Raw genomic sequence first — 143,503 nt, forward strand, 5'->3', positions numbered from 1 at the left:
TGTTACAAACACACTTCGGAGCTACGTTATCGCTAAAAGTGGGATATGGGACCAAGGATAAGAAAGAAAAGGTAAACAAATATCTTTAACAACAGCTGCCTCCGCATTAATTGCCTCTCAACCAACTCTCTGGCCGCATTATTGTGGAGGTGATACCTGAACAGTGATGACACAGCCTTACAGCTGCTGGTTGGAGGTTCCAGAAAGTGTTAGATGGGACAGGAAGGGATCCCCCGAACCCAACCTACACGTGTGTGATGAAGATGACACCAAGAGGGCAGTATATAACATGGAAAAATGCATTGAGAGAAGAGATCGGAACTTCTAAAAACTAAGAGTACTTAGAAGAAAACCTTATGAAACAAAGAACTGAACTGGTTTCAAGGAGAAATTGATCGTGATATTAGTGCTAGTCCATCTATAAACGTTAAGTTTCATCGTATTTCTTTTGAAGTTAACCTAATTCTTTGACATCCACGCTCTTCAAATTTATTATTTGAGCCTTTAACGTTCGAACCCAATACGAATTTGGGATCGTTACAAATTGAGTCCCTACAGTGAGATTAAGTGTGATGTAGCCTTGTTTTCTCAAAAAAAAAAAAAAAAGTGTGATGTAGCCTTTATAATTATTTTTAAAATCCAAAAAAAAAAAAAAAAAAAAATCTTAGAATGCCTAAAAGTCAATCGACGTTCTCTTTCTCAGTTTTATACAATTCTTTTAATATTCGCTTTCTTAAAAAAAAATAAAAATAAATAAATAAATAGAGCTATGGCCTTATGGGTGTTTTTAGGATTAGAATTTAGACGTGAAAATTTAAATGGGAGAAGGGATTTTCATAGTCTCCCACATTGAATTTAAAAGTTGTGTGTTTTTGATTCTCTATTTGTGAGACAATGATAATCGAGCACAAACTGAAATTTCTAATCTCCAGTCTAAAACAAAACAAACTCAATTACTTGGTTGGTCAGGATGAAGATAACTTTAATTGTGACCCAGAAGAAGAGAAAAACTAACTAACTAACTAAGAACAACAAAAATAGCAATGGATATATCAGATAACCCTCTAAATCTTTTGGGTGATGTCGCAACTGACATAATTCCTATGAGCTTCCGCATGTTTTTGCTTTTATTTTTTATTTTTAATAAAGGCCATGCTTGCTCCCCATGAATCTCATCTAACGACCTCCATTGGATTTTTTTTTTTCCCTGGTATAATAACCATGTGAATTGGTCAGGAGCGCTATGGACGTGTAGGTCTCATCGGCCAAATAATTAATTTAAAACAAAGAATAGGTTCTTTTGCTCGTTGAATCTCTATTGGAAATCATGATTATGCAATCTGTTATCTTAAAAATATATATATATACACGCGCGCGTTCCTGTTAAAGCCACATCAATGTAGTATTTTGGTCTACTCAACCCATTTGGTCTGCTTTGATTTATTTTGGTCCAATTTAGTCCATTTTAAGCCTTATCATAACTAATAAATCGGATACAAAAATATTATTGATGTTAGGAGAAACAAACTTCATCTATACTAATTAGAGCCTTAAATTGATTCTTTTTGTAAGTTGTTTTTTTTCAGTTTTTTGCTCAAATTTATTTATTTTTCTTAATTTTTAAGTTGAAAAGTATGAAATTATATTCTATTTAGGCCAAACTCTTTAATTTAATTAGGTTAAAAATAAAAATAAAACAGGCATTACAAATTAGAGATAAGGGCCTTAAAAAGGCAATAAAATGATAAATATTCACAAGATTATCTTAAAATTCAAGTTTCAATAATATAGGTATTATATTTATATTTAGAAAGAAAAAAAAATGCTACAACTTTAAACTTATATAATAATTTAAACAATGTTATGTTACATGTGTTTCATGAAATGAGGGTGTACATTTTCTTTTAAATATTCTTGGATATGTTCAAATTACTCAATTGATTATGGTATATTTAAAAAAAAAAATTCTTTCATAACATTTTCTCCATTTGTATAAAACAATATTATAATTATGTAATATATATTACTATGTAGTGTTGAATACAAAATACATTGTGTTCTGTAGGGTCACGTTCCAGAACGAACCGAAATTGTAATTGGGTCAGGACGTGAATGGGCCTATACAATATCATTTGTAGAGAGTGGGATCGAAATGCTAAGTCATGTTTACCCGGCGGTGGTTTTGTTAAGCTGTTCATACATGGTTCAGGTGTACTCACCTTTGAAACCCCTCTCTCTCCCCGTGGGACTGGAGCCCTAGAGAAAGAACTCCCGCCCTATTTTAGGTTACATATTTTTTCATTTATACTAGCATGCGTTCAATTTCCTTCGTCCACGTGTAGGGTCTACCTTTTCAGGACTGATACTTGTCCCATCAGTCCCAGACCTAAGTCGTTGAGAGTAGTTGATAAAGTTGATGGATAAGACTCTATTAGGCGCAGAGATATGCATGGGGAAGATGGCAAAGGAAGCCTTTCTTAGATATTTTAGATTTCCCTTCAAGCATGTTCCTTTACCTTTTTGCCCTTGTTCTTGGGTCAGCCGAGGACTGCACTGTCCTCGGCTGCTTCTCCGGGCCAATTGGGCCATACTATTCTTGAGCTCGGGCCATGTCCTTTTTCGGCTTAGGCCTTTGGACCCTCCATCAGCAAGTGGGCCTGGCCCGTCAATTATTGGACCCCACAATAGCCCCTCAAAACCCTGCTGTCCGACCTCTTGGTTGGAGAGGGGGGTTTTGGTAACTCCGAGCCTTTATTACGGCTCATTTAATTCGACCCTTCCCTGGCGTTGGCAATTATCCGAATGCCCAGGAAACGCTCCTATCTACGAGATATCCTTTTTGATTTAGCCTTTATACGTTCTGTCCGTTTGGCTACCCGAAGTAGGTCTTTAATGTTTTCCCTTCACGAGACCTCTCAAATTCAATGGCTACTGATAACGTGGGGGAGCGGAACAGGCGCATTCTTGCTGGCAGATTTCCTTAAAGATCAGAACACATTTAATGCCATCCTCTTCGTCCCTTATATAAAGAGGGTGGACATGAGTTGTTTCTTTCATATGTGAATCACTTAATCCCCCAGAAAACTGAAATCCTTAGATTCCTCCCAGCATTCACATTTACCCTCTGATTATACATCGACTCGTAATACGTTCGACGCAGTCCTAGGTGATGAAGAAACTTTCTCCCTCCCAAAAACACCTTGTTCTGACCAAGCTCGAGATGGCTCGGTCGGGGCAAGGATGGCAGAGACTCAAGATTTATCCCGCCTACCTTTCAGCCAAAATCCGAAGCAGGAACTCGTCACGTCGCACCTTCGACGTGATTGAGCCGAGGACACACAGCATCATCACCACCCGCTCTCTCATGAGCATATCTAATGTGGCACCGGTGTGCTAGGAGTCAGGACTGGGGCAGGGACTAAATGCCCCTGCCTCTTCCTCTCTTCGTTCACTGGCGTCACCCTTTACTTTTCTTTCTTCTTCTTTCCCCCACCAGATCCATCCTGGTGCTTTTCCTTCTCCCTCTTTTGCTCCTTTTACTTTCTTTTCATTGCTTCCCTCTTCTTCTCCTCCTTCTCTTGCTCATGTCCTCCATCTTCCTCATTCATCTCCTCCATCTTCTACTCATGTTCTCCATCTTCTTCTTCCTTTGCACTCTTCGGTGACAAGAGCTTGCTGAAGTGCTTCCATGTGTTCCAATTCTTCTTCCTTCTCCTTTATCTTTTTCTAAAAAGGTTCTTCTCCTGATACGAGCAGTACTGAGGCAGAGATTGGAAAAGCTTTGAAGGCGAGTTTAAAAGGCAGCTGACTATTTACTTATCTGTATTGCAGATGCTAGTGTTGCTTTGGCAGTTCATTTTTTGTATAGGCTTGTTTAAGCCCTTCTTTGTACGTTGTAACAATTTTCCATATTAATAAAAGTTGATATTCATTTATTTCGTATGTTATGTTTTTATGCTTTTACAAGTTTACCAACGCTGCTCGGCACCGTAATATAGTATTTGAATCAATAATAACTAAGGCTAAAATGTTTGCTAATACAAAAGGTGTCACCATGACTTTAATAAAATTATTTAACATAGCAAAGCCGACCAGTGAGGGACGAAACTCACCTTAAAATTAGCCAAGATGAGGACTAAGTGCTTGATACAGTGTAGGAAATAACTATCCGAGGACATTTCACTCGCCAAATGGACAGTTTCCTTAGGTTAATGAAAGTTGGGCCGTTTCGCCATCTTTTAATCACACTGGCTTTAACCTTTTACAGTATTTGAGCCGAGAACCTTCCCCATTCGAATAATCGGTTTCCCAAAAGGCCTGGGTCCAAGGACTTCGTAATACCTGGGTTCTGTCTTAAACTTAGACTTTTTTCTCATTACTTGGTTTCCCCATGGGCTTGAGTCCGAGGACCATGCAAACCTTAGGTTCTGCCCGAAACTTAGGTTTTCTCAGTACTTGGTTTCCCCATAGGCTTGGGTCCGAGGACCATACGAGGCCTAGGTTCTGTCCAAGACCCTTTGAGTTCAGTTTCTCCCTTTCCTCAGGTATTTCACGAGGTGCCGAGCAGGAAGTTGTTCTCGGCAACAGTTATTCCTCGGTGTGGGCCATTGCCCCTGGGCCCCCGTACAGAACTGGCCTGGGCCACGAACTCACTTGGCCCACAACTTAAAGGGTATTTATGTAGTTTTGGTTACGTAGTACTTTTTGATGTCCCAATGTTCGAGGTGCACCTTCCAGAGACTCCTTTAATTCCCTGGTTGCAGGTGACGTTGGAGACTGAGCCTACGCCATCTTGTCTGTAGCGTTCCTTGGGACGCTGCGTGAACTAAATGCCACCTCTTTATCTCTTTAAATGAATAGGAGAGAAAGTTACCTCATCCTCGCACCAATTCTTTAGTTTTCTCCTAAATCACAGCTCCTATATTCAGTGCTGTCTTCCCTTAGCACAATATGTCTGAGGCGAGGGTTGGGAAGAAGGAAATCTCTCCGCCACGGAAGCGCCGTGCACTTATGAGACTAAAAATGGTGAGGTATGGGCACAGGAAGCATAAGTTCAAGAGAGTACTCCATTTCAATAGAGGGGAAAGGATGTCTCTCCCTCTTTTAGTCAAAATCCGAAGCAGGTTCTGTTCATACCAGAACTTTGGTGTGTCAGAAGAAAGATTCTCCGCCATCATCGCCTCTGCCTTGTGGCGGGCGAATATTTAGAGAAAGCCCCTCAACTTCCAACTCCCTGCACGTTTCCTTCAGCGGTGTCAGGCTCAAGTTGGGTCTCTTTTGCTGTTTGAGTTGTGGGCAAGTGAAAGCATTGAGGAAGAACAAAATCTTGGAGCTGTAGCCAACCTCTCCTCTGATCTACTTCCTCGGCTTTACTTTATTCTCTTGTATCTTCCTTTCTTTTTGGTTATGTAGTGAGCTTTGACACAAACTGATTCTAGCTTTTCATTGTACGCTGTACTATTTCTTTGCTTTAGTAAAAAATGGAGATTTCTTTACTTGTTTTGAATGCTGTTCCTTTGATAACACTATTTTGTGAGTGGGTGTGCTCTATGTGTGTGTTCCTCCTCGGCGATATTTAAAGCAAGAACTCTTGAAACACAATCCAACTAATTCTAATCTACCGACACTATCAGGCATAATAATAACTCATAGTAAGTTAAACTTAGGAAACTAACCGAGATGACGGTCGAACGTTCTGTAACAAGCGCGGGAATATTGTCCGAGGACGACAAATTCTAAATAATTCATCCGAGGGAGCGACCGAGCATTGCATGACTTCGGTTATGCTTTTGGAAACACGTTACTCCATTCCATACTGGTCCCTTTGGCATTGAGGATCCGAGGGCAAACTAGAAAATCCATGTAACACAGTTTTTCCTTATAAGTAGTTGGTTTCCCCAGAGGCTTGGGTCTGAGGACCATACAAGGCCTTGGTTCTGTCCAAAACTTGTATTCTCTTTTTAAGTAGTTGGTTTCCCCAGAGGCTTGGGTCCGAGGACCATACAAGGCCTTGGTTCTGTCCAAAACTTGTATTCTCTTTTTAAGTAGTTGGTTTCCCCAGAGGCTTGGGTCCGAGGACCATACAAGGCCTTGGTTCTGTCCAAAACTTGTATTCTCTTTTTGAGTAGTTGGTTTCCCCAGAGGCTTGGGTCCGAGGACCATACAAGGCCTTGGTTCTGTCCAAAACTTGTATTCTCTTTTTGAGTAGTTGGTTTCCCCAAAGGCTTGGGTCCGAGGACCATACAAGGCCTTGGTTCTGTCCAAAATTTGTATTCTCTTTTTGAGTAGTTGGTTTCCCCAGAGACTTGGGTCCGAGGACCATACAAGGCCTTGGTTCTGTCCAAAACTTGTATTCTCTTTTTGAGTAGTTGGTTTCCCCAGAGACTTGGGTCCGAGGACCATACAAGGCTTTGGTTCTGTCCAAAACTTGTATTCTCTTTTTGAGTAGTTGGTTTCCCCAGAGGCTTGGGTCCGAGGACCATACAAGGCCTTGGTTCTGTCCAAAACTTGTATCCTCTTTTTAAGTAGTTGGTTTCCCCAGAGGCTTGGGTCCGAGGACCATACAAGGCCTTGGTTCTGTCCAAAACTTGTATTCTCTTTTTAAGTAGTTGGTTTCCCCAGAGGCTTGGGTCCGAGGACCATACAAGGCCTTGGTTCTGTCCAAAACTTGTATTCTCTTTTTAAGTAGTTGGTTTCCCCAGAGGCTTGGGTCCGAGAACCATACAAGGCCTTGGTTCTGTCCAAAACTTGTATCCTCTTTTTAAGTAGTTGGTTTCCCCAGAGGCTTGGGTCCGAAGACCATACAAGGCCTTGATTCTATCCAAAACTTGTATTCTCTTTTATTTGCTTATCTTCCGAAGGTTTAGCTCCTCGAATGAGGTGGGGGAAGCTGGCCTGATGTTTGAAGCCCCTAGGCTTGCCCATGTCGTTGACACCGTGGAACGTAACCCCTAGTGGGAGCTTATGTTGGAATAGCAACAATGTGTCGCCGGTGATACAGGCACCCTCGTAGTCCCTTGTTCGACAGAAGCTCAACTTCGCCACCGCTCGAGCTAACGCGCAAGCCTTCCCACAGACGGCGCCAATTGTAGGGTCACGTTCCAGAACGAACCGAAATTGTAATTGGGTCAGGACGTGAATGGGCCCATACAATTTCATTTGTAGAGAGTGGGATCGAAAGGCTAAGTCATGTTTACCCGGCGGTGGTTTTGTTAAGCTGTTCATACATGGTTCAGGTGTACTCACCTTTGGAACCCCTCTCTCTCCCCGTGGGACTGGAGCCCTAGAGAAAGAACTCCCGCCCTATTTTAGGTTACATATTTTTTCTTTTATACTAGCATGCGTTCAATTTCCTTCGTCCACGTGTAGAGTCGACCTTTTCAGGACTGATACTTGTCCCATCAGTCCCAGACCTAAGTCGTTGAGAGTAGTTGATAAAGTTGATGGATAAGGCTCTGTTAGGCGCAGAGATATGCATGGGGAAGATGGCAAAGGAAGCCTTTCTTAGATATTTTAGATTTCCCTTCAAGCATGTTCCTTTACCTTTTTGCCCTTGTTCTTGGGTCAGCCGAGGACTGTACTGTCCTCGGCTGCTTCTCCGGGCCAATTGGGCCATACTATTCTTGAGCTCGGACCATGTCCTTTTTCGGCTTAGGCCTTTGGACCCTCCATCAGCAAGTGGGCCTGGCCCGTCAATTATTGGACCCCACATGTTCCATTACATTAAACTTATAAAAATAGAAAAATACTTTTAGATAACACATGCACTATTTAACCTATAAATTTTACATTATATTATTATAAAATAATTATATTACATTTTCCCATGTATCGAATGAGTTTGCGACTACTTTTTGATAAAATTAGAGTAAGTGCTTGTGGTATTCCCATCTTAATTTATTACTTGTTTCTTCTTCTTTTTTTTTACTTTTTTGTTGGTTAGTTAAAATTACACTTTTTCACATTTATCTTTAACCTCTCAAACTATCGAAACACAGAAATATTGATCTTCCAAGGTTATATATATATATATATATATATATATATATATATATCTTTTTTTTTTTTTTTTTTTTTGCAGTACCCAAGGTTATATTTTTGTTTCAGTATTCCCTCTACAGTTTGATTTAGTCTAAACTGTAAAGTCTAACGAAAAATGTAGGCACTTGAAAATCACGTGGTATCTAAACAATAAAGTGGTATTTTGGTAATCTTCACCATTTGAAATTACTAAAATACCCCTTAGGTCTCTTTTCTTATCACCAATCTAAAAGTAGCAATTGATGACAACAAACTGGTTTCTCATTTTAAAAAAAAAAAAAGATAAAGATGACAACGAACTGCATATTACACCAACGTTGACCCAAAAGGCGAAAGAAGTAAAAAACAGATAGACCCAGTCAAGGAAGCAAACCCAGCAACACTCTCACACGTTTCACAAAGTAGATTATATATACTAAGTTACTAACCCACTTAATCCAAACTAAAAATTACATCATCCCAGATTGCAAAACCGCTCAATAAACTTATTTGATATCTAAAGACAACGGAAATAAATTGATAATTGAATCCAACATCAAAGAAAGAGACTTTTTTTTTTTTTTTTTTTCTCATTAACCAAACAAGCGTCAAGAAATGCCATCCCAAACCTACAACAAATTTTGCCAACAACTTCAATCTCTTCCCTCAATTCCAATTTCCAAGATTGTTAAAATAAATAAATAAAATCCAATTTTCAACAATAAATGAAATAATTTGACATAAATTAAATTCACAAACATTCTAGGGAAAATATGTTCAGATTAGCATATGTTTCTTGGGAAAAATTCTACATTTTCCATAAAATAAATTCTAAGCATCTAAAAGAAAATTACCTCCTCTTCATTCTTCAACATCATGTTAGAGGTGACGACGAACTTCATGCCAGCAATATTTTTGACAACGATGAGATTGTTGAAGAGCCGATGAGGCAACAATGAGAGTGACAAAGATGGCATTGGGAAAAATTAAAACGGGAGCAAAGGGTACTTTGGGGTCTCTATAAAGTTCGATGGTTAGAATGGAGGGTTTTGCTTTTGCAGCAAGCAACACTAATGGTACTAGTGAGAATGAGTTTTGGTCAATGCCAGTGAGGAAGGTGGTGTTTATGGTTGTGTAGGAGAGGGTTCATTGATGGCAGTTTTGTAAGCTACTAGTTGTTGTTGATTTGCATACGTGTTTTCCTTCAGACTTAACCCCAAATTAGATGGTAGGGGGCACATTGTAACGAAACTCTCAAATTAGGGGATTAATAGTACGTTTTGATAATTTGGACGGATAAGTGTAATTTGGATGAAAGATAAGGGTGAAAAAAGAATAATTTTTCCCTTTTGTTATTTCTTGTCTTGCTTGAACCTTATTTAACGAATTTGGTAAGCTGTCATTCGATGTCTCTTAGCCTGAGGTTAATGGGTTTTATTGGTCTACCTAAACTAGATATTGGAGCAAAAAATTCAAACGAATTAATTAAAGTTACACCTAGCTCAGCAAAGTAATCATACTGTCTTGGTAGTTAGTACTGTGATAAAAATAAAAATAAAAAACTCATAGTCACCAAACAGTGGGAGCTACCAGTTCTAATTAAGGGCTGAATTCCATGTTCAACCTATTTTTCATCTCAAACTATGAATGTAGTAGTCATAATTTTATTCAATGTCCAATCCAATTTTGGATCTCTCAAGTAGCAATGCTTTAGCTATACCCAGAAAGGTGTCACACTACAGTAAACAAACAAGATATTAAATTTGCTAATTAATTAAGACATGAACAACAATTTTTAGATTTTAAAAATTGTTGAAAACAAAAATGACAAGGATGTCGAAACACAGTGTTTGACATCACTAACCCTATTTGTCTACCTTGGATTCCCTCATCTTTTTCTCCTTCAAACAACAATACTATAACTACAACTTGTCGGTGATGAAGGTATTGAAAAGCAAACAGAATTCATAAAACAAAACATTGATCTCTTCCCGACCCCTAAGAAATTAACGAAGAAAAAGCAAAAAGAAACAAAAATAAGAAGAAGATAAAGAATCTAGCCAGAGATATATGGTAAATAGTAGTGTGAAACTCAAACCAAATCAGATGCATCCGACGAACCTTGCTTAACAGAGACAGAAGCACGACAAACGGGACAGTTAGAATGAGAATTGAGCCACAAGTCAATACAAGGAACATGGAAAGAGTGCTTGCACACACTCAGTTGCTTCACTTCTTCACCCTCTACGAACACCATCAAACACACAGGACACTCACTACCAACAACATCTTTACTAGCGTGGCTGCTTTCTTTCTCGACCTTAACAACATCTGCAACCCCATCTAAGTTACTAATTCCATCGGTCTCGCTCGAGGAGCTCCGGTATCTTCGTCCTCGAAAAGGGTTTGGAGGGCACTTCACGGCGAAGAAGAAGACGTAGACTAAGGCTGGGATGGTGACCACGGCAATAAGAGCGAGAACGAACTCAAGAGGAGATAAGTCCACGCTGCTTGGCGATGCGGGGAAGGGGGCTGGTTCGAAGCTTAGAAGAACTGAGGGTGCGTTCTCCATGGTGGAGAGGAGAGAGAGTAGTCAGACTCTGTTTCTGTTTTTTTTGTGTTTTTGCTTTTTCCTGTTTTTTTGTTTTGTATTTAAAGCAGCTTTATGCAGAAGATTACTAGATTAGTGCCTCGTGAACGGTGGGTGTGGGGTTTGCTTTGGAATTTTAAGCAGCAATAATTGACACTTGACTGGAAATGAGGTTAGAGGACAAACCTACATCATGATTGCTACACTACAAAAGCATTTTATTTTCTTTCTATAGTTATGAGTGTGTATGGACTATGGAGTATGGACCAGAAGAGCGGACCAGAATCAGGATGGGCCAGGGCTGTGAAGAATTTATATAACATCCGAGGCTAGCTGGGTTGGGGCTTAAAATTATATGCATGTACAAGGCCCTTCTGCAGAATTTTGTTTGTGGATCATATATCAGCATCTTTGTGAGGTTTTTAGAGATTGGCAAATTTCATGTGACAAAGACAAACCATGTGTTAAGATTTAAGAGGGTTGTAATCTATTATAATTGAGTTTTTATGATGTGCAAATGTTTGTCAAGATTAGAGAACTTGAAGACCAGTAATTCTAGTCGAGCAAAATCAAGACTCGCTCGAATGGAACAATTAAGCATGAAAAAAATTCGTGCAAAACTCACTTGAATGAAATTGTGAAAACCTTATTCAGAAGTTTCAAAAGTCTTTAATTAACTTATACCAAAACCTAAACCTGCTTATATAAGCCCCATTAAAAGCCTTTCTCCCTGAGCCAAAATAGATAAGTCCTTATTTGTGATTATACAACTTTCTTCGTAAACATAAAACTTTTTTTATTTTTTTTGATGAACAAAAAAATGCCTCATACAGTGCGGTATCATTACCTTGATCCACTTAAACCCAAATTTTATGATGTGGGACCACTAAAGCTGTTTGGGTCCATCCATATGGCAGTAACGTAGCTATTAAAGGATTGAGGGGGGCTTCCCCCACCCCCCTCCCCCCTAAATTTTTGAAAAAAAAAATTAGAAATATCTTAAATAATTTGAAAATTAAAAAAAAAAAAATCTTATCATTTTGGCCCCCATACTTGATAATAAACATTGTCTACACTTAAAAAAATATTTGTAACCACCCTAAGTTTTTTTATGCCCAATAAAATTACACTTTGGTCCATAATTTGGTCCACTTAACAATATATTATGGCCTTTCAAGCAAAAAGAAAAAGCCAAAAAAAAAATTGCACATTATTATTTTACATTTCATACCAAAAAAAAATTTATATATGGCCTCCCTAAAAATAAATTTATGGCTCCACTACTACCATGTGGGCACAATATTTTAAACTGAAGCGTCATGACTCAAACTACAACCCTTAAACTCGTAAGGTTGATGGTTCAAAAGACTCCTACCATCATGCTACCACCCTTTAGCTGTTCCTAAACATAAAACTTGTTACATTGCCATTCACCCTTAAGCTTAGACTACATATTTTTAAACCCAGAGAGTTAATTTTTTCGATAGTGGGTCGCTATAGTTACTGTCTAGAGTTTTTTTTTTTTTTTTGAGAATCTACTGTCTAGAGTTTTGACGTTGCGAACGAGATTTATTCATAAAGAAGTCTCATGCAAAACAATTCTCTAGTTTCCGGGCCACCTCGATGGAAAGAATGAGGTTGTGTTTAATTTACATAAGTTTTGTATGTTTTGATTGATTATCTTTGTCTCTTCTAGTGAATTTTCTAAGGGGCTGGATCCCCCTAAGTGATTTTTTCCTTTAAAAAGGCTCTTCATTAGATTTCCAATTTATCACCAAAATTTGTGTATTGATTTTATTTCTTTTATTATTATTATTTTTAGATTTGGTGATTAATAAATGTGATTGAACGATTGTTTACGTGGAATCAATAAATTAACAGCTTTGATGAGTCCAGGAAAATTAATTGGTCGTCTACATTAATAGACGACATTAAGTCACTAGTAAGCCATCAAAGAAAGATAAGTAACCACTCAAACACATTCAATATATTCAATGGTGATCATTACCTAAATGTCTTAAACTCCTATCAAGACAATGACCGTTACATTTAGGGTAATAATCACCTACAATTATGTATAATAACTATCTAAATCACTTATAAAAATATAAATTTGCCTTATTTGCTCAGGTATGAGAAAAATCTTAAAAAATACTATTTATATACAAAATATATGGGGCTAATATTAACTTAAGCATCAGAGGCTTCCCCACAGGGCACAACTCAATGATCTCTTCGATCAACTCTATATTTTCTTGAAGATCTTAAACGATCGTCAAAAGCTTTAGATTAGACGAGTGACCCAATTGACAATTTTTGGTATTATCAAACTTGTTCTATTAATTAATAGGTAAATTACATTGACACCCTCAAGTTGTAGAGATTAGACTTGCTATACCCAAAAGATCAAAATAATTGATACTTCACCCCAATTCCAACCTCTCAAATGATCAAAACAATTAATACTTCACCCCAAAAATAACGGGGTGCAGTGTGTCAATCATTTTGAGCATTTGTGGGGCAAAGTATCATTTCTGTAAAATTAGATATAATAACTCTCTTCTCAAAAAAATAATAGCATATAATAACTGAATACGTCTAATTTTGCGGTACATGTAATTTATCCTTGATTTTAATTAATATGCTACTTATTCTTTTGGAATCTAAATAATAACCTTCCAATATTTAATTAGTCAAGCAATACTACCATATGTCAAAAGCCAACGCAAATTATATACTATCATATGCTATATATTCTATATAATAGAAGTTTCACTAGTTGCTTTAAATGAATGTTCTCTCTTTTTTATTATCATAAATATCTATTTTTTTAATTTTTTTTTTCTCTGTATGTCGTAGACAAACTAGATTCAAATTGTTGTTGTAATCATCTTAAATTCGATATATTGGGTTTAGCTTTTAGTATTTCACTGCCAAGATTGTAAATTAAACCAGGATTGCTAAACCTTTACATGCATTAGGTTTTTAATGATAATCTTTGAATGAAAATGAACATAACAAAACTATTAGGATTGAAGCATCTATCTTAATTATTATCAAAAAGAAGTATCTATCTTAATTGATAAGAACAAATATTCTACACAGCATATGATGATTTAACATCTATGCTAAATTGCTAATGCAATTGACCGAACATTTCTTTCAGCTATATTTCACATGCACAATCTAGCTACGACATTGGTCCAAGCTTTTAAACACATTAATTTCATCTTGCAAACAAGAGTAGCAGAGTTGGAATGCAAAGCCATCTATAAATCATTTGAAGTTTATGCTTATTGATGAGGATAAAAAGGAGAGAGCCTCATACTGACGGTGTTATGCTGTCTTCAATAAATAGACGGAGCAATAGCTGACGGTTGGATTTGATGGCCTCCAAGACTGACGGTTTGATCAAGTGACGCCCAAAAAGCTGAAGGAGATGTGTTGAGGCCGACGGTCCAATCATGAAGTCGACTTGCTTCCCATGTGATAAGTCAAGAGTTGACTTGTTTCCCACGCAAGAGAATATTCAAAGGGACTCCTATAAGGAAAGGATCCCGGAAAATACGCCCAAAAGGACTCCTATAAGGAAAAGACTTCTACTCCAAGGAAAAGAGGGATGACCCTCGCTACTATAAAAACCTTAGCACTCTCGTTACCCAAGGTACGCATAATTTTACCCTCTCTAGCACTCTAGAGCAGTGAGAATAGTTCTAACTTGACCTTCGGAGGGTATTTGGCCGGTACCACACCGGTGCTCTCTGTTAGGTTACTCCTTCTCGTTGTGCAGGTGCCATTTGCGATCGAGTGAGGAGCGTGCGACTCATTGGTGGTATTGTTTTCGGTATCATCAGTTGGCGCCGTCTGTGGGAACGAGCTTTAGCACGTTCTCGCCTTCAAGACAAGAGAGTTACATGGTACTCACTCGCTCAATGGCGACCAACAACGACATTCAAGAAGAAGAAACTCCTACAACCGCGCTTGAAAGACAGGTGAGGACTCTCGCCGCCGCCGTGGAGCGCCTCACGAAGCAAAATCACGACCTAGAAGAGCAACTGAGACAGAAGGATGCAGCTCCCAACAACCAAGGAGCAGAGCAGGAAGGAACCAGCGCTGACAGGAGAAACCAGGAAGGACCCCAGGCCAGCAACGCCCCGAGCAAACCTGAACGACAGAACACGAGCATCCCCTCCCTCGCGGAAACCACTCCGCCCCTCGTTCTCGCGGAGATGCAAGCCATGAAGGAACAAATGGAGGTTATGATGAATGCTCTCAAGGGACGAGTATCGAGCGACCTTGACGACCTTGTCAACCGAACGGACTCGCCGTTCACCACTACCGTCAACGCCTACCCATTGCCAAGTAAGTTCCGCATGCCGCAGATAGACAGTTATGACGGGGTCAAGGATCCACTGGACCACCTGGAGACCTTCAAAACCCTAATGCACCTTCAAGGAGTAGCGGACGCCATCATGTGCAGGGCCTTCCCTACAACGCTAAAGGGCGCAGCAAGAATTTGGTTCAGTCGACTGGCCCCAAACTCCATCAGCACCTTCAAAGAACTCAGCGCTCAGTTTACCGCACACTTTATTGGAGGCCATCGGTACAAGAAGTCTACGGCTTGCTTGATGAGTATGAAGCAGCGAGAAGACGAAACTCTAAGAGCCTACATCTCCCGTTTTAATAAAGAGGCGCTCTCGATCGACGAAGCTGACGACAAGATACTTGTCGCGGCATTTACAAATGGTTTGAAGAAGGGCAAGTTTTTGTTTTCCATATACAAAAACGACCCAAAAACTATGTCAGAAGTGCTTTATCGTGCCACAAAGTATATGAACGCTGAAGATGCACTCTTAGCTCGGGAAGAGAGGCCTAGAAAAAGAGAACGGCAGGAAGACGGTCGGCAGGACCAAAACCGAAAGAAGGCAAGAACCGCGGACCGAAGGGACGAAAGACGCCCTAAACCCCCGGGGGGAAGGTTCACAAGCTTCACTCCGCTGACAGCCCCGATAGATCAAGTCCTTATGCAGATCAAGGACGAGGAATCGCTGACGTTCCCAGGAAAGCTGAAGAGTGACCCCAACAAACGTTCCCGAGATAAGTACTGCCGATTCCACCGCGACCACGGCCACGACACAGCAGATTGCTATGACCTCAAGCAGCAGATTGAAGCCCTTATTAGACAAGGAAAGCTGCAGAGATTCGTTAGCAAGGAGAGGGCGGATCCCCCCGCACAAGACCAGCACCCCCGACGGGACAATGAGCGACCAAGGCCCCCAATTGGGGATATAAGGATGATCGTAGGAGGGATGACCGCTGCCGGGTCATCCAAAAAGGCCCGTAAGACCTATCTCCGGATGATACAGAATGTTCAACTGACGGGAGCTGTGCCGAAGATAGCAAGAAGAGAAGGTCCCATAATCGGATTCTCAGAAGAAGACGCGCGACGCCTTCACCATCCACATGACGACGCACTCGTCGTCAGCTTGCGTGTAGGAGATTACAATATGCACCGGGTGCTCGTCGACAATGGCAGTTCAGCAGATATCTTATACTACACCGCGTTCCAGCAGATGAGGATCGACAGGGGGCGACTGATCCCAACAAATGCCCCGCTAGTCGGCTTCGGCGGGAGCCGAGTATTCCCATTAGGCGCGGTCACCTTATCCGTAATTGTGGGTAATTACCCCCAACAGATAGCCAGGGACGTGACATTCTTGGTTGTTGATTGCTCATCAGCTTACAACGCTATCCTCGGGCGACCCACGCTCAACTCATGGAAGGCAGTAACCTCCACCTACCACCTAATGATTAAGTTCCCAACTGACTACGGAGTAGGGGAGTTGCGCGGGAGTCAGATGGCCGCGCGCGAATGTTACATAGCCATGGTGGAAATGGAGGATCAGGTTCAAACTTTAAGTATAGAAGAGCACCGGACGGTAACGGAGCCGGTTGAGAAGCTAGAAGAAATACCCCTTGACAGTTCCGATCCTGGCCGAACGACCAAAATTGGAACACTCGCTAACCCCACGACCCGTCAAGAGCTCATAACATTCCTTAGGCAAAATCAAGACGTATTCGCATGGGGTCATGAAGATATGCCAGGAATAGATCCTTCAATCATGGTGCATAAGCTGAATGTGTCGCCCGCCTTTTCACCCGTCAGACAAAAGAAGAGGGTGTTTGCCCCGGAGCGAGACCTAGCCATAGCAGAGGAAGTCAGAAAGCTACGGGAAGCAAGCTTCATCAGGGAAGTGTACTATCCCGACTGGTTAGCAAATGTAGTAATGGTGAAGAAAGCGAGCGGGAAATGGCGGATGTGTGTGGACTTCACCGACCTTAACAGAGCTTGCCCCAAGGATAGCTACCCCCTACCCAGGGTCGATGTCCTAGTAGACTCCACGGCCCGACACCAGTTGCTGAGCTTCATGGACGCTTTCTCAGGATACAACCAAATCCGAATGCACGAAGCCGACCAGGAGAAAACGTCGTTCGTAACTAGCCAAGGCCTATTCTGTTACAAGGTCATGCCCTTCGGCCTCAAGAACGCAGGCGCAACGTACCAAAGGCTCATGAACAAAATGTTCGCACAACAGATTGGGAGGAATGTCCAGGTCTACGTGGACGACATGCTAGTTAAGAGCCGGAGGGAGGAAGATCATCTAGGAGATCTCAAAGAAACATTTGATACACTCCGCTCCTACAATATGAAGCTCAACCCAGGGAAGTGCGCCTTTGGAGTAACGGCAGGAAAATTCTTGGGATTCATGGTGTCTCAAAGGGGAATCGAGGCGAACCCGGATAAGATCCGAGCCATTATGGAAATGACACCGCCAAGAAGTATAAAGGAGGTGCAGAGCCTAAATGGAAAAATAGCGGCACTTAACAGGTTCGTGTCAAGAGCAACGGACAAGTGTTTGCCATTCTTCCGGACATTGAAAAAATCCTTTGAATGGACCAACGAATGCCAGCAAGCGTTCGAAGAATTGAAGATTTACCTCTCCTCTCCACCGTTGTTGAGCCCGTCGCAGCCGGGAGAAGAGCTTTTTCTCTATCTGGCCGTCTCCCCCGCAGCTGTTAGCGCAGCCCTGATGAGAGAAGAAGAAAGAGTGCAAAAACCCGTATACTACGCAAGCCGAGCGCTTCGCGGTGCCGAGGAAAGATACCCGCCGATGGAAAAACTTGCCTTCGCATTGGTTACGGCAGCCCGAAAGCTCAAACCGTACTTCCAAGCTCACACGGTAAATGTCCTGACTGACAAGCCTTTACGGCGAGCAATGAGCAGCCCCGAGGCCGCGGGCCGACTGGCATTATGGGCGATCGAGCTGAGCGAATTTGACATTCAGTATCGTCCGCGGACCGCCATCAAGGGACAGGCTGTCGCCGACTTTATAGCTGAGTTCACCCATGACGAGGACCAGGGGGCAGCAGAGTCCCCTCAATGGAGCATACACACGGACGGATCATCCAACAGGCAAGCCGCAGGGGCCGGCATTGTGTTACTATCACCTGAAGGAGACACCATTGAATGTATGGTCCGTCTAAACTTTCCCGCCACCAACAATGAATCAGAATATGAGGCACTGATAGCAGGACTCGACCTCGCCAAAACAGCAGGAGCCGCAAGGGTAGTCGTCTACTGCGATTCACAGGTCATCACCAACCAGATAAATGGAGACTACGAGTGCAAGAGCGAAAAGATGAAGAAGTACCTTGACGAAGTAAGGACAAGAGTGGGCGACCTGGAAGCCAAAATCATCCAGATTCCCAGAAAGGAAAACGAGCGAGCAAACCGTCTCGCGAAGGCCGCCTCAGCAGAACGAATGGTCGTCCCTGGTAATGTACTCTCCTTTGTACAGCTTTCCCCGCTAATAGATCTCAGCAATATGCAGGAAATATGCTCCGACAGCGGCTGGGCGGCGCCGTTGGTTTCGTACCTAAAAAACGGGGTCTTACCGGACGAGAAGGAAGTTGCGAGGAAACTTAAAATCCAGGCGGCAAGGTTCGTCCTGATAAAAGACGTCCTATACAAGAGAGGTTTCTCCCGACCGTATCTGAGATGCTTGGGTGCGGAAGAGGCGGACTACGTCATGAGAGAAGTACATGAAGGAATCTGCGGAAACCACTCAGGGTCCAGATCATTGGTACACAAGCTTGTACGAGCAGGGTATTATTGGCCCACTATGCAGAAGGACGCCGAAGCCTATGTCAGGGCCTGCGACAAATGCCAACGGTTCAGCAATATTATTAGACAACCAACCGAAGAGCTGACCCCAATGACAGCCCCATGGCCGTTCGCACAATGGGGATTAGACATTATGGGACCATTCCCTACAGCTATGCGGCAGCTGAAATTCCTGGTAGTAGGCATCGACTATTTCACGAAATGGGTGGAAGCTGAAGCTTTAGCCACGATTACGGAGAAAAACGTTCGGAGCTTCGTCTGGAGATGCATCGTATGCAGGTTTGGCATTCCTAGAGTCTTTGTCTCGGATAACGGGAGACAGTTCGACAACGACCATTTCCGGGATTTTTGCTCACAGTTGGGAATAAAGAACCACTACTCCTCCCCCGCCCACCCTCAAGCTAATGGACAAGTCGAAGTCACAAACCGATCCTTGCTCAAGATCATCAAGACTCGGCTCGAGGGGGCAAAGGGTATATGGCCCGAAGAATTGCCAAGTGTACTATGGGCATACAGAACGACGGCAAGAACACCAACAGGAGAAACACCGTTCCGCTTGACGTACGGAAGCGAAGCAGTCATCCCGGCAGAAGTCGGACTCGCAAGCTATAGGGTACACAACCATGATGAGGACAAAAACGATGAAGCTATGCGACTACAGCTCGACCTAGTGGATGAGATCAGGGCAGCAGCAGAACAAAGGCTCGCTAGGTACCAGGATCGCATGGCCAAATACTACAACTCTCGGGTCCGACACAGAGACTTCCAAGTCGGAGACCTTGTTCTTAGGAAGGTCATGGGCGCCGCTAGGGACCCTACCCAAGGGAAACTCGGCCCTAATTGGGAAGGTCCTTACCGAATCTCGTCGTGGCAGAGAAAAGGTACTTACCACCTTGAAACATTGGAGGGACAGAAGCTACCACATCCATGGAACACCGAGCACCTACGGAAGTACTACCAATAGAAGCAGCAGCATGAAGACCAACTTCTTTTATTTTTCAGCAAATTATAGTTTAACTCCTCAGATTTATCGTTTACTTTAGTTTTTTCGCAACAATACTTTTTTTTTAGCCCAAGGGGCAGGGTTTGGTTTTAATTACTTTTATTTAAATGCATGGCAATAAGAGGAGTTTTATTCAGAAATCACTGAAGTATATCTTTCCTCCGACGGTCCACTAAGTTTACGACCCAAGAACGACTAAGTCCATAACTCACGGACCAAGGAAAAACCCGACGGACTAATGAAAGATGTTAAGGCATCAAGGCTAAAAAAGCCAGAAAAAACAATGGTCCGAGAAGGCTAAAGCTAAAAGCTGACGGTCCAATAGATATATGGATCAAGCCTTCAAAACCGACGGACCAACGGAGATGTCAAAAGGCATCGAGGCTAATCGCCATCAAAATAACGGACCGAAAAAGCTAAAGCTAAAAGCTAACGGTCCAATGAATAGAGTTCTCATATGGATCGGGCCCTCAAAACTGACGGTCCAATGGATGAAAATTTATATGGTTGACGGTCAACTTGCTGACGGTCTTACCAAAAAATGAGACTACTTACAAATAAATTTCTCCAACCAACAAGCCTGTAAAGATGACGAGCTAACCAAAAAGGCTAAAATACAAAATAATAGACGATCACATTAAAATTAGTCAAACAATAAAAAGACAAGTGTATATGTGCAAAGTAACGGACAACAAGGGATAGATTGAATTACAAACGAAAAGCCCCAACAAACATACGGGCACTTAAAGACATTGTTCAAAAATTACAACTAATGAAGGATTAAGCGGCAGGAGCGTCCTTGGAGACCCCGTCAGCTTTATCCTTCACAATCTGATCTGAAGGCCCAGCAGGGGTAGCAACAGCAGGCTGGGCCAGAACAACCCCAGCGTCGTTAAGCAAGGAATCCAAGCTAAGGGGTTCGTCATCTCTGTCAGCGGCAGGAGTCATTGGAACGGAAGTGTCCATGGTGATTCCAGACAGATCCAGCTCCGGATAAGCTAACGACACTTGCTTCAGACAATCATCAAAACCTGCGCCATAGTAATCAGCACAAGAGTCGATGAAGGACTGAGTTGTCTTGAACTTTTCAACTGCGTCAGCCCCAGCCGTCACCACCTGCGCACGCAGAGACGAAACCTCCTCCTCAAGTCTCTTCTGCTCACCCTCTGCTTCTCCTAGCTTCTCCTTCACATCCTTCAGGTCTGTGTTTAAGAGACGGACGGCCTCCTTGTATTGCGCCTGCTGATCCATCAAGGTGGAGTTGTGCCTCCTCACCCGAGAGACGACGCCTTCTTTGGCCATGCAACGATCTTGGAGTGCTTTAACACGAACCAAGGCCTGAAGGAAATACAACCGTCAGCTATTAAGCAAGGAAAAATATCAGATTAATCAAAGTAGGAAACATACCCGTGCAATATCAAAGAAGGCTGACGCCCCCAGGTCATCCGTCCCAAGCTGAGCACAAGGATCCAGATCCGTCTGTTTGATAAGAGACTCCAGACTCTCGACAGCATGATCTTTGTGAGTCAGCAAGCAACGGGGCCCCTCAATGACAGGACCAGAAGAAGTCATCACTCCTTTCCCAGCACCGTGACTAAGCTTGGGAGGTGACTTCTGGGAGGACGCGTCCGTAGGAGTGACGGCCACCTTCTTGGAAGGAGGATCATCCTTTCCGTCAGATTTCCTCTTGATTGAGCCCTTCAAGGAGGAATGAGGAGTTGACGCTCCATCCTTCCCCTTAGCTTTATCTTCTTCCTTCTTACGGGCGGCAGCGGCCCTCACCCTTTGCTTCGCAGCCTCCATCTCTGCAAAAAGAAAGCTAACGGATAAGTAATCTGACGGATGAATAGTAGCAGACGGATTAAATAACGCATTTACTTACGTTTTCTTGAAAATTCTTCCAACTTCCGTGCTTCGACCGTCGGCTCAGGACCACCACAATACAAATGTAGAGTGTCTAGGGTTATCAAGTCCCTACACCTACGTTGCTCAAGTGAGATGGTGAGTATCCGACGGATGAAATCCCTCTGTTCGTCAGACACCTCCGGACGAGTGATGGCTGAGACAAGGAAACAGTGTTAAAAAGAGACGGTGAAAATGAAAAGCGACGGTAAAAAGAAAGAGACGGGGGCAACCTGACTCCCTAATATAAGCCCAAGTGTTATCAAAATAACCCCCGGGCAACTTATCCCATTCATCCGGGCGACACACCCAGTCCGTCCCTTTAACAAAGAAAAATCTATTTTTCCAATTCCTATTTGAATCCGGCATATCAAACACCAATCTTAAGTTCTTTTCACGAGGTGCGAAGTGATATGTCCCCTTGGCGGATACTTTGTGCTGGGGTCTGTAGCAGTAAAAGAACTCGTCTAGCGAAAGTTGACGGTTCCCCCCACTCAAGCGACCCCAAAGAACCTCAGCTCCAATAAAGATCCTCCAGGCATTCGGAGAGATCTGGCTGACGGACAATCCTAAGAAATCCGCCAGCTGACGGTGTAAAGCCGTCAGTGGGAGCCTAAGGCCAGCTGCGAACATGGCGTCATACATCCCCACATCAGCCGTCCTCCCTGTATAACACTTCTCATTCTTTTTAGGGAGACGGAGGGGAATGTGATCTGGGATCTGGAAACGGATACGCAACTCAGAAAAAACTCTGTTGCTCATCTTTGGGAGAAATTTATTGACGGCCCACTCCTCTGGAAGGATGAAGGGACGGTTACCTCCAGAACTCCCTGAAGTTCCCTCACTGGACTCTTCGTCATCCTCATCCTCATTACCGTCACTACTAACCTCGCTACCGTCACCCCTATCTTCGTCACTATCGATCTCTACGTCACCTTCCTCCCAGGTCCCGTCGTCAACAACTTCCTTGTCGACCCTCTCGACCTCAACCTCACTTAACACCTCTTCCCTGACTCCCTCAACACGGTCCTCTACGTCAATACTAAGGGATTGGGCGGACGTTTCTCTTCCTGACGACTCCAAAAAGCCGTCGGACTCTTGACCTGAGCCAAAGACTTCGTCGTAGCCCGCTCCATCGCGGACTGACGACTGATCACTCGACGCGTCACTTGACATCTGACTACCTACAAGTGACGGATACACCCTAAGTTCCTAGACTGACGTTCTCAATAAAAGAAAAAATTCTTGGGCAAAAATAAAAATAAAAAGGAAGCAGAAAGGAAAAGGAACTTACAGGTGAAATAGATCTTGAATAAATAAAACAAAGTGTGACGGTATTGGTAAGAGCTGACGGAGCGAATCGTGAGTAAAAGCGACGGGTTCTCTCTTGAAAGATCTTCGAGGTTGAAATAGCGAAATAAGGCTGTGAGGCGTGATATTTATATAAGGGGAAAACGCACGAAACGCGAGGCGACGCCTGTGCCAGAAACGAGACCAACTATCGCGCGCCACGTGACCTTGCATTAAATAGCTCGCGGCCCGAGGAATCATTCGTAATTCTTCTTTAGAAATAACTCCACATGCTGACGGTTCTAAACGTCAAGCATATAGAGTAGGGGGCAACTGATGAGGATAAAAAGGAGAGAGCCTCATACTGACGGTGTTATGCTGTCTTCAATAAATAGACGGAGCAATAGCTGACGGTTGGATTTGATGGCCTCCAAGACTGACGGTTTGATCAAGTGACGCCCAAAAAGCTGAAGGAGATGCGTTGAGGCCGACGGTCCAATCATGAAGTCGACTTGCTTCCCATGTGATAAGTCAAGAGTTGACTTGTTTCCCACGCAAGAGAATATTCAAAGGGACTCCTATAAGGAAAGGATCCCGGAAAATACGCCCAAAAGGACTCCTATAAGGAAAAGAGGGATGACCCTCGCTACTATAAAAACCTTAGCACTCTCGTTACCCAAGGTACGCATAATTTTACCCTCTCTAGCACTCTAGAGCAGTGAGAATAGTTCTAACTTGACCTTCGGAGGGTATTTGGCCGGTACCACACCGGTGCTCTCTGTTAGGTTACTCCTTCTCGTTGTGCAGGTGCCATTTGCGATCGAGTGAGGAGCGTGCGACTCATTGGTGGTATTGTTTTCGGTATCATCACTTATAAATTCGGCAATCTATATATGGAGCTCTGGCAGCAAAGTTTCACCTGGACTTGGAGTAGACAAGACCGCATGCAGTGGAGGAATAGTATCAGCTCGACAAAGCGGGCAATTTGAGTGGGATTTAACTTTTAAGTCACCCATCGATGCAAGTAACATGATACAAATGCAGACATTCGGGCAACACCCGAACCTCCTCGCCTTCCTTGAACTCGGACAAGCACACAGCACACGTTTCTTCTCCACTCTCTTGGGAGTACTTGAAGATTGGAATCAATTGCGCCAATGAATTGCTTGTGCTACTAGGCCTATCTTCTTGATTGGTTTGAGGCCTATTTGATGGACTTGGCTCACGCCTTTGGTTGCAGCAGCTAACAGCAAAAAAATGGTAGATTACAACCACAATTGCTCCAGCTATGAACCCAAGAAGACCAATAAAAAATGGACTAAATTGGGGGTGCTTATTGCCATCCATTAGGGAAGAAAGTATGGCATGGCTGCTCAGAATTGCTAGGGTATTAGGACATTATCTAGGCGATGAAATCTAGGTGACTATGGCTCGTGCTATACATCTTTTATAATTTTCTTTTGTACATTTCTATATGTTAACAAAGTAAAGGCTTCATTTTCATTAATAGACGTGGGTGACACGGACATGGCCGAATTATTAGACGTGGTAAATGACCTTTAGGTTATATTTTTTTGGTATAAAGTTAAGGTTTATCTAATCCTAGTTATATACTTGTTGACTAGCGTGATATTGGCAGGAAAATTATATTCCACTTGTTTGAGTTTTCCAAGTGCCCCAAAATTGATTTTATCAAAGAGGTTCAAGGTCTTAGGGCTATATTCAATCCAGAAGTCAAGTCTAAATATATGAAAGGCCAACAAAGAGTAACGTTTTCGTCTTCTTTTTGGGACTAAGATACCCAGATCATATCCCATTTTGTGTCTCGCTGAAACAAGGACCAATTCAAACTGCAACCCCTCATATCAACCAAGCTAAGGTACGTAGCAAACAAATATTGCTATTATTTTTCAGGAGAGAAATACTTGAAATGCACGTTCATTGAAAAAAATGAATAAATTGAAATGCATAACTTCGAACAGATTTGAGGGAAACCTTCAATACTTTATTATAACAAATCAGTTCCCGTTTAATAATGATAATAAAAAAATAAAAAAATAAATTATGCATGAAAACGACTCTTCCAATTGCAATCGCATATAACCATAGTAATTTTTTTTTTTTTTCAAAGTTAGAGAAAAAAGCCATTTACCCAGTTGTGAAAGTGAGGGCATGCGAAGGGATTTTGTATTTCAACGTTGAGATTCCTTAGACCTAGAAGTGAATTACATATTTTTCCTGCAAGGGTGAGAATCTCATGTTCATGTATATCAGGTGTAGTGCTGGCAAATTCCATGACGCGTATCGATACATGTCATGGAATTGTAATCGTCAAATTCACTTGTACAAGATCAAGTGTCCAAGAATCAACTCAAGAAAAGGAAGTCTCTGGAATCTCAACTCACTTTCGATTGAGTCTTGATCGATCGAGACACGAAAAACCTAATTTAATCAAGCCCACTAAATTAATTGGCTGATGGATTTGAAATTGTATCCTACTTACCAAAATTTATTAGTGCACATTATAATCTATTGAAGAGTCGTCGACATATGAAGAGTCGTCGATCGACATACACATCAAACCAAAACTCTAAATGCTCTATTGACCATGTATTCAAAAAGTGAATATGAAGACGATGTTTTCAAGTTGGTGATCAAGCCTGAAGCCATAGAGTTAACCCTTCTTCCACTACAAGAAAACTGAGCAATTGCGGCGGGCCTATTGCGGCGGGTGCAAAAACCGCCGCTATATGTCGCCTATTGCGGCGCTTTTTTGGCCCGCCGCTATATATGAGATCTATTGCGGCGTTCCATATGCCCGCCGCAATAGCTCTAGTATTTTGCGGCGTACTATAGCGGCGGGTTGATGACCCGCCGCAATAGACCTGTTTTAGCAGCACTCAACTTAGATATAGCGGCGGGTCAATGAACCGCCGCAATAGTTCAAGTATTTTGCGACAGGCTATAGCGGCGGGCGAATGACCCGCCGCAATAGACCTGTTTTAGCGGCATTAATCTTAGATATAGCGGCGGGTCATTGACCCGCCGCAATATGTACTCCTTTTTGCGGCGGGTTGGACCGCCGCAATAGACATTTAAATTTCCCTCTATTTTTTTGTCTTCCCATTTAAAGATCAAATAGTAAATTACACCCGATTGGCATGAAAATTGGCATGCATGTTAAGAACATATAGAAAATGTGATCCAACGGTTGGATTTTCAAAATTTAAATTCAACAATAAGTTATTGGTTGGTGTAACATTTTTTAGAGTTACATCAAGTGTAACTAGAACTCCACGATATATTTCTTAATTCGATGTGAATTTCGACAAATGTACCGTTAGATTACATTATCTTCATATATTTTTTATGCATACAAAATTTTAAGGTGATCAAAGATTAATAGTCATGTCATCAATCAATTGTTTAAATTCAAGTTTTTGTAATTTAAAATAACACATAAAAGATGAGTTTAACGATCAAATGGTAAATTACACTCGATTGGCATGAAAATTGGCATGCATGTTAAAAACAAATAGAAAATATGATCCAACGGTTGGATTTTCAAAATATGAATTCAACAATAAGTTATTGGTTGGTGTAACATTTTTTAGAATTACATCAAGTGTAACTTGAACCCAACGCTATATTTCTTAATTCGATGTGAATTTCGACAAATCTACTGTTCGATTACATTATTTTCATATATTTTTCAAGCATATAAAATTTCAAGGTGATAAAAAATTAATAGTCATGTCAACAATTAATTGTTTAAATTCAAGTTTTTGTAATTTAAAATAACGCATAAAATATGATTTTAAAGATCAAATGGTAAATTATACCCGATTGGCATGAAAATTGGCATGCATGTTAAGAACATATAGAAAATGAGATCCAAAGGTTGGATTTTCAAAATGTGAATTGAACAATAAGTTATTGGTTGGTGTAACATTTTTTAGAGTTACATCAAGGATAACTTGAACCTAACGCTATATTTCTTAATTCGATGTGAATTTTGACAAATCTACCGTTAGATTACATTATCTTAATATATTTTTTACGCATGAAAAATTTCAAGGTGATCAAAGATTAATAGTTATGTCATCAATCAATTGTTTAAATTCAAGTTTTTGTAATTTAAAATAACGCATAAAAGATGAGTTTAAAGATCAATGGTAAATTACACCCGATTGGCATGAAAATTGGCATGCATGTTAAAAACAAATAGTAAATGTGATCTAACGGTTAGATTTTCAAAATGTGAATTCAACAATAAGTTATTGGTTGGTGTAACATTTTTTAGAGTTACATCAAGTGTAACTAGAACCCAACGATATATTTCTTAATTCAATGTGAATTTTGACAAATATACCGTTTGATTACATTATCTTCATCTATTTTTCATGCATACAAAATTTCAAGGTGATCAAAGATTAATAGTCATGTCATCAATCAATTGTTTAAATTCAAATTTTTGTAATTTAAAATAACGCATAAAAAATGAGTTTAAAGATCAAATGGTAAATTACACCCGATTGGCATGAAAATTGGCATGCATGTTAAAAACAAATAGAAAATATGATCCAACGGTTGGATTTTCAAAATATGAATTCAACAATAAGTTATTGGTTGGTGTAATATTTTTTAGAGTTACGTCAAGTGTAACTTGAACCCAACCTTATATTTCTTAATTTGATGTGAATTTTGACAAATCTACCGTTGGATTACATTATCTTCATATATTTTTCATGCTTAAAAAATTTCACGGTGATCAAAGATTAATAGCCATGTCATCAATCAATTGTTTAAATTCAAGTTTTCGTAGTTTAAAATAAGGCATAAAAGATGAGTTTAAAGATCAAAGGGTAAATTACATCCAATTGGCAAGAAAATTGACATGCATGTTAAAAACATATAGGAAATGTGATCTAACGGTTGGATTTTCAAAATATGAATTCAACAATAAGTTATTGGTTGGTTTAACATTTTTTAGAGTTACATCAAGTGTAACTTGAACCTAACCCTATATTTCTTAATTCGTTGTGAATTTTGACAAATCTACCGTTAGATTACATTATCTTCATATATTTTTTACGCATGCAAAATTTCAAGGTGATCAAAGATTAATAGTTATGTCATCAATTAATTGTTTAAATTCAAGTTTTTGTAATTTAAAATAACGCATAAAAGATGAGTTTAAAGATCAAATGGTAAATTACACCTGATTGGCATGAAAATTGGCATGCATGTTAAGAACAAATAGAAAATGTGATCTAACGGTTAGATTTTCAAAATGTGAATTCAACAATAAGTTATTGGTTGGTGTAACATTTTTTAGAGTTACATCAAGTGTAACTAGAACCCAACGATATATTTCTTAATTCGATGTGAATTTTGACAAATATACCGTTAGATTACATTATCTTCATCTATTTTTCATGCATACAAAATTTCAAGGTGATCAAAGATTAATAGTCATGTCATCAATCAATTGTTTAAATTCAATTTTTTGTAATTTAAAATAACGCATAAAAAATGAGTTTAAAGATCAAATGGTAAATTACACCCGATTGGCATGAAAATTTGCATGCATGTTAAAAACAAATAGAAAATATGATCCAACGGTTGGATTTTCAAAATATGAATTCAACAATAAGTTATTGGTTGGTGTAACATTTTTTAGAGTTACGTCAAGTGTAACTTGAACCCAACCTTATATTTCTTAATTTGATGTGAATTTTGACAAATCTACCGTTGGATTACATTATCTTCATATATTTTTCATGCTTAAAAAATTTCACGGTGATCAAAGATTAATAGCCATGTCATCAATCAATTGTTTAAATTCAAGTTTTCGTAGTTTAAAATAAGGCATAAAAGATGAGTTTAAAGATCAAAGGGTAAATTACATCCAATTGGCAAGAAAATTGACATGCATGTTAAAAACATATAGGAAATGTGATCTAACGGTTGGATTTTCAAAATATGAATTCAACAATAAGTTATTGGTTGGTTTAACATTTTTTAGAGTTACATCAAGTGTAACTTGAACCTAACCCTATATTTCTTAATTCGTTGTGAATTTTGACAAATCTACCGTTAGATTACATTATCTTCATATATTTTTTACGCATGCAAAATTTCAAGGTGATCAAAGATTAATAGTTATGTCATCAATTAATTGTTTAAATTCAAGTTTTTGTAATTTAAAATAACGCATAAAAGATGAGTTTAAAGATCAAATGGTAAATTACACCTGATTGGCATGAAAATTGGCATGCATGTTAAGAACAAATAGAAAATGTGATCTAACGGTTAGATTTTCAAAATGTGAATTCAACAATAAGTTATTGGTTGGTGTAACATTTTTTAGAGTTACATCAAGTGTAACTAGAACCCAACGATATATTTCTTAATTCGATGTGAATTTTGACAAATATACCGTTAGATTACATTATCTTCATCTATTTTTCATGCATACAAAATTTCAAGGTGATCAAAGATTAATAGTCATGTCATCAATCAATTGTTTAAATTCAATTTTTTGTAATTTAAAATAACGCATAAAAAATGAGTTTAAAGATCAAATGGTAAATTACACCCGATTGGCATGAAAATTTGCATGCATGTTAAAAACAAATAGAAAATATGATCCAACGGTTGGATTTTCAAAATATGAATTCAACAATAAGTTATTGGTTGGTGTAACATTTTTTAGAGTTACGTCAAGTGTAACTTGAACCCAACCTTATATTTCTTAATTTGATGTGAATTTTGACAAATCTACCGTTGGATTACATTATCTTCATATATTTTTCATGCTTAAAAAATTTCACGGTGATCAAAGATTAATAGTCATGTCATCAATCAATTGTTTAAATTCAAGTTTTCGTAGTTTAAAATAAGGCATAAAAGATGAGTTTAAAGATCAAAGGGTAAATTACATCCAATTGGCAAGAAAATTGACATGCATGTTAAAAACATATAGGAAATGTGATCTAACGGTTGGATTTTCAAAATATGAATTCAACAATAAGTTATTGGTTGGTTTAACATTTTTTAGAGTTACATCAAGTGTAACTTGAACCTAACCCTATATTTCTTAATTCGTTGTGAATTTTGACAAATCTACCATTAGATTACATTATCTTTATATATTTTTTACGCATGCAAAATTTCAAGGTGATCGAAGATTAAAAGTCATGTCATCAATCAATTCAAGTTCTTGTAGTTTAAAATAACGCATAAAAGATGAGTTTAAAGATCAAATGGTAAATTACATCCGATTGGCATGAAAATTGGTATGCATGTTAAGAACATATAGAAAATGTGATCCAATCGTTGGATTTTCAAAATATGAATTCAAAAATATGTTATTGGTTGGTGTAACATTTTTTTGAATTACATCAAGTGTAACTTGAACCTAACCCTATATTTCTTAATTCGATGTGAATTTTGACAAATCTACCGTTAGATTACATTATCTTCATATATTTTTCATGCTTACAAAATTTCAAGGTGATCAAAGATTAATAGTCATGTCATCAATCAATTATTTAAATTCAAGTTCTTGTAGTTTAAAATAACGCATAAAAGATGACTTTAAATATCATATAGTAAATTACATCCGATTGACATGAAAATTGGCATGCTTGTTAAGAACATATAGAAAATATGATCCAACGGTTGGATTTGCATAATATGAATTTAACAATAAGTTATTGGCTAGTGTAACATTTTTTAGAATTACATCAAGTGTAATTTGAACCAAACCCCGCATTTTTTAATTCAATATGAATTTTGACAAATCTACCGTTAGAGTACATTATTTTCATATATTTTTCATGCTTAAAAAATTTCAAGGTGATGAAAGATTAATAGCCATGTCATCAATCAATTATTTAAATTCAATTTTTTGTAGTTTAAAATAATGCATAAAAGATGAGTTTAAAAATCAAGTGGTAAATTACATTCAATTGGCATGCATGTTAAGAACATATTGAATTATTAAAATATATTTTTATTAAATAATATATTTCATTTTATTAATTTTTATTTGTAGTGTTAAATTATATTTTATTAATTTGAAGTATTATATTAACTCTTATTAATTATTAAATTATACTCATTAATTTGTAGTATTAAAATATATTTACATAATTGGAAGTATTAATTATATTGTCATTAATTAGTAATTTATAACAATCGAAACACTCTAAAACCATAAAATGACCAAAATACCCTCGATGACTAAAAAAAAAAAGACCAAAAACGCTTATTATTATTATTATTATTATTATTATTATTATTATTATTATTATTATATGCACTATATATATTATTATAGGTAAGGTACAATTGTAAAATGTAAGTTGTCTGAGTGGTAATTATGTATGTGTTTGAACTTCGTGTCACAGGTTCGAGCCTTCTGAACAGCTCTATTTTTCATTTTTTAAGTTTCTATCAAACGCACTAATATTTATTAAATATAAATATGTACAAAATTTTTTAGGATGTGTACCACTAGACTAGTGGTAAGGCACGCATGTTATTATACTTGACTCGGGTTCAAACCATGCTAGAAACGTTTTAATGTTTTATTTTTTTCTCTCCTACAAAACTACGTCGTTTTATACATCAACTTAAAACATAAAAAGAAAAAACCCTACTCTCCACATTTCACTTCAGCCGCCTCACGCCCTCACTCTCATTCTTTTCTTTTCTTCTTTACACAGCCTCATCCTTGCCGCCGATCCAAAAAAAAAAAAAAAAAAAAAAATCCTGATCTGATCTGATCTGTTCTGCTCTGTTTCTCTGTTACTTGATTCTCTTTTACTATAAACTGATTCTTTTATTACTCATACAAATCGGTACGTTCATCTTCAGCTTTGTTTTTTAAAAAAGCGAAGATCGGTCGGTTTTGTTAGTTTTTTTTTTTTTTTTTTTTTGCTTAGCTTGATGATTTTTGGATGTGGATCTGACTAGATCTGGTGTGTTTTCTCTTTGTTGTTGTGGTTTTTGTTGTTTTCAGATCATCAACGACCGTGAAACTGGTAGATCGAAGGAATGAATTGCCAGAACCTTGACGGCCGCAACATCACAGTCAACGAGGCTTAGTCTCGTGATAACGGAGGCGGCGGTGGTGGCGGAGGCTACAGCCGTGGTGGAGGTGGTTACGGAGGCGGCGGACATCGCGAAGGTGGAGGATTCGCTTCGGGATCTGAGGAAAACGTCGTCGTCGTCATCGGCGGTGGCCCTGGTGGTTACGTGGTCGCCATCAAAGCCGCTCAGTTGGGTCTGAAGACCACTCCAGCTTTTACTTTCATACTTGCCATCATCTCCAGGTGGGTCTCCTCTCTGTTCAAAGTACTCAAATAAAGTGTTCGTGCTTCCTAAGTGATGCCTTATTTGACTGTAACCTTACTTACCGGTGGGCTTTTATATTTTTATCATTTTGTTTTGAGGTAATTTTTTTTTTTAAACCTCGGTGGTTAACATGAGTTAGGGTTAGATTGATTCGTTTTGAGGGTAAAAGGAATTGATAGTTTTGTTTATACTTGTATATGATGTGAATAACAGACAAGAAAAGAATTTATTTTTTTTTGTTTTTGACTTTTTGTTGGCATTCGTTTATGTCGAGTGTGAATTTTTTAATGGACATTTTTGTGCGTGTTTAATTCTTGCTAGTTTGTTGTTGTTGTTATTGTTTTGTTCTCTTATGCTTTGATTAATTCTTTTCAAACACAATGTTGAAGAAATTGATAGGAATTCCTGGATATTGTATTTTAATATTTTAGTCTGGATATCATATACGTTGTTTGGTTGTGAATATCATATATTATCATATAATTCAATGGGAGATTTTTGAAATTAGACTCCAACACATATGTCGACTTTCTATTTTTGGCTAATTAAAAAATAAGGCTAAAGTTTAGTTTAATCCCTAGATATTTTTACTTCAATTGTCAAATTAGTAATTAAGATTTAATTTTTTTGTCAAATTAGGAGTAGTTATTAATTATTTTTTCCATTTACCAGTGGCATTTACCATTTAGAATATGCCACCTGAATTTGGGCTGGTTCATTTCTGTTATTAACCCAAAAAATGGGTATACTTTTGATTTTAGCATTAATGGACTTAGATACTTCCCCACAATTTCATATCTTATGTGGGATAGTGAATATTACCAGATTTTGCCTGGAATTTTTCACCTCCAAAAAATTTTGGAGGACCAACAAAAAATCTTATGTCCCAATAAAATTGTTCCACTTTATATTGTATCAACTATAGTATGTCATATGTCTAATTTAAAAAAAAAAGAAAAAAAAGAAAAAGAAGAAGAGACATGTCACATACCGTGATTGGTGGATTATAGAACAATACACACATTGGAACAAAGATTTTTATTTGACAATGTTGATACCAAAGTCAAAACTATCCTTTGGATTTCCAATATGAATATTTAGGATTCTAAAATATACTCTTCTAATTAAAGTTAATTATTGGTGTTTACAATTAGTGTTGAGTTAGATGGTAAGTTTAAAAGTTTTTTTTTTTTTTTTTTCCTTTACTGATAAAAATAAAAATAAGGTAGTGTAGTAATTTTCATATAACAGCGGTAACCCCACACATTAGTAAAGAAGAGAAGAAGTCATATAGGAAATTAGGAATGGTAATCTCAATAGTTTTTGATACTGCGTGAGAGTTGAAAGATAAAATTTTGTGATGTTGTAACTTGTAAGTTAATGTAAAAATATTACTGGATGTCCAAGGTTCGCTTTTTTTTTTTTTCCCCTTTGTCAAAGACAAAAAATCCAAACGCCAACTCAAACCTGAACGCCGTCAGGTCCTCTCTCTCTCTCTCAAAACCCTAACTTTTTGCTTTTTTTCATATTCATACATACATACAGTATATTGTATATGCTAAACAAAGCGTTTCGATAACATTGTAGGATCAAAAATCATCAAAAAATATATGTCCTTTGATTGCGAAAACCGGAGATATCACTTTGTGTCCTTACAATGATAAGTGCGGATTTAGCCACGACGTGGAAGGGTTTAAAGCTCAGGTTTTTGAATTGAATTTGAGTTTGAATTAGTTTGTAGTTTCTTGTTTGAGTGATAAAAATTTGATTTTTGGTTTTGGTTTTGGTTTTGAAATGCAGAAACCGGAGGATATAGAAGGGGAGTGCCCGTTTTTGGATTCAGAGGAGCCGTGTCCTTATGGCTTAGCTTGTAGGTTTTTGGGCACGCATAAAAGTAAAGATAAAGATGGTGTTTTGGGTGGTAAGAAGAAGATGAGTGATGAGTGTAATGGGTTGAATAAGGATGTTCAGAAGCTTTTGTGGAAAAATAAAATGAAATTTCCTAAGGCTGATGCCAAGCTCAAAGCTCTTGGTCTCCTGGTAACTATGCTAAGATTTTACTTTTCTACTTAAAATGCATTTATGTATTTGTATTTTTATCTTGCATACTACCTTCATTGTTATTTAGAAAGAGAAGCTTGTAAAGATTTTTGTACGGGTTTTATTGATTTAGAGAGTGTGTATGATAGAGACTATAGACTACGTAGAGAGATTATGGGGTGGGTTTAGATAAGATTAAGGATATGTACAACGCTAGTTGTAACTGGCGTGAGAACAAATGGATCGATAATTCATATTCATCTTTTTCTCTTGCATACTACTTTCATTCTTATTTAGAAAGAGAAGGTTGTAATGAGTTTTGTAGGGGTTTTGTTGATTAAGAGAGTGTATGATAGAGGACTATAGACTGTGTAGACAGATTATGGGGTGGGTTTAGATAAGATTAAGGATATATATAACATAGTTGTAACTAGTGTGAGAACAAATGGATTGATAATTCTTAAGGACGTATATATTGAAGAGGGTGTGATTTATAGGATAAGAGTGGATGAAGTGGAGAAGTTCTTTGGGTGTATTGTGTGATTATAGAATACTAGTTAAGTTGAAAGGGAAAATTTTACAATTTATGCTATATGGTTGCTGAATGTTCAGCTATCAAGAAGTAACATATTCATAAAATGAGTGTGGATGAAATGAGAAAATTAACTTGGGTAAGTGGAAACATAAGGGTGGCTACTAATAATGAAAAGATGAGGAAGAGTCACTTGAGATGATTTAATTTTACATTTTTATGATTTAATTTTACATTTTTTTTGGTTTAGTGCCTCTAAGATCTAATTGGTTAATTTGTTGTAGTATTGTAATTTATTTTTTATTGGTATTGGATTTTGAGGTCAGTGGAAATATTGTTGGAATGGTATTCAATTACAATTGAATTTGATCGCGTTCTAGAATTTTGGTTTTTTTATTATTTATTTTCAATGGCATATGAGAAAACAAGTTTGTTGTTGATTAGGCCTATTTGGTATAGCTTAGTTTCCAGCTTTTTGAAAATGTGGTTTTAAAACCCACAACAAAAGAAGAAAAAAAAAAAAAAGGACCTATAGCGGCGGGCAAAAACCGCCACTAAAGGTGCACATTTTATGCTTTAAAATGATTCCCTATAGCGGCGCCGTATGCCCGCCGCTAAAGGTAGACACCAATAGCGGCGGGCATGAGCCCGCCGCTAAAAGTCAATGCCATGAATTCTGAACACGTATAGTGGCGGTTTTATGCCCGCCGCAATAAACCTTCACCCGCCGCTAAAGGGTGCATCTATAGCGGCGCTTGAACGGACCGCCGCAATCTACCTATAGCGGCACTGCAGCACCGACGGGACGGCCCGCCGCAATAGCACCCGCCGCTGTAGGTCGAATGTACCTTTAGCGGCGGTTTTTGGGGCTTTAGCGGCGGTTCTGGACCGCCGCAGTAGCCCCTTTTTCTTGTAGTGTTCGTTTAAATCAGAGAAGAAATATTTAAAGTGGTCCTTAAAGTCACGAACACGGTTCATAGTAGAATTTTAGTTTAAACGAGTTCAAGTAGCTTACAAGGGATAGTGGGATCACTTTTGCAAATATCTAGTGCAAAGACTAGAAATATGGATATATCCTAGTTGTAAACTTTGATTTTAAATAGTGAAATTCTTCTTACAATTAGGGTTAACTATCGTAATGGTTCCATAGGTTTTTCACTTCACTTCACAATTGATTGTATTATTTACTTCACTTATAATTGGTGACCTGTTTGCTTTGCATAATTAACCAGAAATCAATTTGAATTCACGATCGGCTAATGTTTTAAGTTAATCAATAATACATAAAATTAACCAAGGGACTAAATTTTCTTTCTAATGTATTAGTATGCGTTTGGTTCTACTTTCAAAACCCAAAACGCGCATTTCCAAGCCCAAAACCCAAAATGCGTGTTTGGTAAATTATTGCCATTGCGCGTTATCCAAAAGTGGTTTTTTCAAATACGAAGGATTCTTGCGTTTTTATATTTAACCTTGGAGCTGCGATGTGAAAACACAAATATGATTTGTAATGTTACCGTTGGTCATTTTAAGGATTATCCCTAATCTACCATTGTTTTTATTTTGAAATCCCAATTTTACCCAAATCTCTAACCAAAAAAAAAAAAAAACCATCATGGAGTTGGAGAAGAATTTCTCTACACTTTATGCTCTCTCCTCATCAATTGCAAGAAACCCAAGAGAAGAATCCCACCATACCGGATTGTAGTGGTTCTTCTTTCTTTTCCTTTCCTCCAAATTTTAACCAACCAACCACAAAATAGACAAAGAAGGACATGTAAAGAAAATTATTGGCAGATGAACAGACAAAAAATGCGACAAGTTATACACAGAAGAAAAAAAACTTCCACTGTCGATCTCACTCTCAAATCTCAACATCTAATTTCACTCCCAATTTGGTTTTGGGGTTAGAGAGAAAGAGAGAGAGCAGTTGATTTTGGGTGAAATTGAGAAAAATTAACTCACCCTTAATGATTTTTAATTGTCATGCGTGAGGTTGGATGACAAATTTGAGAGGAATTCGGTTTGGTTCTTGGAAGCTGTTTGATGAAATTAGAGAAAAGGAGAAGCAAAAAGAAGATAACTGTGGATGGGAGAAGATAAAGATGAAAGAAGATAGGGGTGAAAGAAACTATGGTTGAGGGAAAAAAAAAAAGAGAAGCAAAATAAATAAATAAATAAAAGTAAAACGTGGTTTAAGTGAGATATGTGTCCATCATGCAAGAAAATTTACAAAATAAAAATTCAATTGTGTTAGGATGCAAAAAATTATTACAAAATTATCACAACAATTGAGATTTCAAAATTTTCATATGTCAAAATAAAATTAAATAAATTAATAAAATATTAGACTAGGATGGACCACAACTAAAAATAAAGAATATTGTGAAAATATTATCACATTTTATTGTATCTTTAAACTTTTTAAATTTGTGCCATTTTTCTTTAGAAAAAAAAAAATAGTGCTATTAACACAATATTTTCATAACAATTTCATAATAAAGTTCACGCAGTAAATTGTTATTGGTTTTCATCTAAACCTACTAGTGACATTATTATTATTTTTATCTACCATCATTAACTTGTCATATAGATTTTATTGTGAAATTTTTGTAAAAATGTTGTGTCTATAAGTACTAGCCAAAAACTCAATTTTTTCAAAAAATACTTTTTCACAGTTTTTACCAAACGCTCTACCTTTTTTATTTAAAAAAAAAAAAAAAAAAAAAGCCAAAATACAAAATTGACCTTCTAAGTTTCATCATTTTTCATTTTAGTCCTCTAAATTTAGGTTTTGTAATTTTAGTCCTCTAAATTTCATTCATTCTCAACTAAGTCCTCCATTAGTATTCTATTAGTCATTGCCGTTATCTTACCAAAAAGACGCTGTTTTGGACTTTCTTTTTTATTATTATTATTTTTTTCTTAATTTTAGAAAAATTGTTAAATGAAAAAAAAAATCCCCACCCCACCCACCCACCCACCCAGTATCTAAGAAACCTAGAATGAGAGAGGGGGAAAGAGAGAGAGTGAGAGATTAGGAGGGGGCAAGAGAGAGAAAGAGGGATTGGGAGTGGGAAGATCGAGAGGGAGAGACCGAGAGGGAAGATCACCCACCCTTTTTGTCTTTTGTTTCATCAAACCAGTTAAAGATGCAATTGCAAAGCAGATCCGTAGTTTGTAGTTATTTTACTGCTAAGTTGAGTAATTGTTGACCTTTGTTGTGGATACGACACTTTACCTTTCTATGTAGTGCTTTATCTGCATCAAATTGTACTGGCAGCATAGATATCTTGTTGTAACTTGTTTCTTTGGATTGGTCTATAGTCTGTCTCTAGCATCATTGTCCTCTCTAATTTTTGTTTGTTTTGTAATGAAATTGTTCCATGTGTAAAATGGAGATATATAATATTGTCAATCTCCTACCCATTGCAATTGCAACAAAGTATATAAGTAGAACTTATTGGACTGTAATGTATTAGGACCTCTTTGGAACTGAAAGGCATATATATTATTGGTAAATCTTATTGATCTTCCCTCTCGGTCTCTCCCTCTCAATCTTCCCCCTCCCCATCTCTCTTTCCCCCTCTTGATCACTTATTCTCTCTCTTTCCCTCTCTCTCATTCTGGGTTTCTCAAACCGGGTGGGTGGGGGTGGGGATTAATTTTTCTTTTAACAATTTTTCTAAAATTAAGAAATAAAAGATAAAGTCCAAAACGTGTCATTTTTGTGAATTAACGATAGCAACTAATAGAATACTAACAGAAGACTTAATTGGAAATAAATGAAATATAGAGAATTGAAATGACAAAACTCAAACTTAAATGACTGAAATGAAAAATGATTAAATTTAAAAAGTTAATTTTACATTTTAACCTAAAAATACTCAACTTCATACTGCACATTTAAAAAAAAAATATTATTTGAAAAAGCTGAATCAAACAAACCCTTAGACCGGATGTAGTGGTAGTCGGTGACTGCTGACTTTATGTGCATGAGCATGATGACAGAGCTAAATTATGTGCATGAGCATGATGACAAAGCTAAATTAATTGTGTGAATTATTGCTGGGCTCAGGATTTTGTTGGGTTGGTCATGTACAAGTACAGTATAACCCATTCTTGGGCATTTCTGCACAGTTGATGAACCATACAGTACAACCCATATTAAAATTACTTTTTGGCAAAATTAATCTAATTAGAGTGTACGTTGATTATAAATTTCTAAAATTTAAGGTCCAAATTGCAATTACTCTCAAAATTTAAGGTGGCTATAGATATTTATCCCTTATCTAAATTTTACATTCATGGGTTAATTTTATATTTAATCTATTGACCAATTCAACAAGGCCGACCATTAAAACCTCATGCGTATATATGAACTTTCAGACTTTGCTAGTTGGTGCATCGAATGATCAGTAGAAAAATATTTAAATATATATATATATATATATTATTGTCAGACTAAGCTCTTTCTACAACCCAAAAGCCAATGAAATGCAATATGAGTGATATGGAAGATTTGATTCCCACCAACTTAAGATGTTGCTTTTCCATGTTAAAAAAATAAAAGGCTTTGGACACAGTTTTGATCTGTGATACGAGTAGGATCCCAAATGCCACCAATATCTGTCAATATCTATACACAGGGTTTTGGGTTCAATTATTGAGATATTCTTATCTATAAAGATTAAAAGAGATCTAAATTATTCACAAGCACAACTCTCATGGCCCAATGGCAACCCCTATCTATTTTACTTTTTCTAAGTCTTCACATAAGACTAGAGTCATCAACAAGTACAATAACGCAGCTATTATTGATGATGCTCGAACCAATTCCACCAACCCCATTACTCCATTTCCACCATGGTCACACCTCTCTGGTTTTTACCTTTTTTTTTTTTTTTTTTTTTTTTTTAAATAAAATTAATCCTAAAGTTTTCCTATAGTGACAGTGCCACCTTCATTGTTGTTACTGGCCATAACTTCTTTTTGCTTTTTTTTGGTGAAGAATTTACAGCCATAACTTTAATATATAGGATCTGTTTTTCGCTTTTTTGGTGTGAAAACACAAATTATAATAAACAAATTATGAGGGGGGGTGCACATTGGATTGGGTTATATATATTCTTAACAGTTGCATTATTTCTTCTTTATTTCTTTATGGGATCCTTTTAATTATTGAGTTCAATCCGACCTAACCCAAGCATCAATCAGACTTAGAATTTCAGCCCAATTCATATGATTGCAGTCCTATTATTGAAGGTTTGGTTCTTTGTTGTTTAGCTATGGGGATTGGGGAGGAAGGACCTCCCTTCTCCTGTTAAGGTTTACCCAAAGTTATTCATTTTGGATGCAAATAGTCTGGGAAATATCAATTTTCAAAGCTGTTGATAAGATCTATTATGATTAATGCATATAATAAAAGTAATGTCGATTGTATACTCAAGTAAAAATGATATTACTCTAATCATAATAAGTGATGTTTACAGTTGAGATTAATGTTATGTTCTTAGCAATACTCTTTCATATAGTTGTTTTTAGTAAAATTGATTTTACTCCAATCATAATAAGTCATCGTTCTCCCTTTTCCGCCAAAGCCATCATGGTCTCCAATATACTTGTCCATGGTTGGTCGGTTAAGAAAATCAGACCTTGGATAGATGAGGCGTGTTTGGCCTTGGGGAGGTAGTTATGGAGAAGAAAAATGATAACATTTAAGGTTTTAGTTGATATATAAATGACCATGATTGGTTGTTAAATATGGTATGATGACAATGAGGTGGGTGCGTTTTAATTGCTATGCTGGTTGATTAATACGTGTACGTTTAGAAATTGTTGAATAAAAATTGTCTTTTTTTGCCTTTTGTCTCAACTTTCTAGCAAATAATTTAGCTTTTTTGAAATAAACTAACCTTCTTTTTTTTTTGTTAATAATGCAAATGGAAAGATGTAATTAGGTATACTTTTAGTGGAATGTTTCCTTTTTAATGAAGAAATCTATCAATGAGGTATACTTTTAGTGGAATGTTTCCTTCTAAAAATGAATAAATCTATCAATTAGTAGTACTAGGATTAATTCATTCTTAATTTATCTAATATATTTGTCTTCCTCTTTTATTGCGTTTTCAATTTATTTTCTTAGTATTCTACTTGTATTAGGAAAATGATTGCTCTATTTTTAGAATTGTAACTTATAAGAGTTAATGTGAAAATAGCTAAATGCCTTTTCTTTTAAAGATTAAGTTTCATAATGACTAAAACAATACTTAGTAATTATTTTATATCACTAAAAAAAATGTTGCGAAAAAACTCTTTGTAAAAATTCTTCTACATCAATAAATAAGCCTTGTATGCAAGAGTTTTTCTTTCAACCACCTATTGTTATTGTATTACTTGTTTATAATTTGTAAATTTGTGAAATTTATAAAATTTCTAAAATTTCTCAATATGAAACTTATTGTAACTAATTGTTGATTGGTTTAATTATTATTTATTGCAATTGTCATTGTATATGATCAATCTGCAATTTATTGTAATGAACTACTATTAAATGTTTAATTAGGTGCTATTGTGTCAAATAAAACAGTCATCAAAGAATGATGCATTTAGTTTTTTATTAAAAGATATTGATTTACTTAGAAGAAATTATGAGACCTTATACAAATCATGAATAAGGCGCAGCTCAATTAAAGGTTAAGTAGTTCTTAATTTTTTTTAATAATTTTTTTGATAAGTAGATAATAAAAGAGGGGAGGGGAGGTTATATGGGACACCATAAAAAAATATTATTATCATTGGACTATTACTTAAACCCATTTTTGATACATCTAGGAAGGTTCGGGAGAGAAATTCGAGTCCAGGTTAAAAATATCAAAAAATGCCAGTTGACATAAAGATTAAGGCTAGTGGATCTTTTACTAACGACAAATTAATGAGCAAACTATTGACATGAATAGAGCCTATATAGAGGGAATAAAATAATTTTATTATTTTTCAATGGAGAGTTAATTATTTACTGAGGGAGGTTGCTTCCCATTCTTCTCTCATTCATTACTTCCGTGATGCACTTGTCAATTTATCAAACAAAGTGATAGGCAGGCCTGCATTTTAATAATTTTGGGACCATGTGACCCCATTTCCATTTTTCTTCGTACGTATATGAAAACATGAAACTAGTAGGTAGGTTTCAAAGACAGAAACACCCGAACTAAAGGCATAGGTGTTATCTGAGGCATAATGTGACTGAAAAGAAAATTAATAAAAAATTATCATAATTTGTTACATAAGTGGATGGACTAAAATATTGGTTACTAGTTCCAGTTTCAATGTTTCAATCCCCATTAATTATTAAATTAATAAGACTCATACACATCTGAGGCATAATGTGACTGAAAAGAAAATTAATAAAAAATTATCATAATTTGTTACATAAGTGGATGGACTAAAATATTGGTTATTAGTTCCAGTTTCAATGTTACAACCCCCATTAATTATTAAATTAATAAAACTCATACACATGTCCCTTATTTTTTAAATGGATGAGTGACAAAGCCTTGTATTGTTACTTTTTTTCACTTTTCTCTTAATAAACTATGAGCAAGTGCCACGAAAGTGTGGAGCGTAAGTAGAGTGCACTCCACTTTGTCAATTATTGTCTTATGAGACAGTGGCCACACGTTGATAAAACAGTGTATTTACAGTAATTTTATGTTTTTTTAGGTGACTTAACTTTTAAGCTCATCACAGTTTTCAAAGGGGAATTTTATACACCTGTTCTCTATGAGTCTTTGAAAATTTAGTAGTAGTACTCATTTCATTTCAGGATAAATGTTTTGGGGTTTGACTTATTAGGTCATTATACTTAATTGTATGACTAATAACAATAATAGAGTTTCCTTGTATATGGACACCTCCTATGTTTACTTTACCAGAACTTTGTCAAAAATAAATCTCATATTTGGTTACATATTCTCCAAAAGGATGAAGAATAAGAACTTTAAATTTGACATTTATAAATAAATAAATAAAAACGTGCAACAAAGTTTTACACTTTGAAAAATTGGACATGAGCTAAGCATATGAAGTAACTATATCGTATAAATATTTTCTTTTACACCTCCTTTTTCATCAGAAAAATATTTAATGGTCCATAAAGTGCGCATATGAGACAAAACTAATTATATGTACTTGCTTATAATAATTAATAAGTAATATGTATTTGATGATAATAAAAATGAACCAAACCTTCCTTAGGTGGCTCAGTTCTAGTTGTTCTTTTGTTTTAAATAAAGAAAACCTCAGATCTTTTTTTACATGAACACAACAAAAGAGTTCAAGACTCAATATGTATCACAAAACTACAAAAGCAATCCCACTTTTCATTGGAGGGTGAGAGAGAGAGAGAGAGACGTGGGTTTAGGAATAACTAGTGATATGTGTTCCTAAGCTGAGTCTCAGTGTGATAGGACTGATAGCCACACCCACCATTAAAAAGGGAGAGAGGACTGGTGGAGAATACTTTCTTCTTTAAGCAAAAAGGGAACTCCAATCACAATAATTTTAAACTAGTAATGCTTTTTTTGTTAGGCAGAGAGAATGGAATGCGAATCTCCAAAGGTTATTAAATTAAACAAATAGTTTGTGTATTGAAATTAGTCATATGAGATGATAATGTTGCCATCTTTTCATGTGTTTTTTTAATGTCAAAATATACTTTTGGGTTTTTTTTTTTTAAATAAAAAAGTTCTTAAAATTTGTTCTTAAGTTCTATTTCAGCCTCTAAGTTAGTCATTCTATTCCTTTTTCATTATATTGCTTGCTTACGTGGCTAAGGCAGATGTGGCTTTTTAAAATAAAAAATAAAAATTACATTTGGTCCTTGAAATTTGATTCATATTCTATTTAAGTTCCTGAAATTAAAATTTTTTTTTTAGTCCTTGAACATATAAAACGTACCAAATGAGTTCTCCTGTTCACTCCCTGTTTTATATATATATTAAAAATAATGAGGGAGAAGATTTGAATCATGGTTATCTTCATACTAGAGAACAAACAATATTATTTAAATTACAAGTATCTTGGATGTTAAAATACTTATTTAAGTGACTAATAATAGTACGATGATCACTATACAAATATAAGTACTTGTGGGATGTAGGAAGTAAGGGCCAGAGTTCAAGTTTCCAGAAAGGAGTTTATACACTTAGTTTGCATTTGGATTGCATTTCTGGCCGTGCTGCGTTTGCATTTTACTTTTCTTTTTTTTCTTTTTCTTTTTTTAATTGAGAAGCGCATTTCACGTTGGAATGTGTCTGTCACGTGTCTGTCAGTGGGTCCCATGCACTGTGCACGGGACCCACTACCTATTTGAACGTCAGTGCATGGGACCCACTACCTCTTTGAACGTCCAAATTTTTCACTAGAATGGCACTGTCAATGGGTCTGTGCACTGTTTATAGATCTACAAACCTTTTTTTTAACAAAACTTTCTTTAAAAATGAGTCACACGGTACTATTCACACATTTAAAAATTATTTTGTTATAGTGTTTTCAATTTTCAATTTTTAACAAAATAAGCGATATACAAATAGATCCTTAGAATAGGTTAGAATATAATTTCTATCTTGTAAAAAAAAAAAAAAAAAAAAAAAAAAAAAAAAAGAAAAGAAGAAGAAGAAGGTGTGACTAATAATAGTGTTTTTTTTTTTTTTTTTTTTTTTTTGAGAAAGACTAATAATAGTGTTGATGTGCCTTTTTTGTTTTTAAAATAAAAATTATTTTTACCTTTTTCTAGGCAACATACGTGGCCATATATTTGTCACTCATGGTGTATGTGGGTTCTATGACCTTTTTAAACTTCCACGACAGAACTTTCCATATTTCAGTGGAAAAAAACACACACACACACAAAATGAGCATAAATCCCAAACATATTTGTCAAACGCTCCCCTAAAGCTTGGCACAAATACAATTCTTCAAAGATTACCAATAAAAATAATAAGATAAAACAAAGAAAAAAAATCTAAAACAATGAACATGAGTCATCGTAACTCGTAAGCCATAATAATCTTCCATTTCCAACTAAAGAAAAACAAATTGCAAACGTTAAATTGACTTTTTATTTATATACATAATATTAAAGATTGAAACAAATCATTAAAAAAAATTATCTTTTGAAACAATATCTTTTTCTCCCTTAAAGATTCACTGAGATCACAAAATCCATTCTCTATCCTTATGAAAATTTAAAGGCCAAGTTGATACTCTGTGTTAGCCTTGCATGACAATGGGAATGGGATAGAAGAACAAATTTGTTAAATTTTAATTTTTTAAGATTAGCCAAAAGTTTTGTAACTCAATTGATACCTCTTGGTATTTCTAAAGAAGACATTCAGGATTTATACCTCTCCAACTAGTGAATTATCAAAAAAAGAAGAAAGAGAGAGAGAGAATTAAGAATGATTTTTAAAAATGTTTGGGACTGAATAACTTAGACCAAATTTCATATACCAAAAATATATTTGTTTTAGAAAGAGAAATGTGTCACATCAACTCTCTGTTAGCCATATATACACCTAATCAATATAATGGAAACATAACAGAAAAAATAATTAACTTGGTACCATTTGATTTAATTTTATGAATAATAATGAAAATATGAAATTTTACATACTAAAATAAAGCTTGGACTGAATTTCAGGGATCAAACATATAATTTTATCCTCTCTTTTTGTTTAATTAATATGCTAGATGAGAATAAACTAATGAGTTGTTGAATCAATTGGCAATCGCCAGGAATGGAAACTCTTGAAACTTATTTCATAACAGATTTTTATTTATTTATTTATTTTAAATTATTTTCTTATAAAAAGGGCAGTATACGTTTTACTCTCCTGTACAGCTGTACTTGGGGTCATATTACATTGGCTCTACTTTTTCAATAGTACTCTTTCCATCTTGTGCATTGGAATAAAGTGAAAACGTTAGCCTTTCCATTACTAGCTACGAAATTATCTATGTATGACACCATTTAAAAATCTTAAGGGTATGTTTGGTACATTGAATGAAGATTACGATATGAATTATAATATTTATTACTAGTAATAAACTGTTGTAATGTAATAATTAAACATATTTATTAGTTTGGTTGTGAGTTATAACATTTGAATGAAACTTAACATTTATTTTAGGAAATATCTTACTCATACAATTATATCTCCTTTAAAATTGATATTTTTAAATTTCAGAGAGATATGTGTTATTTTTTATGATTTTTTTATTTTTATAATTGTTAGATGAATATGGAAAGTTTGTTTATTTGGAAATATATTAAGTTTTGAAATTATTGCATTTACTAAGGAATAACTAATACAACATTTTAAAGAGAATAATTATTCTTCATTTTGAAGAATAGCTATTCATAAGGAATGACTATTCCTTGTAATAAAAATATAATTAAACTAAAGAATAACTAAAGTATAGAAATAATTATTACAGTTTATCAAATATGCCCTAAATCTTTAAATGCTGGATTAGTTGCTATTCTATTTCAATATAAAAGGCACGCATAGGTAGTCAAAATTCAAAAAATTTCAACCAACTCTCTTCTTATCCATCATTTGGGATGGCAATAAGGTGAGATGAGGTGAGGTTAGATCATGAATGTGAGTGTCTCACTCCATCTTCAACGCGAGAAAAGCCCACATGAGAGGAAAAGGGTAGGTTGGAGGTATTTTATCATCTCGTTAACGAGGTTGTTTTGACACTTATTTGATAAAGAAGAGAGACAAATGGGAAGTACAAATAAGGGGTTATCAAAATTACGATTCAGATCATATGATTTTACTTTATTAAAACGTCAAATTAACTAATATCTTAAGAATACATATTAAAAATTAATAAATGATCCAAATAGTATAAAGATTGATTTTTTTTTTTTTTTTTTTATATAGAAAGTATATAAAGATTGGTAGAGGGGTAGAATTGGTCAACATGTATATTATATGGTAGAATCTTAACAATTCTTTGGATTAGTTAATAATTCTTTCTTTGACAATAATGGCATGCCTAATGAAATTTATTAAAAGTAGGTGATAGGAAGAAACATTGCATGTATTAAAAAGCCACCGCCTCACTCAAAGGTTGCCCAATTGTGATAAGGGCTGTAGCATATAACGCTCGCTGCAACGATTAACGGCCGTGATCTCTCTCTCTCTCTTCGCTTTATATCTTCTTCAGCTTTTTGATCTGCAAGAATCAGCTTTCTTTGTGTAACTTTTATACGGAAGTAATTTTGGCATATCTTGTTCTTTTTTTCTTTTTCTTTTTTTCCCCCATAATTTTTAATATTCTTTTAGTTTTATTTGGTCTGAATTGAGGCATGAGTGGGTATTCAATTTTTTTTTTAAGAAACAAACACATATATACACGAGGGAGATTGGGTTTTCAATTATAGTATTAGTTATGAAATGAATTAATGGATGTTACCCTGTTTAAGTATAAGAACTATATTCAGTCCCTTCAAAAAGGTTTTTTGTGTTAGACTTTTACAAACTTGTTTTTCAATTGCGGTTTTGCATCTGAAAAATCAGCATTTGTTGTTTAAGGGTAAGCAATTAATCAACAAATTATAACCTTTCGTTTCGAATTATTAAAAAAAAATCAGTATAGTTTAATAAGTAATAAACATGCTTAATGTCCTAATTTATTCTTCTATGTCATAATAAGGGGAAAAGAGAGAGAGAATAGATGGATCCTCCCAGCTATATAACCATACTAGATTTACTACTATAAATTCTTTTTGCATTATCTAGTTAGCTTAATTGATAAAAGTTTTTTTTTGTTATTGAACAAAAAAATTGGGATCAAATCCCACTTATATAAAAATAAAATTCATTAATATTTTGACTTGTGATAAAGAACAATTATTATAAAACCTACTATATTATGAATTATTAAAATCCGAAACCGTTACTTCTAAATTAGATACAATAAGACTCTATGAGTTATTAAAATCTCAATCTTTCATCATCAAATTAGTTGTTTGGTTTTTTTTTTTTTTTTTTTTAATTTAAAAGGTGTGGTTTAAATTTGTTTCCTAATTAACACAAACATTTAAATAATTATATACCAGTAATGTTTTCACATTTATTTGAGTAATTGATGATATAGCAAAATTTAACCAATCATGTAACAATGTAACAATTGAGATTTTAAGAACTCTATGACAGAATTACTTTATGACTTTTAGAACATCTATACGTATAAATTTTTGTAAGATAACTAAAAAATGTTTGAAAAGTTAAAAAATTACCAATTGCATCGTTAAAAGAAAGTATGTTAATCTTGTCTTCTACTTATTTATATTATATATTTATATAAAGTGAGTTCCAATTAACTCAACTAATAAAGTCTCTTGTTGTCAGATAAGAGATTTGAAATTCAATCACTATCTACACCAAAAATCAATTGGTGTCTTGGTCAACTCTCTCAAAAAAAAAAAAATCTATATATAATATAATTATAAGTTGAAACCATTGATTTTTTTAATTTTTTTTACACCTCTAATATTGCCACATAAGCCTTTAAATACCCAAATTTGGTCACATTATCAATCTAATAAGTATTTTTAAAATTTTTTTTTTAGAACTACAAATAGAGATTTCATGTTAATAGTAAGCCTAGATGAAATCCAATCAAAAGTTGGTCACATCAACAGGTTGTAAAGTAGTTTGTGACGGTAGTATTACTCAATTATGCTTGATCTTTAAACAAATTTTAATTAAATTATTTTTTTAATATAAATTTTTATTTGAATTTTTATTATTAAAAAATTTTAGTTACATATTTACCGTATGCTACATGAGTTTGTGATTAGTTAAACAATAAAAATAGAGATTTTTTTTTTTAGAAGGAACAAAATAGAGCTTTCATCCATATGTCAATATTAGAATTTAATTTGTCCAATTTTGAGTTGCAATTATAATTAATAAAAAAGAAATGATACGAAGTTAAAAACAAACATAATTTTTATTTTTATAAATATAATCTAATAGTTACCATTATGGGGGGAGAGGATTCGAACCCCTTTTTTTCTAATAAAAATTCGAATACGTTATACCATTAAATTACAAGATCTTTGACAAACATAATGTTCGAGTCAAAGAAACTATCATCACCAATTGTAATGGAGCGTGGATATTGAGTTACCGTTGTTGTAAGGTTGCCTATTAAATTATTAATTAATGTTAGTAAATAAGGTCAATTGAAATCTATTTTTTAGGAATTTTAAATCAAACGTCAAACTAGGAGGCATTTTATATTACTTTATTTTTGTACTGCTATATATATATATATATATATATATATATATATATATATATTTTTTTTTTTTATTGTCTCATGTTTAGTTTTAAATTAACACTTGTTCGCATTTCATTATAGAATTGTATTCAGTAAAAAATATAATATTTATATATTAAAAAAAACTTTACTTTAAATTTTTCTTCATTGTATGTCAAGTTCCTAGAACTGCATGTTTAAATTTTACACCTTAAAATTTTAGAATTTAGATTTTACTACTTGAAATTATATTTTGTTTGCATCAGCCGTTCATTCATTCATATTTTCAGTTAAGTGTCACATAAACTTGCCACACGTGTTTAATTTGTCCAATAAAAAATTTGTCATATCATTTTTGTAGTCTAAACAAATTAAATAATTAAAAATAACATGGCATAATAAAAATAATGTGGCATCATTTTATTAGATGTACTAAACATGTGTGGCAAGTTTATATGGCAATTAACGGAAAATATGGATGTAGGACTACTGATGCAAATGGAATAAAACTTCATGGGGTAAAATCTAAATTCTAAAATTTTAAAGTGTAAAATTCAAACACACCTAAATTTTAGGGGTGTATTTTACAATTTAGCTTATATTTTCTGGTTACTACGTGCTAAACATCATACTGATCAAAGATTTTTGTACAACTATGAGTTATTTTTTCCTTTAATTTCAATTTCAATTTTTTCCTCTATATATATATTCTTTTTCTTTTTTTACATTTGAAAATACATGTCCACTTTTTAAAATTTGTAGTTCTTACTTATTAAAAATTTTATATGATCATCACATTTTTTAAAAACAAATTGAATTTCTCAATAAGAAAAATTCAATGATAACCTTTTATATTTATTAAACATCGTGTGACTTTTTGTGCTCTAGTAATAGTTAGCTCAAGTGATAAGGTTTCTTGCCCTCACATAAGAAACTTAAGTTCAAATCAAGATTATATTAAAAATCAATTAATGTCTTAACTTGATAATAAAGAGTGATCATCATGGAATGAATATCATAAATTGAAATCCTACCATATATAGGAGTGTCCAACAAGTGGACTCGATTCATTCATTTGACCCGAGCCAAATAGAAGCATCAATTAGTATTAATTGATACTGATTAGTGGCAGGTTATGCATTATCAAACCTAACTTGGTTTTGTTGGATATTGATGGTAAGGGCTTAAAACCATCAAAATTTCCCAATTATCTTTTCCCCATTTCATCTTCAACAACCACAAAAGCTTTCAGTAGTTTATGTTAAGATCTAATTCTTTTCAATGTAGGTGAGGCCAAGATTTGGTTGCAGATGTCCAAATTTGACTGCAAAGGTTGAGATCTAGTAGTGGCGACTCCAAAGACCATGGAGATCAAGATCTCCCCCACATTCATCAGTGTTTCCCCCATCATCAACTCATTAATTGAGAATTCAATGGATCTGACAGTTGATAACTTTATAATGACCAATCGAAATCGGTTTGCTTTCTCTTATAACCCGGTATGACTGGACAAAGTGAAATGTTGGAAATATACCTAAAGATTTTGTGTATTGTGCTAATCATATCTATAAAAATTGTATGACAAAATATATTGTTTTTCTTTTATTTAATAACCGTTTTAGTTTTTTTTTTTTTTTTTTTGGGTAGAAAAAAGGGCACAAAATTAAATAACTACAAAGTCACAAGTCTATTATAACAAACTCCCTCCTTATCTAGGAATAGAAACTTTTCCACCAAGTAGCGGATCATAAAAAATAATAGAATTATAGGAACTAGAATTTCCAAGTTTAAAACGAGCATCTGCATAGCTATTGGCTTCCCTCAACGCGTGTTTTTCTCTTATTTAATAATCGTCTCATTTTTTATATTTTTTTGGTAGAAAAGGCACAACATTAAATAACTACAGAGTCACAAGTCTATTACAATAAACTCCCTCCTTAGCTAGGAATAAAAACTTTTCCACAACAGGTAGCAGATCATAAAAAATAACAGAATTACAAGAACTATAATTTCCAAGTTTAGAAAGAGCATTCACATAACTATTGGCTTCCCTCAACGTGTGTATTTTTTTTTTTTTAATAACCATCTTATTTTTTATATATATTTTTTGGTAGAAAAAGACACAACATTAAACAGCTATAGAGTCACAAGTCTATTACCATAAACTCCCTCCTTATTCAGGAATAGAAACTTTTCCACCACGGGTAGCAGGTCATAAAAAATAACAGAATTGCAGGATCTAGTATTTCTAGGTTTAGAAAGAGCATCCGTATAGCTATTGGCTTCCCTCAACATGTATTTTTCTATTATTTAATAAATTTCTCATTTTATATATATATATATATATATATTTTGTAGAAAAATGCACAACAATAAACAGTTACAGAGTTACAAGTCTATTACAATAAACTCCCTCCTTATTCAGGAATAGAAACTTTTCCACCACAAGTAGCCGGTCATAAAAAATAACAAAATTACAGGATCTAGTATTTCTAGGTTTAGAAAGAGCATCTTTATAGCCATTGGCTTCCCTTAACATGTATTTTTTCTATTATTTAATAACCGTCTCGTTTTTTTATATTTTTTTGGTAGAAAAATGCACAATAATAAACAGTTACAAAGTCACAAGTCTATTACAATAAACTTCCTCCTTATCTAGGAATAGAAACTTTTCCACCATAGGTAGCGGATCATAAAAATAACAGAATTAAAAGAACTAGAACTTTTAGGTTTAGAAAGAGTATCTGCATACCTATTGGCTTCCCTCAATGTGTGTTTTTCTATTATTTAATAACCGTCTCATTTTATATATATATATATGTAGGGACACGATTTGCGTTGGACCGCAACATGGTTGGGTCCGCACGTAAATGAACCCGTGCAATATCATTTGTAGAGAGTGGGATCGAAAGGCTGAGCCATGTTTACTCGGCTGTGGATCTGTTGAGTTGTTCATACATGATCTCGAGGTGTTCACCCCTTTTTGGTCCTTTTCTTTCCGGAAGGATCCCCCTCTTTAGGTTGCAAACTTTCCTTTTATATTAGCATGCATTCAATTTCCTCCGTCCACGTGTAGGGTCGAACTTTCCTAGCCTGACACTTGTCCCATCAGCTTAAGACCTGAGTTGTTGGGAGTGGTTGAGTAGGCTAAAGAGACACGACTCTGTGATAGGCAAAGCTCCGTCTAGGGCAGGTAGTTTGGGCAGCCTTTCCTGGATATTTTTATATTTCTTATAAGATTATCCCAATGCCGTTTTTTCCCCTGTCCTTAGTGTAGCTCTCGGCTAGCCGGGGGCTGTACCCTCCTCGGCTGTTTCTATGGCCCATTGGTGTTTTGCGTTTATTGGGCTGGGACTACTATCCTCTTCGACCTGGGCCTTAAATATTCCTGTGAATAGGTGGATCTGGCCCATCTGTTGTCGGGCCCCACAATAGCCCCTCAAAACCCTGCTATCCAACTCCTCGGTTGGAAAGGTGGGTTTTGATGATACCGAGGCTCTATTGCAGCTCATTAAGTTCGGCCCTTAATCAACGTCAGCGACTTTTCACCTCCCCAAGGAATGCGCCGGTCTACGAGGTATTTCCCTCGACTTACGCGTGATACGTTTATTCCGTTTGGTTAGCCGTAGTACGCTTTTAATGTCTTCCTTTTACGAGGCCTCTTAAATCTAGCGGTTATGGATAGCTTGGAGAAACGAAACGGTTTTGCATTTACTAGCAGACTTCTTAGAGGATCGGAGCGTGTCACGTACCCTCGTCTTTTTCCCTATATAAAGAAAGAAGATAAGAAGGTGATTCTCTCATATGCGAATCCCTTAGACCCTCCTCATAATCCACTTCTTCCCTCTGGTTATTCCTCAGTCGATAACACGTCCCCCATAGTGATCAACCATGAATGAATCCCTCCTTTCCCAGAAACACCATACCCTAACGAAACGTGAGATGGCTCGGTCGGGGCAAAGGTGGTGGAGACTCAAGGTTTGTCTCCCCATTCTTTTAGCCAAAATCCGAAGCAAGGGCTCATCACATCCTATTTCCGATGTGACTGAGTCAAAAACCTCCCTTGTCATCTCCATTTGCTCTCTCATGAGCATACCTAATATGGCTCCCCTTTTCCCTCTTTTGCTCCTTTTATTTTCTTTTCATTGCTTCTCTCTTCTTCTCCTCCTTCCCGCTCATGTCCTCCATCTTCTTTTTCCCTTGCTTTCTTCGGCAACAAGAGCTTGCTGAAGTGCTTCCATGTCTTCCAATTCTTCTTCCTTCTCCTTCATTATTTTTGTATAAGGATCTTCTCCTGATATGAGCAGCACAGAGGCAGAGATCGAAAAAGCTTTGAAGGCGAGTTTAAAGGGCAGCTGATGGTTTACTTATTTGTATTACGGATGTTGTTACTGTTTTAGCAGTTCATTTTTTGTATAGGCTTGTTTAAGCCCTTCCTTGTACGTTGTAACAATTTCTCATATTAATAAAAATTACTATTCATTTATTTTACATGTTCTATTTTCATGTTTTATAAGTTTATTCATGCTGCTCGGCACAATAATATGGCATTTGAATTAATGGTAACTAAGGCTGAAATATTTGTCAATAAAAAGACGCCACCACAACTTTAATAGAATTACTATTATTTGATATAACTACCCGACCAGTGAGAAATTAGGCTTACCTTAAATTGGCCGAAATGGGGGCCAAGTGCTAGATAAGAGGTAAAAAGTAACTGTCCGAGGGCATGTTACATACCGGATGAATGACCTCCTTAAGTTGCGGATCATTAGGTTATTCCATCATCTCCATGATACGCGAGCCTTATCCCTTTCCAGTGTTTAAGTCATGAGATTTCTTCATTCGGTAAGTTGACTTCCCAAGCAGCCTGAATCTGAGGACTTTGCAAAACCTGAGTTTCGTTCAAAGCGTATGCGTTTTATCTTTTAGCTTGGGTCCGAGGACCATGCGAGCCTTAGGTTCTGTCCGAGACCAATGTCTGCACTAGTACTTGGTTTCCCTTTTAGCCCGAGTCCGAGGACCATGCAAGCCTTAGGTTCTACCCAAGACCAATGTCTGCATCAGTACTTGGTTTCCCCTATCTTTGAGTATTTCCCGAGGTGCCCAATAGTGATTGCCCTCGGCCATGGCCGCTGCTCGGCGTCGGCCAAGGTGCCTGGGCCCTTACACAAAGCGGCCCCGGGTCCACGAATCCACCTAGCCCATGAATTAAGAGATATTTCTGCAACTTATGGCCACGTGGTACTCTCTGATGTCACGATGACCGAAGTGCGCCTTTACGAGGCTCTTTAATCTTGTGGTTGCAGTTGATGTTGGAAGTTGAGCCAAGACCATTTTGTCTGTAGTGCTCCTTGGGACGCCGCATGAGTTGACTACCATCATCTTGTCTTTTCAAATAAATAGGAGGGAGAGATGATTGCTTTATATATAACACCCCTTCTTTCAGTTTTCTCTCACATCACGCTTCCCACATCCGGAGCTCTCCTTTCTTAACATAACATGTTGAAAATGAGGGTTGGAAATAAAGAACTTCTTCCGCCGCAGAAGCGCCGTGTCTTCATGAGGCTTATAACAGTAAGGCATGGGCACAGGAAGCACAAATTCAGGAGAGTACTCCCTTTCCGCCGAGAGGGAAAGGAATCTTCCCCTCTTTTAGTCAAAATCCGAAGCAGGTTCTGTCCATGCCAGAGTTTTGGTGCGGCAGAAGAAGGGTTTTCCTCCATCAGCGCCTCCGCTTTGCGGTAGGCATATATTTAGAGAAAGCCCCATCTCCTTCAACTCCCTACACCTTTTCTTCCATGGTGTCAGGTTCAAGTTGAGTCTCTTTCGCTGTTTGAGTTGTGGGCAAGTGAGAGCTTTGAAGAAGAGCAAGGTCTTGGAGCTGTAGCCAACTTCTCCTCTGATCTACTTCCTCGGCTTTTACTTATTCTCTTGTATCTTCCTTTCTTTTGGTCATGTAGTGAGCTTTGACACAGTCTGGTTCTAGCTTTTTCATTGTACATTGTACTATCTTTTGCTTTAATGACGATTTCTTTATTTATTCTGAATGTTGTTCCTTTGATAAAACCACTTTGTGAGTTGGTGTACTCCACGTGTGTGTTTCTCCTCGGCAGTATTTAGAGCAAGGACTCTTGAAACCCGATCCAACTAATTCTAATCTATGGACGCTATCAGACATGATAATAACTCATAGTAAGTTAAACTTAGGAAACTAACCGAGATAACGATTGAACGTTCTGTAATAAGCGTGGAAATATCGTCTAAGGGTGACGAACTCTGAATAATTCATCCGAGGGCACGACCAAGCGTTGCGTGACTTTGGTGGTGCTTTTGGAAAACCCGTTAATCCATCCCATACTGTTCCCTTTAGTATTAAGGGTTCAAAAGCAGACTAGAGAGTTCATGTAACACAGCTTTTCCTTTTAAGTAGTCGGTTTCCCTAGAGGCTTGGGTCCGAGGACCATGCAAGGCCTTGGTTCTGTCCAAAACTTGTATGATTCTTTTTAAGTAGTTGGTTTCCCCAGAGGCTTGGGTCCGAGGACCATGCAAGACCTTGGTTCTGTCCAAAACTTGTATGCTTCTTTTTAAGTAGTTGGTTTCCCCAGAGGCTTGGGTCCGAGGACCATGCAAGGCCTTGGTTCTGTCCAAAACTTGTATGCTTCTTTTTAAGTAGTTGGTTTCCCCAGAGGCTTGGGTCCGAGGACCATGCAAGGCCTTGGTTCTGTCCAAAACTTGTATGCTTCTTTTTAAGTAGTTGGTTTCCCCAGAGGCTTGGGTCCGCGGACCATGCAAGGCCTTGGTTTTGTCCAAAACTTGTATGCTTCTTTTTAAGTAGTTGGTTTCCCCAGAGGCTTGGGTCCGAGGACCATGCAAGGCCTTGGTTCTGTCCAAAACTTGTATGCTTCTTTTTAAGTAGTTGGTTTCCCCAGAGGCTTGGGTCCGAGGACCATGCAAGGCCTTGGATCTGTCCAAAACTTGTATGCTTCTTTTTAAGTAGTTGGTTTCCCCAGAGGCTTGGGTCCGAGGACCATGCAAGGCCTTGGTTCTGTCCAAAACTTGTATGCTTCTTTTTAAGTAGTTGGTTTCCCCAGAGGCTTGGGTCCGAGGACCATGCAAGGCCTTGGTTCTGTCCAAAACTTGTATGCTTCTTTTTAAGTAGTTGGTTTCCCCAGAGGCTTGGGTCCGAGGACCATGCAAGGCCTTGGTTCTGTCCAAAACTTGTATGCTTCTTTTTAAGTAGTTGGTTTCCCCAGAGGCTTGGGTCCGAGGACCATGCAAGGCCTTGGTTCTGTCCAAAACTTGTATGCTTCTTTCTAAGTAGTTGGTTTCCCCAGAGGCTTGGGTCCGCGGACCATGCAAGGCCTTGGTTCTGTCCAAAACTTGTATGCTTCTTTTTAAGTAGTTGGTTTCCCCAGAGGCTTGGGTCCGCGGACCATGCAAGGCCTTGGTTCTGTCCAAAACTTGTATGCTTCTTTTTAAGTAGTTGGTTTCCCCAGAGGCTTGGGTCCGAGGACCATGCAAGGCCTTGGTTCTGTCCAAAACTTGTATGCTTCTTTTTAAGTAGTTGGTTTCCCCAGAGGCTTGGGTCCGAGGACCATGCAAGGCCTTGGTTCTGTCCAAAACTTGTATGCTTCTTTTTAAGTAGTTGGTTTCCCCAGAGGCTTGGGTCCGAGGACCATGCAAGGCCTTGGTTCTGTCCAAAACTTGTATGATTCTTTTATTTGCTTGTTTTCTGGAGGTTTAGCTCCTCGAATAAGGTGGGGGAGCTGGCCTGGTGTTTGAAGCCCCTAGGCCTGTCCACGTCGTTGACAACGTGGAACGTAGCCCCTAGTAAGAGCTTATGTTGGAATATCAGCAACATGTCGCCGGTGATATAGCCACCTTCATAGCCCCTTGTTCGCCACCGCTCGAGCTAACATGCAAGCCTTCCCACAGACGGCGCCAATTGTAGGGACACGATTTGCGTTGGACCGCAACATGGTTGGGTCCGCACGTAAATGAACCCGTGCAATATCATTTGTAGAGAGTGGGATCGAAAGGCTGAGCCATGTTTACTCGGCTGTGGATCTGTTGAGTTGTTCATACATGATCTCGAGGTGTTCACCCCTTTTTGGTCCTTTTCTTTCCGGAAGGATCCCCCTCTTTAGGTTGCAAACTTTCCTTTTATATTAGCATGCATTCAATTTCCTCCGTCCACGTGTAGGGTCGAACTTTCCTAGCCTGACACTTGTCCCATCAGCTTAAGACCTGAGTTGTTGGGAGTGGTTGAGTAGGCTAAAGAGACACGACTCTGTGATAGGCAAAGCTCCGTCTAGGGCAGGTAGTTTGGGCAGCCTTTCCTGGATATTTTTATATTTCTTATAAGATTATCCCAATGCCGTTTTTGCCCCTGTCCTTAGTGTAGCTCTCGGCTAGCCGGGGGCTGTACCCTCCTCGGCTGTTTCTATGGCCCATTGGTGTTTTGCGTTTATTGGGCTGGGACTACTATCCTCTTCGACCTGGGCCTTAAATATTCCTGTGAATAGGTGGATCTGGCCCATCTGTTGTCGGGCCCCACAATATATATATATATATATATATTTTTTTTTGGTAGAAAAATGCACAACATTAAACAGTTACAACGTCATAAGTCTATTACAATAAACTCCCTCCTCATTCAAGAATAGAAATTTTTCCACCACAAGTAGCGGATCCTAAAAATAACAGAATTACCAAAACTTGAATTTCCAAGTTTAGAGAGAGCATCTGCATGACTATTGGCTTCCCTCGATATGTGTTCAAGCTGATATAACCTTGAATCAAGGTATTTGTGTTTGTATTTGTAGTTTTGTACTTATAGAAAAAGATAATATTTTTTAAAAAGTTTGAAAAAAAAAAAACAATTTTAAAAGAAAAAGGGATAAGGAGAGAAGGAAAAAAAAATCTCTCTATTGGTAGGAGTACGAGATGATAAGCACTAGACTAGACAGCTATCTCAAACCACAGCTCTCTGTTGAGAAGTATTGACCTCAGAAATGAGAAGTCACACGCACACATTAGCCCAAAAAAGTGCACCGTCACCGTAAACAAACGGTGAGAGATCAAACGTGGTGCTATCTCGTGCGGGCTTTTACTAAACGAAGGTTCAAGGTTGTTGTCTTTAAAACGAGACGCTGTGTCACAGCTTTTATTTTCTCTTCCACTCTCACTCTTCTCTTCCTCTGTTTCTTTTGACGGAAAAAACAACAACCAACAAAAAAAAAAAAAAAAAAAAAAAACCCAAAAGAAAAGAGAGAGAAGAAAAGAAAAGGAAAGAAAGGGAAAGGGAAAGAGAAAGAGAAAGGAAATGGTCGTTGTAGATGATGATGATGATATGGTGGAGATGAGAATCATCATGTTCGCTTCTGGAGCTCCCTCTTCTTCCTCTCAATTCTCTGATGCTTATCCCAAAAGGTACTCTTTGAAGATCCCCAATCTTCTTCTTGGGTTGGATATTTAAGCTTTTTTTTTTATATAGTTTTAGTGTGTGTGTGTAGTAGTAGTAGTAGTAGTTAAGTAAAAGAATAAAAAAGTAGTCTCTAAGTGTTTTTTTTTTTTTTGATGGATTTGATGGTTTGGATTCAGTGTTTCCCACCTGTGTTTGGAGGATTTCGGGAGATTCTTGGGCTAGGGTTGGATATAGTCTTTCTTTAGCGTTTTCTGAGTCTCCTTCTCTCTCTCCATAGGTAGAGATTGAAGAGAAAACTGTTATTTTTTTTTTTTTTTTTTCTATTTTCTATTTTTTGGGTTTTTGTTTTTAGTTTTGATACTGCTTGTATACTTCAGAAAAAAAAATTATCTTTTTGTTGTTGTTGTTGTTGTTGTTGTTGTTTGAGTTGGGGTAATTGAATAATTATGTTATTGTTGATGTGGGTTTGTGAGGAATTTGTTATTTGATTTGAAAAATCTAGGGTTTTGATGGAGGGGAGATATACTGGGGATTGAGTGATTTGATTGAAGGTATTTGTAAAAAGGTTGTTTTTCTTGAATTGTTTGTATTGGGGATGGCAAAAATTTCAACTTCACCAGACACAACCAAGGAGATGATGAGCTGAGAAATGGTAGATTCTCTCATCACTGCCCTTTCAATGGAGAATCATCATCCATCCACCATTTTGTCCATGGATTCCAGCGCCTCCTCCCACGACGATTTAGATTTGGAGATGAATCGGCAAATCATACTGTCCCGTCCACCCGACATCAATTTGCCCTTGTCAGCCGAACGCAGCCCGCCTCCGCCATCGTGGAATTCGGAGCCCTGTGATATTTTAGATGTTGGGCTTGCTCCACAAGTCTATGAGACTGAGACTTTCCTTAATATCCCCAAGGCTGGAAGGAAATGTGCCAAGCGGATTGATAGTATTTGGGGTGCTTGGTTTTTCTTTAGCTTTTACTTTAAACCCTCATTAAATGAGAAATCGAAAGCCAAGATTGTCCGGGACAGCAATGGAGTGTCTGGGTTTGACAAATCTGATCTCAAGCTCGATGTCTTCATGGTTCAGCATGACATGGAGAATATGTACATGTGGGTATTCAAGGAGAGGCCAGAGAATGCATTGGGCAAGATGCAGCTGAGGAGCTACATGAATGGACATTCTCGTCAAGGTGAGCGTCCATTTCCATTCAGCGTTGATAGGGGTTTTGTCCGATCTCACAGGATGCAACGGAAGCATTATAGGGGTCTGTCGAATCCCCAGTGTGTGCATGGGATTGAGGTTGTTCCAGCGCCCAATCTTATGGGTCTTGATGAGGAAGAGCGGAAGAGGTGGATGGAACTCACGGGCAGGGACTTGAACTTCACAATCCCTACAGAAGCAAGTGATTTTAGTTCATGGAGAAACCTGCCTAACACAGACTTTGAGCTTGAGAGGCCAGCTCCTCCAATAAAGACTGCCTCAAATTCCAACTCAAAAAAATTGCTTAATGGTTCTGGCCTGAATTTGTCTACTCAGCTGTCTAATCATAGCAATGGTGATGCGATGGACCTATCACCCAGCAGCAAGAGGAAGAAGGACTTTTTCCCACATGTGAATGATGATGATTGCTACTTGGCTGTTAAAATTCCGGATATTGAAATTCACCCTAATAATGAGCCACTCTGGTTGAATGACTTTAGTGGGGTAATGAAGAATGTATATGGGCCTGTTACAGCTGCAAAAACAATCTATGAGGATGAAGAAGGATATTTGATCATTGTCAGTTTGCCCTTTGTGGATCTTCAGAAGGTGAAAGTTTCTTGGAGGAATACTCTCACTCGTGGTATCATAAAGGTATCTTGTGTGAGCACATCTCGCATGCCATTTATCAAGAGACATGATAGGACTTTCAAGCTTACAGATCCATCTTCTGAACACTGCCCTCCAGGGGAATTTGTTAGAGAAATCTCACTTTCAACCCGGATTCCCGAAGACGCTAACATAGAAGCTTATTATGATGGGCCAGGATCTGTGCTTGAGATTATAGTGCCAAAACTTCGTGTGGGGCCTGAAGAACATGAGGTTCGTGTTTGCCTTCGCCCTCACCTGGGAGGCAATGATCTTATGTTGACTTGAGATAGGCGTTTATTAAAATTTGTAGGCATTGTTGCCATGGTTGGTGCTTCATTGTTTTACTAACTTTGTACCATACAGTGTATTCTATGAAACAAATTGTGCATCTCACATTTGTCTTTGCAAATTTTGCTCACTAACTGTTATGGTATTTGTGCCCATGAATCCGTTCAGCTTTTGACTGTAATGATTCTTTTCAACCTATATTGGAATCAAGTTATTTATAAAAGTCATTATATCTTCAGTTGAATAACCTTTCATGGCTTGGATATGTTTTCATCTGTAAATTTCTGTCTCACTCTCGCACCTTTTATTGATAGCTTATAAAATTTGGATATGAGGTGTCCAGAGGGATTTTGCTGTGATAGCTTGTACGTTGACATCAGTAATTTCTTTCTTTCTCATTTAATTTGCTGTGGTTTCCGTAAGGTGTTACGTGTAGTCTAGCGTCTCCAATAAAAACAAAATTTGCGGCCAAGTACTTTGTTACTTGTTCATCTTGCCTACTGTTAAATCACTTCCATTTTCCATTCTCTCATTGCATATCTTTCTCCTGGAAGAAGCCATCGACTTCAATCAGTTAGTGTGACTTACGTTATTGGTATTTTTTGTATGTGAACAAACAATGCGCAAGCACAGATCCATCCAAAATATCAAGCCTAGCTTGAGTATTTTCAGCTAGGAAGTTCACAAGTGGGGGCCAAGTTTGCTCTTGAAATCATCTGCTGCATGAGTATTTCAGGTGACCCAAAAATGCAGTACTGTTCCTCGATCAAATTGAACCATGTGGTTGCATTAACTAATGAACAACCTCATTGAACAACTATATGATTGAATTTAATTACCCTATATAAAGAAGATAACACTATTTTTACTGTATTGGTCAATACAGTTGTATAAATTGAATTCAATTGGGGAACATAAAGTATAACGTTAAAGACTAAGCACCTGTTCCTTAAGCACCCAAACTTTGCTCTGACAATTTACATGTAAATATTAAATACTTAAGGTCTAAAATATGGTCACACTCACACCTTCATTCCCATGTTGGTCTTTTTATTAAATAAAAAATAAAAAATAAAAAAAATAAACAATTCCCATATTGGTCTTAATCTATAGCAGAATCAAATAGTTTTTATTTAATTGATTATACATCTAATATTTTATTTAAACATAGTAACAAAGAATACATCATCGGATTGCAGAACTAATTTGGGTCTGTTTGAGGTGGGTAAAGACTGGTAGCGTATTTTGATATAAATAATCCTTGCAAAAAACATTTATTGACAGAGATAAGACAGTTCCTGTTTAATATTTAAATCATGATTTTTGTTTTTCATGATGGTGCCTAACTATTGTGAAAGGCACCAATCCATATCTCAAAGTTTTCAGAAGCCAATACTGTGTTGCCACTTAAGCAAAAGGAAGTTTCTCAGATTTCTCTATAAATAAATAAAAAATGACTTTTTTGAGTGATATTTTGGGATAAAAGAAGGGCCAAACCAAAACGTTTTGATCAATAATGTGAACGCTGAGTCAACGTTAAGTGTCTATTTGGGTACGGTGAGGGGGCCATAGGAGGAAACTTTGGTGGTGGTGGCTGGTGAGGTCAAGGACCGCGTCGCATTGAATGATATTTTTGTGTGTGAATTTACAATACAACAACGTCAATTAAGAAAAATTCTAGTGCCACAAACAGTGCACAACTCACCCATGTGGTAAGTTGTGGTTGGTGAAAAGGTGACCCACCATCACCTCTCTACCAATCACAACTTGCCACATAGATGAGTTGTGTACAAAATTATGTACTAGTTTATGGTACCAGAACTTCTCGTCAATTAATGGTGCTTTTGTTTACTTTTCCAAGTCCTAGGTGTTATGCATTTGACATGTGGATTCCGCTGGGAAGGAATGGACACAACCAGCCAATCTCAGTCGAGGCCTAGTAAAACTGTAGCAGATCAGCCATTTCTATTCCTCCCCTGGATCAATTTAAGACCCTTAAAAGTTCAGCTAAAAAGCACAGATATTTCATTAAGGTGTCATTCTTGTGTTAAATTTGTGTTGTATTCATGTCATATCGGTATCGTATTGGTCATTTTATGTTATAATTTTTCAAAAATTATTTGTATCACCGTATTATATCTATATTGATATTTGTGCTTCCTAGGTTTTGCCTATTGGTTTTTTGAACTTAAAGAAAGAGATTTTGAAGTGAGAACATAGAAAATAAAAAAAATAAAATAAAAGGTAATACTATATACAGCTGACGAGGGAGGCATTGCTGTCAGTAGATTAGAGAGACATATAATAGCTGAAGGAACATGGTGCTTGGCTTAGAGATAGAGCTGTTAAGGAAAGTAGGAAAATGCATTTTCGTCATGAGTGAGGTCAGTTCCATGTCTTCTTGTTTTCCGTTTTTTATTTATTATTTTAAACTAAAAAGGACAAAAAGGCATTATTATAAAAAAACAAAAAACAAAAAAACAAAAAAACAAAAAACAAAAAACAAAACAAAACAAAATATTTTGATTCAAAAAATTTGTTTTGTTTTTGGTTGAATGATTCAAACATCTCAACTAAATGGAAATCTACTCTTTTTGTGTATAGAAAACATAAATATTTATCTCCGTTAATAACTTAATACCACTAGGCTCCCATGTAAAACAGAAATGGATTGGGATCCAGTACAATAGCTAAACGCCTAACGCTATTACACTATGTAGTAATTATATTTATGCGAAATGTAAAAATTGATAGGATGAAAAGTAAAAAGTTAAAAAATTATGAAAAAAAATTACCCTATCAACTTTTATATTTCACATGAGATGTTAATTGCATGGTGCAATAGTCAGATCTCAATCCAACAACTATATTTACTGATCTTTTTATGGTGTATGGTGCCTATAGCATATTTCCTAGATAATGCCAGGAAAGGTGAATTTATTTTTTCGAGTTTCAAGCCTGTTACAGTGCTAGTAGCTTGGAAATGGAGAAGGTATGTGTATCAAATATATGTATTGTCCCTTTTATATAGAGGTTGGTCTCATACCTGTGAGGTACCCAATGTGAGAGGGGTTACCTCAATATGAGAGGGGTGTTACGTATACTTGATGCATATAAATTTTTTTTTCTTGAAAATGGGGTACTCAAGATGTTATCCTAGAATTGATAGTTCACCATGAATAGTATGAAACGAACCAATGTGCAGCCTGCAGGTCAGTTGATAATGACACTAACACCACATTTGGAATAGCTAAAAAGAAGGAAAGGAAGAGAAATTAGGAAAAGATAGAGTTTCTGCTATTTGGTTGGTATGAGAGAAAAGAAAAGAAAGAAAAAAAAGTGAATAAAAAAAAATCAATCCACTAGGACAACTCTTATAATCGAGAAATTATAAAGTCCTTATGGTAGATAAGTGACGTAGTTTACCATTCCACTTAAAAATTCCCACCTGTTTAAAATTGCTGAGTTAAATTTTTTTTTTTAAAACAAAAACTGATTATGACTCAGCAATTTTAAACAGGTGGGAGTTTTTAAGTGGAATGGTGGATCACATCACTTGTCCACCATGAGAACCTTATAATTTCTTCTTATAATCTATCCAATTTGTGTAGAAATGGAGAGAAATCAGTAATAAAAAATTCTAGCCACTTTTTTTTTTTTTTTTAATTTTAGTTGGCTCTGAAAATTGCAATTTTATTCATTAACTCTTTTATCCATTTCTTATGAATAAAGTTTAGTTACAAAATTGGTTGTAACCTTAGACTACAACCTTACTCATTATCTTCTTATTGTATATGAATTTTGACAAATCTACCGTTGAATTACATTTTCTTATAACCTCTATACTTGCAAAATTTCTAGAAAGTTAAAAATCAATATCTATGTTATCAATAAATTATTTAAATTGCAAGTTTTTGTAGTTTAAAATTATGCATAAAATATAAGCTTGTAAATCATATAGTAAAAATATCTGATTGATACAAAATTTGACATATGTATTGAGAGCATAAAGAACATGCAACTCAATGGTTAGATTTTCAATAATGTATATTTCATTGAATAAAGTTGTAGCCTTAAATTACAACCAATTTTGTAATTAAACTTTGTCATTTCTCTATTTTATCATGGTATAAAAGTAAAAATTATATATTTTTCTTTTCATTTCTCTTCCCTTTGCAAATCAAACAAAGGTTGGATAAGCATATTCTTTTCTTTTCTTTTCTCTTTCCTTCCCTATTTCCAAACATACATGAGAGAAATGTTTTCTTTTCCCTTTCTTTATTCTTTCCTTTTACTTTTCTTTATTCTTTTCTTTTCTTTTCCCTCACTCAACTCCAACCAAACACAGTGTAAATAATCCTTCAATGAGTTGCAAATTATCAAACATTTTATCTTTTGAAAGGAAATGAATAGATTGTAAATGAAATTATTTAGGAATAATATAAGAAAAAAAATAATCAATTTATAACAATAGTACTATTGTAGTGCCCTGCAAATGATTTATAGTTCACTTAATACTTTCTTCTCTTATAATAATAATATATAGATAATAATATGTTGGGAAATTTAGAATCCAGTTGATAGAATTAATAAGTTTTAAATCCAAGTTGTTAATTAGATTTATTATGAATAAATCTTGTTAAAACAAACTAACATCAATACCATGTCAATATCAAGCACAGCGGAATAGTAAATAAGACAAGATATGATGACCCAGAGAAATCAATAAAATAAATTAGTTTCACAGTAAAAAACTTGGCGGGAAACCTTCCCGAAAAGTAATCCACTATAATAAAGAGAAGTTTCAGATCTAGTACCAAACTTTTGTCCCTAGACTCTACAATCCTCGCAGATGAAATTACAGTAGAAACCTTCTATCGCTTCAGAACCTCTGAACTCTTCAATATATGAACACTACCTTTCAATGTACGATTCACAATACGTGATTAACTAATGATGCACGAATCTCAGTACGTGACTAACACACCAATTTAAGGATGTGTTGCAAAGTTCTTTATTTTATCAACAATGAAGATCAAGAAGCACTTGATTACAAAACTCTAAGGTGCAAAGACGTAGTACCTTCTTTCAGAGAGAATAAGGCACTAGGTCACTTTTTGTATGTGTTCTCCATGTATAGTCACTCAATACATATGTGACGGCCTTTAAAATAAGCCTTATATATGTCTAGGGTTGTGAGAAAAGAAACCTTACACATACACATCAGCTTGGGCCGAAAATTAAATCTGAAAATTTTGATTTTGTAGATCTCGATAGATTTTCTATCCAACTTCTGTCCAGTTTTAATGAACGGCTTTTCTTCACTTGTTTCTTGGTCCAATCTTCATGGCTTTAATACTTGACTTGAACAATATGTTTCTTGAAATACTAAACTCATCCTAGATCTACTAAATTACAAGTAAAGTGCATTTTGTCAAAGGATTAACCAGTTTACAATAATATATGTCTCTAACAATTCTCACATATGTCCTAACATAATATGAGAGAGTAGAGTCATAAATTTAAGATGCACTATATCATATGTGTACATTACCAATAAAAATTTTTATTATTATTATTGTAGCCATCTATCAAAATGTTGATGTATACATATAGCATAAAATTGTTGACCAAAAGCGGGCGGTCCACTCTAAAAACAAAAACCCAATGTCTTCATTCTCCATTACCAACATGATGCCAAAATATAGTTTAATTAATGTGCTGATCTAATGAACTGTATGAGTGGCAGCAACTTCTTTATCTATGAGACCTATTTCCTTAAAGAGTTGATTATTACACGATCAAGTGATTGAACTAGAATTGTCCCCATCATCTGATAATATTGAGTGTGAGGTAGACTTGTGTATCAAACTGGATGAAAGCCAGAAGAGAGAAAGAAAACCGATAAGGAATAAGTCTAGGCAGGACGGAGCTAGAAATTTTACTTTGATTTGCCTCATATTAGCTTTTATTAGTTCTCTTTTAAGCCTACACCCACGGCAGATATCACTTTTTTTTTAATACCTATAGCTAACAATTAGTCACATCAATAAATATGAAAAATTTTGTATCTATAACCCTTCTCATATATATATCAGGCATTAGTTTTCAAATAAAAAATAATAACAAAGGTCTTTCAATTAACTTGGAAGTATGCTGCAAAATTTTTGTTAGAAATTTTTAATCAATGTAATTCTTTTTAGTACCCAAAATACTAATAAAACTAAACAACCAATTGATCATTTTATGGTCATTTATTTTCTCTCTTAGAGTTTTTCCTATTCCTTTAGACACTTATAAGTCCATAATATTCATAGAAATAAAATATAAGTATATAATAAAGCTAGACTACATTGCAAGAACAAATAATATTAATAGAAATTAAATATAACAAAATAACCGTTAGCAACCATAAAATAAATTGAATCTAAATTCAACCAAAAAAATAAATTCAAGATCACTTTTGTACCTCTCAAATATATACAAATTTAACTTAATAAGAAAACCATTAACCATAATCATAAGATCAATAAATAAAGATTGAACTATAATAGAAATGAAAAGGCAAAACAAGAATTGTTTACCTCTCAAAATTCACATAACTTCATATTATAAAACTCTTTGTTAAGGAAGATATAATTTTTTCTTAAGATATGCTTTGTTAAGGAAGAGTTTTAATAAAGTGAAATTGAAGAGAATATGAGAGTACTAAGTGATAAAAAGTTTTGGGGTGACTGAAAGGTAAAAGCTATAAAGTATTTAGGAAAAAGTTCAACTAAAGAAGCTAGTAAAAATATGGATAGTTAACATGTTAAGAGGAAGATGGATAAAAACTAATGGACAAAACATGAAAACATGCAAAGAAAAGTTGGGGGAGCCAAATCTTATGCTAGGGTGGCCAGCTCATGAGAAGACTAAATTGGGACATTAGTTTTACCTGAGTCTAAGATTCTAGAGTAAAGGAGCTGAGTAACTCCGATTTGAATGGAAGGTTCTCCATTTTATCCACTATAATCAGGCGATGTTTCAGCTCCATTGACTATCTCAAAAAAGGCCAATGGTGAACGAATTCCACAAATGTCATTTTTCTCCCTTTAATCTGTGATTCCAAGTAAATTTGGATGGCCTCATTTTTACTTAAAAGATGTGATCCGCAACATTAAAATTGGATGGGGGATTTTCTTTACGCTCTCAACATCAATTGGAAGGAAGACAGGATGTAAATAATGGTTACTTAGTTCCACTTCCGCCAGCGGGTATCAGGATCAATCAACTCGCATTCTCTTGCTTCTTCGGATTGAGCACTTCCAAGTTCAACAGGAGAAATAAATTTGTACGTGGTTGGGTTTGGTAATCATTTTGTCCTGCCAAATTCCAGCAGCTCTTCCATTACCAACCCACCATCCGGTCTTGTTTGAGAAGGCTTTTCACCACCGGTACATGAGTAATTGTAAAACGGTAAAACCACAACTTTTGTCATGTGGCAAACGATGAACCATGATTGACATCCTTTCATTTTCACATGAACTGTGAGGTTCAGCCAGCTGTAATTAGTTCTTTTCAAGCTCACCAACTTACCAAGTAAGACTTATTGTGAAAAATAAAAATGTAATAATTCTCTGTTTTCCTGCCAAACTTGAACTAAGAGTGAGTCCGAGTTTGGCTAGCATACCAGCCGACCCTTTGACATATATATTTGTGCTATTGAAATAATAAGGCTTCCACATCTATTTATTTATTTATTAACTATATAAATATATATATATCCTTGTAATTTGCATATATTTAGTGCTAAGTGATATTGGTAGAATACTAGAATGAAATCCTCCAATAAACCAAGCAGGTGCTTTGCACGTGCTGCTAGTGATTTATGATTTAAAAAGAGGCAAAAATAACTAAATTTGGTCCGAGTTTTTAAACTTTAAAGTTAGGCATGAAACTCGCGGACATCAAGCTTAAGGAACAAAGGCCATAAATCTTGCTCCTAACCAAGGTATATTCATTCTCACCAAGGTAAACAACTTTAAGAAGCAGATCAATATTGTCCCGAGCCTCTGCCCACTTCCTCAATTATGAATGAATACAGCAGCACTGAAAAAGTAGATTAGTTCGAAATACTTTTGGTGGGTTTGAACTTGCAACTGATGATGTAGAAGCAAAAAACATCTCCTGTGAATCAGGACTCTTAAAAAACTTTAAAAAAAAAAACACAAAATAGAATAGTTTAAGCAGAATATATGTGTCTAAATGTAAACACTTAATTTAAAAATATAAGAAAGGCCTGGCAATGAAATAGTTCCAGGCATCAATGCCACAATAATCAGTAACAGAAAGTAGTGGCAGCATAGGACATATAAAATAGCTTTGAACAAAATTACCGAGAACTTCAAAGCCCCAATTGAGAGTCAAAATTAAGATAAACAAACAGCTTGAAATTTAAAATAACCGCCTACGATACTATAAGGAATGCCGCTCAGAAATTTAGTCGACTTCCTCAATCTTGGGGCCAGCACCACTTCCTCCAGCAGGTACATCATCATCAGCTCCGGGCATTTCACCACCAGCACCTTGGTACATCTTGGCAATGATTGGGTTGCAGATACTCTCCAACTCCTTCATCTTGTCTTCAAACTCATCAGCCTCTGCAAGCTGGTTGCTGTCTAACCATTGGATCGCCTGCTCAATGGCATCCTCGATCTTCTTCTTATCAGCTGGTGGAAGCTTGGCGCCAATCTTCTCATCCTTCACTGTGTTCCTCATGTTGTATGCGTAATTCTCCAAAGCATTCTTGGTCTCGACCTTCTTTTTGTGCTCTTCATCCTCAGACTTGTATTTCTCTGCCTCTTGGACCATCTTCTCGATTTCATCCTTTGAGAGTCTACCCTTGTCATTGGTAATGGTGATCTTGTTCTTTTGACCGGTTGTCTTGTCCTCAGCAGACACATTCAAGATACCGTTGGCATCAATGTCAAAGCACACTGTGATTTGAGGAACACCCCTGGGAGCAGGAGGGATTCCTGAAAGCTCAAATTTACCAAGCAAATTGTTGTCCCTGGTCCTCGTTCTTTCACCCTCATAGACCTGGATCAACACACCAGGCTGGTTATCGGAATAGGTAGAGAACACCTGTTCCTTCTTTGTGGGGATGGTAGTGTTCCTGGGAATCAACACAGTCATGACACCACCGGCAGTTTCCAAACCAAGGGAGAGAGGGGTAACATCCAAGAGCAGAAGATCCTGCACCTTCTCATTGCCCTCACCGCTCAAAATAGCTGCCTGGACTGCAGCACCATAAGCAACGGCCTCATCAGGGTTGATGCTCTTGCAGAGCTCCTTCCCGTTAAAGAAGTCTTGTAAAAGCTGCTGGACCTTGGGAATTCTAGTTGAACCACCAACAAGGACAGCATCGTGGATTGTGCTCTTGTCCATCTTGGCATCTCTCAAACACTTCTCAACAGGTTCCATACACTTCCTGAAGAGATCCATGTTAAGCTCCTCAAATCTGGCACGAGTAATGGTGGAGTAGAAATCAATTCCTTCATACAAAGAATCAATTTCAATGGTAGTCTGGGCAGTGGATGAGAGAGTTCTCTTTGCCCTCTCACATGATGTCCTCAATCTCCTAAGAGCTCTTGGGTTGCCACTGATGTCCTTCTTGTTCTTCCTCTTAAACTCCTGGACAAAATGATTCACCATTCTGTTATCAAAATCTTCACCACCAAGATGGGTGTCACCAGCAGTGGCTTTCACTTCAAAGATACCCTCTTCAATAGTAAGAAGAGACACATCAAAGGTACCACCACCAAGATCAAAAATCAAAACATTCTTCTCGCCGACACTTGTTGCCTTCTTATCAAGACCATAAGCAATGGCCGCAGCAGTGGGCTCATTAATAATACGCATGACATTAAGACCAGCAATGACACCAGCATCCTTGGTAGCCTGACGCTGAGAGTCATTGAAGTATGCTGGAACAGTGACCACTGCATTCTTGATTTGGAAACCTAGGTAAGCCTCAGCAATCTCACGCATCTTCATTAGAACCATGGATGAGATTTCTTCAGCAGCAAATTGCTTCTCCTCACCCTTGTAGTTGACACAAATCATGGGCTTCTCGCCAGGTCCATTAAAGACCTTGAACGGCCACAATTTAATATCACTCTGAACTGAGGCATCACTAAATCTCCGTCCAATCAACCTCTTGGCATCTGCAAAGGATAGGTACAATATAAGAACAAAACATTGATTATAACAAACAAACAAACAAAACGTTGATTATAACAAACAAACAAAAAAGAGCCAAATTTCAACGAATCAAAATTGATTATTTCACATATATAGTCATCCAACATGCATCGCCAATAATAAAACCCATAACATTGTAAGCTTATTACTTTCCAAATTTCAGATCATTTCAACTAAATTTAGATTCCATATAATTGATTATAATAAACCTCTCCAATCATTGAAGTTCATGGACAATAAGCTTACAAACTAATGTGTCACTGATCAGCAATTTGTAACAGTTTTAGTATTTTCTTTCTAGAAAACCATTACATCTTAATAAAACTAACATTAACCTTCGATTCAATAAACAGTATTAACACAGGACATAAATCATGATTTCTCTTGAATCTAAGACTACCTATTTGAATTAACAATTATTTACAGCCTCTCGATTACTTTGTTTACTTAAGCAACTACTTTGATCATAAGTAAATACGTGTTTCATTAACAGAATCACAAAAAACATCAAATCTAACGCCAAAGATGAACATCAAAACTATCATACCGAACTTGCAAATAGCATGTCATCAGCAACAACAAAAACTCAGATCTAAAACACAAGTAAAAACAAACAACACAGAATAGTAGATCGGGAGAGCTCAACACAAAGCTAGATAGATCCACAAGCTTCAGTTATAATCAACAAAGATATATATATATATTCACATAAAACAACAAGTCAAGTCAAGTCAAGTCAAAAAAACATGCTATTTTCAGATCTATGAAGCAGTGAACTGAACTCAGAGATCTTACCGAAGACGGTGTTGGTAGGGTTCATGGCGACCTGGTTCTTAGCCGCATCACCGATCAAACGCTCCGTATCGGTAAAAGCGACGTAAGACGGCGTCGTTCTGTTACCCTGGTCATTAGCTATGATCTCAACACGGTCGTGTTGCCATACTCCGACGCAGGAGTAAGTGGTTCCGAGATCGATTCCGATCGCCGGTCCTTCTCCCTTTCCGGCCATTATAATCTTCCTATTAGTTGTGTCGACGAAGAAGAATTTAATAGAAAAGTAAAAAAGAGATCTGAGTAAGAGCTAAAAAGAATAGTAGTACAAACAGCTAGGGTTTGAAAGTAAGAAAAAGCATCGTGGAGCTCTGTTTATATAGTGTAAGGGTTAAGAATTCGAGAATGTTCTATCGCACTATAGTATTGGAGCCGTCCGATTTTCGTGTGGGAACCAACGGTTTCAGATTTGTCTAGATGAGGTGCCTTCCTTCGCCGCTCAGTGCTTTATTGACTTGTGTGCTTCCGCGTCAATTCCCCCCTCTTCATACGATTTCCACTTTCTAGTTCCTTCCCATCACCGACCAAAATTAAAATCATTAACATTTTTTTGAATTTTTTTATTCTTTGGGTAATAAGTAATACTATACATAAATTATTACCGTTGGAATTTGTCTGATTTACCCTCTTGACATTAGACAATAGATTTCAAAATTGTCTGATCTACTCCATTTAACTTTCTTTCTTTTTTTTTTTTTTTTTTTTTTTTTTTTTTTTTTTTTTTAAGTTACTTGGCATTGTTAAAAATTCTCTTGTTGCTTCATCATTTATCTCTTACTAGTGCATCACTCATGCATATGTACGGTACAATTAAAAAAAATTATAATCATATATATATGGATCCAAATTATACTTGCTATTTTTTATTTTAATTTCTTTTTGATATATACATGAGTTTACTCTTTCTTTTTTTCTTTCTTTTCTATTGAGTTTTTGATGATTTATTTATATTAGACCCTTCGTCTTTTGCACCTTATTAACTCACCTAGAACATAATTTTTTTTTAAAAAAAAAACCTAAATAGAACATGTGACGCAAAATTAAACAACAATTGAAATCCAACTTGAAAACTAATTTTATCTCAAAAAAAAAAACTTGAAACCTAATTGGATTTTCTCTTAACTTTACCTATTAATATATATAGGATTTTACTAATGTGTGCCCTAAGGGCACACATTAATTTCCATTTTTGGAAAAAAAATTTCTCGATAATTAAAAAAGTAATGACAGCTTTTTCAATTCTCAAGAAAATGTTTCCAAAAATAGAAAGTTTAACGTGTGCCCTTAGGGCACACATTAACCGGACCCATATATATATATATATAGAGAGAGAGAGAGAGAGAGAGAGAGAGATGTTATTTATCTACCATTGATTACCTAAACACTCCTTTGCATAGCAGTGACAAACGTTACATAACACGGTTTAAAATTTCTTGTGATACTTTCTTTTCTATCAAACTTTGATGGTTATTTATTTATCATTAATTATTTAGACACTCTTTTGCGTTTGTGATTGCTATAATAAAATTCCAATGAAACTGGTGCAATCCAAATAAGTTGTTAGAATAGTAAGGAACTTTCAAAGGATGTTCAAGGAAAACAATCTTTCTCTCTCTCAGAGATAAGTATAAGTGTGCGTTTGGATATAACGTTTTGCATGTTTTGCATTTGGCGTTTGAATAGTGGGACCCATGGCACTATACACGTTTTAGCCATTCATGCAGTTTGTCCATCCTTGCTAGGATCCACGTGTACTTTTTGTGGCATTAATACCACATTTCAGCCACTGTGCACTGTGCACGTCTCAACATTTATTTGCGTAATAGTTTGTCCATCTTTACTAGGATCCATGTGTGCACTGTTTAGTCTAGTTTTAAAATTATTTGCTACTATATTTTCAGTTTTTAACAAAATAAGCGGTATCCAAACAGACCCTAAGTCTACTCAATTTATATTTGTAGAGTTTTTGACGCATTGTTTGGAATAATTTTAGGCACTATTAGCTCCAAGAGCTTCTATTCCAATAGGACCTGCAACATTATTATTCCAATTACAATGTAATAGGCGTGTATTGTATGTCTTTTATGTTTAGAAAGCAAATTTAATATTTTTGAAAAGTCTTAATAATTTATGATATTAGCCCCAATCTCAAGAATAATTCTTATATTTTACTCTTTTTTTATTTATTTACATTTTAGTTATTATTTTTAACTTCACACCTCAGTATTATTTTTTCTCAAAAAAATCTTACAAAATTTTAAAAAACAATTAAGAAATATTTGAATACAATTAAATATTTTCACATAAATATACATCAAAGAAAATCTACTTAGTTTTGTTTGTATGTAGATTGGTACCGAGGTATAGCCTGCAAATAACTATATTTTTAATATCAAAGTTTTTGTAGAAAACACAGATAAAAATGTATTAAATATTTTTATTAAAAGAATGCATATATATATATATATATATATATTTTTTTTTTCTAAGTTGATTATGACTGCGATTGGTTCTAAATCTCTTTCATATGGACCTATCACTTATAGTCGGTCACATGGATAGCTATAACAATAATTGTAATATTTTATGTAATTCTAGAATTTTTGTTAACTAAAACTGCACTTTCCTACATCAAATGCCAAACTTTTTCTTTTTTTTGATAACACATCAAATACAAAATTGATCATAAGTGTATAGCTTATCATATAAAAAAAAAGACCGTAGGAAGATTCAAGAATAAGGCAATGACTTTGTTATAAAAAAAAAAAAATAAGGCAAAGACTTTGATATATTTTAATAGTAGAGAATTTAAAATTTTAAAATGACTGTATTGAGCAAAACATGTAACACGTCAGGAGGAGGAGGAGGAGGGATTAAGATGGAAATCTAGTGATGGGGGAAAAATCAGAGAAAAAAGTTGGCCGTCATTGGGTGTGACGTAATGGGCAAATGCAGATGTGCACATTTGCGAGAGAGAGAGCGTTGTGATTGGTGGGGGTAGCGCCTAAGGAAGATTCTTAGGAAAAAGCACGAGACGTCGACGAAGACTTTCGCTTTCCCTTGCTGGCTTTGCTCGCTAAATAAATGGCCTTATAGTATAGGCCACGCAACGAACATTGTGGGGAGGGGACCACACATTTCAAAAATATTCTGGCTGGGGTTACCGACTTCACTTCTATTCTCTCACCTCGATCGGCCTTGTTTTAGCCTTATATATTGGGCTCATCCTGGCCCATATATATAAGGCTAAAGAAAGAAAGAAAATGACAGCATTTCCCTTGACTTCCTCTTCTTCTTTTATATATATTTTTTTATTTTTTTTAAAGGTAATTTCAACTTATGATATCTGTTCCTGATGATAATTATTATCATCAGATCAAAACACGAATCGGTTTTGGTGTAGGTGGGAATTGAACCCAAATCTTTTATTTAACTATTAAAAAATTTATCAGTTGAGCTAATTGAAACTCACCCCTAATTTCCTCCTATATTTAGTAGGATCAGGGATGTGCGACACGTAATATTTATTTAATTTTTAATTGTCACGTGTCTTATATCTAAATAAAAATAGAAAGAAAATTGAAAGATTCAATAAGAGGGACATGTTATCTTGCTATGTTTGATTGGTTCATTGCTTGGCTAAGTAGATTTGGAACGAGTAGGATATTTGTTTGATCATTTTCCTTTGTAATAACTAGGCGAAAATAGCCAAATAGCACATTTTTGCATATTATGTTGCAATCTACCATTGTTTCATAAATATATAGAGATTTAACACTTTTTAAATACTCGAGTTTGGTAAAATCAAGTTTTTCATGGTACTCGAGTTCCATAAACTCAAGTACTATGGAAAAATTTTGAAAGTTTTTTATGGTACTCGAGTTTATGGAACTTGAGTACCATAAAAAATTTTCAAAATTTTTCAGAGTATATTTTTCAAAGAACTCGAGTTTTTAGAACTCGTATTTCACAACAAACTCGAGTTTCACAAACTCACAATTTTTGCCGAAATAACTACCTCAAATTACGAATAGTTGTGAGATTCCAGATTTTCCATTAGAACATACGCACAAGTACAGCAGAGGCATCAAGTTCAAACTTAAGTGAGCTGATTCACAAAGGCAGGGCCTATTTTATATTTGTATTCCATCCCTACAGGCCCATTATTCCACAAACATATCCCAACTATTCTTGAAGAGGTGGAGAACGTAGAACCCAACCCATTCCCCCAAAGCCCACTTCAGTATCACTTCAGCCTAAACTTTTTAATTTAATTAAAATTTTTTTTTTGGGAGAAAGGTAATTCCACTTCAACCATCTTTTTTTTGAGAGTATTAAATATTTTTAACACACACGGAGAGAGGAAAGAAGGTCTTAAAAGTATTTATAGTGGTGTATATTCAAAAGGGCATACTTCAACCAAAACTCAAGCGACAAAATTAGTATTTTTTTTCCGCACCTTGAAATAGAAACGAATATTAATAATTTAATACCAACACTAATATATTTATTTCTTTTAATTATTGTTATTTGTTATTACTAATACTAACATCCTGCAGTGCTATACAGCTCTTCTCTTTTTTATTTTTTTATTTTATTTTATCGTATTGTCTAATATTTTGTTCAGAATAAGTAACAAGTTAGATAGTTAGATGTAAAAGAGTTTGTAATGTTTTGGTAGTTATATCTATGAATTAATAAAACGTGGGGTATGGTGTTTAGATAGGTTTAAGAGATTCTTTACCATCGACTATTTGACCTTATCTTTAAAATAACTAAAAATATCGATTTCCTTAAAGTTTACTCAACGAGCACTTTTAGATTCTTAAACTTTTGGAGTCAAAACAAAAAGTGTTTAGAGCATTATACAGTGTTTAGGGTTTTTTTTTTTTTTTTTTTTTTGGGGAGGGCGGGGTTGATTTTGGAGGTATGTATGATGTGAAAATGGTGATTGGAAGGTTAAACCATTTGCTGATGAGATTATCTTCTAACATATTTAAAGTTTTCAAGTTCCAACTACTTATCCTTTTTTACAAAGAAAATTTATCAAAATCTCAAAAACAATAATTATCTTTAGAATTTATTTGCTCCATTTTATTACACTATTGTCTAGAATTTAAACCAAAGAAATGTTGGTATGTAATTTGAAGGATCAGTTGTTGTAATGTCGAGGAGATTTGGATGAACTCAAAATTTTTTTTTTTTTTTGGAGAATCTGGATGAACTCAATTTGATGGTGTGTTGCAAAACAAATAAATATCAAAAGACCTTTGTGATACTGATATGGCAATCCGAATTTGATTACAATGACATAAAATGGTAAATATGAATAAATCTTATTTTTAATGTTTTTAATAATGGCATGCTTATAAGAAAAATCTGATTTGTCATTCAATTGAATGATCACATAAATAATTCTAAAAAAAGAAAAGAAAATAATGATCACGTAAAAATGATCTATTATGTTTAATTTTCTATCTAGATGAGTTGCATAATTCATGAAATAAATATGTACATTAATTCCTAAAAGATTGATTTATGTAGGATAAGGTAGATGCCAAACACATTTGCATCTCGTAAGTTGTAAACTAGCATCCTTCCTTGGATTAATAGTTCAAGGCAATGCTTTTGCAATGTAATTTTTACATTTTAAACTTGAAATTATAGCCATGTGATTTTTCTTTATATTGTTGCAAATAAATAAAGTATTGTAATTGTAATTTTTCATTTTATCATGTAACATGAAATTTTAATGGAATAAAGGTGTGTTTTATTTATTTTCTCAATTTACTTGTCTTTATTTCTTAATAAAACAAGCTACCACTCCAAATCTAAAACACTCATCTAGAGATTAGATAGGTTGGTTGGTTGAGTCATCACAACAAACTCATTTGACCTTTTTGGTTCTCATAGATATTGAGGATAATACAAATTTTGTTATACAAGTATTATCATCAATTATTAAAAAAATAATTGTAACATTTTAGTAGAAAAAAAAAAGGTAATTAGGAAATTTATATAATAATTTATTTATCATATTGTTAAAATAAAATTGTAATTGACTTTAGAAATTTTCAAATCTCTTAAACAAAAAAAATAGATATAAGCTTCTTCTAAAAAATAATAAAGGGTCAATTGGATAAGGTTTTTCTCTAGTTTGGAGAAAAATCCTTCAAACTCTTCATATATGTTTTTATTGGATGAAAATTGTGAAAATCTAACCATTGAATTGCATTTTCTTTATACTTTTAACACGCATGTAAATTTCGTTCAAATCGGATGCTATTTACTATTAGATCAATAAATTTATTTTTTATACATAATTTTAAACCAAAAAAACTTGAAATTTAAACATTTGATTGATGAAATATTTATAGATCTTTAACCTTATTGAAATTTTGGAAACGTGGATGATATAAAAAGAACATGTAATCCAACGATTAGATTATCAAAATTCACATTCAGTACAAAAATAAAATGAGAAGTTTGAAGGCTATTTTTCCAAAATTCACATGCAATCTTTACTCATTTGATCTTTGTGGCACTCATAGACATTAAAGATAACACAAATTGGACTAAGTTTAGTTAGAAAATTGGTCGGAGGTGAATTTTGACAAATCCATCATTGGGTTACATTTTTTTCTTATATCTTCTATACTTGCAAAATTTCTAGAAAATTAAAGATCAATTATTATGTTATCAATAAATTGTTTAAATTGCAAGTTTTTATAGTTTAAAATTATGCATAAAATATAAGTTTATAGATTATATAGTAAATAATATCCAATTGACACCAAATTCGACACGTGTATCAAAGGCATAAAAAATATACAATTCAACGATTAGATTTTTAAAATATATAGTAACAACTACAACTAATTTTGTAGTTAAATTTTATTCATACAAATTTTGTTATACAAGTATTATAATCAATTATAAAAAAAGTAATTGCAACTTTTTATTAGGAAAAAAAAAGTAACCAGGACATTTATATATTAATTTATTTATCATATAGTTACAATAACATTGTAGTTGACTTTATAATTTTTCAAATCTCTTCAACTAAAAAATGGATAGTAAAAGATAATGTGTCAAAATTCCATTCCATAGGTAATTTCTAATTTGATAATTTTACCTTTTATTTATTTATTTTCACTTGGTCTGCGGCATCTCGGAACTCGGAAGACTATTAACTTCAGTACTGGTTTCCCTTCCCCAACATAACTTCATCTATACCCCAAAGCCACTCTAATCTGAACTCACTCAAAATGGGAACAATCAGTGAGGCAGAGTGTGCCTTAGAACTCGAGGCCATGAGCAAGGAAGACTCATCATGGCACCCTTGCCAGGTCTCTTTTAGGTGAGACCAAAATACTCATCGCTTTTTATTATTTTATTTCCTTTGTTTTGTGGTCATGGGCATCTCCCAAAAATAAAAAAGTTGATCAGTTTAGGATACCCAAAAATAGAAATTATTGTTAGTGATTGATTTTAGTTATGTGGGTTTTATTTTTTATGTAAGTAAAGTGATTGTATTTTTAGTTATGTGTGTGGGTGTTTATGGGTTTTGTTTTTCTCTGCATTGATGATTTTTTTGGGTGTAAAATATATGACTGCATTTTTAAATTTTGTTTTTGATCAACAAAAGAGGATAGTAGATATATATAAGGAAACTTTGTAATGACTAAAATGTGTGATCATTGTGAGTTAATGTGTGTATCTAAAAGATGCTAGAGTAAAAATCTCTACTTCTTTATAACATGGACAATATTATCTATTTATTTAACTTTTTTTTATTTATGATTTTTTCATTTATTTTTGTACCATATCTGAAGTGAATAGAATGAGTTTTGATCTATTTATTTTCCTGTTTATGTTTTCCTCAATTTCTTTACTTTCTGATGACAACAAACCTTAAATTGGAACAAAAGAAAGGAAATAAAATAAAAATGAGTACATTTTTTTTGTGTGGATAATTTGATAGTTGGGGGGGGGGGGGGGGGTGCGGGGATTTGAACCATGGATATCTTCGTCAAAAACACCAATTGAGCAGCTCAACCTGAGCTACAAGGCTCTTGGAAAAAGAGTACATTTTTTGTTTGGAAGGAGTGGGATATTCAATGAGAATATGTAGGGAGGACTCGATGAATATTTAACATGGTTTACAGTTCCTCGCTGAACTGGAAAGATTTGGGAGGGAGAATAATTGTAACACCATAAAAAGCTTTAGTGCAAAAGTTACCTTAAGCCTGTTATTTGCATTTCCTTTATTACAATCAATTTCAAAAGTTCACCAACTTAGATATTCAGAAAAAATGTTTGAGTATGCTCCCTGATTGTGCGCTCAGCTCTGCTGAAGATGGTCTTCTTATAGAGTTTGGGAGCCAAGAGTTGGAGGATATGCTATTGCAGGATGAGGAAACTCTTACGTGTCTCCGCTTCCGTTCTACTCCTCTTCAAGGTGATGACTGCACGCACATTGAAGAAGGAGAGCATGTTCTTGCCACCCATAAATCACAATTTAAGAGCCGCTTCTATGATGCCAAGGTGGAAAAGGTACATTTCCTCTCCTTCTAGGGTAATTGCATGGAAAAATAGTAAGGATCTCTTTTGTTGACAGTAGGAGAGTGGGATCCATAAAGAGTGGACCAACAAGAACTGGTTGATAGCTTTTTCCTTTTTGGATTGGTAAATTAACATGCAATTGGTGAGTCTTGGACCTATGATCTCACCCTCCACTTTGCTCTTAAAAGATGTTGTTTTAGCTAGAGCTCATTGACAAGAATGGGTTCATAGTTTCAAGTGGGATTTGGAAATATTGTAATATATAATGGAAGATCACCCATTTCACCAAAGAAGAAAGGAAAGAGTCAACTATGTGAAATACAGTGCAGGTTTCTGTGTGTGTATTGAAGTTTTTGTTATTTTTAAATGTGAGATGCATAATTTTTAGAAATGCTGTTTTCTAATTCTGTTCACATCCCAACAAATAATAATTATCAGGTAGTGAGAGTACGACACTCAAAGAAGATTTATTGTAGATGCACTTTCACTATCAAATGGCTTCACCAAGATCTGGAAGGAGAAGCCTTCACTGTCCCATCTAATTCAATCATGAAACTAGCAACTAAAAGCATAAATGACCATCCTGCTGTTGCCGTTTTCTTGAAATCAGTAAAACAGATGCGCTCATCCTGTGCATCTCTTTTTCCGACTGTGCTCGAAGAAACTGATGGTGAAATGGACATCAATAAATTGCTAGAAAAGCAGATAGAAGATATCAGCAATTCAGCCACTGAATCCAAGGAGAAAATGTCAAAAGACATTTTATTAGAGATTAAAGGTGGGCATGCTACATGACTACTTTAACAATTTGATCAATTCAAGCATCTTGTTGCAGTTTTCCTTCTAATTCCATTCTCTCTCTCTCTCTCTCTCTCTCTCTTATTTTTATTTTTAAAGAGGTGGGGGAGGGGGGTTGTGAGACAGTGGGAGGGTGTTGGTGTATTGGGTGAAGACTCTGTTGGTGCATTTGCTCAAGATACTATCTTACATCTAAAGCCTCAAACCTAAAACACCCTTCTTAAGTATTGCAACAGAGGGGTTCAAGTGATAGCTCAATGGTATTGGCATCCTTATGGTGTCTAATGTCTTTAATTCGAACCCCACCTCCCCCGCTATCTACCTATCCAAAAAAAAAAAAAAAGTATTGCAACAGAAATGCCACACCTTTATACCTTCAAGCATATAGGCATCACTAAGTATATAGTCCATGCCATAAAGTAATGATGGTCAAATGAGTCTGTACTATCTGTTTTCGATGTGATATATATATATATATTATTTATTTATATTTATAACATGTTTTTGTATGATGTTACTCTTTCATCTGGGTATGGAAATATTAATATAGCTTGCCTCACACATTTCTTTACACCTTAGCTACCCTAGATTTTTTTTTATGTTAAAATCAACAATGAGGCTTTGAAGGCTTAACTAAGCGAACAGCAATACAAAAGCTCAGGTATTAAGCTGTGCTTGCAAGGCACGCCTTCTAATATAAGATGATAAAAGAGTTCTACCTTATCCTATTTAATGTTATAAGATGTTGCAAATGTCATTTATGTTCCTTCTTGTGAATGCAGTTGATAACAAGGGACATATACAACCCAACACTGTTTCAGTATGTGAAGTAAGCATTTCACATGCTCAAGCTCCTCATGGTCAGAATCAGTTGAATAGGTCAACACAGAATTCAAGTAAACTGCCAATAGATTTGCAAGTCAAGGATCAACCATCAGCTGCTGCTTCCATCCAAGAAGAGCTTCCAGAAAACAGGTCCCATCTCAGTCCTCTTGCTGCTCGTGCAGCTCTGGCCTCATTAATGTCAACTAATCACATGCGTATTGCTCTGGATGGGACTAAAATGTTCAATTCCTCTGGCTTAATTGACATGCCTATGAAGGATAAAGTTTCCTCAGAAATATTAGATGCTTCCATTCCTGTCACTTCAGCCTCTGACAAAGTGGGAAATCCACTCATCTCAACTGAAAGTATGTCTCAACTAGTGGATTTATCTTCTGGAATAACAACCAAGGTCAATAAGAGTGGCAAAAAAGAATCAGAACTCACTAATTCTGAAGTGACTTTAAAATGTTCAAAAAGAGAGAGGAATGTTAGCCAGCCTACTAAAGCTGCTAGAATAACTCGTTCAGCAGTTCAGAAAGTTACAGTAATGCAAAATGAGGGTTTTCAAATAGAGACTTGTTCTGAAGAAATGAAGTTAATGGCTACAACCAACAAGAGAAGGCTTACTCGTTCTACAGTTAGTGAAGAAAAGAAAAACGTGGTTATGGAGGTCAAACAAGTGTTGGAAGAGAAACAGACAAGTCATAATAGAGAGTCATGTTCCCCTGAAGGAAGACTCTCTGTTCCTGAGAGCAATGTTTCTAAAAAGAGCAGTGTTGTATCAAAAAAGAAGAAAGCAAACTCTTCACTGCTTGATGCTGAGATTAATATCCCTGATGAGGAAAGAAATAAAAGGCAGAGTTCCTGTGAAGTCAAAACCACTCAGCAAAGTGAAGGTTATGTAAACGAACTCAAAGTGTGGTCTATTATTGTTTTTGTTTTTCACATCCAACTTTGACAATTCTAATTATCCAACCCTGATCCCAATTGCTACACATCTGTTATACAAGTTTTGTTTTTATGTTTCGAATGTTTGCAAAAACATCTGCAAATTTTTTCTCATTACTTCAGTTACATTCTGGGCTTCCAATACCCTTTAGTATCTTCAAGACATAGCCAAGAAGTATTTTTAGAACACTCTGAATATTACTAACCAATTATACCAATTTTTAGTTTAGGTACAAGTAACCCAATTTTTGTTGTGGAAAGTACTACAGGTCAATGATCTTGAATAAGAATATTTTGTGGCTGACTAGACTTGCTTCTCTAGTATGCATTTTTCCTCCTAGTATCCCAAGTCAAATCTTGAATATTTACCTGCTTATTTCTGATCTTCTAACCACATTTTTGTTACAAGTAGCTTCCAAACTTGTAATATACTTCCCATCCTGTCATAAATCTGATTTAATTTTATGCTTTAAATTTCCCCTGCACCAGATTTATGTTGCTGCATTTTGCTACTAGTTTTCTGTGTATTGCTATTGTTGATTCAAGCTAGAGTAATAGTTGGCTTCATGGGTGATATATATCAACTCATGATTTACGTTAAGTGGTCTAGGATCCACTAAGTCACAATTTATTTCTAGTGCAATTCAACCAATCTGTGTTTAACCTTGATAAAATTTTACTGTGTAATTTCCAAAAAGAAGTAAAAACTGGTTGGATGATGCACATCTGATTGTGCCAAAGTTGAGGATGTAGCACTAAACCATCAGTCACACATACCCATCTTGTTGACTATATTCTGGGTGAGTGGTGCATTTATTTATGCTTATTTGTTTGGACAATATGATAGCATTGCCCACGAGCAAGGCTCTCTGAGGCACCATTAAGACAAGGGATAATTTGAGCCCTTCCTGGGGGTGTGGGATATACTGCCACCAGGCTTTTCCACCCAAGCTAGATTCAGCCTTAATGCTTGTGTAACTTAGAAACAGCTTATAGCAACTATACTAAACTGAGAGTTTTTCTCTCTTTAAGAATATTTTTGTTTTAAACTTCGCAACGATTTCATATGTAGTACAATATTGCAGGCAAAGATTCAGGCAATAGTCAAGGCCAGAAGAGGAAGTCAACTTCTTCCAAGAAGCAAGAGCCGCCACGGTTTTCTCCCAGACTACGGTATCTCCCTCGGACTCGCTCACAAGGCAAGCGTTAGCAGATCCTTCATCAGAATAGTGCAAAATAGAAGTTCCAGCAATACAGCAATAGCAGAACTGGTTAGTGGTAATACTTGTCTTCTTTTGATGCTGTCTTGCTTTACATATTCTCTAGTAAGAAAGGGAGGACCAGGATATTATATGGGACTTTGACAAGCTAGGCTTGTTTGTATGGGGATCATGAAGAATATTTCCATGAAGTGGATGATTGAGGTGAATATATCAAGTAAAATTTTAACACATGGACTCTTCTAGCCATCTGTTTGTGCTTTTCCCTCTTCTTCTTCTTTTATTATGTTGTGCAGAATGAGCTTTAAATGGAAGTAGACAATTGAACGACACTATTCCTTAAAGAAAAAAACAAGGGGAAAAAGAAAAAAGACAAAATACTGCTTGAGGGATATATGATTCTAACTTGAGGTTAGTTTTGTAGCCCCAAAAAGGTCAATGTTATTTTCCATACAAATTTACACTAGTAAGAGTTTTTTTTTTTTTTTTTTTTTGATAGGTAAGAAAGTAATACTATGACTAGAAGAGAAAAAAAGATACAAAGAGTTCACGGTAGTGAACAAAAAACCACAATGACAAAAAGAAATAAAGGAATCAACATCCTATTCTAAGAGACAAAAGAAAATCAATAATAGTAGAACAATCCGAAAGACCCTAACACTGAGACCAATCGAAAAGAGTCCATTGGCGCAAATCTAACAATTGAGCCATTGATTTCTCAATATCCTCAAAAGAACACTGATTACGTTTAGTCCAAATAGCCCACTTCAAACAACATGGTACCAAATTCCAAATATCGGAATTATATTTCCCAAGCTAATGGTGCCAACAACAAAGTAAGTCTACAACCGAACCTGACATGACCCAATCAATCCCAAACAGCTGAATCATATGCATCCTCATAGAATGAGCTAACGAACAGGAAATAAGAAGATGATCCACAGATTCCTCGTTACAACAGCACATACAACAACGATTTGGCAATGGGCGACCACGAAGCATAAGAGTATCTAAAGTGAGAATTTGGCCATGGTCTGCTGTCCACATAAAAAAATGCCACCCTTTTAGGAACCTTTACTTTCCATATACCCTTCCTAGAGAAACTAGAAGGAGTAACATTTCAAATCTTATGATAAAAAGACCGAGTGTCAAAGGCTAGAAAGGGAGATGGAGGTAGTTATTGAACGACGGAAGAAAGTAGAGGCTAACCAAAAGGTAGCCTCCTCAAAGGGTAAAGGGAAAAGAGAGCTGAGGAATTTAATTTCCTTGGTTAATTATGATGGGTGATAGGGTGTTGGTAGTGTAGTAGAAGTAGTTGTGGGGAATTGTTAGTATTAATGAAGTTGAAAATGATTTCTTGGAATGTTAGAGGATTAAATGACTCCCAGAAACGTTTGGTTGTTAGAAATTTGTTACGGGAATGGAAGTGTGATGTTATCTGCTTTCAAGAAACAAAGCTTGTCGGCATTGATAGACAGATGGTTTGCAGTTTGTGGAGTTGTCTGTATGTGGATTGGGTAGTTCTAGATGCTAATCAGACGGCTGGGGGAGTCTTGATTATGTGGGATAAAAGGGTTTTAGAAAAGTTAGAGGTTCTGGTGGGTTTGTTCTTGGTGTCAGTTCAATGGAAAGGGGTGGAGGATGGTTTTATTTGGGCTTGTTCAGGGGTGTATGACCCAAATGACAACAATTTGAGGGGTTATATGTGGGATGAGTTGGTTGGTATTTAGCAATACTGGAATGTTCCCTGGTGTTGTTTTGGGGATTTTAATGTTGTCCGCTTTCCTAGTGAACGGAGGGGTGGATCTTGACTTACCTCGGTTATGGAAAAGTTTTCTGAATTTATCGAGGACCTTAATTTGATAGACTTGTCTTTGGAGGGAGGGAGTTATACATGGTCCAGTGGTATGAACCAGCCATCCATGTCTAGGATTGATAGAGCTCTGGTGTCACATGACTGGGAGCAACACTTTTCGGATGTGATCCAACGGATTCTACCATGACCTATTTCAGATTATTTCCCAATTCTTTTAGAGGCAGGGGGTATGGCGAGGGGGAAAAGTCCCTTCCGGTTTGAGAATATGTGGTTGAAAATGGATGGTTTTGTTGATAAAGTTGATTCATGGTGGAATCGTCATTCTTTCTTGGGTACACCTAGTTATGTGTTCGCCAAAAAATTGAAAGCTTTGAAAGAAGACATTATTCAGTGGAATCGCCAAGAATTCGGTAATGTTGACTGCAAGAAGAAAGAATTATTGGGGGCTTTAGTGACGCTAGATGGTAAGGATGGGGCTCTTGGACTCACTAAAACAGAGATGTTTGAGAGAAACGAAGTGAGATCGCAAATAGAGCATCTTCTTTCTCTAGAGGAGATCTCATGGAAACAAAAATTGAGGATGTTGTGCATTAAGGAGGGTGATCATAATACTAAGTTCTTCCACAAGATGGCTAACTCCCATAGAAGGCATAATCATATGAGTTTCTTAGAAGTGGATGGGGTGATTTATGAGGAAGGAGCAGAAGTGGCTGATCAGGTAGTTCAATTTTATAAAACTCTGTATCAAGAGTCTGAAGAGTGGAGACCTTTTGTGGAAGGTCTAGAGTTTGATCAAATTGAGGAGGCGGAGAGGGGCTGGATGGAGAGGAGGTTTGAGAAGGATGAGATAATACAAGTGGTTAGAAATATGGAAAGGGATAAAGCTCCAGGTCTAGATGGCTTTTCTATGGCATTTTTCCAACACTATTGGAGAGTGGTAGAAAGTGATGTTCCAGTAGTTTTGAAGAGTTCTATCAGCACTGTAAGTTTGAGAAATCTCTAAATGCTACCTTTTTAGTTTTAATCCTTAAGAAGAATGATGCCTTTAACATTCGAGATTTTAGACCTATTAGTTTAGTGGGGAGCTTGTATAAGATCTTGGCCAAGGTTTTGGCTAATCGATTGAAAGTGGTGCTAGATCAATTGATATCTGAATCTCGGAATAATTTTGTGGGAGGTAGACAAATCCTTGATTCAATTCTCATTGCCAATGAGTGTGTGGACAGCCGGACGAAGAGTAAGATTCTTGGGGTGATCTGTAAGTTAGATATTGAGAAAACATATGACAATGTGAATTGGGAGGCTCTTTTGAAGTTGATGAAGAAAATGGGCTTTGGGGAGAAATGGTGCAGCTGGATTCGAACTTGTATCTCGACAGTGCAGTTTTCTGTGTTAGTTAACGGGTCTCCAGCTAATTTCTTTGGCAGCTTTAGAGGTTTGAGACAAGGGGATACTATCTCCCATGATATTTTTAATTATGATGGAGGTGTTTAGTAGGATGGTGAAGAGAATGGAGGGACAAGGATTACTTAGTGGCTTTAAGGCAGATGGCAGGAGGGGCAGATGGGAATGTGTTTCGCATTTGTTGTTTGCGGATGATACCATTTTGTTCTGTGAGGCAGCGGTGGAGCAAATCCTACATATTCGATTGTTGCTAATTTGTTTTTAGGCTGTGACCGATTTGAAGGTGAACGTAGCTAAGAGCAAAATGGTTCCTATAGGAGAGGTAAATAATGTGCATGCTTTGGCAGAGATATTGGGTTGTAGGGTTGGGACCCTGCCTATGACTTATCTTGGTATGCCGTTGGGGGCGTTCCATAAAGCCCCCTCTATTTGGAACCCTATATTAGAAAAAATTGAAAGAAAGTTAGCAGGTTGGAATAAATTATATTTGTCAAAAGGTGGTAGACTAACATTGCTTAAAAACACGTTATCTAGCCTCCCTACTTACTTCTTATCTCTTTTCACCATTCCTACACATGTGGCGAACAAAATTGAGAAGCTGCAAAGGGACTTCTTGTGGGGTGACACTAAGACACATTTGTTGGGTTGGGATAAGACATGCATGCCTATGGCTAATGGCGGTTTGGGTATTAGGAAGTTAACCACGTTCAATAAAGCCTTACTTGGAAAGTGGCTTTGGCGCTTTGAGATAGAGGAGAATAGGCTTTGGGGAAGAATGGGGGGGATGGACCTCTAAGTTGGGAAGGGGTGCTCATAGGTGTGGTCTGTGGAGAAGTATTTGGATGGGATGGGAAATGTTTCACAAAAATGTCCACCTTAAGGTTGGGGTGGGGGTTAAAGTGAAATTTTGAACAAACAGATGGTGTGGAGACCTTCCTCTCCAGTTGGCTTTTCCGATCTTGTACACTTTTGCTGCAAACAAGGAAGCTTTCGTAGAATCTTCTTTGTTGTGCCAAGGAGAGGGGAATTGGAGAACTTGGGATGTTCGCTTCATTTGTGGTCCTAATGATTGGGAGGCAAATGTGATGGATGAGTTCTTCTGACTCTTGGCTTCCAATCAATCCCTTGTAACTGAGGGTGATCGTATGAGATGGAAGTTGTCAAAGAAAGGAGATTTTACTATCCGCTCTTTTTATCACAAGTTACATGGTTCTTCTCCCATTGTCTTTCCTTGGAAAGGCATTTGGAAGGTTAAGGCACCCTGGTGTGTATCTTTCTTTGTTTGGACAGCAGCATGGGATAGGATTCTCACAGGAGATAATCTGAGGCTTAAGGGCTATGACTTCGTTGATTGGTGTATTATGTGTCGGTGCTGTGGGGAGACAGTGGATCACTTGTTGTTACATTGTGGAAAGGCTTATCGGCTGTGGTGCTTTGTCTATAGAATCTTTGGGATTTCATGGGTCCCCTCTGGTTCAGTGTCAGATCTTCTTTTTAGCTGGTGGAATTGGTTGGGGAAGCGTTCATCTCACATTTGGAATTTAGTTTTATTGTGTCTGATGTGGTGTATTTGGAGGGAACGCAACCGGCGGACATTTGAGGATTTGGATAGATCCGATGACCAAATCCTCGCTCTCTTTTCTGGTTCCCTTTTTGATTGGGCTAGGGCTTGGGGACTCACATCTAGTGATTCTCTTCCGCTCTTCCTTAGCTCTCTTTTTCTTTGTTCTTAGTGTTTTTTTTTTTCTTTTTGTTTGTACTTTTCTTTCTTTTCTTGTATGTTTGATATGCTAGTGTATTTTTGCACTTAGCAGTTTTTTGAATATAATTGTTTCTTACCTATCAAAAAAAAAAAAAAACTTCCCACTTCCATTAAAGCTCCAACAAAGACTATCACCTCCACCACCCCTAGGAACTCGAGATTGGATCAAGTGAAGAAAGGAGTAAGAAGCTACTAACTCCCAGTCATTGAATTCCTTATGAAATCTTAAGTTCTACACTTTGTCATTTCCACCCACTTGAGGACTCAATACATCATAAATAGAAACTTCCTTATTGGTTGAACACAAAAATAATTGAGGATAGAGAGTTTTTGAAGAGTTATCCCCGATCCACTTATCATGCCAAAAAAGAATATGAGAACCATCTCTCACCACAAAAGTGAAATGCTTAGAAAAACTCTCCTACCCTTCACTAATGCTTCGCCATAATCCACACCCATGAGCCCTCCTACAAACTCTAGTGCTCCACCCTCCTTTTCCTTCCCCATATTTCATTGCAATAACCCTCCGCCAAAGATGAGTAGGTTCATGGCCATATCTCCAAAGCCATTTCCCTAACAAAACTTGATTAAAAGGCACAAGTTTCCGAATTCCTAAACCACCCTGCTCAAGTGGGAATCACACTTTCTCCCAAGCCACTAAGGGGTATTTGAAACACTCTTCTGAGAAACCCCACAAAAAATTCCTATGAATACGTTCGAATCTAATAGCCATAGCTTTAGGAACAGTAAATAGGAAAGATAATAAGTTGGAAGACTTGAGAGGGTACTTTTCAACAAGGTGAGCCTACCACCCTTTGCGCACACATACACTCTTAAAAATCCACTGGAAATTGTTAAGTTAGGGTTTTTAAAATGTGTTTCCAATACCTAAAAACAAAACCATATGAGACCCATACATTCAAATTCTCTTTTTATTAGATTTGGTATGATATCTCTTTCTTAATGGCTATTCTAAAAAAAAATCCTAAAGCTGCCATTAATCAAACTGATTGAACTGATCAAGGCCGATTTGGAGCGGGGTTCCAGATTGATCGGTTAATCTCAGTGCATGATTTTTAAAAATCGACTGTTGTGGTTTGGTTTGAAACCCCCCCTCCCCCCAAGACCGACTGAATCACACTGAACATGCTACTTACAGCAAAGAGTTCCAACCTAGTAATTACACCCAAACTCTCACACGCTTACCCAAAGACACGTGGAGATGGAAGAAAAAGATAAAAGGGGTCCAAATCAATAAATCGAGTGTGTTCTTGAGGCTGGTATTTGCCAAGACTCTGTTGTATCCCATAAAGAATTAGGTTCTTGTTCAAAAAATTACCATAAAATTCCATTACCAGTACTAGTGTACGGCAATGTAGTTTGAGAAGAATGTTTTACATGGCCATTTGCATAAAAATAGTATCTTCTTATCGAGTTATTTTAGGACTACAACCAATTCCATATCCATTTTCACAACTATCCTATCTAATATGGCAGACTACATGTCACTTGCACAGGGACTCGCTATATTTTTTTAGTTGCTCACATTTTTTCCTTCTTATCCAATCTTGGAGGTGTAATTGATAAGAGTTTTTGATTGGATCTGACTCATGATCAATATACATAGGTTTAAATTTTATTTATATTAAACTTGGCCTTATTCTGGCCAATCAAAATTTCCAAGTATGCAAAGCTAACTTAGCTTGCTTTGGTGCAAGAAACATGAGTGGATTCTATACCCAACAAGACATCTCCTGCAAATCTACATGCATTCTGATTTCTTCTTTAGAAGACATGCACCCAAGGTGTAGCAAACCCCTCTTGTCAGTTCCTAGTGAATTCCATGAGAAAATTATTACTATTATGATTTAGTTCTTTATAACAAGTTAATGTCGTGTTCTATATGTCGCTATGTGATAATGCGTTAAGGATGGTGCAGTGTTCTCCTATCATTGTAGTGGGATGAAAGATAACAGAATTTAATAAAACATGATCAGTTTATTGATTTTTGGCCACCTAATAATTCATGTTAAACTAGATTATTTTAAATCAGATGATAGAGTTTCTACTTGACATCCATAGGAGTTAGGACAGATTATCTGAATCATGATGGCAATTCACATTATTATTATTATTAGTCGGCTGCCGGCTGGCCTGCTAATCATGTTACATATATTTTTATTCAGTAAAAAGAGAAAAAGAAAATACAAATATTTTTATTCACATTCTTAAGTGGCAGGGTTTTCCTCTAAATTAGATAGGAGGGGAAATTAAAATACAAATCAATGGTCTTAACTCTCATTTACCATTGCACACTCTAAGCGTGATGATCATTCTAAGTATAAATGTTTGTGGAGTGTGAGAAGGCAGCGGTCAGGATTCAAGTCTTTAAGAGAGAATTTCACACACATAAAATTAGATTATTCCTGAGTAGAATTCTACTTCAAATAAATAAAAAAAAATAAAATCTCTCATTTAATAAATTAGAGAAGATTCCTTTCAACTAAATTTAGAGGAAAACTTTATCATTTTTAAATTAGGTATCAAATTTCAAAATTTTTTATTGGTGATATATATATATATATATATATAGAAATTTTTTTGTTGAATCTTTATATTGGTCTTTTTGTTTGGATGAATATGGTTATAGAAATTTTGAATCCCGATGTAAAATTTTGTGTATGGAATTTGATCTTTTTAGGAATAGGTTTAGGGTTTTTTCTTAAAAAAAATACGAAATCCAAAAAGTTGTTAATCGTAAAACAAAATTCCGAACCAAAAAGAGCTTAGGTTTTTTTTTTTTTTTTTTTTTTTTTTTTTTTTTTTTTTTTTTTTTTTCAATTATGAGGAAAAAAAAATAGTTTTATGGATTATTTTAATGTACAAAATTCAAGAAAAAAATAAAAGCAAAATTATCTCATTTTTTGGATTGTTAACGGAAAACACCTAGTGGAAGTAGACGAAAGGATTGAATTTGAATTGACAAAAATAAAAGTTAAAATATTGGAAAAAGTTTAATATTAGGAGATTGACTTGAAAATTGATCAAAGTTAAAGAAAGAAAGAAATAAAGAAAAAAAAGAAAAGAAATTATGCGGATCAAATTACACATGATGTATTTCTTCTTTAATGCTTACAACATTTTTATTAAATTAATATTTCAAAAATCTATAGTTATATGATTTATATGTTTTTAACAAGTATTTCAAATTTTGTGTCAATTTAATATATATATATATATATATATATATTTTTTTTTTATTATCAATAATCTCATATATTTTGTTTATAGTTTTAAAGTTTAAAAATACTTGTTATAAGCCCAACTCTTTGAATTATCAGGCCATTAACTAATATAAGCCTCTTGTTTGGGATTGGCATTCTTGCTTGTATCGTGGTTTGGTAATTGACGTTAAAAAAAAAATGAATGGCTAGGAACTATGTTGCAAACCTCCAAAACAATCAGATATGTTTAACCCTAATCCACTACACCAAGCGAATCCCATTCCCTAGGGGCTAGGGCACAGTGAGTTCCATCCACCATGGATGGTTTTTACAAATCAGCTTGATACAGTTTTATATACGTTAATTGAAGACTCTGAGTGTGGGGGTACCCAGTAATTGATTCCAGAGCTAGTTGTTCCATTGGATCAAAATGACGTCCTATTTTCAGAGCATAACTGGCAGATTTGATTTGGTGTTTAGTCCAAAAAGGAAGTGCATTTTCTGTCCTGTCAATGCTATAATTTTGTGAAGTAGAGAGATTGTCATTTAGCTGAAGATAAAGGTATTCCAGTGCTTGTCATTCTTTGATTTTTCATGATTATATTTGTTTATAGATTAGGGAGCAAAAAAAAAAGACAAAATTATTTGTAAGCGCATATCGATTATCCTTATGTACATATGTGTGGGTGGTAGTTGTATATAAAAAGATAAGTATCCAATCAAAAAAAAAAAAAAAAAAAGATAAGTATAAAGGTTGACGAATTAATGTGGTATAATTGGGTCAAAACTCACAAGAATGAATTGGTGATTCTATATATTATATTAAAGTTCTTCTTAAAATGTTATCATGAGATGCATGTACTTGGAAGTTGGAACCCATAAATTTTATATGCTTCAAGTATCTGAAATTTTGAAACAATATGGAATGAAATGATATTATTTTCATTTCAAAATTTATAATTTTTTTAATAATTTAATAGTTGGGGAGGAGAATTTGAAAGGTGTAAATTTATGCTGAAAACTCTAAGAAATGTTAATTGAATTAGAAGACTGAAAACTTTTATAATATTTATTCTAAATAATAATATTATTAATTAATTCTATTTAATAAAATATTTTCATTTGAGATATAAATTACGAATCAGTGGATCACATTGAGGATACCACTTATTTCTTTTTTATTTTATTTTTATAGGAACCACTTATTTCTTTTGGTCGGCTGAGTACATCTCTATTTTAAGTTTTTAACACTTGGTGTTGGGCGTTTTTTTTTGGGTTAATACCATATGTGTACAAACTTTTTGAAACACCATCTATTATTTGAGAATGTGTTCTTTTTTGGTATGAAAGAGAAATGCTATATATACATTGAAAATATTTTCATAACAAATTTTAAGTGATAAATTATTACTAACTGTTACTGAGGGGAAAAAAAAATAGTAGTAAGTTTAAATTATAACTAATAAAAACTTACTACATAAGATTTGTTACTAAAGTATTATGAAAATTTTATGTTAGTAACACTTCTCGGCCTACAAAACACACTTGTCATGCATCTCAATCGATTAAAGAGGACAAACACTTGCTAGTTGGTACTATTCTCTTGCTCTTCACATTGAAGGAATAAGGATACACGGCTATGAGACCCGTCAATGTGAGAATAGTTGCCTAGTACATATGGTAAGCATCTTGCAGAGGATCTTGTTCACTAATTTTCTTCGGTTGCCTGTTCTCCACAAATTAAAATGAAAAAGAGGTGGAACTTATTCTTGAAATGATTCTTCCTGTATTCTCCTGCCAACTTACAAGAACATTGGCGCATTATGCGTGGCAATTTTTTGGTAGAAGGGTTTGGCTTGCGTTTAATATTTTAATGCATTGAACGTGACACGAAACATAACACGTTATGTATCGATGGCATATTCTTATTTATTGGTAAAACTAAGGTTCCTGTAGTCACATAAAACGTATGGATTTTTAACATGGACAAATTACAATTTTTCGTTTTAGGGGATATTGTAATTGGGGTGATAAATTAGAGTGAAAAAAAGAGAGTAATTTTATCAATTTATAAACGTTGATAGTTCATCTGACGCTCAGGGTTCAAAATGATCTTTTAAGCTCATTCCTTTAGTTTTCTGAAATTACTTACTACCATTTTTAAAATTATTTTCTTGAGATATAAATAAGCAGTTCCTGAAATGTTGGATTTTATTGAAAGACAACTGGAACGAGCAATTTAAAATTTTAAAACTCCCTTACAAGGTACAAAAACTAAATGGCAAGCAACAGAAAAGGTCAACGATAAAATTCAAATAAAAATAGTTGAAGCTGTAATTTAACAAATAATTAAATGAAGGGCCAACATCATGATATGCTCATGCTTAGTGTATTTTATTGCTTTATCGATCATACTGTATTAGAATAGAACAAATATTTTAAAGTGTACGTTTAATTTCCACCATTCTTTTATGAATATAAATAAAACATTAAAGTTTAAAACAATTAAATTTAAAATAAACGGTTGGAAAGAAAGGTTTGTGGTCCGACAAAATCTAGAGTTCAATTGAAACTCTTCTGTCACTTCGCGCTATGATTCTCTCTCTCTCTCTCTCAATTATAAGCTTGTGTCGGACACCTATAAAGAAACGGGAAAAACATCCTCTCTCAATGCTCTTATACAGAAAAATGTTTTCTTTGATAGGAACGATTATGCATATAGAGCCAGTAATCACCCTTAGATTAAGCTATGTTTAACATGGGCTTCCATCTATACACAAAAAGAGCAAGGCATCAGGTTCATTTTCTGTAGAACTCTAATCTTTTGAGGTACCTAAAACAAATACATTTGAGATCAACGTGTGTGCAAAAGCAAAAGTGAAAACCCCTTCTGCCTTTGCAGCTCTTGGAGCAATTAAGCTTGCATACAAAGCCCTGCGACACTTGAAATGTCATCCACAGAGCCAAGAACAGACCGAACACGAGCTGTGTGGCGTGTGCGCTTAGGCTCTGCGTTACGGACCATACTAGCATGCACCATAGTTGGCTGCACCACTCTGTATAGCCCAGCCTCTGTCAAGCACTTTCTAAGATATCCAGCTTTTTCTTACGTGACAACAATCCTAATTGTGTCTGATGCGACACTAGGTGATGCTCTAAGAGGTTGTTGGCATGCCTTGTTTGCTACCATTCAGGCTTTGCTTCCATCCATGCTATGCCTGTGGGTGATTGCGCCAGCCAGGTTCACCAGCGAGCTAGCAGCTATGGCAGTGGCAACCAATGCATTTTTGGTTGCTTTGCCTGAGTCAACACACTTGATGTGTAAAAGGATTGCATTTGGACAGATTGTGATAGTGTATGTGGGTGCTGCCATTAATGGTGCAAAAGCTAGAGCTATCACACACCCAATTCATGTGGCATCAAGCACTGCCCTTGGAGTTTTGGCTTCTCTCCTGGCTATGTTGTTACCCTACCCGCACTTGGCCTTCTATGAGGTAATTAATTTGCTTTATTTTACACTCTTGCACTTTAATGAGCACATGAAAAGTAACTATTGAGACTCAAGGTCTTCCCTAGTTTATTTTATTATTATTATTTTGAGAAAATTTCAATATATGATGTTCACCCATAATGATAGCTCTTTATATTAGTTTTTGATGTAGGTGGGGATTGAACCCCAGATCTCTTATTCAACCCTAAAAAACTTTACCAATTAAGTTAATTAGAATCGACTTAAGGTGTTCCCCAATTAGACCTAATGAAATTGAACTTGAATGAAAAATAGGATAGTCATAGGAATAATATCCTATTTTGGTCCAGTAAAGTTTTTACCCGAACTCCATGAAACTAACTAGTTTGTCAAGTCATCCCTTTCAATCGGTCCGATGGTCAAGAAAAGGGGAATTAATTATTTTCTACTTTGTAGAAGAGTTGGAGTTGAGTTTTGATGGGTTTACTTCTTTATGTAAATTAGTTGTAAAATTTTTTTTTTTGATAGGAAAATTAGTTGTAATTTGGGGGTACATCATCAGGTTGAATCAGACTTAACCAACTTAACCAGTTGGGTTAAGTTGGATTGGACTTAAATGTTTCATCTCTTATAAAAAAAATTCATCAACTATTTAAACCAATTGTTTTTCATTAAATTATTATAATTCATATAGTTTGCCTAAACTGCATTCCAAATTTCTAAATTAATTAAAACTAATTTTCAAAATATCAATATAAATCAAAATAAACTATTGAAATAAGTGTAATAAAATAAACTTTAATATATATATATATATATATATATATATATATATTTGTGCGCATATCAGGTTGAGTTAAGAGTGTTTTTTGTCAACCCGACTGACTCAATTCACAAAAAATTAAACCAAAATGTCATGTTCAGTTGGGTCAGTTTCATTCGGTTGATAGGCTAAAAGTACACCCCTAATTAAAACATTAAGCGGAGCCCATGTAGATTTGATACTTTCTCAATTAGGGCGACCTTTTCAAATACCATGCACGTCAATACTCTAATTAGAGAACTACTAGATGAAAGATCATTGGAATATCCTTTGACTTACTGGCTTTTTTTTTTTTTTTTTTTTTTTGTGTGTGTGTATTTTCTGGTATTTAAAAAAAAAAAAAAAAAAAAAAACCTGATTTGGACTTGAAATTGACAGTTAAACCTACCAGAGCAAATTAAGCGGGTCCTAGCTACATAAGTGGCTAATTTGGCACCAAAGTTAGAGTACCAAAAAAAAAAAAAAAAAAAAAGCGCTTTTTCCTCTTATTGAACAATTTTTATTTATTGCATTTACCCAAATAGAACAAACAAATATCTTTTTAGATTTGTCTTGAAGCATCAGTTTAATAACCATTCAAGTTGGCCATGACCATTGGGTTCTCATGCATTGTTGATTGTGCATTATTCATTCTCTGGCTGCATGCTGGCATAAGTGATTTTTTTTTTTTTTTTTTTTATTTATGAAGATTTTTGGTCTCCTTAAAGGCAGATCTTGCTCAGTATTATGCTTCCAAGTTTTAAAAAGAGAATAGAATAAAATGGATAGATTATATAATAATGGAATGAAATGAAAAAAAAAATATGGTAAGTTTTTCTATTATTTTTAGAGTTTATAAAACAAGGAATGAAAAATGGGAGAAAAAAAAAACTTTACAATTATGCCCTTCACTTTTTGCTTATCTTTTTTTTTTTCCTCTTAAAAAAAGCCTTTTTTTAGTTTTTTTTTAGAATATGAATAAAATTGAAATTGCATGTATAAAGGAAGAGTATTTCGGAATGTTTACAAGGAAATTAAGAGAATGAAATTCAATGAGCATTCTCTCCTATTCATTTAATTCATTCCAACTAAACTTCCAAACGAATTAAGCTAAAAGAACAAGATAAGAGCATGAGAAAACCGAATCTTAGAACTTAGAAGGGCATTATACATTAAGATATAAATATTTTTAGTGCATCTTGAAATTATAAGGGAGAGCATGAAGCATGTGAATGCTTCAATGTGTGTTCCTTTCTCTTCTCCCAAACAAGCTTAGTTATTTTATTTTTTTTCCCAACAAGCTTAGTTAAAACTTAAAAGAACAAAGTAAGAGAACAAGAAAAAAAAAAAAAAAAAATTCAAGAAGGCATATTGTACACTATCTAGACATATTTTAGCGCATCTAAAAAAAAAAAAAAAGTAGAGCATGAAGCATATGATAAAGTGAGGGCTTGTGCCAGTTCACAGGTTCTTTATATGCAGTCGGTAACACTAATCATGAATCATGAATATGCATTATGCTTGCTGGGATTGGGAAGATCTAAAATCCAACCCACCATGCAGAGAAGCGCCCAAGTTGGCTCTCATATATATATATATATACATATCTTTTTATTCTTCCTCCATTATTATAAGGTCATATGACTTCCACAAGCTACTATGCTACGGGACTGCCTAGAGAGAAGTATATCCATGGCCATGGGCAATAGGGCAAGTTATGTGACATTTTGTGAGTTCATATGTGGATTGTGAAAATGAAATACGGATGCAAATTCTCTGTCTCACTTTTTGCGTTCCACCATATACTTCACTGATCATAACTAATGACTCTTATGTTTTGCAGTTACGAAAAACATGCCAATTATATGCTGAAAATGCTTTTGAGAGATTAGATTACTTCATCGATGCCATTTCTGCCCAAGAAAACACAACTGCACGTGACCTGATTTCCAAAGCTATGTCCCTTTCCAAAGCAGGAGCCAAGCTTCTTCAAAGTATCAAAAAAAATATGGTAAGCTAACATTCACATATATACTATTGCTCAGCTGAGCTTTTAGCTAATCCAATAAGCTGAAGTCATTGTCAAGAGCCTTATAATTCAATTAGCACTTTTTTATTTTTTGAATGAAAACATCCAGGACTCAAATTCTCTCTCCCCTTGCTATCAAATTAACTGAAGTCATTAAATTCTTTGTGAGCAGGACGTCATGCAGTGGGAAAGACCTCAGACGAAATTGTTAAAAACCCGTTACATTAACCTTGGAGAAAAATTGCAACACATGGAATTACCAATAAGAGGGATGGAAATGGCCTTAAATTGTAGCACAGCTTCTTGTATTGGCAGCATGATGGATGAAGAGCTCAGAGAAGTTTTGGGAAGTTTGAAAGTACAAATAGGCCAAAAATTTGAGCGAGCTAAGTGCTCTATGCCCATTGATGCAACAATAACTCTTTTAGAGACAAAGGAACAATTTTTAGACATGTACCTTTGGAAGTTCCGAAACATATCCATAACCCAAGAAAATTTGTCAACATTCTTCTTCTTGTATTCTCTAGAATTGCTCTTGGATGACTTACCAATTGCTCAAGTCCCTGAGTGTGCTTTGGAATACACTCAGAATATTGACACTGAAGAATATATTGATTCACAAAATCAAGCAATGGGTAGCTTCAATAGGACCTGGAGCACTCTTGACATATTTCCTACAAGCCAGAGTTTGGTTTTTGCTTTTAAGTGTTCACTTTCTCTAGGTCTTGCTGTGCTATTCGGTTTGATGTACAACAAGGAAAATGGATATTGGTCGGGACTCACGATTGCTATCAGTTTTGTAACAGGACGACAAGCCACGTTTACAGTTGCAAATGCTCGAGCACAAGGCACAGCAATGGGATCAGTCTATGGAATCCTATGTTGCTATATTTTCCAAAGATTTGAGGATTTAAGGTTCTTAGCAATGCTACCTTGGATTATTTTCACCAATTTTCTAATGCATAGCAGAATGTATGGCCAAGCTGGTGGAATTTCAGCAGTTATAGGGGCATTATCAATCTTGGGTAGGACAAATTATACCAGTCCAAGTGAGTTTGCAATTGCTAGAATTTCAGAGGCATGCGTTGGATTAATTTGTTTCCTCATAGTAGAGATTCTTTTGAATCCTGCAAGAGCAGCAACTCTGGCCAAAACTGAACTTTCAAGGACCTTGGGGGCACTTCAAGATTGGATCAACAGCATAGTTCTTTGTTCTAACCAGAAGAACATGCCAGCTTCCACTTTGCAGGCATTGAGAGAAAAGCAGAACAAACTGAAAACTCATTTCAATGATTTGGAAAAGTTCATTTCAGAAGCAGGTTTGGAGCCTGATTTCTGGTTCTTGCCTTTTCATGGTCCTTGCTATGGTAAGCTCCTAGAATCTTTGTCAAAGATGTTGGACCTTACAAGTTTCGTGACTTATAAAATAGAGTTCCTCTCACAAGTATCAAAAAGATTTGCACTTGATTTGAATGAGCTCCAAGAACGCATGAATGATGATCTAGAGCTATTCAAGGAAAGAGTTGGCTCTTCATTGAAACACCTTGAAAAGGCGACTTCAATCAAGTCCCTTGCAGCATTGGAGAAAGAGTTGCAAAAGAAAGTCATGTCTCAAGACATTGAGTTGGGAAATTCACCAAATGTAAATGCGTTCCGGCTCTTTGGTACAGATGAAGAAGAGGTTGAAAACATTATGAGTTCTTTTCTTCGACACTTGAATGAAGAAGCTGACAAGATTTATGCTAAGGCAATTGAGGAGAAGCTTAAGAGCCAAATAGTTCTATGTTTGACTGGCCTGAGCTTCTGCATTGGTTGTTTGATAAGAGAAACGATGGAAATCGAGAAAGAAGTAAAAGAACTAGTCAAATGGGAAAATCCCAAAAACCATGTAAATTAATTTGAATGAAATTTCCTGTAAAGTTAATGCTTTACATACATGATATATTATATATTGATAGAACCACCACCGCGGGCAACTCTTTGAGTGGGTTTGCTATGCCTATGACTGCAATCATGAAGCCGCGTGTATGAGATGAGGGCTGCAACATATCTTGTAACTTGGCCAACTGTTAGCTTATACAGAATTGTTCTATCCTTCAATCATTCATGGATAAGGTACACTATTCAGCCCAAATACAAACCCGTTATTCTAGAACCACAACATTTACCACACATTTTCTCATGACTATCTTATATGGTAGACAAACTGACTGACTGTCTGTTTTTTTATAAATAAATATCAAATTTCTTTTGGCTTCGTTTGAGAGTTCATAAGAGAATGAAAAGGAATAGAATGTATTAAGTAAAGGAAATGAATGGAATGAAATGGAATTAAGTAACCTTAATTGGATGTTTTAAAATAAAGGAATGGAAATGAATGAAATGTAAGTAATCTTGTTTAGGAGTAACATGGAGGGAATGAAATGGAATCATTTTATAATAATATTATTATTAGACCTCTATTTTAAAATAAAAGGGTTGAATATATAGGGGTATTTTGAGAGTTTTAGTAAAAAATTCATTAAATCTAATTCCATTCCCTCCCATTTCTCCTAATTTTGGGGGGAATGAAAATTTGAGATTTTAAGGGAATAGAGAGGAATGAGTATTTCCTTCTACCCATTTCATTCTCTCTTACTTAAACTCTCAAACAAGGGAAGGGAAGGAAAGAATATTCTAAAATTATTCTTTTTATTCCATTTTATTCTCTCTTCCTAAACGAGGCCTTAGGCTCCATTTGGGAGTTCATAAGGGAATAAAATAGAATGATTATAAGGAAATTGAAAGGAATGGAATGTATTTAAGTAAGGGAAAAGAATTGAATGAAATGGAATTAAGTAACCTTAATTGGATGTTTTAAAATAAAAGAATGTAAATGAATGAAAATGAATGAAATATAAGTAATCTTGTTTGGGAGCAACATGGAGGAAATGAAATGAAATTATTTTATGACAATATTATTATTAGACTCCTATTTTAATATAAATTGTTGAATAAATAGGGGTATTTTGGGAGTTTTAGTAAAAAAATCATTAAATATAATTTCATTCCCTCCCATTCCTCTCAATTTCAGGGGGAATGAAAATTTAGGTTTCGCTTGGGAAGAGGGAATGGAATAGAATGGAAATGAATGAAAAGAATCATTTTAGAATATTCTTTCCTTCCCTTGTTTCGGAGTTTTAATAGAGAGAATGAAAAGTCCATTCCCTTGTTTGGGAGTTTAAGTATGAGAGAATGAAATAGGTAGGAGGGAACACTTATTACTATCTATTCCCTTAAAATCTCAAATTTTCATTTCCCTCGAAATTGGGAGGAATTGAAAGGAATGAAATTAGATTTAATGATTTTTTACTAAAACTCCCAAAATACCCTTGTATATTCAACTCTTTATTTTAAAATAGGGGTCTAATAGTAATATTGTCATAAAATAATTTCGTTCCATTCCCTCCATGTTGCTCCCAAACAATATTACTTACATTTCATTCATTTTCATTCTTTTATTTTAAAACATCCAATCAAGGTTACTTAATTCCATTTCATTCCATTCTTTTCCACTCCTTTCCCTTATTTAAATACATTTCATTCCACTTCATTCCTTTCCATTCCCTTATTATTATTTCATTCCATTCTATTCCTTTCCCTTATGAACTCCCAAGTGGAGCCTTCGCTTGGGAGTTTATAAAGGAATAGAGAGAAATGAGTGTTCCCTCTTACCTATTCTATTCTCTCTCACTTAAACTCCTAAATAAAAGAATGAGTTTTCAATTTCCTCCATTAAAACTCTCAAGGGAAGGGAAGAATATTTTAAATTTTTTTTTTCATTCATTTCCATTCAATTCTATTCCTTCCTCCCAAATGAGGCCTTAGTTTGAAGTGAGGAACTATTACATCACACAGGCCTAATCAAATTGATCAGTCACAATAAACTATGAAAGGTGCACTTATCCCAAATAACTTTCTTTTACAAAGGCTTGTTCTCTTTGGGAGAGGGAATTTCCTCTCTCTACCGGTGATTTTAAGTCTATGAATTTTTTGTTCTTTACCTAAAGGTAAGGTAAAAAAAATATGTTCTTAGATTGGACGTGAAGGAAGGAAATGAGTTGTTTCTTTCGGTCTACTTTCATGACTTGTATGGTCAAAATTTCAATGTTATTCCCGAATTCTATTACTCCAATTATCCCCAGCCCTAGCTTAATGCATACAGCAATGTTATAACAACTGTAGCCTTTTTACTTCGTTACCTTTTTGTTTTCATTTTAAATGACTTTTTTTACAGATCACGGACATGGAGTCCTATTACGATCTTTGTCGTCACCCCCATAAGATTAGAGTGACGTAACAGTTTTTATGTCTTAAGATTTGTAATATTTATTATAAACCGTAAAATGAACCCAGTTAAAATAAAGGAGATTCTTTTCCAAAATTAGAGGTTAGCATTGTCCAGGTATATGGTTCAACTTTTAATGTTCTTCTCATATTTTGTTGTCCAAGCAGTGTACCATTTGCAAAGAAAAGAGGTAGAACTGATTCCTTCTACAAGTTCTTTGGAATTTTCCTGGAGGCTAGACTCCATAATTGAATAATAGGCTCCACAAGTCACGCTGTCAAAAAAGCATTCTAATTCATTGATGATTGATGATAATAGGATTCGAGGTGGAATAGTTTGATCTGCGGATTCCACTATGTTTACTTATCTCACTCATTTAGAGTTTTGGTTAACTCTTACAATTTTTGAAATCACAGAGTCTAAAACATGAACAAACATTCCCCCATAATGGTGGCATTTTGGTAAAGCTCAAATATGAAGGCCAATTGCATACCCTCCTCCATATGAGGACACAAGTATTAACTATTAACACTGAATTTTATGACCATTGCACACCTTTGGTGTGTTAGTCATATACTTGTGGAGTGTGGGGCGGCAAGGGCCGGAGTTCAAGTCTCCAAGAATGAGTTTTACACACATATACAGTTAGATTATTCTAGAGTAGAATTTCTATCTTGTATTAAAAGAAAAACACTGAATTTTATTTTATTGTTTTTTGAAGGATCAATTCAGCATGACTTTATTCAATGGCTAATAAATCCGACGCAGTAAAGCAATAAATATTCGATGGAATAGATTCTATCCAAATTAATAATGGAGAACAATGCATACTTAATTTTTATAATATGCTAACTGATCTATCAAATAAAATGTATAATTTATATGCTCTGAACTGCCAATCTAGCGCTTCATTGGCCATTTTATACTATCTGACTATTATGTATATAAATCGTTAATAACTTAATTAACTTTGAGGTTCCACTTTTTTAATGAATTTTTAAGGTTTTAGCCCAATAATTGTACTGATTTTTTTTTTTTTTAATACAAGATAAAAATTTTACTGTAACCTAATCTAAGCGTATATGTGTGTGGAACTTCCTCTTGAAGACTTGAACCCCGACCTTTACCCCCCACACCCCATAAGCACTTATACTTGTATAGTGACCACCGCATCAAGAGTGCACGGTGGTAATTGTATTGCTAATAATACATTTCTATACCCCATCAAGGTTTTCAGACTCGGACCGTTTATTGAACCGTAAAAGGGAGAGGTTCAAGGTTTTTGAGGTCGAACTGATGTCGAACAGTGATGACGTCATAATTAATTAAAGCCTAAATATAGATATTAAATTTATAAAACTAGTAAAATTGACTAATATATCTACATATGTGAGGGAAATTTAATAATTTTCAAGCATATATTTAATAATTAAATAAGAAAGTTAATAAAATAAAATAATAACCATGACAACATTAAAATTTATGATTAATTTTTGAAGTAAAGTTGAACATCTTTGAAGGATTTTAATTATAATATTTTTTATTCCTTGTAAGAGATGGATAATTTAATTAAGTAGAATAAAATTGTGTTAAGTTGTTTTTATAAAAAAAAAAAAAGAAAAAAAAATTGCTAAGGGGTTGGACCGCACGGTTCTTGCCACTAGTTCGTGCAGTCCAACCCTGGTTTTAGGGGTTCACGAAATTGCCACATATGCCCAGTTCTTTATGCTTAAAAAACCGATTTTCATCCCGATTTCTAGTTTTCACGGTTCGACCTCCCAGTCCAGTCCGGTTCTGAGAACTATGTACCCTATAAAAAATAATACATTAATATTAATTAAATACAAGTAGAACTCGTATGCTCCAACCTCCAATCTTGCCTTGTCCTTTCAAGAATTTTGATAGGGAATATTTATGCTAGAATCGTCCGATAAGTAGACTTGTCCAACATGCGCTACTCATCTGATATGTTTGACTAAGTAGCTAGCTAAACCTTCGCAAGTTCAATTCATCGATGTGAGTCGTCCAACCAAATTCATTCATTTGACACCCATACGGACGGTCAAATGAGGACACTTAACTCCTTAAAGTGATACAGGAACTTCATTCTATACTTACCCACATATGAGAATTATTGCACACTATGCCAAAAGATCTTCCTATAGATTCATATCCACTAAGTATGGGAAGTTGAACCTAAAGATCTTGGTGCCATTAACTCCACTCCTTCCATTACACCCCCTACAAGGGAAGTGCCTAAATTTTTGGGAACGTGGTCAGCCCTAGACCACTATATAAGCACCATGCTTCCTCCATTCCAAGTTACATGCATAATTTCTTGTCTTTCACACTTTTAGAGTTCTCGGATATTATTGTTAGTTTCTAACTTAACTAGGAGAAATTATAGAATCCTTTGGTGGACCACGTCATTTGTCCACCATTCCACTAAAAAACTTCCACTTGTTTAAAATTGTTGAGTCAGTAATTAATTTCTGTTTAAAAATTATTTCTAACTAACAATTTTAAACAGGTGGAAGTTTTTTAGTGGAATAGTGGACCACATCACTTGTTCACTATGTGGATCTTATAATTTCTCCTTAACTAGGGGTGTCCACTAGTTGATCCAAGTCGGGTTTGTGCCCAACCTGTACTTGACTTGATCATTTTGGATGGGGAAGATCAAAACTCGCAATCGATAGTGAAGGAGCTTCGCGTTGAGTCTCATTGGGTGTCAGGTGGGTGTTGACTGGAGTAAGGTTTGTGGCAGGGGCTGAGATGTCGAATCTGGCCGAGATCTTCTTAAATCAGTAGAAAAATAGTTAAAGCTTACTGAATTTTTTATCCAAATTTTGCGATTTGTCATGAAGAAAGAACCAGTCGTTATTTAGCAGGTTGGGTTCATCGGTTTCTTAGATGGCCAAGCCGTAACTCAAACTGATCTCTTCGGTTCCTTGCACCAATGACTTGTCATCAACCTAACCATTGCTTGGATCAGATAGTTTTTGGGTTAGATGGCATCAGATTGAGCAAATTTGTCAAGTATAGACAAATGGTGGACAGCCCAAGACTTAACAACCATTACAGAGTCTTTGGCAAGCACCACACTAGTGCACTCCATATGCGTTTCATTAATTCTTCAAGTCTTCTTATAAGTTTGGACAATTGGCTGACGATTTTTGTGTATCGTCAAATTTGATGCTTTGTTATGTATTATCCATTTACTTATCAAGCACCAGAGGAAAAACTTGATACGTAAGGGTCACTCCACTTTTAATTTACTCCGCCAAGTCGCAAACGCATGTCTACCTGCCATATATAGTGGCCCGCATGGCAGCACCTCCAACATTCTAGAATAACTTTGAAATATCCAGTAACTAGCTCGGATTATATTCCTTCTATAGACACTATATTTAATTTCAATTTTCCATGAAACTATTAATTTCTGCTAACTTTCTGGCAAGGTTTCTTCTCCCATAAAAGACCAATACGTCATTTCTCTACTACAAAACCCTTTTCCCAGCTCTGGACATCACACGATTGTTGCCACCCATTTATACTCAATGAACCCAACCCATTTACTGTGGCGCGTGCGTCTTTGCTCAGCGTTAAGGACCATTCTAGCTTGCTCCATGGTTGGCTGCACCACCCTCTATGGTCCAGAAACTCTCCAACGCTTACTAGCATATCCAGCTTTCTCTTATTTGACAACTATCTTAATCGTATCAGACGCGACACTTGGTGACACCCTAAGAAGTTTTTGGCATGCTATCTATGCTACAATTCAGGTTACGATTCTTTCTCTACCAAGCTTATGGCTAGTTGGTCCTGCTCGGTTCACTAATAGCTTAGCAGCAGTGGGAGTGGCTCTTTGTACGTTTGTGGTGGCGTTGCCGGAGTCTACAAACTTGATGTCTAAACGAATTGCGTTTGGACAGATTGTGATTGTGTATGTTGGGGTTGTGATTCATGGTGCCCAAACTGGAATCATTAAGCACCTAATTCATATGGCATCAAGTACGGCCCTTGGAGTTGTTGCTTCTGTTCTAGCTATGTTCTTTCCATATCCTCGGCTAGCCTATAACGAGGTAACAGCTGGTATAAGCTTTATTACTTCTGGATTTAGTTTAGTTCTGCATCGTTCAGTGTCCCTCACTTTATAAAATTTTACTTGGATTTAGGATTGGTTCAATTCCATAGTTGAAATGGGTGCATGAAACTTGGAGCTTGGAAGTATAACATGACCTTAAAGAAATTTTTCTATGACCTACAAAAACATGGGTGGGGAAAAATCTATAAAGTGACAACGTAATAAATAAGTTACGTGTTAAGATTATAACATAACCTTAACTCCATATATTCACACCTAAAAATGGCGAAAAGGCTTGCAACTTTATAAACCTTCAAATTAATTTGTAAGATTTTGTAGAACTTTTTAATAGTTCAAATAAAATGTTAAACATAGTAGTAATTTTTATTAAAATATTAAAGTTAATTTCTTATGAACCGACAGAACCTAACTTTAGTCATAGCTTGTATAAAATAGAACTATATTTGCTTCTCAATTTTCCGGGGCTCTTAGAACTCAAAAAAAAAAATTTCTGGGGCTCTTTATGCTGAAGGCATCTTCAATTTTCTAAAGTTTGCATGCATACTTAAAGGCTTAATTTCCAAAGTACCACGTCTCGATGTCTGCCACTCCAAATGGAAGGAGATAGAGAGAGAATTTTCTTGACTCGTTCAGCTTCAAACTTGTTGGGGGAAGGAATTAATGCGATTCATATTTCATTGGGTAAGGTTTAACATAATTGTTCCAAGTTGACTCCATATAGTATTTTCGATTTTGTTCCTATGTCCGCTTTTTTGGACATGGGTCAGGACTCTCTTGAACTCAACAAGCCACAGGGCTAGCCAGAGACCAGAGTGGTATCCTGTATTCCTGTGCAAGCTATTTGGCATCCTCTGGAGCGTGCCTTTTTTTTTCCCCTCCAATCTCGGACAGTAAGCTCTATGGAAGCCTCATAGGTCGACATATATCTAACCCATCCTTATAGCTATACACCACCAAATATGCTCAATAAGTTGATAAACAGAATCCTGAACCCTATTTGCGTAAAGAAATCCTCTTTCTTTTTCTTCATCTTCTTTTTCTTTTATTTTTTTGCTGATATGCACCTAAGATTGCCAACCAAATCTCATTTAATTTGCTTATATATATATATATATATATATGATTGAGTTTAAGTTACACTTGGTATAACTTTAAACAATATTATACCGCCCAATTCCTTGTTATATATATATATATATATATATACATACTTGAAATAACTTACTACAATCTACTGACACCCTAACAATTACAACATCAAAGTACTCCTAGCTTGTCAAAGACAGCCCATTACAACATTATTATGAGATTTTATTAACATTAAATTCCTTCACTTACACCTCCAATTTTTCCCCCTATACTAGCGAGGATCTACACTAATCAGTGCCAGACATGATTTGGCTCATTAGAGCATTCACATCAATCCGTATAATAGAAAAATGTGTAAAATTTACATAGTTTTACCTAAAAATAACCCACGTTAATCTGTGTAAATTTATAAATTGGCTAAAATAACCATACAAATTTATACTGACACTATTTATTTTGCATTTAGTTATTTATTCTTTTTTTACGTATCTTGAGAATGAAAGAAGAGAGTGAATAGTGGTTGTTGTGTGTGAAGAAAGAGAATCAATTAAAAAATTTTAAAAAAAATTGATATTTGAATGAAACATAGTATAAAATAGATAATTTGATGTAAGGTATTTTAAAAAATGAGTTTGTAAAATAGAAAAAAAGTAAGTTCTTATGCTAAAATAGATAGAAATTTTTGGATGAACTGATGCAAATGCATGCACTTTATAGATGGTAATAAGTTGACAAGGGGTTCTATATTACAGGCGAGGAAAACGTGTCAGTTATATGCCAAAACTGCTTCAAAAAGATTAGATCTCTTAACGGAGGCCTTCTCTGCTCAAGATAACTCAAGTGCACTCGAGTTAGTCTCCCAAGTAAAGTCCCTTTCTAAAGCAGGAGCCAAGTTTATTGAAAGCATCAAATATAATCTGGTAAGCAAATATTCACGTACTGTGTTTGAAATATAAGGAGTCGTTCTACTAATGCATGTTATTGCTTATTATTGGTAGCTGAGCTTTCCTAGCTTCTTTTCTGCTTAGGAGCTTTCGGTAGTTCAAAACTTTAAATAGCTAATGTCATTTCCTTGCTAACAGGACGGCCTGCTGTGGGAGGGACCTCAGTTGCGTTTTGTAACAGCCAATTCCATGGACCTTGGAGAAAAATTGAGAGAAATGGAAATACCAATAAGAGGGATGGAAATTGCAGTAACTTCTTGCCATTCCTTCCCTATTGGCATGGTAGATGAGGAGCTCAGAAATGTCTTACAAGGTTTAAAAGAACAAATAGGCTTAAACCTAGAGCAAGCCAAGTGGTCTGTGTGTTTTGGTACGACAACAGCTCCAGAAAGAACAGGAAATTTTTCAGATAAATTCAAGCAGAACCTTAAGACCACTTTGGTAACCCCTGAAGATTTTCCAGCTTCATTCTTCTTCTATTGCATAGAACTCCTATATAACTTACTCATTGCTCAAAATCCTAATTGCATTATAGAAATTGACTCTATGGAGTCGTCAAGTTATTCAGAAAAACAAGCCAAATGTCCCTTCCAAAAGACCTGGAACATTCTGAAATTAAGACCAACTAGCCAGCAAGTGGTTTTTGCATTCAAGTGCTCAGTTTCTTTGGGTCTCGCTGTGTTATTTGGTTTGATATATAACAAAGAAAATGCATACTGGTCAGGTCTCACAATTGCCATTAGTTTTGTAACAAGACGACAGGCAACATTTGCGGTTGCTAATGCTCGGGCACAAGGGACAGCAATGGGATCGGTGTATGGAGTCCTGTGTTGCTTTATATTCCATAAGCATGTGGTTTTACGGCTTTTACCTCTTCTTCCTTGGATTATTTTTGGCAGTTTACTAAGACATAGCCAGATGTATGGTCAAGCTGGTGGGGTTTCAGCAAATGTAGGAGCATTATTAATCTTGGGTAGGAAAGATTATGGCCCTCCTAGCGAGTTTGCAATTGCCAGAATCGCTGAGGCTACAATCGGGTTAATTTGTTTCATCACAGTGGAAATGCTTGTGAACCCGGTTCGAGCAGCAACTCTGGCCAAAACTAAACTGTCCACAAGCTTAGGTGCCCTTCAAGAATGCTTCAAAGACATAATTTTTGCCAAACAGAACATTCGCTCTTCAAATTTTCCCACATTGAGGGAAAGGCATAACAAGCTACGATCCCAAGTCAAGGAATTAGAAAAGTTGATTGCAGAAGCAAAGTTGGAACCAAATTTCTGGTTCTTGTCATTCCATGGTGCTTGCTACAATAACCTCCTAGGATCTTTGTCAAAAATGGTAGATCTATTACTCATTGCAACTCATACAATTGAATTTCTCTCACGAGAATCACTGATAGTTGGAGTTCCTTTGGAAGAGTTCCAAGAACATATCAATGATGTTTTAGAGCATTTCAAGAAAGAAGTTGGCTCTACATTGAAATGCTTGGAAGAGGTGACTTCAATCAAGTCTCTAGCAGTACTTGAAAAAGAGTTGCAAAAGAAAAACATATCGCAGCCCCCCTTTTCAACAAATGGGAATGCATTCAGGGTTCCAAGTTCAGAAGAAGAGGTTGAGAACATTGCAGCCTCTTTTTTCCAACATTCAAGAAAAGTGGCTGACAAAATTTATACCAGTGATGGTGAGGACAAGCTTAAAAATGAAACAATTCTTTGTCTAGGTGGGCTGGGGTTCAGCATCAATACTTTGATGAAAGAAACAATGAAGATCACGAATGAAGTAAAAGAACTAGTCATATGGGAAAATCCTTCAAGCCACATAGATTTGTATGAAATTTCTTGTAAAGTTAAAGCCCTGCATACATAATATACTGGAACTACAAACACCTAGTTACATTCAGGAGTGTGCTTGCTTTTCATAAATCCAGCAGCACCACCACCACCACAACCTAGTAACACTAGTGGGTGCCTGAAAGAAAAGAGAGATAGAAAACCTAAACTCTTGGCTAACCATTAATAGATTTCACGAGTCCCACATGGAAAGGCTGTCAGGTTACAACACGCATCTCTAGTCATCCAACCAAATCACAAACCACAAAACTACAAATGCTTTACCTCTCCTCGACACCACATGTGATTTGGTCAGATTAAGGTCTCAACCAGAAAGCCTAATCCATGTTGCAAGAATAAGAAAACCCACACTTATTTCCATCCTATTTGCAACTGGACAAGAGTAGAAATGGGACCTCAAATCTACAAAGCTAAGAGTGCCAACCGCCAACACTAGAATTGATACTTGACAATTTCATGCGACATTCATAGAACCACACCGCCACCATGATCCACAAGACATTAACAGCATCACCAAAATTAAAACACAGCCAAACAAAATGTGCATGCAAAGCACGAATCTATTACTGGATGGATTAAGTTTTCATGAAAATAAAGCAGAAAAGTGACATTCAATGTAGCAAAGCGAACATTTTGGTTACATCAAGTTTCGCCCATTTTGTGAAACGGCTCAAAGTCTACAAAACTAGAACAACACATCTCTATTGCAAACACATCAAAAAAACAGACAGAAAACCTTAGTTAGTTGCCTTCATATTTCGGGTCAGCCACCACGTAATGATATGCTATCACCAGTACGAAAATGAACACTCCAAGGAAATTGGCAAAGAAGCCGAGGTCCTGATCGTCGATCATCTGTAACACAACACAACACGCAAATACAGCAACTTAGCACCATTAATTTACCCCCAAAACATCACAATATCGTTTTCTCATTCTTGCTTAGATCGATTAGGGAAAATTGACTCATGGCTACAAGATACCCAATTAATCACGCATCCAAGCAGAGATCAAGGGCTTGAATTGAAATGGAGAACAAATTAAACTGTGATTTTTTTTTTTTTTTTTGAATTAGATTGATCAGATTTACCATTTAGGAATTACCAATTTCAGCTCCAGATCAAAAATTTTACCACAAATACTAATTGGACTCCCAAAATTGATAAGCTAAAACCCTAATTTTATCATTATAGTTGTTGTAGTTGTAAAAGAAAGAAAAGAGGGATCGAAAAACGAACAATGAGATCGAAATATTGAGATCAAATAAAACAGAGTAAACACGAAATGATGAATTGGCGAAATTAAAGAGAAAAAGAGGTGAAGAAGCTTACGATGTGAGGCTGGGATTTGTTGCGACGATCTGGTTGACGACGACGAAGACGAAGACGCAGAAGTGAGGGGAGCTCTCTTTCTCTTTGTGTTTTGTATCTGGAGACTACGGTAACGGAATCACTATTATACACTATTGGAACGGGCTACCTTAAAAAACAGGAGTATTTAAATTGGGCTAATTTGAAGATTGTGATATGATACACAAAGGCAGTATGGGCAGGCCCAATTGGGCCCAGTCTTACAGAAACACAAAGTTTAAAAAATAAAGAAAAAGGAAGGTTTAAATGTGGCTGCTGGGATTCGAGCCCAGGTCTCCACGGCCACAACGTGGAATTCTTACCACTAAACTACAGCCACTGGGTGATGAATATTAATCAAATTAGTACTAGAACTAGCATCAAAAAATTTTACTTACACATATGTCAGTTCGGTTTGATAGTTTGAAAAAGTGAGAAAATGAAGCAAAAGTGATGTTTTAAAAAATGATATATAAAAGTTAAAAATTTAAAGTTAATGCCAAACTTACTCTTAATATCAAAACAGATAGCAAGAGGTTAAGTGTTATTGAGGTTTTTTTTTTTTTTTGGTGGTAAAAACTAAAAGTGTTACAAAGTCATAAATTTGAGAGGTTGATCATTCATTTCGATAGTTTATAGGGCAAAGTGTAAAATGAGGTTTAGTTTAAAGTTAAAAAAATATAATTTCTTCTAATAAAAACTTAACATTCCTTTACCAAATTTCAAGGACCTTCCCAAATTTGGGCTACCTGAGCTATGGCAATGGCGTACGCAGCTCTATTAGAAACCTTCGGAGTAGTTCGAAATTTTAATTTCTAAAATTCCTAAATTTCTTTTTTATATCACAAGAAAAATGCCCTCACATTTTTTTGAACTTTTGGGTAGTTACATTTACACCCCTTAAAATTTTAATTTACCCAATTTACTACATAAACTTTGTTATTGTAGCAAATAGACTTCTTAACTTTTTCTTTCGCCAACAACATAAAAGTTTAATTAGGGGTCTATTTGTTATATTACCAAAAATTACGTACTAAATGGGCTAAAATTAAAGTTCATGGAGTGTAAGTGCATCTACCCCAAAGTTTAAGAAGTGTCACAGTATTTTATCCTTATTTATACTACTATTTAAGGGGATTTCGCTATTCGAAATCCTCAATTTTGATGCCCAAAATATCTTTAAATTTATTAGTTTGTAAAACTTAAATGGTAGGGTTAGACATGTAAAAAAAAAAAAACCACATTCAATCCCACATTCAAATGTTTCTCACAAAAAAAAAATCACATTCAAAATTTTCCCTAAAAAAAACCCACGTTCAAATTTATCCAAAAAATAAATAAATCTTTCAAATCTACTAGCCTTTGAGCACGCGCTCACGTGCGTGCTTAGAGGCTCTTCAATTTTTTGGTATAAATTAATAATTTGCATTCATTATAATTTAGAGCATTTATTATAATTAGGGATTACTACATTTTTCAATCACAAAAAAAAAAACCTAGGGGTGTGATGAGTATTATGTGTGGTGAAATAATTTTTTCATCACAACCCTAGGTTTTTTTTTTGTGATTGGAAAATGTAGTAATCCCTAATTATAATAAATGCTTTAAATTATAATGAATGCAAATTATTAATTTATACCAAAAAATTGAAGAGCCTCACGCGCGTGCTCAGAGGCTAGTTATTCATTATCATTATGCTAAGACACAAACTTTTCACATTAAAAAAAAAAAAAGACAATTGTAAAGCTTAAATAAGAGGGTTAGACATGTAAACGTACTAATTTAAAAAGTCCTAAATTTTAGATAAGTTTGAAAAAATATTGCCTACAAAATAGGAACCGTCTCACTAACCCACTTATTCTAACACATGTTTCTAATATTTTATTCTAAAAAAAAAAAAAAAAAACTCACATTGAGAAAAACACACACACACACACACAACTAAATAGAGATTAAGAGCAGTTTAGGTATTAAGTGCTAATAGGGTTATACATGTAAAATTACTAATTTAAAACTGCTAAATTTGTACAAAGTACCCTCAAATTCAACTGTTTAGAAAGTGTAAACATGGTTAAACATGTAAAATTAATAATTTAGAACTCCTAAATTGAGATAAATTTGAAAAAACTATTTCTTCTATCCATGTTTAAATTTTAAACCTTTTTAAAAAAAATCATAATTTTTAAATAGATAATTTTTAAAAAATCACGCATCTCTTAGATCCTCACGTTCTATCAACTCCTTAAAATTAGGCTACAAATTTTTAGCACTCATCCGGACATCTCCAAAATGCTCTCCATGTTTAACCACTAAGCAGTAACCACCTCAAAAAGTTTTAAGTGTTTAACCGGTTTCTATTGCTTTATCCTTTCCCAAAGAAATCACTAATTTCTATATCATCCATACTTACTCTCTCTTCTCCTCCTAAATGAAATTGAAAATAAAAAACACAATCCTCTTACATGTTATCAAAGATAATAGCATAAGTTTGTTAGAGTTTGTGTTTGATTTAAATTTTGATGAGATTATTTTTCCTGAAAATCCTATTAAAATTGTTCAGAATAAAGATAAAGATTCTTTAGAATTTAACTCTATCATAGACTCTTTAAAATCTTATCACCACATCATCAACTATTTAAATAAATAACTAATGGAGATCTAAAAAAAAGAAAGAAAAAAAAAGGAGTTGATGTGTCAAAATAACTAATGGAGATCTAAAAAAAAAAAAAAGTAGAACTCAAGGTTGCTACATACCTAAATAAAAAAGTTTAATGCCAAAAACATATACAATGATGGTAAAAAAAAAACTAAAAAAATTTAACGCCAAAAACATATACAATGATGGTAAAAAAAAAAAAAACTTTCTTAAAAAGAAAAAAAATACAAAGAAGGAAGGGGGAAAAAGAAGAAGAAATAAGTGAGGAAGGAAATTAAATAAAACGAAAATTGACATTGTGGGGCCAGAAATTTGGGATCCCGGCCCACTTCACATTAATGGCCCAAAGCCCAAGCCGAGGAGCCCTACTACCGAGGAGGTATGAGGAGAACCCCTTGATGGCCCAATAATATAGCCGAGGACAACCTCGCGCTCAACGCCTCACAAAACGCCTGAAGGAAAGGACAAACTCAGCACAAGAGCAGTACAAGCTAGAAAGCTGCCAACACCATAACGTGGAGCCCAGCACCTGACAAACCCATACCTCATACCATGCTATCCAGCTTTTCCCAACCACTCTGACGTGAAGATTGATAAGACGAGTAACTGCCCCAAACAAGGAGAAACTGACACGTAGATGAAGAAGGGAAATCGAATACTAATATAAAAGGGAAAAAAGGAGGAGAAAGGAAGGGAGAGGGGAAGACCCCCGGGAAAAGAAGGAAGAAAAAGGAGGAATGGTGAAAATATGATGCTCCTCGGACTAATTCCGAGGAGTCAAACATTCCAAACTACATTGATGCAAGGCTCAGCTATGCAGTCCAAATTCATCTTTGTATGATCGCTCACGAAACCGGGACCAGACCGAAACCCAGCGCCTAAAGGCAGGCCTTTCCAAACCCACTCTCTACAAATCATATTATTCGGGTCCTTTACACACGAGCCCAACGTCAGCTTTGGGTCGTTAAAAATCGTGTCCCTACAATTGGCGCCGTCTGTGGGAAGGCTTGCGCGTTGGCGCAGGTGGCGTTTGAGTCAACTCTCTAGCAAGCAGAGGTTCGCGGGGTTTCCTCCATCTCCGGTGACATGCAGTTGTTGCTCCGACATAAACTTCTGCTAAGGGCTACGCCCTGCAGTGCCAACGGCGCGGGCAACTCTAGGGGCTTCCGACCTCAAGCCAACTCTCCCCGCCATGGTCTAGGGGCTGACCTTCGAAAAACAAATAAATACAAAGAAAAAAAAAGAAAAAATCACAAGTTTTGGACAGAACCAAGGCCTTGCATGGTCCTCGGACTCAAGCCTATGGGGAAACCAAGTACTCAAAAGAAAAATCACAAGTTTTGGACAGAACCAAGGCCTTGCATGGTCCTCGGACTCAAGCCTATAGGGAAACCAAGTACACAAAGAAAAAATCACAAGTTTTGGACAGAACCAAGGCCTTGCATGGTCTTCGGACTCAAGCCTATGGGGAAACCAAGTACACAGAGAAAAAATCACAAGTTTTGGACAGAACCAAGGCCTTGCATGGTTCTCGGACTCAAGCCTATGGGGAAACCAAGTACACAAAGAAAAAATCACAAGTTTTGGACAGAACCAAGGCCTTGCATGGTCCTCGGACTCAAGCCTATGGGGAAACCAAGTACACAAAGAAAAAAAAATCATAAGTTTTGGACAGAACTAAGGCCTTGCATGGTCCTCGGACTCAAGCCTATGGGGAAACCAAGTACACAAAGAAAAAAAAATCATAAGTTTTGGACAGAACCAAGGCCTTGCATGGTCCTCGGACTCAAGCCTATGGGGAAACCAAGTACACAAAGAAAAAAAAATTCATAAGTTTTGGATAGAACCAAGACCTTGCATGGTCCTCAGACTCAAGCCTATGGGGAAACCAAGTACACAAAGAAAAAATCACAAGTTTTGGACAGAACTAAGGCCTTGCATGGTCCTCGGACTCAAGCCTATGGGGAAACCAAGTACACAAAGAAAAAAAAAATCATAAGTTTTGGACAGAACCAAGGCCTTGCATGGTCCTCGGACTCAAGCCTATGGGGAAACCAAGTACACAAAGAAAAAAAAAATCATAAGTTTTGGACAGAACCAAGGCCTTGCATGGTCCTCGGACTCAAGCCTATGGGGAAACCAAGTACACAAAGAAAAAATCACAAGTTTTGGACAGAACCAAGGCCTTGCATGGTCCTCAGACTCAAGCCTATGGGGAAACCAAGTACACAAAGAAAAAAAAATCATAAGTTTTGGACAGAACCAAGACCTTGCATGGTCCTCGGACTCAAGCCTATAGGGAAACCAAGTACACAAAGAAAAAAAAAATCATAAGTTTTGTACAGAACCAAGGCCTTGCATGGTCCTCGGACTCAAGCCTATGGGGAAACCAAGTACACAAAGAAAAAATCACAAGTTTTTGATAGAACCAAGGCCTTGCATGGTCCTCAGACTCAAGCCTATGGGGAAACCAAGTACACAAAGAAAAAATCACAAGTTTTGGACAGAACCAAGGCCTTGCATGGTCTTCGGACTTAAGCCTATGGGGAAACCAAGTACACAAAAGAAAAACTATAAGTTTTGGACAGAACCAAGGCCTTGCATGGTCCTCGGACTCAAGCCTATGGGGAAACCAAGTACTCAAAAGAAAAACGACAAGTTTTGGACAGAACCAAGGTCTTGCATGGTCCTCGGACTCAAGCCTATGGGGAAACCAACTACTTAAAAGAAAAACTACGTTACATGGACCTTAGAGTCTACCCGAGGAGAACTCTCCATTAACAATTGGGTTAATCCCTAAACTGCATGGATTCCCAAGTCTGCTCTCGGATCCTCAGTACCAAAGGGATTGATGCAATATAGAGCAATATGTTACCAAAAACACAATCGAAGTCCCTTACTGCTCGGTTACCCCTTCGGATGAATTATTTAGAGTTTATCGTTCTCGGATGGTCTCCTCACATGTATTACGGAATATTCAGCTGTTATCTCGGTTAGTTTCCTAAGTTTAATTTACTGTGAATTATCGTTATTATGCCTGGTAATGTCGATAAATTAGAATTAGTCGGATTATGTTTCAAGGTTTTCTGCTCTAAGTATCATTGAAGAAAAACACACATGGAGCACACTCATTCACAAAGTAGTGTTGCAAAAAAGAAAAATACTCAAAACAAGTAAATAAATTCCTCTTTTATTAAGACAAAGAAATAGTACAGCGTACAATGAAAAGCTGGAATCGGCTTATATTAAAGCTAACTACATAATCGAAAAGAGAGATACAAGAGAATAAAGAGAAAGCCGAGGAAGTGGTACAGAGGAGAGGTTGGTTGCTGTTTCAAGACGTTGTTCAAGGAAAACCATTCCTCGACACTTTTACATGCCTATAACTCAGGCAGCCAAAGAACCCAACGTGGGGCCTGCACCATTGAAGAAAAGGTGCAGAGAGCCCGGCTTCGGGCTGGCGCAGCTAAAGAAAAGGTGTAGAGAACCCAACTTGAGGCCCGCACCGTTGAAGAAAAGGTACCGGGAACCGGAAGTTGAGGAGCCTCCACAAAAATTTGCCTACGACAAGGCAGACAGCGCTGATGGCGGAAAACCTTTCTTCTGACACACCAAAAATCTGGTGTGACCAGAACCTGCTTCGGATTTTGACCGAAAGAGGGGAGGGTACCGTTCCCACCATATCCAAGTGGAAGGACACCTTAAATCTGTGCCTCCCCTGCCCAGACCACATCACTTTAAGTTTTGGAAGGGTCCGGTGCCTCTGTGGCGGGTGAAGTTCCTCCACCTCCACCCAAGCCTCAAACATATTGCACTAAGGGAGGACGACACTGGATGGGGGAACCGGTTATGGATCAAAGGTTATGATTTTGAAGAGAGCAGAAGGGTTTATATGCCAGGAGAACAACCACCTGTCCTACTTATATAAAGGGTAAGGAGGTGTCATTTAATTTAATTTGAGCAGATTCCCAAGAAACGCTGCAGACAAGGCAGCTCTGGCACAATTTCCAACACCATCCTCCACCACAAGATTTAAAGGTCCTCGTGAAGGCGCGCCTCGAATACTGAAATGACAAAGGGCACTGCGCGGATGAAGAATAAAGTAATGCCTCTTAATTCGGCACATCTCCCATGCAAAGGGAAGGACACAAGCAGCAGTAAGGCACAGAACTTGAACAAGTCACGAGGTGGGCTCAGCATCACCAAAACCCTCCTTCCCAACTAAAATGTCGGGAAGCAGGATTTCGAGGGGCTATTGTGGGGCCTGAAATTTGGGATCCCGGCCCACTTCACATTAATGGCCCAAAACCCAAGCCGAGGAGCCCTACTGCCAAAGAGGTATGAGGAAAACCCCTTGATGGCCCAATAATATAGCCGAGGACAACCTCGCGCTCAACGCCTCACAAAACGCCTGAAGGAAAGGACAAACTCAGCACAAGAGCAGTACAAGCTAGAAAGCTGCCAACACCATAACGTGGAGCCCAGCACCTGACAAACCCATACCTCATACCATGCTATCCAGCTTTTCCCAACCATTCTGACGTGAAGATTGATAAGACGAGTAACTGCCCCAAATAAGGAGAAATTGACACGTAGATGAAGAAGGGAAATCGAATACTAATATAAAAGGGAAAAAATGAGGAGAAAGGAAGGGAGAGGGGAAGACCCCCGGGAAAAGAAGGAAGAAAAATGAGGAATGGTGAAAATGTGATGCTCCTCGGACTAATTCCGAGGAGTCAAACCTTCCAAATTACACTGATGCAAGGCTCAGCTATGCAGTCCAAACTCATCTTTGTATGATCGCTCACGAAACCGGGACCAAACCGAAACCCAGCGTCCAAAGGCAGGCCTTTCCAAACCCACTCTCTACAAATCATATTGTTCGGGTCCTTTACACACGAGCCCAACGTCAGCTTTGGGTCGTTAAAAATCGTGTCCCTACAGACATTGTTCAGTTGCAGCAAGAAACCCAAAAACCATGAGCCAAAAAATGAAAGTAACCTAGAACGTACTAGAATATATGGTTGCTTTTTATTTTCTTTTTCCTTGTTTTCAAAGTTGGGTACTTTTAAATGCTTCTTTTGTAGCATAAAGCAGTCCTGTCTTTGGATCATAATACCTCCAACATGAAATTACAATTTATTAAAAAGTACAATGGTAGAGTATGTGAAGGAACCATTCATTTCAAAATTACATTTAAAAAAAAAAAAGGAAAAAAAAAAAGAGAGTTAATGTGATACCCATAAAAAAGGAAAAAAAAAAAGAAAAAGAGAGAGTTAATGTGATACCCATAAAAAAGAAAAAAAAAAAAGTAGAACTCAAAGAAAGTCAATCATAAACAAAAGAAAATAAAACAAAGAAATAAACAAAAGAAAAGAAAACAAAGAAGAACTTGAAAAAATAGAACCTGAAAATTTATTGAAGCCTTTGACAGTAAATGTCTTTAATCTAAAGAAAAAGAAAGAAGTATGTAAAGCTAAACTAAATTTCTTCAATCTGAAGAAGAATGAAAGATAGAAAGTGAGACAAAAACTGCAAAGTTTATGTGAGTTTGTGGGTCTTAAAGTATAAAAGTTTTAATTTATATGTTTATCCTTGGTAGTTAAAAACTTGTAAGTGGGTATGATGAGGGTATTTTAGGCATAAAAAAATGAGGAATCCAAACAGGGGAAGTGCCTTAAATAGTAGTATAGATAACAAAAGTTCTAGATAACTACTACTAAAACAACTAAAAGTTAAAAACAAATCAAAAAATTTTCAAATACCACGTCAAAACCCAACCCATATTCAGATTCTTAAAAAATAAAAAATAAAAATAAAAACTATTTTATCTTTGACAAGGGTTTCAGATAATAACTGCTAAAATAACAGAAGGAAGTTTTGGATAACTACTATACTAAAAAACTAAAGTTAAAGCCTCCCATGAAGGAGGTGAAGCTTCAATTGCTGTAAGTCATAGCACGAGAATCCTCTATATGATTTTTGACTTGAATGGATATACTTTGCTGCATTAATCACAGGTTGGCATTAATAAGTGTTTCTTCAACGGGAGGGTGTTAATCAGTGTTCTTTGTTATTAGTATTTAGCACCAGTGCCATTTGGATGTAATTTTAGATGTTGAAATCTGTAGTGATAAATTCTTTTTTTTTTTTTTCTTTTAAACAAAATGAAATAAATGGTGTTGAAAACCATCTTTACAAATCTATTAAGTTTTTGTATATATTAATTTTTTATTAAAATTTTTTACCATGATGTATTATAACTTTCATTTATATCTTTTGATTTTCCCAATTAGTTTATATAGAGATTTTTTTTTTTTTTTTGAGAAACTATATAGAGATGTTTAATTAGAAGGGGACTGCCTTTCACTATAATTTGTGTATAAAACCAATCTTATTTAAGGTAAAGTTGCAAGAACAAAAGCTTCATAGACATTGGCTTCAGAAATAATTTGCTTAACTCTCTTAAGCTTCTATTTTGGTATGGATTGTGTGGGACTAGGTGGGGATTTGACAATGATTCAAGTGCATGTGTTGGATTCAACTCAATGGACTCCTCCGCATCCTATGTGGTTTAAGATCATTGTAGGTCCTCCCGTAGAGTTGCTCTGCAATTCAAAGCATTGTGGAATGTGGACACTTCATTATAGGCTGCATATTATGTTGCTCAGTTTGCTATTGATGTTGGCATCTTTGAAACAAATGTGTTGCCTGATGTTCAAGCTTTGAAGTTCTGTAGTACCAAATTATAGATTAATATACATTTTGTTTCTTCATTGCTTTCTTCCACCCAAATTAATAGTGTTGCATAATGTTAGCAAAGTAGGCTGTTTTTATTAATGATGATTGTAATTGGTTGGAAGATTCGTTTGCTCAGTTTATGCAAGCTGTTATTTCTGATGTACCAACGTAATTTTCATCCTTAATTAAATAGTTTTTTTTTTTTTTTTTTTTAAATACTTGGCAAACATAGTAATCTGAGATCTCAATCAAAAGGATGTAAAGAGTCCAAAATTGCTTGATGACATTATCTGTAATTACACACTTACACTATGTAATCAATTCGGTACAAATTCTGGATTGGGAATTATTCATCATCACTAATTATTTATGGTTTGGAAATTTGGTTAAATTAATGGATAATTTATGCTTCCAAATTTTACTCTTATCCAATAGTCTAAATGCAAAGCAATCACTTGGCTAAACAAGACCACAAATTCATGTGAAATGTTATTTTGTAGTCGTGGGCTTTTACATGTTGAATTGGATGGGAAAATGTTTATGTGTGACTGTAGGTTCAGGTGTACATGTGTTCATTTTTCTATACAAGATTTAATCACACTCGGATCCATCTATTTCAATAATTGGCAAACACATAAATCTTGAATTGCATTAAATAAAAAGCTTTGAAATTCAAAATAAAAATTAAAAAAAGCCTCTTAACTAAATTTTTTTTGGAATTACTAGCCTTTGAGCACGTGCTTACGTGCGTGCTCAGAGCTCTTAATTTTTTTTTTTTTTTTTTGTAAAGATTAATTTTCATTCATCATAATTCAGGGTTGCTTTATTTTTTAATCACAAAAATTTCTAAGGGTGTGATGAGATTTTTATACAAAAAAATTATTTCACACACATGCATAACACTTATCACACCCTTAAAAATTTTTTGTAATTGAAAAATGTAGTAACCCCAAATTATGATGAATGAAAATTAATCTTTACAAAAAAATAAAATAAAAATTAAGAGCCTCTAAACATGCACCTGAATGCATGCTCAGAGGCTAGTATCATTAATGACTATTCATAATAAGAGTCAAACATGTGTTGCTTAAGCAAGCATTGACATTAAAAAAATAGCAATCCCCTTAAACAATCATTTTCCATAAACCACGGTCCTATGCCCATCAAATAGCACGTAACATTGCCATGGATTTTACCTTAATCACATAAACCCTCAAAAAACATTGTCATCTCATTACTGCAACAACTCCTCCTACATCATTGCCATGGAATATCTGTTTTTTATTATTTATTTCATGTCAGGTACAGTTTGTATTGAGAAAAAGTTTCTTTGTTTTTCCTATTCTATGTCAGGGGCATAACTCAACTTTACATAAGTATATAAAATGGAGTTTTTAAGAGAAGTCAGGGGGGCAGGTGCCCAGCATCCACATTCCACACCACAAACCAAATCATGCTCTGCTCTGAGGCCCTCATTATTGACCTTGTAAACATGCAAATGAGGGGCTCTCTCTATGGCACATGCTCAGCTAGCCTGAACTGAATTTCAACCGAAGCCCATTGGCTCAAAGAAAATTTGTTGCCGAAATCGTCCCATGTTGACAAAGTTCATCAGCTCAAAGACTCCGCTGCCCTATGCACTTCTCATTACAATTCATCAATAGCATCCGTGCCATGAATATTAGAATTTGAACTTCTGGAAAGTTTTTTTTTCTAAAACAACTTATCAAACACCTCCTCGAAACAAAGGATACTGATACAGGAATGGTCCCAATGCACTGAAGTTGCTCCCTCAGACTTCCGAATAACATGGGCATCTACTGTAAAGAACATGGAGATTGTCCCACAAGCAAACAGGTTAACTTTGGTAGGTAAAATCCCATGCCTGCCATATAAAATTCTTTACTTTATTAGGGACCATTACAAACCACACTGAAGTAGGACAAAATCTTCAAATTAATTTCTATAATTTGTTATATTTGGTATTTTCATGTAAAAAAAAAAAGTTATTTTAGGGTTAGGTGATTTATTTCCTTGTTTTTAAGTGTTTTTAATTTTTTTGGGTCAAATTTGGTTTATGTTATGATTAAGTATTACTTAGGAGTTATTTTAGAATATATTTTTTTGTCCGTCAAGTTTTACAAAACCCTTAAATAGGCTTCTAAGTATGTAAACGTTTTTCAGCATTATTGATATTAATAAAGACATGTTTGATAGACTGTAATAGGTATTATAATGTAATTGTTATTCCTATAGTTTAGTTATTCTTTAGTTTGGTTATGTTTTTATTACAAGGGATAATCATTCCTTATGAATAGCTATTCTTCAAAATAATGAATAATTATTCATCTTTAAAAGGTTGTATTAGTTATTCCTTAGTAAGTGCAATAATTTCAAAATTTAATATATTTTCAAATAAACAAACTTTCCATATACATCTAACAATTATAAAAATAAAAAATTATAAAAAATAACACATTTCTCTCTTAAATTTAAAAATAACAAATTTTAAGGAGATATAATTGTACAAGTAAGATATTTCCTAAAATAAAAGTTAAGTTTCATTCTAATGTTATACCTCACAACCAAATTAATGAATAGATTTAGTTATTACATTACAATATAATTTATTTCTAATAATAAAGATTACAATTCCAATCGTAATCTCCATTCAGTATACCAAATGTACCCTAAAAATTTAGACTTTGTCTAGTAGATTCCAGAACCCTTTTTTGTTATGGATTTGAGAAACCCTCATGGATTCGAGATTCTTTTTAGAAGTAAACGTGTTTTGTTTCTTATTTTCTAGAAGTAGACGTATTCTACTTCTTGATGCTTCTGCATCCCGCATAAGTTGGTATCAGAGCCTCAACTTATCCTAGTATAGTGACTAACGTATGAGACGGTAGCAATTCCGGTGATAGAAAACTTAGCAAGTATTACGTGAAGTACAGCTAGTACTCATAAATATCTTTGCTAGGATGTCGTCGTTGGAGCATGGAAACAATAGGGATAATTGTTGCAGAGACATAACTCATGGGCAACCTATTGGTAAGCAAATTTCATTTAGGCTGTATAAGAGAATTGACAGTTTTAATGGTTATTTTTATAAAATAGATTTTCTTGATTGGTTACTTGATCTAGAAGATTTATTTGACTATGAGAATATTTGTGATGAGAGAAAAGTTAAACTCTCTTTGTATAAACTTAGAGAGTATGCCTTACGTTGGTGGGAACGAATACAGACAAATAGAATCCAACAAAATAAAGACAAAATTCGTTTATGATCAAGGATGAAAAAGATGCTTACTATCAAATTTTATCCTTTGGATTGTGATGAACTTCTGTCATATACAAAACAAGATTATTTTTGGCCAAGAAATTCACACTTGAATTGTTTTGGAGAACCATATATTCTACCATTAAGAAAAGAATTGTTTGTTGAACAACACATTTTCTTGAAGAAAATATAGAAGTTTATGAGGAAGTTCATGAAGATCTAATTATAAAAGAAGAACCTAAAATCAAGATTGTGGAGGAGATTAATGAAGATCCTATTATAGAGAAAGATCTTGAGGTCGAGATAGTAGTAACCATTAAAGAGGAAATTATAGAGGAAGTTGTCAATGATCTTGATGAAGTCAAGTTAGATGATTGCAACATTCAAGCTCCTATTATTTTGGTGGGAAACACCGAAACAAAGTTTATTGATTTTATTGGGGTGGAAAGTTTCGATTTGATCATTGACTCTTATTAAGTGAATATTTTCAATTGCATGAAGTTCAAGGAACAAGAAGTTCAAGTTGCCCAATTGATGACTTTCAAGTTTATTGTGCTTGCATCAATAATTTTAAGGAGATTCAAGCTTTTAGTTGGCTAAACTTTGTAATCAGTGCAAACCTTCTTTGACTTGTCTCCCCTAGAATACAACAACTCAACAAATGTCGCATGGCTAGAACAACTTCTGCACAAAGTGTTCAAGCCCAAAGATCCGCCAGAAAGAACACCATTCTTTGCCAAGAACCTCTCTATTTTTTAGTGTATAAGAATGCTTGCAATTGCTAGATTTTTTGGTGTTTAGCGTTGTTATACTGCAGTTACTTGGATTGGGTCTAAATGAGTCTATTTATAGGCTTAATGGGCCTCATGAAATTATTACTAAATTAATCTAATTAGTTAGGTCCATAATTCTAATGTAATAAGTGTTACAAGATTAATTGCTGGACATAAATCTGATGGGCTGGAGTTATAAAATTAAATGGATGAGACAAGGAGTTTCTAAAGAAATAAATAGGCCCAACAACTAGTTCATTAAGTGGGTAAATGACCCTTCATTTTCCATAATAAAAAAAAAAAAATCATTTACTTACCAATGAATAAGAAAACTATTCTAAATGTTTCTTTCCAACAGATTGCTACAATACATATCAGCCTATTAATCACCATAATTAAAAAGAATAAAATAGTCTCTCTCCTTTTCAATGTAAGATTAAACATTCCACTAACTCCTTATCTTCCATATTAACTCCCACATCTTTACATTTATGTTATCATATAAATCCATTTTAATTAATTAATATTAAAATGCTCCAACAGGTAAGAATACAAAGAAGATGAAGTATTCAAAGTATCTGTTCTCTTGGCATGGAAGATTTTAGATTTCAACTATCAACTTGAGGACGAGCTTGTTTCAAGTGGAGGGGTCGGATGTAGGAAAAAATCTTTAAATTAATTTCTGTAATTTGTTATATTTGTTATTTTCATGTAAAAAAGGTTATTTTAAGTTTAGGTGATTTATTTCATTATTCTTAAGTGCTTTTAATGTTTTTTAGGTCAAATTTGGTTTCTGTTATGGTTAGGTATTAGTTAGGAGTTATTTTGGAATATATTTTCTTGTCTGTCAAGTTTTACAGAGCCCTTAAATAGACCCCTAAGTCTATAAACGTTTTTCCAGCATTATTGATATTAAAAAAAATTCAAATTTTGTCTAGTAGATTCCAGAACCCTTTCTTCTCATGAATTCAAGGAATCCTCGTGAATTCAAGGTTATTTTAGAAACATATGTGTTTTGTTTCTTGTTTTCTAAAAGTATATGTGTTCTGCTTCTTGACGCTTCCGCATCCCGCATCGCACACTTCCATCCAAAGTTTTTGTTTTCTATAGCACAAAGAAGATTCTCCCTAAAAATTATTGTGCAACTCTTCCATTAAAAGATGGTAAGTACTACTTATAGAATACACGCCTTAGGATGTGATCATTGTCCACAAAATAACATTATTCAGCTACCTAGCACTCAAAGAAATTTCTTTAATAATATCAACCACAGAAGGAAGGAAAATCCCATCAATGGTGTAAACATTCCATTTGTGGCAACTAGTTTCAATGGGATCCCTAATTCATGCATGATGCATCAACATAGAGCACACGTTTAGGGGAAATTACTATAAAAATGTTAGGGACATATTGTATGTATTTGGCTAATCTTTTGACAAAATACACTATACTTTTAATTTGGTAAATCTATGATGGGTTTAATACTTTAAGAAACATGTTGTTCAAGTCAAGTATTAAAGTCATGAAGATTGGATCAAGAAATAAGTAAAGAAAAGTTGTTCATTAAAACTCGACAGATACCTCGACAGAAACAGTATCTATTGAGATTTAAGAACGAAGCTTGACAGAAGCTAAATTTGTTGAGATATATGAAATCAAAATTTCCAGATCTGATTTTTGACCCTAGCTGACATGTATGTGTAGGGTTTCTTTTCTCACAACTCTAGACATATATAAGACTTATTTTAAAGGCCATCATACATGCAGAATACGAGGAGAACACATTCAAAAAGTGACCCAGTGCCTTATTCTCTTTGTAAGAAGTTACTGCGTCTTTTGCGCCTTAGAGTTTTGTAACCAAATACTTCTTGATCTTCATTGTTGATGAAGTAAAGAATTTTGCAGCCAACAAAATCTTCTTCAAGTTGCTGGGAGTTAGTCACGTACTGGGATCCGTGCAAAAGGGTGGCATTCATATATTAAAGAGTTCAGAGGTTTTGAAGTGGTAGAAAGTTTCTGTTGTAAGTTCATCTACGGAGATTGTAGAGTCTAGGGATAAAGGTTTTATACTAGATTTGAAACTTCTCTTTATTATAGTGAATTGCTTTTCGGGAAGGTTTCCCCTCAAATTTTTTACTGTGAAACTAGTTTGTTTCATTGGTTTTCTTGGGTCATCATATCTTGTTTTATTTACTTTTCCACTGCGTATAATATTGACATGATATTGATATTTGTTTGTTTTAACAAGGTTTATTAATAATAAATCTAATTAACAACTTGGGTTTAAAACTTATTAATTATATCAACCGGGGTCTAAATTTTCCAACAAAAAGTTGTCATTAGTAGGAATCTGTCTATATATCAATCCCAACTCTATTACTCTTTTAGTCTCTTTCCATAGCACTACATCAAGCATAAGAAGCATATGGGGAAATAGTTACTTAATTCCATGAAAGAATCAAATGAGAAATACTTTGATTTTTGAAGACTTTTTATAACAAGTATTGAGTATCATGGATCAACCTTCATCCTTGCTCTTGCCAAAAAAGCCAAGTTAAACACCTTTAAATCCCATCTCGCCTTCCGTTTTTTTTATCTACATAGCTTATACCAACTCATCCAGTATGTCTTCCTCCTGTGATCATGTTGTTCCCACCATAATTTTACATGTATTTTAAAGCACACCCTATTTGGACTTTTGAAGCAACACATGTTAGAAATTTACCCAAATACACTTTTTGAAATCACAACATGTAGGATGTTATTGGGAAGAAAACACATACCTCTCTAGATTGATGATGAGTCCTCATGAAAATCCTAAGAAAATCCCTAGATTTGTCAATCAATGGTGGCTGCAAGAGGTAAGGGTGTGCATGTGTGTGAGAGAGGAGAAGAACTACCCTCTGTCCTAACACCCGATAAAGAGAAAGATGGGAGATGGCAAATTAAAGAGCTAACTGCTATCTTATAAAGGGTGAAAGTAGGGCTTCCTCTTGTGTTCAAAATATTGGTCCTTCCATTATGGGCCCAAAAACAAAAATATTAGAGGCCCCGCACATTCAAATACTTAAAATGACAATGCCGGTCCACATAAAATAATGGGTAAATACAACAACACATTCTTTACATAGGAATCGATTGCACTACATCTTTATCAAAATCTCACTAGATTGAGACAAAAGTTGCTTCTTGCAACCTTAAAGCTACTTCCATATTCTTGATTTGATCTTAGAAAAAAAGCTTGTCCTCAGGATCATCCAATCAAAAGATGTAGGCACCAACATTTCTTAAATTGAACATTGTAAGAGGCTCCCAAAGCTACAGTGATATATTCCTTAGCCCTTTATGAAGCATTCTAATTAAAATACAGAGTGTTTTTATTATTATTATTATTATTATTATTATTCAATTTTTGATCTAGAGCTTCCTCATGAATCTTCAATGTTATTATTCTTATAAATAACTCTTTAGTCTTTCACGGCAAGGCCAACCCACAGCTCTTCCTATCATAGGGATACATGAAAACTTACTAAACCCCAGGATGCGAATGGGCTCTTCTACTCTATTTGTTCTTGCTTGTCAAAAGCTTCTTTAAAGTTTATGTATATCTAAAAGACTATTTAGTATTTACGTAGAGGTCTTGTTAACTCTACTTGTATTAGATTTGGTTGTGCAGAAACACGAACAATCAATTTGTGTGCAGAGAATATCCCAATAAGGAGAGCAATACTCACCAAGATTCTTTTACTGGCAAGAAATTTGATTAACACCGATTAAGGGATCCATTGAGGCAAACGTCAAGAGGAGCGAATGCAAGGAGCTCCTAAGACCGGCATGTGAGAACCGCGAAGAGAATTTCGACCGCAACGCACAGTGCTAACCAAGCTTTTAGAAAGAAAAAAAAAAAAAAAAAAAAAATTAGCTTGTATACGTTTGACATTTGCTTATTTAACTTTTTGCTGATTGCTTTTTTGAGATTTGACCCCATACAAGTTAGAGAAACCCATGATCTAAGTAGAGGCATGCACATGGAGCGATGCTTGCAAAAATTGACCCAAATTACAAGCTTAGTATGCATTTGACATCAGTTTATTTGTTTTTTTATACTAAAAATAAGCTAAAGTATACTTAAAAAAAAGAAGTTTTAGAAAAACTGTACATAAAAAAGAAGCTAAATGCTAAACAAAAACAGTATTAGACACAAACGACTTCAATTTTAGTAAGATTGTGCTAACATATCAAGAGAATACATAAAATATCACCCCATGTCTACTTGATGGATATATATAATAAAGTTTCATCATAACTTTACTTAGTATCTTTGTATTAAATATAAATAGATAACTATTTTCCCATGACATTACTGCTATAAAACTTTAAAAAGTAGCAGTTCTCTAATCTTAATTCTCTACATGTTTGTGGGTTCTAATTAATTTAATTGATAAAATTTTTTATAATTGAATAAGATATTTAAAACTCAATTATCACCTACGTAAAAAAGATAATTGATATTTTATTTGATAACAAGAGCCATTAAAAACGGATACAATAAGTCTTTCTAAAAAAAAAAAAAAAGTCTCAACACGGATTTTTAGGGCAAGATGACATTAGTCACATTACTGCAGTCATTACGTAGGTCCCACATTTCCCAGTCCAACGGTCCCACCCTCTTCATTTCTCAAACACTAGTGTGAGACACACCGAATCCAAATCATAAAACTTCAAAAAACAAAATAAAAGCTTGCAAGACCAACCAGCCCCTCTCTCTCTGTCTCTGTCTCTCTGTCTTTCTTTTAGCAATTTGCAAATACAATATGAAGTAGAATAGTACTTTTCTTGCATCTACAGTAAACTGTAAACGTGAAAGGTTTAAAATCCTCAGATTCCCGAAAATCCCTATCAAAAGCAAACCCCACCACCATTTCTCAATCTCATCTTTCTCACGTCTTCTCCATCAAAAACAAAACCCTTTTGGTAATTCTATAAACCCAAAAAACCACACACCAAAACTAATATCTACCTTAAACAAAAACAAAAACAAAAACAAAAAAAAAAAAAAAAACAAAAAAAAAAACACGTAAAAAATTGTATAACATAAGACCAGAAAGTTCGAGGTTTTAGGTTCAGATCTTGTTTGATTTTTTTTTTTCTTTTGGGTTTGTAAAATTTAAGGTAAATAACTGAAGGGTTTTTATTCGGAGAAGACTTAAGGGTTTAGGTGGCGATGTCTGCCGGGGTTTGCGGGAAACGGGTCGGGTTCGAAGAAATTTTCGGACCTTCATCTCCGACGTCGTGCTCTTCTGCTAAGAGACCCAGGTCGTCCAGTTTCGGATCCGGATCCGATGACTCTGTATCTGTTTTGCTCCAAATGTTCCCCGACTTGGATCCACAGGTGCGTTTCAAATTTTTCAATGACTTAGTTGATACTAATTTATTTCATATTACTATGTCATTTCTTTTCCTACAATCAAATTCCCAGCTAGAATTTTGTAAATAAATAAATGAGCGTTGAAAAGTTTTTTTTTTTTTTAAATGGGTCGTATTTTTTATTATTTTTAATCCATTCAAGTATGCGGATTTCTTGACAATGTAAATTTTTTTGTGTGTTTATAATTATGGGTTTATAATGTTTGGTGTGTACTTAACTATGTTTAGTTAGCAATTGTTAGTTATGTTGGTACCAGTTTATCCATTTCATGTATTTCTAGATTCTAATTATCCACAAGAAAGAAAGAAACTCTGATGTTACAAGAGATAAACATTGCTTTGTTTGTAAAATGTCTTTAACGTTCAGAATTATTGGTCTGATTATTTTTGTTTTTGTTAGTTGGTGGAAAGAATTTGTAGGAATCACAATAATAAGATTGAAGATGCTGTTGTGAGTCTACGAGCAATTTGTTTTGCTGATGTTAATGCAAGAAATAGATCACAAAGCTCTGATTGCACAAATATCACAAATTGTGGTGATGTTCCTAGTCAAAGCTCCGCGACATGTAAGTTGCTGGTTATGCTTCTCTTAATTAGTTATTCTAGTTATAAGATGTTTAATGTCCGGAATGTATCTGCGTTGGGCTTAGACTGTTTTTCTTTCTTTTGGATTTGTATTAACCAGGCAGTCAAATGCCGGAGCAGAGAGTTGAAGATGTAAAGGACATGAGAACAACTGTTGACTATGGAAATACAATGGATGGGTCTAAGTGGGTCGATTTGTTTGTGCATGAAATGATGAATGCGACAGACATTGATGATGCTAGGGGACGTGCTACAAGGATTCTGGAGGCTTTTGAACAAAGTATAACTGCCCCATCAAGGGCATCAGAGGAGGTAATCAAGAACTTTTCTTATTCATTCTTGTCTTAGCGGGAATGCCAAATTAGAATGCCACCCAACCCCCTGATGTTTAATATACATATGTTTACATCCTTGCTATTCTCTCTATGGAGCAGCTGGAGCATGCATCTCTAAAGGAGCATCTGCAGAGCTTGTTAAATGATAACCAGATTTTAAAGAGAGCGGTTGCCATCCAGCATGAACGCAATTTGGAGCAAGAAGAGAGGATAAAGGGGGTTGAACAGCTAAAACATCTGTTAAGCCAATATCAAGAACAAATTCGAAGTTTAGAGGTAACCTTTGGACTTGTTCTTCTTTCTGCAACATTTTGGTTAGTTCATCTTGAGCATTAATCATATAGAATTAAGTATGAAGATCTTTGACTTCTAGGCAGGCAATCAACCTACATTTTGTTTTTGGTATCCTCCTTACACGTGTAATTTCAAAGCAGTATTCTACTTCTATTCCTTTTAGTTTAAATAACTTTCTAGCATGTAATTCTGTTTGCTTGGGTCACGACTATGGAAATATAATCAGAAGGTTCCAAAACTGGACCAATTTGGCTTAGTATCACTGTCAAGTCTTGTTTCATGATTGACGACTGTGAGATTTTGGTACAAATAGGGTGTTGGAAGGTCTTTATCATCTGTTTTGGCTTGACTGTAATTTCTTGTTTTGATACAGCTCACAAACTACAGCTTGAAGCTCCATCTGCAGAGGGCACAAGAAAGTAGCTCAATTCCTGGGCGATTTCATCCTGACCTATATTAAGGTTCTTTGGTGTTCCATCACTTAATGTAATGTTTCCTAATACGTGATTTAGATTATCTATTTATATCACACAGGGGTAATGACGATTGTTAAGATTTACACAGTATTGTACTGAGTTTAACCATTACCTGAATCCAAGCTAAGTACACTTTGGCAGTTTGTGTGGAAGTTGCAGTATAGCCAATTGTTTCTTATAATGCAAGTGTTTGCCTTTTCGAAAAGGAAAAGTTCTCTTTACAATTTCCATTGCAATTTTTGGTTCATAGTTCATTTCAGTTGTTGCCTGTACTGATAAAACTGTTGTTGTTGTTGGGGGGGCAATGAGCCATAGCTCAAATGGCACTTCTTCTCATGTGTTAGAAGGGTAAAGTCGTTGGTTCAAAAAGAAAACCATGTGAATGCCTTTGCATGCATCTTTATATGAGTCTTGAAGTTGGCCAAAGCCCATCTAGCGCCATTCATTGATGGATTGTGTAATTTCTTTTCTTTAAAATGGATAAGCCATATTTGGTATGAGATTTGGGCCACAACATTTTTCCCCCTAATAGAAAAGACTCTGAGTGGGGTTGTAAATGAATAGTCAAGATTGGCTTGAGAATAAGCTTGTTTATGTTTGTTCACATAGCAAATAAGCCAAATTTGAGTTTGGGTTTAGACTTGATTATTAAACAAACTATACATCAACAATAATGTGTTTATTTATAATATAAATAATCCATTTCATGGTAGATGAAATCACAAGGATGATGAATCTAATTTTTATAAGTTCTTGACTGAAAATTATTTTTTCTAAATTTGATAAGTAGATGAAATTACATAGGAATTCAGCTACTTTCCTGAACTACAAAATCTAATTTTTTTTAAAAAAAATATCTAATTAACTCAAATAATATAACATCAACTTGGGTCAAATGCACTATTCTTCCCTTAATTATGAGGAACCCTATTCACAAAAAAATAAAAAATAAAAACACTTTAATCCCCCCCCCCCCCCCCCAAAATGCAAATCACCTTTTACCATTAGACTTTTTGTTAAATAAATTTTTTTTTTAAACGCCAAATTGGATTTTCCCAGAAGTTTACACACAAACCAAAAAGACTAAACAAATTTAAACTAGCCAAACCAAACAAATATCAAAATTGAAAGAGAGATTGACTTTGTGAAAGTGAAAAAAATGGAAATCTTTTTGACAAAATGGAAAAAATTTTGAGATTGAGGAGACCCACAACCAAGGACCCAAAGATGGTGAATTTGTTCGTAATGACAATGTGGTGGGACGAGGCTAGGGATTTGAATAGTAGAGATGCCACCGTTTTGGGAGCATTGGTTGGCAACAAAGATGAGATTAATGAGATAGTCACTGTCTCTCAGTTCATAGTGCCATGTAACTCAATATAAATGTTTCAAAATGAATGATGTGTTTTTGTTATGTGGTATATTACAGGTAGATTAATTTTTTTTTTTTTTCTAAAGTGGAATTATATTGCCAAAATTTCAAAAAAGTTAAAATATTGCTCAAATTAAAATTTATGACCATAAGTTTTTAGGAATGTAAAATAAGTCTCTTATATATATATATATATATATATATATATATTAATGATCATTTTTACTAAATGTTGTCTTGCATGCTGTATTTGTCCTATATAACTCAATGTAAGTATTTCATTTAAATGAAGTGCTTTTGTCATGCTGTACAATATATTGTACACAAAGGTTATTAGCACGGATTGTTCTAAGTGGAACTCTTCAAATAAATGTTTCAAGAAATCTAAAATATTATTCCAATTAAAATTCAATTTCCAAAAGTTTCGTGGAATTGAAAGCAAATTATTTATTTAATTTAAATTATTTACTATAATTTTTATCGGTTTTTTGCGGTTACCCAAAGACTTTTGTCACGCAACTTTACTGTAATTTTCTCACCATGTATTTTATTGTTTTAATTTTAATTATATTATTTTTATAAATAATAATAATAATAATAATAAATCCATGAATTGAAAGATGTTCTTCTGTTTACGTATAAGTTTTGCTTACGATGTTCTTCTGTTTACGTAAAGTTGAGAAAGGGACCTCAAGCTAACATTTAGCAAGGACTTCTATTTTAAGACGATGAGTATATTTTCGATGCCCATGCTTTAGGATATTCGGTTACCCCCTGACCAAGTACCCTAAAACTAAACTGTGACGTAACGGTTAGTTCCCAATTCACCTTGTTGTTGTTGATCTTCAAAGACTCGAAAGGACAACTGGACAAGTAATCTTGGCAATAACAAAAATGGAAACTGACACTTCCCTTAGCCAAAACTAAGCTCTGCTATGGGATGAGCTCTTTCCTTTACTCTTGCACCCTTTGTAACGATTGCAAAATTGTCTAGTCATTCTTTTGCGAGTTTTTTTTTTTTTTTTTGGGTCAAGAAGAAAGCAAACTTAATGGGTTGCCCATGCTCTAGTCAAGTTTACCACTCACCAAAATCTTTCCTTTTATTTTTATTGTTCTTCTCTCCTTCTTGTCAGAGAGACTTGGTTGAGAGATGTTCTTGTTTATTCTATTTAATGAAATATTTCCATTTTTCCCAAAAAAGGTAAAAGGTGTACAGTGTACAGTGTACACCATGATTATACTAGAATTTATACAGTATTTTATAGTACGAGGAGATGTGAATTTGACACACGAACCTTTCATTTTATGATGATCACTATAAGTTATTTAGACCCCTTAAGAGCATTCTCATCAAAGATGGTATAAATGCTAAATGCTATTTTTAGCACCTGAAATCACAAAAAAACACATTACATGAAGAGTGGTATATGTAAAATTTTTAACAACTTAGCTACAATAGATGGTCAAAGATGACAGCCTACTGTAGCTCAAATCTTATAAAAAATAATAATATTTTATTAACCTTTCCTTTAAAATATCATTTCTCTCTCTCACACTATTTTCTCTCTTTTCTTCTGGAACTTGACTTCTCTCTTTTCTTCTTTGGTTCACTAGACTCTCTCTTCGTTCCTCTCTCATCTCTCTCTCCCTCGTCGTCTCGTTCTAGTTCCGAGATGGGCATTGTCTCATCGTTTTGGTTTCGAGATGGATCTCGTCTTGTTTTGTCTCTCTCTCTCTCTCTCTCTCTCTTTGCCAAATCTTTCATCTTTCCCGATCTGCCACCGTGGGTATGTGATTTGTGAGGTGGTTTTGTGATTTGTGGTGTTTGTGGGTTATGGGTTTGGTGGGTTGTGGTGGAGGTTGTGGATTGTGAAGGTTGTGGGTTGTGGTGAGTTGTGGTGGAGGTTGTGGTTTGTTTTGTGGGTTTTGTGGGTGTGGGTGTGGGTTGATCAGGTCTAGGTCGTAGAATCGGGTTTGGGATGTGGTTGCGGTGGATCTGGTTGGTGGTTGGTGGCGGTGATGGTAGGTGGATGTGGTGGTTGTGGTATGGGTGGGTGGATGTAGTGGCCGGCGTTTTGAGAATAGTTGGGTTGAGAGAGAGAGAGAGAGAGAGAGAGAGTAAAAAATAATAAAGAAAGAATATTTAAATGAAGTGTTAAAAAAAATAGAAGTTTTGATGTAAAGAATATTGTAAAGTGATGTGTTATATGTTATAAAGTTGATTTTTTAGATGCTAAATGCTAAAATTTTTAAGATGTTTGATGGGAATACTCTAATACATTTTACTTCCACCCAAGTTGGCATATCAAGCCTCTTGTACAAGACATCCGCTGCATGGCTCGTGCCCTTCCTGCATGCACTTTTAGTTGGGTGCGTTGCTTTACGAAATGTCAAGCTCATGTATTAGGCCAATGGGCATGTATTTCCTCTTTTGAAGGTTTTATGCACCCTCAGGCCCCACGCTAGTCCATTCAAAAAGGCTCTAAGGAGTGACTGCCTTTTATCGTCTTTATAATGTTTTTTTCCTACCCTCTTCTCCTTCTTCTTTTTAATGATAAGACAGATAAGATAAAATTTGAACCTATGACGTCCCCTTCATGGTGATTGCTCTTTATTATTACTAAGATACTAGTTGATTTTTGGTATAGACAGAGTTTGAATCTTAAATCTCTTATTTGACAATAAGAGACTTTACCAATTGGTCTTAAAAGATAGAAAAAGAAGTAGGTTTAAAATATAATTTTCCCAAGTATTTTTTACAAAGTTAAAGATTGTATAGTAATCCATACATATGAGTGTGTAATGACTAATGACATGGTATGCATAGAAATATAAAAAATCTTAATGGCGGGTCATCAACCACTCCGCCAATGGAAGCACTTGTTTACACTTTTCCACCCACAAATGTCCTAAGCCAAAACCAGATATCATAAACAGCAAATTCACCTTTCAAATGCTGGTATACCTCCCGATCTAATAACTGGTTTAATTGACTATCAGCCAATATGTGTGTTTGTTTCTGGATATGCTGACTGTCCTGGAGGAGTTCTTGGTCTAGCGTATTCAGCAAAAATTACCCATCCATCGAGAAACTGCAACACCGCAAAATGATAAGCATTGAGTAAGCTATTTCGTAACGATTAAGAAATTGAGTAAAACTGCAGCAACAAACCAAAGGCCAAACACGTAGTTTGGTCCTCTACTGTTTGGCAAAATCACATGGTTTAGTGCAAGGGACCACATGCATATTGGGGTTTTGCCAAAGTCGTCCAACAAATTCCATACAAAGCTTATTAGTGACTCAAATCTGTGATGTCATCAGGACTCCTAAAGGAAAACTCCAAATCTCATTTAATTGTTATTTTTAATACAGTTATAAGAAGAAAAAAAATGAAGTTAAAACCTAGGCTTTAATAACTTTAAAGTCCGCTGATATTTAGCATTGACAATCCTAGGAGAATTTTTATTTTTATTTTTTTTTAATCCTTCCAACTTCAAAACTACTAATTTTTTTTTATAATTGAATAGTTATAATAGGGGAGAGGGGATTTGAATCCTATATGTCTCTATTGAAAATACCAAGAGGTGCCAGTTGAGCTGTGAGGGCCTTGGCAATGGTCAAATAAACAAACAATGGTCAGTACATAAATGGTTTCACCATTCCATTCAAAATGGTTCACACTATGGTAACATTTTATCTTTTTGCAGTGTGTGAAATTGACAGAAATTTCAAGGTAGACAGACCTGTGCATCCATCCCTTTCATTCCTTTCTCTGCATCTTCTAAGGTGGCATAATTCACAAACCCAAATCCCTTTGAGTATCCTGAAGCACGGTCTGTCACCACCCTTGCTGAAACATAGGCCCAAAAAAAGAAAGGTTATCAATGGCATAGCCAAATATTCTCCACAAAGGGCCAAGATCAAATATCACAAGGGCTATGATCTAACCCAACACAAGATTTAAAACACAAGATAAGAATGTAACAGAATTCTTCTTTTTTCCCCAAACACAAAAATCTTTGGGGTCTTGATGAACACACCCTCAACAACATTTTTGTAGGGGAAGGAAGTGCTATTTGAGCTAAAGCTCATCAGCTAAGTTATCTTTTGTTAAATCATAACACATGATGAGACTCAATTAACTAGGCCATTGGTCCATTTGCTTGAAAGCCCTTCTTGTAATTACATACTTGGAAATTTACATGCTACATATGAGAAAATATTTGAGAGACAAAAAAAAAAAATCAAAACACATGCCGAAATCATGAATGCACAAAATGAAAGTGAAACTGTGAAAGATTCTTCAATGTGACAAATTTCAGATCACGATATAAACTGAGCATCAAAGGGTTCCATGAACACCAAAATATCTTCACATTGCTAAAATCTTTAAAGCATGTTCTACAAAGTTGCACACATTTGTGTGTGTAGAGAGAAAGAGAGAAAGAGGGAATGAAAGGTAACACCATTTAAGAAATATAATATTACCATGAACAACTTCACCAAATTTAGAAAATGCTTCTTGAAGTTTCTCTGACGTTGTTCTCTTGTTAAGCCCTGCAAGCAAAAGTGTTCATAGATTCCAAAAGACCATACACATGCATATAACATTAAAGCAACTCCAGCACCGCAAGGAAATCTCCTGCTAACACTAGTAGCTACCAGGACACCAACAAAAATTGGCGGAACCCCGAAGATTACAAATTGGTGGACTCCGACTTGAGTAACAATAATTGAATTAGAATAAGACAATAAGGAGAAATGTATGTCAGTTTTAACTTAAAGAGAATAGACATCAAGCAGGGAACCTCTTTTCGAAACTGCCAATTACTTAACTGACCAACCTGCTGGAGAGCATAATTACAGGGACAATATTTCTTGGTTCACTTATTTTGCCCAATTTCTGTATGAGAGTTTCATAGTGAAGGTTGGGAAGCTCTTGTTTTGGTGAAAAAATTATTATTTCTTTGCACCTAGATTTTCCTCACTAAGAAAATTAACCGTCTTTAATAATTTAAAAATTCCAAAAACCATTCTAAATCAAAATATTGACCCTCATGAAGAAGAAAACCCCAGAAATATAAACCATAAAGAAATGAACTTGGCATGCTAAAAATCTCTCAAGTATAGAGATAAAAATAAAAAATAATTCATGGGTGTTAATCAAATGGCGATAATTGAGTGTGATTGTAATTTAGATGGAGCAAGTATTACCAGAGACAAAAAGGGTCGTTGAGGGAGGCGAGGCTGAGGCTGAGGCTGAGGCTGAAGCAGAAGCAGAGGCAGAGGCAGAAGCAATGGCTGCAGAGGAGGATTGTGAAGTAAATATTGAAGTAGATAGAAAGCGTTTCACGAGTCCGGGTCTCAGCGACATTTCTAGTCGGCTTTCTGTATCAGATTGTAGAGCAATTGAGCAAAGAAAGCAGCTGTGTGGTGTAGTGTGATGGGAAAGGAAAAGAGTAAGAACCAAAACCCTAAACCCTCTCTCTTCTATTTTCACTTTTATATATTATTTATATTTAATGGCTAAATATTCTTCCACTCTTTTATCTTCACTGTTTCACATGTTCGCAACTTCGCATTTTAAAAATGTCCACGATTTAAATAAATGTGAAAAAAGAGATTTTTTTTTTTTTTTGGAAATGTGAAATAATGAATGCATAGAATTAAATCACTTAGGTTGGGTTTGGTCCAATTCAAAATACAGATTTTTAGTGAAAATTTATTAATAAATGTGTGCTAAAATATATTTGTATCTTGAAAATTTTTGAAAATTTTTGAAAAAGTTAGAAAATGCGAGAAAAGAGTAAGATTTTAAAAAATTTATATATATATATATCTAAAAGTTGAAGTGTGAAATTTATTATTGCTACGTTTTTGTTGAGATACATCATCAATCACATCATCCACTTACTTCCATCTCTCTCTCTCTCCTTTTATTAATTTTCTTAGCTTATTGTTACACACTCTCAAACCTTTTCCCTTCCCTTTTACCATTTCATCTTCCCACTATTAACTACCATAATATCTTTTTTCCTCTATCCTTCTTCCTTTATTTTTTACTCTTCTTATTCTCATCTTCTTATTATAAATTTCCAATTCTCTCTCACCTTCTGGGCATGGTTTTATCACACACAAAATGTTATTTCTCTCTCTTTCTCTAAATTTTTTTTTTTTCATTTTTTGGTGGTCTTGATTTCCTATTACATGACTCCTATGGATTTGTTGCTAGAGAAATCATAGTCCACTCCCAATCCTTTGTGATCATGGTTCAGTGTATCAAAAGTTTTTTTTTTTTTTTTTTTCATATTTATCATTAATATTTGTTTGTAGCTCATTTGCATCAAGCCACATCATAGAATTCATGTTTGTGATTTCAGCCAATCTGATGTAGATATGGGAGTAAGGAATAAATATACCATTAATGCTTGGGAAGCCTAAGTATACCATTGTTAATTGTCAATTACAATTGTTGTTTATGTTATCATTGTTATGTGTTGAATTGAAGTAATGAACCTATACACTTGGCCTAAATTGAACATGACCATGCCAAATTTTTAGATGCATATCCTTTAGAGTTATCAAATTGTTATGCCTAGACCATATGAGTTTCTAATTTTTTTTTCTTTGGTTGAGATTATGAGTTCCTTTCCAAAGTATTATTGATAATTGTGAATTGAAAAGTTTCAAAATTATTTTCCTTCTTTTTTATATATATATATATATATATATATTAAAATTTTTTACATCCTATAATGTGGTTGATGTGGTATGGCTAGCCTCATATTACACTATAAAGAAATGCAAGTGTATTTTTAGTTAATGAATAATTCACGTTCTATTGTAGGTTATTGAATAATCAGTCTCATATTATCAACGTAAGCTATTTTCAAAGCTTACTTTAAGTTGATGAATTTTTATGTTTTTTAAAACTTCACTTTAGATTGATGTGATTTAGTTTTGTATTTTTACGATGGTATTTTTTTCTTTGATTTAATAGATATCATCTTATTACATTATAAAGATAGTATATAAGAATATATCATTATTATATTATATAGCATGATTTGAATAATTTGATGTTTATTCCTATATCTTATATTTTTACTCTTTTTGTTCCTATCTTATTTTTTTATAAATTTCTCTCTCTCTCTCTCTCTTTCTCTCTCTCAATTTTTTATTCTTTTTTGCAACTCTACTTTAGGTTGACGAATCATTGTATTTTTTAAAACTTTATTTTAGGAATACGTTTTACTGTTATATTTTTGAGTTTTCTATATTATAAGTAATCTCTCTTTCTCTCTCTCTCTCTCTCTCTCTCTCTCTTATTGTATGGTCACAATTTGCAGTCCAAGCCCAAAACTTATGGAGTCTTGGTCCAATGAGCCCAATATAATAAATTTGTAAAGAATGGGTCAAAGAACTAGGTTCTAATGAGTTTGACAACATCTAGTATTGAATTATATGACGACCAAACACAAATAAAGGATGCTGATATTAATGGACTTTCAGTCCGAGGAGGTCAAACCTGTATATAATGATCATTCTTGGATATCAGAATGATTTAGATTGCTATAATATTTTCTCTTTCTATTTTTCGATCTTCTTTCTCATGGAGGGTCTCTCATATTATATAGCTCTTTTTGGGTCATCTTGATCCTACACTTGTTGATCATCTGAGTTCCTACTTGAGTGTCCGTCCCATCAGACACCCCTTTTAGCCTTGTGTGAGTTGTGGTAGCCAAGACAGCACTGTTTATAAGTTTTCTCCACATAAATGCGGTCAGAAAAGTAGTTGCAATGCATTTAATGCGGTGGTAGTAGTTTTTCCTTAAATATTTTTGAGTTTCCTTCTTTCTCGTATGTTCATGAGGCACATTCCTATCGTTGGAGCATTTTGGAGGGTCACTCTAATTGCTAGAGTACACACTTGGGCTACATTTGTCGTATCCAAGGAGGGATTCTTCCTTGGATCATCTTCCATTCATTTCTTACTTATGAGACTTTAGTTGAGAGTCCCTAACAACTATTTGCTGCTCCTCGGACTTGTCAATGTCCCGGATACAATCCAAAGCCCAATATATGATCTTGAGCCCTTACCCCTACACTTATAGTTTTGGTTTAATTTTTGTTTGAGTTACTTGTTATTTTGTAAATGGGAATTTGAATTTATATATTAAAAAAAAAAAAGACTTGACTATGCATTTAAATGTGTCTATCAATTATTTGAGTAACATTAAATCCAATTTTGTTATGATTTTTTATTATCATAATAATCTTCTTTAAGAGAAAGAGGAATTTGAATGATTTATTTAAAACTTAAAAAGTTTAATTGCAAAAAAAAATAATAATAAAATAAAATTTCAAATAATATGGACCACCTTATAAAGGAATAATATCAATCAAACGCAACCCAAAATAATATAATAATATATTGGTAGAGTTAGAAAGATGAAATGATTTTAGAAATTGTTTAATTTTTAGGGAGAACAAGATTATCTTCAACCAAATTTAGAAAACAAATTATATTTTATACTACAATTATAAAATAATTATCTATTCCCACGTATCGCGTAGGTCTGCGACTAGTTGTATATAAAAGCTAAAAGGTAAAAGTTGAATTTATAAGCTGATACAAAGCAAACACTTAGTTGGATTTGACTCCTCTTCTTCTCCGTACTAGAAGATTATAGTAATATTACATACACAAAAAATTTGACAATATTATTCATATCAATTGAGTTAGCAAGTATCTCTCAAAAAGAAAAAGAAAAAAAAGTTTGCAAGTTTTTATAGGTTTTTGTCTTGGCTCACTACTAACAACCTGACATCATTTGTTTTTTACCTACCATTTACAATATACCACATCATCAAATATTTTTTTTTATCAATCTTAGAAGATTAAGATCTCTAATTAAAAAAAAAAAAAGAAAAAAGAAAAAAAGAGCTTGTTTGAGTTATGTAACATGGAAACTACCTGAGCCATATGGTCACTTGATTAAAGAAACATTTGTCTTAAATTATGTAAATAAATTATCAAAAATAATTGAGTTTACTTTATAGAAAGGGGGAATGTACTGACTAGGTTGACTTGATGGTCTCATATGATAGA

At 35.4% G+C, this 143,503-nt stretch overlaps 12 protein-coding genes, 1 long non-coding RNA gene and 1 other non-coding gene across 14 annotated transcripts; 6 read left to right on the plus strand and 8 right to left on the minus strand.

Annotated features, from left to right (window-relative positions):
* Positions 1-9,761: 9,761 nt before the first annotated feature.
* LOC126691617 (RING-H2 finger protein ATL33-like) lies at positions 9,762-10,737 on the minus strand. The gene has a single exon (XM_050386662.1). The coding sequence runs from the start codon at positions 10,589-10,591 to the stop codon at positions 10,112-10,114; it is 480 nt and encodes a 159-aa protein (XP_050242619.1). The 5' UTR covers positions 10,592-10,737; the 3' UTR covers positions 9,762-10,111.
* Positions 10,738-20,238: 9,501 nt separating this feature from the next.
* On the minus strand, positions 20,239-21,600 carry LOC126690764 (uncharacterized). Its single transcript, XM_050385893.1, has 2 exons — positions 21,205-21,600; positions 20,239-21,135 (listed from the first exon to the last, which is right to left on the minus strand). Exons 1-2 carry the CDS (start codon positions 21,598-21,600, stop codon positions 20,578-20,580), a joined length of 954 nt encoding a protein of 317 aa, XP_050241850.1. The 3' UTR covers positions 20,239-20,577.
* On the minus strand, positions 21,464-23,142 carry LOC126691619 (uncharacterized). Its single transcript, XM_050386664.1, has 2 exons — positions 21,680-23,142; positions 21,464-21,602 (listed from the first exon to the last, which is right to left on the minus strand). The coding sequence occupies exon 1, from the start codon at positions 22,873-22,875 to the stop codon at positions 21,832-21,834; it is 1,044 nt and encodes a 347-aa protein (XP_050242621.1). The 5' UTR covers positions 22,876-23,142; the 3' UTR covers positions 21,464-21,602; positions 21,680-21,831.
* An 855-nt stretch (positions 23,143-23,997) lies between these two features.
* LOC126690765 (RING-H2 finger protein ATL51-like) lies at positions 23,998-24,336 on the minus strand. Its single transcript, XM_050385894.1, has one exon. The coding sequence runs from the start codon at positions 24,334-24,336 to the stop codon at positions 23,998-24,000; it is 339 nt and encodes a 112-aa protein (XP_050241851.1).
* A 7,326-nt stretch (positions 24,337-31,662) lies between these two features.
* Positions 31,663-34,670, plus strand: LOC126691620 (uncharacterized). Its single transcript, XR_007644812.1, has 4 exons — positions 31,663-31,859; positions 32,021-32,333; positions 33,943-34,059; positions 34,156-34,670. It is a non-coding gene; the product is annotated as an uncharacterized LOC126691620 (long non-coding RNA).
* A 23,601-nt stretch (positions 34,671-58,271) lies between these two features.
* LOC126691622 (uncharacterized) lies at positions 58,272-61,093 on the plus strand. Its single transcript, XM_050386665.1, has 2 exons — positions 58,272-58,705; positions 59,203-61,093. Exon 2 carries the CDS (start codon positions 59,350-59,352, stop codon positions 60,841-60,843), a length of 1,494 nt encoding a protein of 497 aa, XP_050242622.1. The 5' UTR covers positions 58,272-58,705; positions 59,203-59,349; the 3' UTR covers positions 60,844-61,093.
* Positions 61,094-69,084: 7,991 nt separating this feature from the next.
* LOC126691623 (heat shock 70 kDa protein 1-like) lies at positions 69,085-72,223 on the minus strand. The gene is made up of 2 exons (XM_050386666.1): positions 71,887-72,223; positions 69,085-71,054 (listed from the first exon to the last, which is right to left on the minus strand). The coding sequence occupies exons 1-2, from the start codon at positions 72,098-72,100 to the stop codon at positions 69,328-69,330; spliced, it is 1,941 nt and encodes a 646-aa protein (XP_050242623.1). The 5' UTR covers positions 72,101-72,223; the 3' UTR covers positions 69,085-69,327.
* A 6,862-nt stretch (positions 72,224-79,085) lies between these two features.
* LOC126691624 (uncharacterized) lies at positions 79,086-84,509 on the plus strand. Its single transcript, XM_050386667.1, has 5 exons — positions 79,086-79,282; positions 80,271-80,478; positions 80,926-81,265; positions 82,068-83,006; positions 84,144-84,509. The coding sequence occupies exons 1-5, from the start codon at positions 79,191-79,193 to the stop codon at positions 84,266-84,268; spliced, it is 1,704 nt and encodes a 567-aa protein (XP_050242624.1). The 5' UTR covers positions 79,086-79,190; the 3' UTR covers positions 84,269-84,509.
* Positions 84,510-95,155: 10,646 nt separating this feature from the next.
* On the plus strand, positions 95,156-100,771 carry LOC126691625 (uncharacterized). The gene is made up of 3 exons (XM_050386669.1): positions 95,156-95,978; positions 98,599-98,766; positions 98,957-100,771. The coding sequence occupies exons 1-3, from the start codon at positions 95,433-95,435 to the stop codon at positions 100,679-100,681; spliced, it is 2,439 nt and encodes an 812-aa protein (XP_050242626.1). The 5' UTR covers positions 95,156-95,432; the 3' UTR covers positions 100,682-100,771.
* Positions 100,772-106,537: 5,766 nt separating this feature from the next.
* Positions 106,538-111,151, plus strand: LOC126691627 (uncharacterized). Its single transcript, XM_050386670.1, has 3 exons — positions 106,538-107,196; positions 109,061-109,228; positions 109,391-111,151. The coding sequence occupies exons 1-3, from the start codon at positions 106,672-106,674 to the stop codon at positions 111,116-111,118; spliced, it is 2,421 nt and encodes an 806-aa protein (XP_050242627.1). The 5' UTR covers positions 106,538-106,671; the 3' UTR covers positions 111,119-111,151.
* A 484-nt stretch (positions 111,152-111,635) lies between these two features.
* Positions 111,636-112,586, minus strand: LOC126691628 (dolichyl-diphosphooligosaccharide--protein glycosyltransferase subunit 4A). Its single transcript, XM_050386671.1, has 2 exons — positions 112,434-112,586; positions 111,636-111,957 (listed from the first exon to the last, which is right to left on the minus strand). Exon 2 carries the CDS (start codon positions 111,955-111,957, stop codon positions 111,844-111,846), a length of 114 nt encoding a protein of 37 aa, XP_050242628.1. The 5' UTR covers positions 112,434-112,586; the 3' UTR covers positions 111,636-111,843.
* A 133-nt stretch (positions 112,587-112,719) lies between these two features.
* Positions 112,720-112,791, minus strand: TRNAH-GUG (transfer RNA histidin (anticodon GUG)). The gene has a single exon. It is a non-coding gene; the product is annotated as a tRNA-His (tRNA).
* A 17,874-nt stretch (positions 112,792-130,665) lies between these two features.
* On the plus strand, positions 130,666-133,170 carry LOC126691629 (uncharacterized). Its single transcript, XM_050386672.1, has 5 exons — positions 130,666-131,293; positions 131,729-131,894; positions 132,014-132,225; positions 132,348-132,524; positions 132,916-133,170. The coding sequence occupies exons 1-5, from the start codon at positions 131,126-131,128 to the stop codon at positions 133,000-133,002; spliced, it is 810 nt and encodes a 269-aa protein (XP_050242629.1). The 5' UTR covers positions 130,666-131,125; the 3' UTR covers positions 133,003-133,170.
* Positions 133,171-137,102: 3,932 nt separating this feature from the next.
* LOC126691630 (organelle RRM domain-containing protein 2, mitochondrial-like) lies at positions 137,103-139,890 on the minus strand. The gene is made up of 4 exons (XM_050386673.1): positions 139,606-139,890; positions 138,880-138,948; positions 138,135-138,241; positions 137,103-137,482 (listed from the first exon to the last, which is right to left on the minus strand). The coding sequence occupies exons 1-4, from the start codon at positions 139,763-139,765 to the stop codon at positions 137,387-137,389; spliced, it is 432 nt and encodes a 143-aa protein (XP_050242630.1). The 5' UTR covers positions 139,766-139,890; the 3' UTR covers positions 137,103-137,386.
* Positions 139,891-143,503: the final 3,613 nt, after the last annotated feature.

Source organism: Quercus robur, chromosome 7 (assembly GCF_932294415.1).
Source record: "Quercus robur chromosome 7, dhQueRobu3.1, whole genome shotgun sequence".
NCBI classification, from domain to species: Eukaryota; Viridiplantae; Streptophyta; class Magnoliopsida; order Fagales; family Fagaceae; genus Quercus; species Quercus robur.

What these genes read in the sequence shown, in the direction of transcription:
- LOC126691617 (XM_050386662.1), bottom strand. Translation starts at nt 10,591, where the DNA reads ATGGAGAACGCACCCTCAGTTCTTCTAAGCTTCGAACCAGCCCCCTTC.
- LOC126690764 (XM_050385893.1), bottom strand. Translation starts at nt 21,600, where the DNA reads ATGGAGGCTGCGAAGCAAAGGGTGAGGGCCGCTGCCGCCCGTAAGAAG. An exon ending in CCTTCTTTGATATTGCACGG is followed by an intron (nt 21,136 to 21,204) that starts GTATGTTTCCTA and finishes TATTTCCTTCAG; the next exon opens with GCCTTGGTTCGTGTTAAAGC.
- LOC126691619 (XM_050386664.1), bottom strand. Translation starts at nt 22,875, where the DNA reads ATGTCAAGTGACGCGTCGAGTGATCAGTCGTCAGTCCGCGATGGAGCG.
- LOC126690765 (XM_050385894.1), bottom strand. Translation starts at nt 24,336, where the DNA reads ATGGATGGCAATAAGCACCCCCAATTTAGTCCATTTTTTATTGGTCTT.
- LOC126691622 (XM_050386665.1), top strand. Translation starts at nt 59,350, where the DNA reads ATGGTAGATTCTCTCATCACTGCCCTTTCAATGGAGAATCATCATCCA.
- LOC126691623 (XM_050386666.1), bottom strand. Translation starts at nt 72,100, where the DNA reads ATGGCCGGAAAGGGAGAAGGACCGGCGATCGGAATCGATCTCGGAACC. An exon ending in CCCTACCAACACCGTCTTCG is followed by an intron (nt 71,055 to 71,886) that starts GTAAGATCTCTG and finishes TATCCTTTGCAG; the next exon opens with ATGCCAAGAGGTTGATTGGA.
- LOC126691624 (XM_050386667.1), top strand. Translation starts at nt 79,191, where the DNA reads ATGGGAACAATCAGTGAGGCAGAGTGTGCCTTAGAACTCGAGGCCATG. An exon ending in CATTTTATTAGAGATTAAAG is followed by an intron (nt 81,266 to 82,067) that starts GTGGGCATGCTA and finishes TTGTGAATGCAG; the next exon opens with TTGATAACAAGGGACATATA. An exon ending in AACCACTCAGCAAAGTGAAG is followed by an intron (nt 83,007 to 84,143) that starts GTTATGTAAACG and finishes ACAATATTGCAG; the next exon opens with GCAAAGATTCAGGCAATAGT.
- LOC126691625 (XM_050386669.1), top strand. Translation starts at nt 95,433, where the DNA reads ATGTCATCCACAGAGCCAAGAACAGACCGAACACGAGCTGTGTGGCGT. An exon ending in CGCACTTGGCCTTCTATGAG is followed by an intron (nt 95,979 to 98,598) that starts GTAATTAATTTG and finishes TATGTTTTGCAG; the next exon opens with TTACGAAAAACATGCCAATT. An exon ending in AAAGTATCAAAAAAAATATG is followed by an intron (nt 98,767 to 98,956) that starts GTAAGCTAACAT and finishes CTTTGTGAGCAG; the next exon opens with GACGTCATGCAGTGGGAAAG.
- LOC126691627 (XM_050386670.1), top strand. Translation starts at nt 106,672, where the DNA reads ATGAACCCAACCCATTTACTGTGGCGCGTGCGTCTTTGCTCAGCGTTA. An exon ending in CTCGGCTAGCCTATAACGAG is followed by an intron (nt 107,197 to 109,060) that starts GTAACAGCTGGT and finishes TCTATATTACAG; the next exon opens with GCGAGGAAAACGTGTCAGTT. An exon ending in AAAGCATCAAATATAATCTG is followed by an intron (nt 109,229 to 109,390) that starts GTAAGCAAATAT and finishes CCTTGCTAACAG; the next exon opens with GACGGCCTGCTGTGGGAGGG.
- LOC126691628 (XM_050386671.1), bottom strand. Translation starts at nt 111,957, where the DNA reads ATGATCGACGATCAGGACCTCGGCTTCTTTGCCAATTTCCTTGGAGTG.
- LOC126691629 (XM_050386672.1), top strand. Translation starts at nt 131,126, where the DNA reads ATGTCTGCCGGGGTTTGCGGGAAACGGGTCGGGTTCGAAGAAATTTTC. An exon ending in TCCCCGACTTGGATCCACAG is followed by an intron (nt 131,294 to 131,728) that starts GTGCGTTTCAAA and finishes TGTTTTTGTTAG; the next exon opens with TTGGTGGAAAGAATTTGTAG. An exon ending in CATCAAGGGCATCAGAGGAG is followed by an intron (nt 132,226 to 132,347) that starts GTAATCAAGAAC and finishes TCTATGGAGCAG; the next exon opens with CTGGAGCATGCATCTCTAAA.
- LOC126691630 (XM_050386673.1), bottom strand. Translation starts at nt 139,765, where the DNA reads ATGTCGCTGAGACCCGGACTCGTGAAACGCTTTCTATCTACTTCAATA. An exon ending in AACGACCCTTTTTGTCTCTG is followed by an intron (nt 138,949 to 139,605) that starts GTAATACTTGCT and finishes TTTTGCTTGCAG; the next exon opens with GGCTTAACAAGAGAACAACG. An exon ending in ATTTGGTGAAGTTGTTCATG is followed by an intron (nt 138,242 to 138,879) that starts GTAATATTATAT and finishes CCTATGTTTCAG; the next exon opens with CAAGGGTGGTGACAGACCGT.